At 37.0% G+C, this 144,179-nt stretch overlaps 2 protein-coding genes across 2 annotated transcripts; one reads left to right on the top strand and one right to left on the bottom strand.

Moving 5' to 3' along the window:
- The first annotated feature begins 42,421 nt into the window (after nucleotides 1-42,421).
- CHODL (chondrolectin) lies at nucleotides 42,422-56,917 on the top strand. Its single transcript, XM_063304712.1, has 8 exons — nucleotides 42,422-42,469; nucleotides 42,832-42,886; nucleotides 46,269-46,581; nucleotides 48,162-48,319; nucleotides 49,137-49,184; nucleotides 49,561-49,647; nucleotides 53,558-53,660; nucleotides 56,497-56,917. Exons 1-8 carry the CDS (start codon nucleotides 42,422-42,424, stop codon nucleotides 56,579-56,581), a joined length of 897 nt encoding a protein of 298 aa, XP_063160782.1. The 3' UTR covers nucleotides 56,582-56,917.
- Nucleotides 56,918-60,204: 3,287 nt separating this feature from the next.
- TMPRSS15 (transmembrane serine protease 15) lies at nucleotides 60,205-133,525 on the bottom strand. The gene is made up of 26 exons (XM_063305472.1): nucleotides 133,258-133,525; nucleotides 126,231-126,352; nucleotides 122,732-122,799; nucleotides 116,246-116,397; nucleotides 112,257-112,298; nucleotides 111,570-111,611; nucleotides 110,117-110,236; nucleotides 107,206-107,314; nucleotides 103,740-103,849; nucleotides 102,434-102,571; nucleotides 101,128-101,277; nucleotides 99,137-99,242; nucleotides 98,234-98,384; nucleotides 95,539-95,671; nucleotides 84,428-84,517; nucleotides 81,799-81,924; nucleotides 80,879-81,019; nucleotides 79,790-79,900; nucleotides 77,763-77,895; nucleotides 75,963-76,058; nucleotides 70,014-70,063; nucleotides 68,602-68,776; nucleotides 64,747-64,928; nucleotides 64,429-64,524; nucleotides 62,148-62,287; nucleotides 60,205-60,787 (listed from the first exon to the last, which is right to left on the bottom strand). The coding sequence occupies exons 1-26, from the start codon at nucleotides 133,400-133,402 to the stop codon at nucleotides 60,623-60,625; spliced, it is 3,093 nt and encodes a 1,030-aa protein (XP_063161542.1). The 5' UTR covers nucleotides 133,403-133,525; the 3' UTR covers nucleotides 60,205-60,622.
- Nucleotides 133,526-144,179: the final 10,654 nt, after the last annotated feature.

Genomic DNA, 144,179 nt, shown 5'->3' with positions numbered 1-144,179 from the left:
ATGAACTATGAACTGAGGAATTAGAATGTCTGATAATGGACCTTTAATGATTGCATTTTTAAAAGAATGTTAAATCTGTCTCATCAGATTTAAAAATTAAATTGATAAATTCAAAGACTCTGTTTTGAGTTTAATGGAATGCCCCTGCCCCCGAATGTATTTGAAAGAACAAAGATTTTCTTTTGGTGATATAAAAAATCGGAATGGTCATTGACTCACATGATCCTGTGAGTTACTGGCTTCTTTTTGGAACAACAATATAAGTAGATTTATGAGGAAACTGATTGGTTGGTCTTAGCTTATGGATGGGAAACTAAGGCTTTCTATATCTTGATGAATTACAGCCCTGTACCCAGTGGAGAGAGATGAATTACATTAAAAATATGGAATTTGACTGCTTTTGAAGAACTTTAATTATTTTAGGTATGGGGAATTGTCAAACAAATTATTTTGAAAATATTGGGAAAATATGGTTCTTCTAGATATTAAGGATTGGATCCAAGAGATGTGCAATTTATCCATTTCTGAGAAGACAATCTTTTCTACTAATCAAAAAATAATGCAATATCATGCATCATTTGGCACAGAATATCATACATCCCTTTGGTACACGTTTCATATTTTACAGTTTTGTTTTTTTAATAGAATATTTATATAGTGTTTACTGTGCTATACTACATGTGATGCTTAGAATGTTTCTCCCTTTTTTCTTTCATTTGTTATATCTTTTTTCTTTAAAAAGTTTTACTTTTTAAAACTTGCAATAAATATTGATCCTATAGAAATGTATGCCTGCTAAAATGTTGATAAGATGGGACCCATTTCCCATATTGATTTTGCTTAACAGGGATTGATCCTAAATGTATAAACCTGAGAATATACATTAAGACAAACATTAATTGTATCCAATTATATATAATTAGTCAGAGGCTGTTAGGATGAGGTTCTGTCACATCAAACAGTAAAATGTTTCATCATATAGAGACTTTAATCATTCTAATGATAAAAATTGATATGGTATCTACTATATCTTTCATGGAATACCAATTTTTAATCAGTCCCTTTTCCGCCATTGAAATTATATGTAAGAAGGAATGAAAGACTCCAGCATGAAGCTTTGGGGTCTAAAAATTTAGAGCCCCAAGATTTAGTTAGCTGTTAGAGGTTCAGGATATATGACTCTACGTATCAACTGCTACTGAGTAAGCTGAACGGAAAAGAATCAGTGTGTTATGATTAATCCCTCTTTTTTAGAGCCTTTTGAAGCATCAGTCCTAGACAGAGTCACATGGTGCTGAGTTGAATTGTTTAAGAGACACAAAAGCCTGATTTGTAGGACTCTTATGGATGTTACACCATTTAATTGGGGCTGGGCAAAATAGGGACCTCTATGCAACATTATATTTCAACTTCCACTATCTTTACCATTGTTAACATAAGCCATGGCAACCCCCCCCCCCAAAAAAAAATAAATAGTATTACCTTTTGAATCAAAGACAAGCAACTATAAATGAAGACTTACGCACACACACACTCCATCATTTTGTCATAATAGATACTGCTGTGAGAGTTTCAAAGGCATTCAGAACATTTATCTCAGATATATACCCTGCTTTGGCCAGTATATACAGCAGGAAAGTTGTGGGTTCTCACAAATTACCACAGAATGGCTATTTAAAAAAAAAAAACATGATAGGCACAGCTAACCACTATTTGCTAGAATATATTGGTGCCCTCCTTCAGATGGTCTCTATGATCTCTACTTAACCTTTGTCTTCTTTGGGTTATATTTAAAAACTCCACTTCCAAACAAGCATCAGCTTACAGCAACCTTTGAAAAAAATCCAAAATCTTTGTGAAATTTATGTGTATCTATGAGGTTGCCCTTTGGATAAGATTTAGTTCAGAGTGCTTTGAGTCATGAATCTTACTTAGGTAGTATCAAAATCAGGGCTTCCAAATATTAGTGACTTGTGACTTTCAGCATCTCTTTCCATTGTTTTCCACCCATAAACTAAGATCAACCAGTTTCCCAGATCATGGTAACCCACTAGCAAGCAGAACTAGTGCTTTGCAGCCATGACAGTGTGATTAATTATGAAATTGCAGAGACAGGATTGTCCCAATGTATGGTAGTCCTCATCACTTGAATTCTGCTGGCTGAAGAAAAAAGACATTAACATTTTATTTGCTGTACTTGGACAATTCCTTTTTTTCTCCATCAATCACTTGGGATCGACTTTTCACATCTCATGCCACAAACACTTAGAAAAGAGAAATTTGTTTTATTCATAATGTAGTGCCTTTTCTGAAATAGCACATCAAACCCAAATTCTGCAGTTCATTACAAACATGAAATGGGTAAAAATGCATAAACATGTGTATCTACATGGGGAAGGTTACACTGAATCTAAGTAGTAACTCACTTATTGTCCCTGCCCCAAATGACATGAAGTTTTTAATATGTTTTTCCCTCTAAATCAGTAATACTTTCCTTTATGTTTGCACTATTTTCAGTTTTTAAGTATGACATGCAAGGATTCAGAGAACCACAATATGGGACATATGCTTGAGTTCTTGGGATAGGAGTCAGAGGAACAGACATTATTAGCCCCATGGAATCTGGAAACTTTTCAGCTTCAACCTCTTGTCCAATATTTTGATCAGGCAATAAATCATTCTTCTTAGCTTTCAGATCCTCAAATTCTTTTATTTTTAGACATTGGCCAGCAAAATCATATTCCAGCGTATCATCCAGAATATCCTCTCCAAGGTGAGAATGTCTCTTTGTTTGTGGAAATCTGAAATTGAATAGAAGTTGTATATCTTAAATACATAAACCTGAAAATATACATTAAGACAAACACGTAATTTTTTAAGCACTTTTTTAGGCCATTTTCCCATTACTATTTAAATCATATTAATAAAAATGCCAAGTGTATTGCTTCTGCTTCCTCATGAGGGAAAAAAGCAGCAGCTTGGTGGATCTAGTAAGACATTCAGGGGATTTGAGGTAACCACAGAAAATGCTCTATTATTAGCTACCCATCTAAATTAATGGAAAGATAGAATGGAAAGCAGGCATTTTAAAGTATACAGAGGATTCTTAGAGGACAGGGTTCCTCCTAGAACACTTAGGTCTTTAAAGGCCAAGACCTTATAAAAAAGCTAGAATGTTTAACTAATACAGCTGGAATAAATATGACTTAAATAATTCAACTACCAGAACCAAAATATCATCAAAATAATTGTTGTCCAACAGAAGGCAAGTCAACAATGAAAGCTTGGCTATAATCAAGCCTGAGATAACCAGGGTATGAATGACTGACATCAGGCCCATTTTATCTATATGTTTATCTAATCTTCAAGCCACAATTGGTCAAAAGCTCTTTAAGTCAGCACTGTCACCTATACTAAAAGAAGCCATTAGATGCTAAAGTACCATTACATTGATCCTTCAGAAAGACTGAAATCTGGTCCAGAACAATGTTTACATTTTTTTCCCTCTAAACAGCTCTAACCTGTTAAGTTTTTCATTTGCTTACTCCATTACCACTAAATTAGCATGAACCACCAAGTTATAAATGTTCTTGCTTCCCTGGGATTAAAAGTCTGAATCAGGTTAGAGAGCCAGTTTGGTGTAGTGGTTAAAGTGCTGGACCAGAGACACTGAGGTCTAGTCCTCCCTTAGGCACAGAAATCACCTGGGTGACTTTAAGCTAGTCACTTTCTCTTAGCCTAACCCACCTCATAGAGTTGTTGTAGGGAAAATAGGTGGAAACATTATGTTTGCTGCCTTAAGTTATACAAAATAAAGGCGGGATATAAATCTAATAAATAAAATGACATGCCATCAATAATATCCAAACCTGAACATACAGAAATTTTGAGTAATATTGTTTTTTAAGTATGGAAGAGAAAAAGAATTTTGATGCATCTTGCAAGTCAAAGGCTTTCACAAACTTCCAAGATTGCCTCTTCCATAAATTGATAGTAAAATAATGTTCTCTAACTGCATGCTTATACTGTAAAGTGTTCTAGAAGGATATAATTCTTAAAAGTATCAAAAACTAATGGAGATATCCAGAATGATCACCAAGGATCAATTTCTTCAATCCCTTGCCTAGGTCATCTCCCAGATACATGAAACCTGAGTTCGCATATTGATCATGCCATGGTTTAACAAGCCACAATTCCCAAGTTTACACAACATGCTAAACTATATACTATCCAAACCACATTATAGCTTGCTAGCAGGATGTATGAAGATATCAACATTCAAGACGTCAGAGCTTTATATCTGACAATTGTGTAAACATTGTAAAACAACCAAACTTAGACTCTGATTCTTGCTGTCTTTAAGAGTTCCACAAAGGATGGTAGTTCCATCCTTCTCCTGGGGCAGCTTTTGCAGCTCTAGTCCAAAAATTATGGACAAACTACACCTGGTGATTTCCCATTTCAGTGCAACACCTTCAAGGTACCAGAATCTGACTACTGCCTGCACTCTTCAAACAGCTGGTGTTTAAAAGTGCTTTACTGGAACAAGAAGTAACTATTTAGTAGCATTGTCTCTAGCAGCTTTTCAGAACTGTGCCCACCCTTTCCTCATCTTGTATAGTCTACAACTCCCACAGCTACCACACTATTAATTTAAGGAATTGAAGGCAAATAAAACAATTAGGCTGGTGAGAGAATCTTTCATACCCTTCCTTTAGCAAGTTAATATTGTGAACAAGCTAAGCTATTTGTTCCATACACTAAAGTATGCTTTCTGGACTGCTCCTTGTGGAAAAGGCTACAGTTTTCAGCAGTATCATTAATGATACAAGGGAAATGTTTACTTATTTCCGAACTGCAGAATTTTTCATTTTAGATTTTATTTCAGCATGACATTAGAGAACTGCTAGGAGCCCTAAAACTAGATTTCATCTCAAATCTGACATTGCATTTTGAGACTGCTAAAACTGGGAAATCAGTCTGGCAGATTCCCAATGTAGGTAGAAATTTGGAAGGTTAAGGATTTATCAGTCCTGCATTTTTATAAATCACAGCTATGAGATTTAACATATTAGAACCCATCCTTTGGTTTAGTCAATCTTAGTTAAATCATATAATGCTATATAGCAGTTGGACACTATGACTTCCTGTCTATTCTACACTTAAAGAAGCCCATCAATCTTTAGTTCAAAATAAGTTTGAGAAAGCATTCTTACCTCTTCATCTGAAACTCAGTAGCCAGAATTCTCTATTTCTGCCATGGAGTAAATAAAACTCTGGGGAAGGAATATAGATTAACAAGGTGAAAAATAAATCTCAACTCACAGCATAAAGACCAAATTGTTCAATTCGGGCTTAGTAAAACTTCCTGATGTGAGGTAGTATAATAGGAAAGAATAGAAATTACAAGCATAACTCAGGAGGGAGAATTACAGTATTGTTACAAAGTTGTAGGTAGCACTATTTACTAATTAAAATATATTTTATTAGTAAATATCCTTATTATATATCCTATTTTACTTAGCCTGTTAACTGTTAGTAGACAGATGATTTTAAAAAGATCAACCTTATGACTATCAAAGTACAGTTCCCAACTTTGCACTAATATAAATTTACTGCTTTCGGGCTAGCAAACTTTACCAACAAAGAAGCAAGCAAGATAAACACTTTAGCCACCCCCCCCAAAACATATAACTTCCTACTGGCTTATAGCTATTTTACATGTTTAATTATTGCAGGTGAGTCAGATAAGATAAAGCAATACCTTGCCAGCCATTTATCCAATTAAAACTTATAAATGATTAAAAACAGCTGGATTCCCTTATGCAAGGTCATATTTTGTTTTTGCCATGGCTTCTTGAATAAGTTACAATGGCTGGGTCTACACAACAAACTAAGCCATGGGATATGAATTACAGCTATTGATTTTATAACACTTTTATTCAAAGCAAGCAAATCATGTTATGATGCAATGCAATATGTGAACCAGCCATTGTATTAGAATAATACTTGTGCTTGTTTTGGGTCTTCTGGTTGTATGTGTAGGGATAGGTAGTCTAGATCAAGCAGCTTTCCATAGTGCTTTTTTTTAACCTTGGCAACTTTAAGATGCATGGACTTCAACTTCCAAAACTCCCCAGCCAGCATGCTGGCTGGGGAATTCTGGGAGTTGAAGTCCTTACATCTTAAAGTTGCCATGTTGAGAAACACTGCTATAGTTTATGGATGCGATCTACACAAAAGTATCATTCTATGGTGCAAGATTATTTTGCATATTTTCTACCCATGTAGCCTAACTCAGGTTTCTTTTTTCAACTCAGGAATGAAAGGGAGGAAATGGAATCCCACTGATATGAAGTATGAAATATCATTTGATGCAAATCAGATAACATTGATGCAAATACAGACATTTCAATTTACATTCTTATTTGGCACTAATGTGTAAAATTTCTCCTGACTGACAAGGAAGAATCTAATATCCAATACTTCAAAACAGTTATTCAAACTTTAATTTTTCAAATTAAAGACAGACAAGGAATGCTGTCTGCCTATATTTTGTATAAACTGATTCTAAGTCTAATTCAACTTGAGTATAAGTTTGTCAAAATATAATTATTTAAAAGATCCATATGCTCTGGGTTCTCAGCATATTATCTGAGAATGGCACTTCTTAGAATATTTATAATGAAGAAATATTTCAAGTACTAATATTGCAATTTCTTTTAACCTCGAATGTACAAATTGTTAATGTAAAATAAGCAACATTAATTTTAAGATTGAAATATTCTGTTTAACCAGATGCTATTTCTTTTAATCTGCAACGGAAAGAGATTATATTATTATATATCAAAATGTACTAGGCTTGGTATAGCCACCTTATTAGCCTTGTGTAAAGACTGTGCGGAAGCATTCACTGTGATATTCAGAGTAGTTGTAATGAATACTCAAATTGCCATTCACTGAAACACACTGTACCCATAAACAGGACAAGGTGTTACCCCTTTCCCCTATGACCTGGATGGATGACAACACAAATACCTCAAGGGGATACAGAGATTTTCTCCAGCCTTTCCTTGCTGATAGCACATAGATAGGTGGCTTATAGGTGGCCTTGAGTTTGGCTGGAGAAGAGAGGAAGTTCTGTTTGGGGAGTTTTGGGGAGGCTCAGGGTGGGAGTGGGAAAAGGTAGGCAAGGCCCAAAGGAGATCCCTCCAGCCCCAACCTTCCTTGTTAACAGCCTTGGTCCTGAAGCAAAACAGAAAGGGGTGGGGGGAGATGGGAAAGAGATTGGCAGGAGAAGTGATTGAAACAAGAACAAGCAGCAGCAGCAGAAAATGGATGGAGCAGGCTGGAAGAGGAGCTAGGAAAAGGGAGAGCTGGTCTCTTGGAGAAAGGCCAAACTTGAGGAAAAGTGGAGGGCAGTACTCCAGGTTTATGGAGAGGTAAATGGTTTGTAAAAAAGTTAAGTTGCTTTCTCTGGGGAATGGAGATAAGACAGAGAGCAAATGCTAGACTAGGACTTCTAGGAAGACCATGTTAATTGCTCCTAAGGGACTATTAAAAGTTAGAAATCTGTGGAAATGAGATTGTTCCAAAGCTGCCATTGAATCAAGGGGTGATACATAATCTATCTACTCAAAACTAAAAGGGACATGCAAAGTTAGAATGTCATAATATTTCTAATTCAGGTCTTGCTTCTTAAAATAGGTAGTTTTTCTGAATTTCCAAACTTTTTTTTTTTTTAATCCATTTAAAAAATGTTAAAGCCCACCATTTAGATAAATAGATGGGGGTAAAAGTAAGATAATGGTTGACAGTTTGTGAGTTATATCAGTCCTGCATGGTAACCCAGAATTGTTATGCCCATGGCAGGAGGAGGTAGCCCAGGGTTAGTTTTTCAGAATCCAACTCTGCATGGTCCACAGTCATTATTGTTGTGGTTTATTAAATAAGCCATTTAATTGAGCTGTGCAAGTTCAATGAAACTTCAATATTGGATGGCCCTGCAGATTATCTGAAATATAATATTTTATAGCTGTATGAGCCAATAGTGAAGGATATTGGGAGATGAACTGTACTTCAGCAGTCTCTGAACACTCATGCTTTCAGCCAGTGTTTCTCAACCTCAGCAACTTTAAGCTATGTGAAGTTCAACTCCCAGAATTCCCCAGCTAGCATGCTGAAGTCCACACACCTTAAAGTTGCTAAGGTTGAGAAACACTGCTTTAAGCTAAGTGATTGTAGAAGCACTTTTGTCTTAGAGATTTAGAAGTATAATACTGAAGAAATTTATGCCATAAAACACAATATTCTCAAAACAAAGGAGGGGGGTAATTGCTTCCATATTTTATTCGTGCACTTCACACTCTGGGAGAGAGGATGTTGGAACTAGAACAACCTTCTACAGCTATTTGCCCTTCATATATATATAGGATTACAATTCCACATTTCCATATTAATTTGGCCAGGCAACATGAAGGTTACAGTCCAGCACATCTGGACAGTTGTTAAAAACAGATGAGTTGGGGTTTTGGTCTAAACCAAAGGTTTAGTCACAGGTTATCCCTTTTTGAGCTGTGCCCAGTTGATCTTTGAGTGTAGCCCGGGCTGCATTTCAGATAAGTTTGTTGTTGTTTATTTGTTCAGTCGCTTCCGACTCTTCGTGACTTCATGGACCACTCCGCGCCAGAGCTTCCTGTTGGTCGTCAACACCCCCAGCTCCCCCAGGGACAAATCCATCACCTCTAGAATATCATCCATCCACCTTGCCCTTGGTCGGCCCCTCTTCCTTTTGCCCTCCACTCTCCCTAGCATCAGCATCTTCGTCAGGGTGTCCTGTCTTCTCATTGTGTGGCCAAAGTATTTCAGTTTTGCCTTTAATATCGTTCCCTCAAGTGAGCAGTCTGGCTTAATTTCCTGGAGGATGGACTGGTTTGATCTTCTGGCAGTCCAAGGCACTCTCAGAATTTTCCTCCAACACCACAGTTCAAAAGCATCGATCTTCCTTCGCTCAGCCTTCCTTATGGTCCAGCTCTTGCAGCCATATGTTACTACGGGGAACACCATTGCTTTGACTACGCGGACCTTTGTTGTCAGTGTGATGTCTCTGCTCTTAACTATTTTATCGAGAGTTGTCATTGCTTTTCTCCCAAGGATTAAGCGTCTTCTGATTTCCTGACTGCAGTCAGCATCTGCAGTAATCTTCACACCTAGAAATACAAAGTCTTTCACTGCTTCTACATTTTCTCCCTCTATTTGCCAGTTCTCAATCAAGCTGGTTGCCATAATCTTGGTTTTTTTGAGGTTTATCTGCAAACCAGCTTTTGCACTTTCTTCTTTCACCTTGATCATAAGGCTCCTCAGTTCCTCTTCGCTTTCAGCCATCAAAGTGGTATCATCTGCATATCTGACATTGTTAATGTTTCTTCCAGCGATTTTAACTCCAGCCTTGGATTCCTCAAGCCCAGCATGTCGCATGATGTGTTCTGCGTACAAGTTGAATAGGTAGGGTGAGAGTATACAAACCTGCCGTACTCCTTTCCCAATCTTAAACCAGTCCATTGTTCCGTGGTCTGTTCTTACTGTTGCTACTGGGTCGTTATACAGAATCTTTGGGAGGCAGACAAGATGACTTGGTATCCCCATACCATTAAGAACTTGCCACAATTTGTTATGGTCCACACAGTCAAAGGCTTTAGAATAGTCAATAAAACAGAAATAGATGTTTTTCTGAAACTCCCTGGCTTTTTCCATTATCCAGCGGATATTGGCAATTTGGTCCCTAGTTCCTCTGCCTTTTCTAAACCCAGCTTGTACATCTGGCAATTCTCGCTCCATGAATTGCTGAAGTCTACCTTGCAGGATCTTGAGCATTACCTTACTGGCATGTGAAATGAGTTCCACTGTTCGATAGTTTGAACATTATTTAGTATTTCCCTTCTTTGGTATGGGGATATAAGTTGATTTTTTCCAATCTGATGGCCATTCTTGTGTTTTCCAAATTTGCTGGCATATAGCATGCATTACCTTGACAGCATCATCTTGCAAGATTTTGAACAGTTCAGCTGGGATGCCATCGTCTCCATTGTTATTAACAATGCTTCTTAAGGCCCATTCAACCTCACTCTTCAGGATGTCTGGCTCTAGCTCACTGACCACACCATCAAAGCTATACCCGATATTGTTATCCTTCCTATACAGGTCTTCTGTATATTCCTGCCACCTTTTCTTGATCTCTTCTTCTTCTGTTAGGTCCTTGCCATCTTTGTTTTTGATCATACCCATTTTGGCCTGGAATTTACCTCTGATGTTTCTAATTTTCTGGAAAGGGTCTCTTGTCCTTCCGATTCTATTGTCTTCTTCCACTTCCACACATTGCTTGTTTAAAAATAATTCCTTATCTCTTCTGGCTAACCTCTGGAATTTTGCATTTAATTTTGCATTTAATTCTGGCTAACCTCTGGAATTTTGCATTTAATCGGGCATATCTCCCTCTATCACTGTTGCCTTTTGCTTTTCTTCTTTCTTGGGCTACTTCTAGTGTCTCAGCAGACAGTCATTTTGCCTTCTTGGTTTTCTCTTTCTTTGGGATGTATTTTGTTGCCGCCTCCTGAACAATGTTGCGAACTTCTGTCCAGAGTTCTTCCAGGACCCTATCTACTAAGTCCAATACCTTAAATCTATTCTTCACCTCCACTGCATATTCCTTAGGAATATTAGTGAGCTCAAATCTAGCTGATCTGTGGGTCTTCCCTAATCTCTTTAGTCTGATCCTAAATTGTGCAAGAAGAAGTTCATGATCGGAACTACAGTCAGCTCCAGGTCTTGTTTTTACTGACTGTATAGATGTCCACCACCTTTGGCTGCCAAGGATGTAGTCAATCTGATTTCGGTGTTGTCCATCTGGTGAAGTCCATGTATAAAGCCGTCTCTTAGGTTGCTGGAAGAGGGTGTTTGTTATGCACATTGAGTTGTCTTGGCAAAATTCTATCTGCCTGTGTCCTGCTTCGTTTTGTTCTCCCAGGCCATGCTTACCTGTAATTCCAGGTGTCATTTGACTGCCCACCTTAGCATTCCAGTCTCCCATGATGAAAATAACATCTCTTTTAGGCGTGTCATCCAGTAGGTGCTGCAGATCCTCATAGAACTGCTCTACTTCAGCTTCTTCAGCATCAGTGGTTGGGGCGTATATTTGGATCACTGTGATGTTAAGTGGTGCCAAAACACTAAAAAAATTGATGAAATTAGGACAAAAAATACATTGAAACCCAATGCACCATTTCTTACAGTTAAAATAACCAAACAAACTGCTCTCCATATATTTTACAGTCTCCCTTTTCCATTATATTACAAATTATACAACTTTCAATAGAGTCTGTAAGCTGCACCAAAACCTTGGGGGAGCTTGATGATGCCATGGACCATCAGGCTATACACCCAGGTATAATTCTTCTGGCCTCTTCTTATGATGCCATCACCTGCCAGTAAAACTGCAGACTCAAGAGGCAGATGATCCCCTTCACTTATTGGGGATCATGTACTTGCAGAGGTTTTGCCTTGCTCTTTTTTAAAGACTACCTACTCTATCCTCTCTGTGTCATGAGAGGAACTGTTTTTGGAAAATACAGTAGAAATGTAGTGCTTTGTTTCCAGATTGTTAATCATACAATGAGTGCCAGAGAGCCAGCGGCTTCCTTTTAATTACTTGGTTGAATTCTTGCTTTATCTTGAAAGCACCATCCTGGGTATTCAGACATGGCAATGAGGTTGATAAAGATTTCAGTCTCCAAATAGTTTGATTAGTTCTGTTGATTTTCTATAGCTGCTCATTATCTCATTCTACCCATGGAACTATAAAGAACAAAGTAGCATTTACTCTTTTTTTCCCCAAAGTGTTTTTTAAAGTTGATTGTTAATATGTATTTGAGACAGAAAATGCATTTGAACTTTGCAGATTCCTTGTATGTTGAAAAATTCTGCTGGTTGTCTCAGTTCCATTTAGTGTTGATGTATATTTTTATTGCTCTTGATTGTACAAATTTTGTTGATCTTGATGAGCTTTTGAAATGTTGCCCTGAACTATCCTCCATTCAGATTCATATATGAAATTCCATGTGTACATGTATATTGATAGACATGGGAAGAAGGAACTGTTTGCAGACTTGTGGCACATATATCAGATTCATCATACTGTAATTCACTTAGTCCACACCCACATAGTTGTTTTGCCATGTTCCCTCCCCTCCACTCCTGGAGCCAGTAGGAAATCTTGACATCTCAAATCTGGCTGCCCACCCCATGGCACCATGGGCTGATTGAACATAATTATTATTGTTATTCCTCCTTGAAACTATTGGTCAAACAGTCAATTGTTCAAGCTATCAACCAGCAGATGCTTTTGGATCTCTTGACTGCCATCTAATGATCATCCAGAATTGTGCAATCATGATGCAGCCAGTGGATATGGGCTGCTAAGAGCTGGAGTTTGAAAAATGGGGTTGGCTGTAGGGATTCATATGGGAGCTGTAAACTACCTTAATACAGAATTCCCTGGAAGCAGCAGCCACTAGAGGGAATTCTCTACTATGCAGACTGCCAAGTCCTTTCAATTACATGCATTACTGCAGACATGAGCTGGTCAGTTTCCTTGCTTGGTACTCTAAGGATTGACCAGTGGGCTAGTGAATCAATCAAGCCATTTAAAAGGAGAGAAGTGGCTGCAGAACCAAGCCTCCTTTGCAGGCAAAGGAGAACTGAGAGATGGGTGAATTGGTCAGGGACCAGACTGAAAGGTTGGTACCACAGGCAAGTGGATAAACAACTAGAACCATAAGATTGCTGACATGGAGCATGTCATTTCAGGCCACTTCTTCAATCCACTTCAGTGTACCCTATATTCCCAAATACTGTTTACAGCAGGATATTGGGAAAAATAACACTTTTGGAGTGTAGCATCTTAAGCCATCCTCAGGCTCTCAGCCTGAGGGAAGATACTGAGTAATAGGTGGAAGCATGCAAACATGTGCTTGAGAAATGGTTAGTAGGCCATCTTTGTGCTGGGCAAAGAGGTTGTATGGATCCCTTAGAAAGGAATAGATACTTCTAGGTAAGAATAATTAGATCAAACAACTATCTGAATTCAACAGTTAGATTTTTGTGTAAAATTCCCAGCCTTTAAGTGTTACAGAAATCTGGTTCCATATAGAAACTGCCCTGCTTATCGTCATACACATTTAACTCACTGACCTGTAGGGAAGCAACTTTCTAGTTTCAAGCAATCACTAGATTTCTCCTAGCCCAGACTTCGAGTGGGGACATGGCAGACTGAATGCAGCCAGAGGATCATAAACAGCATTTGTGCTAATCTGGTAAGAGCCGCTGGGAGGCTGGGATGTCGTCATTTCCAAGCCAAACTGTAGCCTTAAAGGGACAATAGGACCAGCCACCCCATTTCTAAATCACCCAATTTTTATCTTTTTAAGTTTATGTACACCAAGAGAGGCTTTCTACAGCAAGGAGAAGAGACCTCTCTTGGTGCTTATTGTTATTTTTGGGATTAATTTTTAAAAAGTCTTTTTAAGTTTCTACTTGTTTCCTATCTAAATATTAAGGAGGACTGGAAGTAAATATTTGTCTCTGTTATTATTTTTTATTGAATTTAAAGATTTTAATATTTTCCTACACGTTGAATCTGCTGTTTTGAACCTTCAGCTTTCTTTTCCTACTTTTTCTGGGAAAATGCCTGTTACCAGACTGTCACTTCTGTAAACATGTTCTGAAAACTTTCCATTATCTTCTGTGTTCACTGGTTAACTTCCTAGGGGATGCCATGATTTACTGTGTGAGACATGGAAGATTTCAAGCAGACTTTCTCAGAGTTCCATCGAGACCTCAAACAGATCCTTTTGGATTCTTGTTAAGTTATTATGCAATATATTCAGGATGTTGTGGAAAACATTAGTTCTAAAATGTGACATCTGATTGGGGATGTTATGGAGGAAGTTGAGGAATTTAACAATGACAGAAATGTCTCTACTAACAGTGAGATTGAGGCTTTTGCTGAATTGCCAGATGACTGGGTAGTCGACCTGAAGATGTTAAAGGGACAGGTTGAATTGCAAACCATAAATGGAATCGTCTTTCTGATGGAATGTTATGGGAACGAAGTGGTTGTTATCTACAGGTGGTTTTCTGCTGAGAAGGCGGAGTTCTTAAGGTGGCAGTTGGGTTCTTTCATCTCTCTCTGAAAAATGCTTTGTGTTTATTGTGGAGATATGTGAATGCTTTCGTCTATTTTGAAGTGGGGTAAGGGTTTGAGAATGTTTATCTGGATTGCTTTTAAGGTATGTTTGATGTAATTCTTCTATAAGGATTTGGATTAAGATTAATAAGGTAAATAATACATGCTTGGTTTTAGGTTGAGTATGATTAAGATTGTTATAAATGTATTAATTATAAGGACAGAAAATTTATATGCCTTTTAGTTTGATTCTTATTGTGGACAGAAATGCATAGAATAGTGGTAGGAAGGAAATAATTAAATGTTTTTTGGAGGAAGTTGTTTAGGAGGTTTATATAATTTCTTTTCCTTTTAATATAAGGGGAGGAAATAATTGTATCTAGTGATTTTTATAATGTGTTAATGGAATGACTTAAAGAAATAATGTGATTTTGGTTTAAGACAGAGTAAGGGTTAATTATGGAAAATTGTTGTATATTCTTGATGTTTAATGTTGGAAATCACCGCTTTATGTAATCTTTAAAAAAAATTCTTGACTTTCTACACCTTTTTAGTTTTTTTCTTTTTGTAGTCTTTCTTTTTTGTAGTTTTTACCTTTGTTTTAAACTTAATAAAATTCATATATACTCTGTATGTGTATATACATACCAAATCATCACCCCTCCACCACTGTGCTTGACAGTTGGTATGGGAATGTTTGTGCTGACTCACTGTGTTTGGTTTTCTCCAAACGTGGTGCTGTGCATTATGGCCAAGCATCTCCACTTTGGTCTCATCTGTCCAAAGGACATTGTTCCAGAAGTCTTGTGATTTGTTCAGATGCAACTTTGCAAACATAAGCCGTGCTGCCATGTTCTTTTTAGAGAGAAGAGGCTTTCTCCTGGCAACCCTTCCAGGCAAACCATACTTGTACAGTATTTTTCTAATTGTACTGTCATGGACTTTTGTTAATGTTTTCTACTACAGATTAAGGTTACCATGGTAACTAATCATTTTGGCCGGGTGAAGGGGTTGAATTTAATTGTCCTCTTTTCGGATGTTAATTTTTGCACCTGGGGGGAAGAACTTGCCTGGACTTTAAGTTTGTTTCCCTTCTGTGTAGGCATGTAGAGAGTTAAGCAGCTCTCACTGAGAGCCTGTAAATATGTTTGCTTTCTGTAAACAAAATTGTTTTTATAGAAATGCCTGGTAACTTTTCTGATCTCTCCTGGGCCAAAGGCTTTTCTAGAAATCTGCCAACAACTTTAACATTTAACATGCTGAGGTCTGCAGAGTCTGAGAAGTAACTCCTGGATTTTTTGCACTTTCTCTGAGCATTGCAAAGTTTGACCTTGGGGTGAATTTGCTGGGACATCCACTCCTGGGAAGATTGGCAACTCTCTTGAATAAGTGTCCTCACTGTAGAATGATGGATATTAAATTGTTTGGCAATGGCCTTATAACCCTTCCCAGGTTGATGGGCAGCAACAATTGGTTCTCTAAGATCATTGCTAATGTCTTTACTCTTTGGCCTTGTGTTAACAACACCTGAATGCTCAAGTCTAGCAAACTCCTAAAACTTTGGCTTTTATAGAGGTGGGCACACTTGCTGATGATCAATTAATCAAGGGCATTTGATTAGCAGCACCTGGCTGCTACTTAGCCTCTTAATACCTATGGAAGCAGTAAGGGTATACTTACTTTTTCACACATGGCTTCTCCATTTTGGCTTTATTCTTGCTCAACCCATACAACATTTTCTGTGCCAACAGAATTACTGCAAATGATTTGTTTCCTTGAAACAAGCAATTCAGCCAGCAATAACTAGACTTTTGCATAGAGTAGAAATTAATTAGTATAAGCCCCTAGTTGATTGTTGAAAGTAGATTCAACAATATGGGATCAAATACCCATTTGGAAGAATAGGGAGAATATAATCCCCAGTAGATAAAAGTATTGACTGCATCTGTATATCATGCAAGCCATAATGTAGAGTTTGGGGGTTTTAACTTAACATGATGTGTGAATCCAGCCATGGAGTGAGGCTTATTCAGCAGGCAATGGTTCAAAAATATCAAGTATAAGTGCAATGTGGAAATCTGATTTCTCACATTATATTCAGTCAGATTGAAACCAGTTACACTGGTTTAGTGTGATCTGCTTTTCATCTGCAATAGTAAAACTGACCTTTGTTGCAAAATGTTGTGACACATGTGATCATTTCCACTGCAAGAATATAATAGAATATGTTGCCTCATAGTTCACCTCGATCACTAAATCTGACATCAAGGATTCATTCTTTGACAATGTGCCATTTGTGATTCATCAGTCTTAAAGATATGCCAAAATCTGCTTGCTCTAGACTACCCCACATTGTGTTGCACTGTATTATTCACTCATTGCTATGAGAAAGGCATTTTATGTATGCTCATTAATAACTTTTAACATCAACATCAATTGTACCAAGTTTGCAAACATATCTGGCTTATGAAAGAGGTTATGGAAAGTGTGGTATGTAGATAAAAGGAGAGGAGTTTAAAAACCCAGCAGAATAAAACCACATATGCCTTCTCAGAACAGAGCCCCACTTGGGCGGGGTGGGGGGGGGGCAGAGTGAGAGGCCTCAATTAAACCTGGACAGTGGGAAAGATCGATGATGACGGCTTTCCTTTGCCAGAGGAATTTTGGCAACCGTTTTCAATAGCCCCTGCAACATCCCTGGCAATCAGTTCCGGGGAGAAGGGGGCTGCTGAATCTGCTGTTTTCGCGTGCCCCCGCCTACCCCCTCCGAAAGCTCCACCGCTTCATTTCAGACTAGAGATCAATAGGATGGGGACGGCTTTTCCCCACCCGAGGCTCCCGGTTGGCGAAAAGCCTATATAACCAGCAGCGAGCAGCTGAAGCTTCTTCACTCCCTGGCTTCCAGCATTAGCAGGCAGAACAAGCCGCCCGGGGACTCCGCAGCCCAGCTTCGTCTTCCTTACGGACCAGTCTGCCAACGTGTGGCGTTTCTTGAGCAGGGAGATGAGTGGAAGGGTCACGGCCAGACCGAAGGCGGGGTCTCGGAAACCCTCGGCTGCTGCAGCGGCTTAGCGCTTTTACAACGCCCCCAGCGCAGAGACCCTCTTGGTGCCTCGTTCACGGAGGAGGTGTCGGCGCTGCTGCTGCAGGTTGTCTTCGGCTGTTCTTGCCGCCTGGTGAGACGTTCCCTGAGCCAGTCGCTGCTATGCCCCCTTCCCGGGACCGAGCTCCCATCCTGCTGCTGGTGGTCGCCTGGTTGCTGTGGGCGCAAAGCTGCTTCTCCCAGCGGCTCTTGAGCGGTGAGTAAAGGGGAGACGCGCCCAATTTATTCGGGTTTGGGACAAAAAAGTTCATCCTGCATTCAGCTGCTCCGAGACATCCTGTTGAAATCTCTAGGGCTGTTCTTTACTTTCCTTTGCTGTGCCGTTGCTTTTGAAACTTGTTTCCTGCTGCAGCTGACCAAGGGCTGGTAGCGGTCCATGAACAAAGGTTAAGAGTTTCGAAAGAGAAAATTCTGCAGAGGTTCTCCTAATTCCAAGTGCATTGTGATTATTTAGTGATGAAGTGAGTACATTCTGTGGATATCTAGAAGTACTTGTTATTCTGTACAAGTGGGAGCTGAGGGATGCCAGCTGAAACTGTTTAAGAAAATTAAGCACTTAGATTTAGTCATGGACAGATCTGAGATACCTATATCCTTCAGTCTTCTGATTTTTACAAGCACGTTTGCCTCCTCACTCCATCTCCTCCCATACTACTTTATTTGAAATATTGTTTGCTTTATCTGGCTTTTTCTGCTAACAATGGTATGCCCATTATATGTCAAAATGTGTTCCCCCCGCAGAGGTAAAAATACTCAAAATCATATAACAGTTATGATGAAATTAATCTCTTTAATAGTAAATGCAACTGATAATAATTATGGCATAATGAAAATTCCTTTTCCAAAATTTTGACTTATGCTTCCAAGCAATTATTCTAGTCTGTGATTAGTTTTGTGTCCTAAGACCAACCATTGAACTTTAATTTGAATTAATGTCAAGAAAAGTATTCACCCTTCCTCAACTAAGACTGTATAATGTATTCTGCAATCATTTCCCCCATCCTATCCTGTCCCCAGGGCACAAAAGAGTAATAATTGTATGAAGCATCGTTTGCATATGTCTAAGGTTTCAGATATGATTACAATCTTCTGATTGATAGTGTGGTTGAGAAAGCTCAGGTTTTGAGAAGAGCTGTCAATTAGAGTTAGTGGGCTAAATGAAGTATAAGTCTTTCTTTTTACATTATGAATACCTAAATGCAAATATTACCAACAATTGAGCAAAATAAGGTGTTTTCCCCCCAAAATATTCTCATATGTCCATGTCACATAATCTCTGAAACAGAGTGTATCTCTGTAACAAGTTATCTTACAACTCTTTGCTACATATTAGTAACAGTTACCTTTATGAAAATGGTTTGCTAATTTTGGAATATATCTTTAGAGAATAATAGAACTGGAAGATGGTTTGGCTTATCAAAATACCTCCTTGTAGACTAAAGTCTAACAGCATCTTACAGTATATATTTGTTTATAAGAAAGATGTCCACATTTTCTAAGGATATCCATTAAACCACTATTTTTTTATCCAAAGAAAGCTCACATTTTTTTTCACTGAAAACTCACATTACACATTTGACTTACATTTTCTTTGTTATGGGCTAGAGTTCAAACTATAGTCTCCATCAAACCTATAACTGAGGCAGTTCTGGATACAGAATTGTTACAAAACAGAGCAGGACATTTTTCTGAGGCATTGTTAATGGATATTCTCACCCATGTCATGCCACTGATAATAATCATAGATGGGAAAACTTGCTACCGTGACCTCTTAGGAGGGCCAGGAATTCACAATAGAGATGCTGATCCTGATGTTGAAAAGAGTGTCTGGTGCATTCAACTTGAAAAAAAAGTTTAAATTGAGTATAGTGTATGTAAAGTTATAGAGTACATAGAAATCTGTACCCCTCCAGTTGTTCATTGCTGCCCTGTTGGATTGGGCTGGCATAAGCTCAGTATCTGAAAGGCTACCTGTCTTCCATCTATGGCATATAGAAACAAATTAGTGACATACTAAAGACTAGGGTTGGATAAGGCTGGTCTGATTCACTATGTTGAGGCACTTGGTGTCACAGAAGCAACATGCTCCATCCTATCAAGGCCAAGAGTGACATTTAGGGTCAATTGATGTGGGTTTTGTGACAAAAACATGACAATATTAAACATAATGGTACCAACAAACAGGAGCAGATACCAAAATCTAATATCATCCAAATGAGACATGTTTTACTTCTCTATGGACACTTATTAGCAGGGAAGTAGTTCTTATAAATGAGGGCCAGCTGTTCCATAACAGGGCTGCCAATCCTTAACATACTGTAGATATTGCTGTGCATTTGCCTTAACTATGTTTGATCATCTGCCCTTACTGAAGGTAGATAATAAAAGATTCCTACCATGAATAACTGTCCATATGATTTCCATGACTACAGAGTATGTGTTGCACTTTTCTATATTGTAAATTTTATAAGGATTATAAATATGTGTTGCATTAGTTAGATCCCTGATAAAAGAACTGCCTGATCTAGTTGTTGAACGATGACTTCCTGGTCGCTCCTGGCTAACCAAATGGCCATTATTAACTACAGTGCCCAACAGTTATGAGAATGCAGCAGCAAATATTATCCAACATGATTGAGTTGTTTTGGACTGTGACAATTTTTAATCTTCCTATGTATCACTCCTTATTGCCTCTTGGACCCTTTGCTATTTATTATGATGGATTTTATGTGCATAGACTGGTATGTGACTGTAATAAAATTTGTCTTACTGCATAAATGGGCACCACCGTTGAGAAGGCTCTGGTATGGGGTGTCTATGGATAGAACTCTTTCAGAGATGGGATCCTCAGCAGGACCTCTCCCACTTCTTTCCAGGTAAGAAGATTCATTTTGGTGATCTCAAAGTGAGAGAGATGTGCACATACACATCTGTGTCAAAAGAAAGTACTCTTTGAAAGATTAGCCCAGCCCTGTTAAAGATGAATAAAATCGCTGTGTCATCAGCCTTTACTTCACATACTGAGATATGCACATCATGTTTATTTTTCCTATAACTGAGAATACCTGCACATTGATATTTGAACTAATTCTGATTGTGAGAAACAAACTACATGGCTTCCAATTTTAGGCAGTATTTTTTAGTAGACCTGTGCAAATTAGGTCTGATCCATTTAAAAATGTTGATTCGATTTTGGAAAATCAAGTGAATTCAGAAAGCCGTTATCGCATTGTCTAACTGAGGTGATTGGATTAAGATTAATTCACTAGGAAAAAAAGATGGGTGCCTGTGCAAATACCCATTAAGTCATCCAGTGAGGCACCTGATTTGATTAGATGAATTGATCTGGAAAGTCAATTTGTCTTAGAATCAGTTGTACTGACCCTAGTTTTCTGTTCACTTCTCATGGGACAGGTAAAAAGAAAGGTGAAGGAAAGTGGATATAACAACACTTTGAAATTGTCCTTGTTTAGCACAAGAAGAGAAGTCTACCCTCAAATACATTTTAATGGACTCTCTTAGGTATGATACATCTCAGTTGATATACAATGAATCCTTATCATCTTTAGCTACTGATGTGATGGAAAATTTCTGTAAGAACTAGGGTCAGCACTCCTGGACAACTTAATTGTTATCTATCTCCTGCTGCATTTTAGTCTTCTGAATGAGAAGAACAATCCTTTCAGGCTAGACAGAAGTGTTGATTGGGCCCTGGACAAGAAAGAAATCAGTGGGTCATGATGACAGTGGAAAGGAAATAGACTCACTCATGGAAGGGGTCTAAGGAAAACACCTTTGTCCTCAGGAATCCCACAATAGCTTCAGCTAAGGCTAAACAACTGAAACAGTAAAAGAATTTCCCTGGTGAAGTTTCTGCCAAAAATGATTCTATTAGTGAAGCATTAATAGGTGATCATAATTCATATTCCAAATCCTCTCTTGTAAATGCAGGCTGCTGAGTCATCATTTGTACCTGATGTAAGTCTTTTTAAATGTTCTGTGGAGCTGAGACACTAGGCAATGGTTGCATTACCAGTGTTGTTATTTTACTGATCCATTAGTCTATACTTCCACCTGTAGTTATGTTGGTGCAATAAATGTGAAAGGGAAGGAATGGATCTTACTGGAGCACAGGAGGTACAACAGTGGTAGTCTTGATTCTGTAAAGCATTTCAAGAGACACAGATAGATAACAGTACTATTGGAAGCTGATACTTTGTCTAGACAAATGCATGGCAATATCCTTTGGGAGAGCAAGATGATTTCAGGATTTGGAACAAGATACCGCCAGTATATTGACATCCATCTGTACTTACTTCATCTGATTTAGATGAATGGAGTGCTATATCAGTAATTAACCAGATGAGTGTCAACAAAACTCAATTCAGATAAGATGGATGTTCATTCTGCTTTTTCCTTGTGGATCCAAAATGATGTACATAGCATTCAGATTTGTAAGATAAGCTTGCCTTTGAAAACATCTTGGAAACTCCCACATTCTTGGGGCAGGCCTAGGAACACAAGTTGTCATTTATAAAAACAATGATTTGTCATTAATATTAATGCTTACCTTTATCTACTGTATGGTTTGGGACCAAGTACTTTATGTATCTTAAGGGTCAAGATAATTGTTAAACTATGTTGCATTGTTTTCAGAGATTATATGGTGAGCACTTAGGGAACAGATCCTTTTTAACTATCAGTTATTTAATGTTCTTCCCAGGAAAACATTGTCTGCCAGACCTTACATCTTTGGAACACTAAACAATCAAACACCAAGGCAAACAAAATAAGCTGAAATGTTTTTTTAATCTGTTGCTCTGATTTTAAGTATATATTATATTTTTATTCTGTGTATCATCTCTATGGACACCATATTATTTATTACATTTACAGACTGCCAAATCCCTAAGGACTCTCAGCAGTTTACAGATAAGATACATGAGAAATAATAGACATTTTTTAAAAAATATATATACAAATAAAAGGTCCACAACCAATGAAGAATATAGAATAAGGCTGAATTAATCAAACCAAACTAAAACCAAACTAAGATGGGCTCAACACCAAATGCTCTCTGGAAGAGCTCTGCCATCTAGGCAGGGAAGAAATTATTTGGTGAAGTACCCAGACAATTCTGATTTATTTACAGAGTATGTAAGTACAATTAGTACTTACGTACTCTGTAAATTACTTTACAGTATAATTACTTTACAGTACAATTTTGTTTCCTTGCATTTGGCGAAATTTTGTTATATAGTCTATAAAACTAGACATGCCCTGATTACCTCAATGAACTAGTTATAATGTTACATTGCTTTTATTTTATTTGAAATAGAAACTGTTTAATCATTTTAATTATTTAGTAAACCTGCAAAATTCTGGTCAGTGACCCTAATAAAGAATATTGCTATTATAATTTTATTCAGTATATTAGTTTTATTCTTCTTTGCTGTGCTTTGTTTTTGTCTGAAGAGCAGTAATTTATTTATATGATGCTATTTCTATCCATTCTTTTCACTAACAGAAATAAAAGATTATGCACAAGGTGGCTGGCATGAAATCTATAATGCTGCATCATTTTTTTCATGTCATATGTAGGCATTATGATTCTTAGTTTTCAACATTTAAACTGAAATTAATCCAAAGCCTGTCTCCCAAAATGATCTACGGTTATTGGAATTAAAGGGTTACTGGAATTTCACTCATGCACTTATGTCACAGACCCTCTGTTGTGGCGCAGAGTGGTAGGCGGCAGTGTTGCAACCAAAACTCTCCCCATGACCTAAGTTCGATCCCAGCGGAAGCTGGATTCTTTCTTGGCTAGCTGGCTCAGGTTGACTCAGCCTTCCATCCTTCTGAGGTCAGTAAAATGAGTACCCAGCTTGCTGGGGAAGGCGACGACTGGGGAAGGTAATGGAAACCACCCCGCTCTATAGTCTGCCAAGAAAACGCCGCAAAAGATATGCCACATCCACCCAAAGGGTCAGACATGACTCTGTGCTTGTACAGGGGACCTTTCACCGTTCACTTATGTTACAGTAGGAAACATGTCTTTCTAAATGTTGGTGGACTGAAACTTCCATCATAAATAATCACTCACTAGGCTTTCTGAGGCTAATAGGAGTTATAGTCCACAACTCTTTCAAAAAGAGTTTCTAGGACTCTTTATTAGAACGAGAAAATAGAAATAAGTGGATAAAGTATCTTTGGTCTCAGGAACCATATTTCACATTTATGGCCTGCCTAGATTGCAATTACCATATTCTATTAGCCATCTTAATGAATTCTTCCTAAAATTATTGGAAATTGTCAGGTAACTTCAGTAGCATTACATCAGTAATCAGAGTTAGCAGAAATGACATCAAATGCTGTTTCTTTGCATTAGGCTAAATTTGCATAAAAGGCATGGCCCTTTAAACAAATAGTAGCTTCTGATATTAACAATTTGTAAATTACGAGAGGCAAAATGTGGCATTTAGTGTGGCTTTCTGGCCTATTTTATAGAAAAAGAGTTCTCTTTGAAAGGATCATCAGATGTCCTCTGCTTTAGCGGCAGTTGAGTCCATACACATTTAAAATGAAAGGCCAGCAATCACTATTTGAAGGAAGGAACAGGCAACATCACTCTGTGTTCACTCTTACTAGGGAAGTGATCTATGTATACAATGATCTGTTGTGATTTTAACATACTGTTTTCTCCTCATGTCATTTTGACCTCTCTGTTTTGACTGGAGTGATTTACTTCCTTATATAGTAACTCTAGCAATTCAGAAGTTAGTCTGTAGAAGATGGAATACACCTACAGCTGAGTCAATAGCTGCCCGCCCTCATCTCTAATGTTTTCTAGAGCTTCCCTTTAACAACAGGACTAACATAGAAAAGTGGCTTTGACCTCTGTTCAGCAAATGAAAGGTATTTGGTTTTAAATCTGGCAAAAAAAAAATTTAATTACTATTTTTCTTTTCTTGAACTAGCTAGTTTTACTCCTGGGCTTTTCTAGGGGAGCTAGTTATAAAACCATTTTACCTCAAGTGCCTGGAAAAACAATGAAATGGTGCATCCCTATTTCCACTCTGCTGTGCCCTAGAAGACAATAGAGTACAACAGGCGTGTCAAGAAAAGAAGTTGTATCTCAAAGGTGGTCCTTATGATTGCAGGCATGTGCACCTTGGTGCTTTAACTTTGTATATATAAATTTAACTTTGCATGTGTGTGTGTAACATTTTTCCCATAGGAAGAAAATGATTGGCAGACAATTTCCTGGAAAAGAGAAGTGGGAGAGCATAGCAGCAAGGCAATTGTCCAGTGGAGGAGGACATTGTAGCATGTAGCTGGGACTCTTGCCGAAGTGTCTCAGCCGGGATTTTTTTGCCTATGAGCACAGGATAGGAGCAGATTAAGGGCTCAGTTTAGATATGCCCTAAGTCTCTGTCCTAGAGCTGTTACCTTTTCCTCTCATTACAAATTATGTTTCCCTTTACCCTTTATAAGTACAATTAAACGGATGGCAAATTGTTTTGTATTATCAAACACAATGGGCAATTCTATCATTCATTCAATTTTACCTTTGCAACTGCAAAGGTTAAAATCAACTTCAAAAAAGTTGTCTTGAGTTTTCAGAATTTTCATAATGAGTTCCATAAACTAGTCCTGATCTTTATTTCTTAGTCCAACTTTTACTGTTCTGACTCTCTCATAGTTGAAGGTAGTTTACTGTAATTTACTGGCAATCCTGTCTTATCTCACCCGCTCGTAAATGCCTATGACTGTTTTCCACATTGCAGTGATGTTCTGAGCAATGGTTTGAAGTAACTCCTATTACGAGTGGGGTATAGTTTTATGCAATTACTGCTAATTATTGTTTATGCTCTTTGCTCATTGTTTATAAAACAATAGGTTAGAATGCCTTCAGCTGGCAGAAGAGTTGGGCTTTAAAAAGTTGTGATGATAGGGTCATGAAAATTTGCTGAGTGGTACATAACCCACGCTGTCGTTCCTATGACATTATATAGCACAAAATGATGATAATACAGTTTTCAAAAAAATGCAATTACTTTAAGTAACTGCTGGGCAAGGGAGAAGAGAGTTAATCTTATTAGTAGCCACTTAACAACCAATATATTAATCAAAGCCTTTATTCCTTAAGGACTGATGTTTGCTGTCAGTTTATTTTTTATTATTTTGTTTTGTTTTGTTTTTATTGGAGATTTTTTTCTGCAATGTCAATGCACATGACTGCATTTACATCTTGAAGTAGGATAGTGGAATATTGAAAACTACTCAGTAGCGGAGCAAACATAACATGAGGACAATTGATATTCAGCAACTGAAGTAAAGGATGGCACAATTCCAGAGGCAGATTTTCAATAAAGCTAATCATGTGCAACTAATAACTGCACTTCTCTAAACAGCAAATAACGAGCATATATCAATCTATATCACAAGGAATTTAGAAAACAGTAATAGTTGTCTTCTTGCCCTGTCTGGAGTCTAAACAATACCAATAATGGGACGTTTCATATTATTTTAGCTTTGGGAGTTACTTTTCAATGAATGGCTACTATGAGGCCAGTCATTCTGACACTGATATCACAGACTTTTCTAGAGAAGATAATGAGACTGAACTATAAGCACCTGGAAAACAATGTGATAATTATCAGAAAGCAGCATAGTTTTATTAAGAGCAAATGTTGCCAGACTATCTCATTTTTTGATCAGGTAACTTCCTGAATAGATGATGTAGCTTTAATATATTTTGACTTCAGCCAAATATTTGACAAAGTACCCCATGACATGCTGATTAGCTAGCTAGCTGAATGTGGGCTGGATGGCATGACAAGTGGATGTATAGCTGTCTTGAAGATTGGGCTCAAAGAGTGCTCTTTAATAGTTTTACAGCAAACTGGAGCGAGATTGAGAGGGATGCCACAAGGATAAGACCTGGGTATTTTATTTCTCAATATTTTAATTAATAATTTAATTATGAGTTGAAGAGAATGCCCACCTAATTTGTAGATGCCACAAAATTGGATGGAATAGTTAATACCTTAGAAAACAGAAATAACATTTTAAATGTTCTTGATATATTAGAGAAATGGGCTGAAACTCACAATGAAATTTAAGAACTCTGTGGCATCAATGGCTACTTCCAGATGTAGGATTCTATGAGGCTGATCATATAAGTTTTTCCTAAGAAAGTCCATCCTGTAGTTGCAGATTCATGGGGTTACTATCCAGCTTTTTTTTTTTTGGGGGGGATTATATAACTAAGTCATTCATGGAAAAGTGGAGCTCTACATGCTTAGGAGACACATTCCGTTGTTATTCTTAATGTAAAATAAGATTGGTGGTGCTAAATATGTTTTATAAAATTGCATTGCATCATATGCAGAACAAGAGTTGCCAAACAACACAATGGTTGGCAATACTTTATATCTTTGATATGCTGTCGGAATACCCTGAGAAGCTAAGCAGTGTAATCTGAGTAGCACTCTTAAGTCTTTGGCTAGAGTCTCATGATGTACTGAACCATAGATTAGCTAACCACATTTATCCTACAGGTTATGTGACCCAGTCAGTATAATTAGTTTATGGTTCAGTGCATTATGCAAACCCAGGAAATTGGGTAATCCCATAAATCTCATATTTGGGTCTACTGCTCAGCATGAAAATATGATATATTTCATTGTCTTCAATTTAGATATTGCAGATAAAATTGGTGAGTGTGACCAATAGAAGATACATATTCTTCAGCCTCTGTTTTCAAAACTGCACTGTTTCTGCCAACTGAAAGCAACAGTTCTTTTGCGACTTCTCAAAGTAGTATTTGGTGTCCACCTCAGAGAAAATAATGTGAATGTACCTCAAGATAGTTCAGTGCGCATGGAGTGCAGGAGGAGGAGGACCATTAATTTTTATTTGTATTTCAAATTTTGCCACCACCCATCTCACTTGAAAAGTGACTCTGGTGGTTTACAATAAAACTAAAATAAATACAGGTTAAAATACAATAAAATCAGTGTTCTTAAATAACAATATAAATACAAATATAAATATAAATGTAAAATCGAAGATGGGGATGTTAAAAAGCTCTTAATCTATTCATATAATTCACAGGGGCATCTTCAAGGTGCTAACCACCCCCAGGATTGATTACCCCTTCTCCCACCCCAAGCGAGATGGCAGAGCCAGGTCTTCACCCATTTCCAGAAGGCTGGGAGAGTAGGGACCTGCCTCACCTCTGGCGGAAGAGTGTTCCATAGGGCAGGGACTACAGCAGAAAAGTCTGTCTTCATGGGCCCTGCTAATCAACAGTCTCTCATGGATGGGGTCTGTAACATGCCCTCTGTCTGACTGGGTGGGACAGGTTGATGTAATGGGGATGAGATGGTCCCTCAGGTAACCTGTACCCATGCCATGTAGGACTTTAAATGTGATGACCAACATCTTGAATTGTATCTGGAAGCAAACTGGGACCTAATGCAGCTCCCACAGCAAAGGTGTTACATGTGCCATCCCTGGGGCACCCAAGACTGCTCATGCAGCCACATTCTGAACCAGCTGTAGCTTCTGGATACTTTTCAAGGGTAGTCCCATGTACAGCACATTGCAATAATCTATATGGGAGATGACTAGGGCATGAGTGACTGATCAGAGGGCTTCCTGATCCAGGAAAGGGCGTAACTGGCACACAACACAAATTTGAGCAAAGGCCCTGCTGGCCACAACTGCTACCTGCTCTTTGAGCAGGAGTTGTGATTCCAGGAGGACCTCCAGATTCCATATCGGGTCTGTCTGGGGTAGTACAACCCCATCCAGAACCAAAGATGGTATATTCCTGGATACAGAGGAGCCCCCAACCCACAGCCACTCTGTCTTACTAGGGTTCAGCTGAAGCCTGTTGTTCCCCATCCAGACCCCACAGCCTCCAGGCAGCAAGGCAGGGTGGTCACAGCATAATTTGTAAACCGCCCAGAGGCCTCCGACAGGAGGAGATGGGCGGGGATAAATCAGATAAATAAATAAATAAATACATAATTTAAATCACCTGGATAGAGAGATATTGGGTATCATCTGCATAGTGATGATACTTCATTCCATGGTGATGGATGATCTCACCCAGTGGTTTCACATAGATGTTCAAAAGGAGAGGGGAGAGTACCAAGCCCTGCAGCATCCCAGAAAAGTGGGTCCGCGGGCTGGATCTCTCACTCCCTATCAACCGATTGGGACTGGTCCTGGAGGAAGGAGGTGAACCAGCACAAAACTGTGTCACCCACCCCCCAACTCCCTAAACCGACCAAAAAGGATACCATGGTTGATGGTATCAAAAGCTGCTGAGAGGTCAAGAAGAGCAAGGATTGATGCACTGACCCCATCTCACTCCTGCCAGAGATCATCCAAAAGTGCATCCAATGCTATTTCTGTCCCATATCTGGGCCTGAAACCTGACTAAAAAGGGTCCAGATAATCTGTTTCATCCAGGATCCTCTGGAGCTGCAACGCTACCACTTTCTCATGCACCTTCACTAAAAAGGGGAGGTGGGAGACTGGATGAAAATTGTCCAGTAAGGTGGGATCCAGTGACAGTTTCTTGAGGGGGCACAGCAGCACCTCCTTAAAGACAGCCAGAAACACCCCCTCTCCCAAGGATGAATTCACCTGGACCCACCCACACGTCACCTGCTGAGCTGCCTTCACCAGCCAGGAGGGACAGGAATTTAATTGACAAGTGGTGGCATTTACAGTCTGGAGGAACCTGTCCACTTCCTTGGGCCCAACAGGATCAAACTGTTCCCAGATAACCAGGTAGGTGCATTCCCCAGGCATTTCCACAGGCCATGCCACCTGCTTGGAATCCAACTTGGAATGGATCTGAGCGATTTTATCCTCCAGATGCATGGAAAAGTCCTCTGCAGGTGATCACTGGGTCTACCTTTCCCAAAAAGGATTGAGTGATCTGGAAAAGAGCCACTGGGTAGTATTCTGCAGATGCAATAAGAGTGCAAAAATGTTGATGTTTCACCACCCTTACCACCACAAGGTAGGGCTCTAGCGGCTCTAGCTTGTGTTCGGTTGGGTTCGGTCCTTGTCATCCTCCAGCATCCTCTTCAGAACCCTTGGCTCCTCCGAAAACCACAGTGAGCATTGGGTTTGATGGGACAAGAGAGGTTGTGTGAGCACAATCCTGTCCAAGGCCCTGGCCACCTCCCTATTCCAGGTGGCAGCCAGGGCCTCTGCTGGACCATGCAGCAAATCCTTGGGTATAGCCCCCAGCTCCCTTTGGAAGGGGTGGACCAATGGAATGGGTCCTGTCTCCCAGCAGAGGGGGGCAGCAGAGAAGAATTTCAAGGCCATCAGGGTGTGATCTGACCATGACAGAGGGGACAGATTTAGCTCTCCTTTCAGATCACATTGCCACTGCTCTGACAAGAAAACCAAGTCTGGTGTGAGGCCACTGTTCTGAGTAGAGTCCCAATTAATCTGGGACAGGCCCATGGCTGCCATGGTGGCCATGAACTCCTGATCCACCTCCAAGGCATGCCTCAGGGACAGCAGATTGAAGTCCCCTAGAACCATAAGGCTGGGGAACTCCACTGCCAACCCCAAGATGGGCTCCAGAATCTCAGGCAGGGAGGTTGCTATGTGGCTGGGAGGCTGGTACAGTAGCAACAATCCCAACTGTTCTCAGGAATACAATTTCAGGAACAGGGTCTCACAACCGGCTACTTGTGGAGCAATGCCCCTGAAGGCCAGCAGAGATTCCCAGATGAAAACAGCCACCCCTTCTCCCCTGCCCTGGAGTCTCTGCTGGTACCTTACTGTAAATCCAGCCAGGCACATTTCCAAAAGGGGCAACCCCCCTTTCAGGGCCAAGCCAGGTCTCAGTGATACACACCAGGTCTGCCCCCTCCTCAGTGATCAAATGACATATAAGGGGGGGCTTGTTGTTAACTGATTTGGCATTAAGCAGCAGCAGCAAAAACCAAAGCCTCCAGGGGTCTGCTGTCCAGGACCTGGGTCTGAGTGCAGAGGGCTGGAACATGCCACCAGTACCAAAAACAGGAGGTGTCTTCCCCCAAAATAATTCATTGTTCCCAAAATAATAAAAACATCTGTCTAAACATTTAAAAGACCATCCTGATAAACACAGTTAACCCATTTCAAAGTAAACTAAGGTATTTACATATCTCTATGTTATACACAGGGCTTTCTCCTTGCAAACTTCAACCTGCCTTGTAAATTCCAACTCATATTCAAAGACATTCCATCCCTTGAGGCTTAAATCTTGTGTTCGGTCTTGATATTCCAAGAGTGCAGCCATTTCCATTTATGCCCAATGCTGCTGCTGCTTCAAAATTGACATTCCAGAGGCAAATCTCCTTCTGTTCACTTTTTGGCTTTGGGCTTCCTCATTTTCTTCTTTGAAACAGGACCATTATTCTCGAAATAACTTTCACCCTTGTCCTTTTCATCCTTTTCATTTTGTTGGTAGACTTGAGTTTCCACAAATTCTGAAAGGTACTCCAGAATATGAATAACATTAAGGTGAAGCTCCTTGAAAATATCTTTAATACCTTCCATGTCTCTTCACTGAATGTTATGGTGCCCTCTAGTGCTTCAGGAACATATTAGGCAAAAGACAGAGAAAGTCCTTTATATGAAGAAAGTTGATTAGACATGAAAGCGAAAGTGAGAAAGTGAGAATAAAGCCATTCTCACTGGACGAAAGCAGATAGATCAAAGCTCAACTCCACATATTCAGTGAAATGAGTAATTATTTTGTCCTTCAAACTTTGAAGAAATAATAGTAAACAGGCAAAATTATTTAAATCCAGCAATATGATTTAAAAAAAAAATGTAAAAAGCCAAATTAACAAATTGATAACTTCCAAAAATAATGAAAATCACCAAGAGGTTTGTTGCAAAAAGCCTCTCAACAATATATAAAAAGAAAAAAATGGTGTTTTAGAAATGGGGTGGGCAGCTTTTGAGTCTGTTTAAGGCTTCAGCATGGCTTAGGAAAAAATGGCAACCCTGCCTCCAGGCTGCTAGCTCACCAGTTGATTGCAAAATGCTGTTTTGTGGTCATCTGGCTGCGTCCAGCCATCCACAGAACAGATGGGGTGATTCCTGGGGTTCTCCTTAATTCAGAGAACACTTCTGGGCTCTAAGGAGACCTGCCTGAGCCCCTCAAAAAAGGTCCACACTGCCTGGACTATTGTGGAGATCATGGAGACACATCTCAAGTCACCAATTTCCCACTGGACATCCACCAGTTGTATTTGTTATACTGAGTTTTAAGATCTTTCAAAGATCTTGGGTGATATATTTACTTAAAGGCATTGTTCTTTGACAAGAAGCCATGAAGATAATAGTGAAGTTGTAACAAGTTGAGAATGCTTCCAAGGCAACAGGAAGGTAAAAGAAAGTGGAAAAATTCTGTGTCCACCTGCTTGTACCCATTCTAAGCAATATTGGAAGATCTAGCCTCACCACCTATTAATATAAGAAGCCTATATGGGAGACCATCTCTTTTATGAGTACTTAACAGTGTCATCTAGAACCACAATACATTGCCCCTTTATGATACAATAGGACTAACTTATCCAATATACTACTTGTTCTATGAGGACATCTAGAGGGGGTCAGCTAAATATCACTTGGTGAGGTGAGAGGAGATTGGAAGAGAGGGAGACCTTTTTGGTGGTTGTCCTGCACTATGGAATGAACTCCTTCCAGAGGTGCCTGCTCCATCTCCCAGTAGACCTTTAAGAAGATGTTAGAGACCTTCTTTTTGAATAGGCATTTAACATGTCTAGCTTGGAGGATCATCTTGATATTATTACTTATGTTTTGCTTACATGCAAATTTTTAAATGCATGTAGTTGGACATCTCTTTTATTATTGCTGAACATTGCTCAGAATCATAACATATCTGTAACTGGTGACTAGTTTTGTGGATCATATTTATGAAGACCTAACATCAAATAACTTCTAAACAATAGGATAAAAGATTAGTCCAAATGTTTTGCCAGAGGAAAAAAAAAATGTTTAAATTGTATATGTTTCTATTCCTAATAATATATAGAGTACAGTTAGGAAATTATGCTCTTGCAGCTGCTTTTGAAACATCGTAACATAATGTGATCCATTGAAAAATGCTAATTAAATTCCACTGACAACACAAATGAAGATACGCTGCAGTAAAACAGTAGTACTTTCTATAATTAATCATCAGATTAAAATTCTTACAAAATGGTAAGATAGGATGACTGGTAATCATATGATAGGTTATGGATGGGCCACTCTTTGCTGTGACTCCAGGAGACCTAATTTGGTAAAAAATATTTGCCAAAGACCATATTAGAGGAACAAAGATGTATTACAAGCTAAATAAACTGCTGTGAAGGAAAAGAGGGGACATGAGAAATAATTTAAGAGAAGATAGACATTATGCTGTGAGCCACCCAGATGTGTGCTTTAAGATGGGTGGCCATACAAATATTTTAAATAAATAAATACCCCTTTTTATTCATGCAATAATCCTTTATCCTTATTCTATCATTCTTATACCCTATAAATAACTGAATGACAGGAATCCTTTATTAGCTATTTGCAACTTCAGTGTGAGAAAATTACTAGTATGCTATACAAAGCTTTTGTGAAATACAGTTCACTTTACCAGGTGCATGATTGGTGCCTGTGTCTACAACTTTCTATGAACTTATATAAAGGCACAGAGATGGGGAAATCATGCTGAATAGCAATAAAATATAAAAGTACAAATTCATAACATCTGTAATTGGTGGCAGTCTCAGTTTTGCTATGTTAATTAACACCTGTAGTGGGACAGAGAAGCATTTGTATTTATTCAAGCAAAAATAAATGGAATCAAGCCTTCATTAGTTCTGATTCAGCTGGAGTTTCTCAATGAAATTTCTATTTTGGAGAATGTAACCTGGAGGTCAGGAATATACTATCTCTGGATATTGAAATATTCTGTCATTTCTTCCTCAATGTTGCAATTGTTGCTATGAGATCAGTTTCTTATTTATCTTGATTGATTGATTGATTTATCTATCTACAGAGTCTGATCTGCTTGTCCTCTGGAAAGGCAGAAAGGCATTGTTGGTTAGCTAGCATATATCACATTATGGGTTGAGAAAGTAAATAAACAAGGTGAAAGTACATGGCTGATTCAGTTATGTGGAATCTTTATTAAGTAATTATTTTCATAGAAAATTATTTAAACTAAATTAATAAAATGGCTTAAATGGCCCATTCTCAGATTCATATGGATCTTAATACTGTCTTCTCCACCTAATTTTAATTAGCTTCATTTAGTCTACATTTCTTTTTCAACTTCATTTAGTTAATACAGAAGAAACTGGATCATAATCTTTACCTCAATGTCCTACTTTGTTTCTGACTTCAAGGATTTTTCCAAGACTAGTTGCTGAAGTTCTTCCAGTGAGATTTTTCCTTGAAGCCTGCAGGACTTTGCTCCCTACTTGGATTTTCAGTACAGTTGTACAACATGAATGCCAATTCCATCATCAGGTCTGATCTTCAGGTATTTTCCAGTAGGTCTTTTTCAGATACAAAGTCTTGGTCCTTTGTCAGGTCTTATTTCTTCACTGCTCAGTCCTCACCTCTGATTTTCCTCCAACTAGTTGCCATCTTATGTGATGGTTGCCCTTATTCCAATAAAACACAGACTCACTAGCCAGGCTAAGGATTTCTGGTTTATTAGGAATAGAATGCATACACTGAGAAAGACGGGAATGAGCTCATGGCGTGCGAGGTAGCTGGTAAATACCCGCGGTGCGGACCTGATCCTTCTCCACCCCCATTGTCCCAAAGTCCTGATCCGGAGTCTTGATGGGCGATCAGGGTGCAATTCCGGAGTCTCAATGGGCGATTGGGCGGATTAGCACTGATTACCTCTGTCCTCTTCCTGTGTCCGGCGCAGGTGTGTCCCCCGGGGTAATGCAGAGATGTCAGGGAGATAGGATGATGGCTTCTTGGGTCAGGGCAAAGGTATGGCTCCTTTGTCCTTTATTTGTATTTGTCTTTCAGTGCTTAAAGGATTAGCACTGATTCTTTCCTCCTTCCTTCCCTTATCCGGAAAGGCATGTTCCCCGTTGTGATGTATGTATACATTGCAACGGGGGACATGACATCTTACTTCATCATAAGGGCCCTCCTTACAGCACTGGCAATTAAGGCAGCCTCAGCACAGTAGGTAAATATGCAATTAGAAACCCAGTTTCTGCCCCTATCTAGTTAAATTATAACTTCACAAAGCAGTTATTGTAAAGAAAAGAAATAAAATGTTTCTTTATAGAACATTTGATATAGTGCATAATCATTGGTGTTTGATACAAATTGCAATGACAAAAAAAAGAGAAAGAAAGAAAGAAAAGAAAGAAAGATACATCACAAACCAGTTACATGTGTATGTTAGGTATAAATGGATTATGTAATCTCTCTGGGCAGAGATTCATAATGATTAGATACTAGGGACCATTAGGCCTCTAAGAAATCATTGTCTCATTTGTTCATAACAGTCTCTGACAGAGAAATGTATCTTAAGGTTGATAATTTTTAAGAGATAAAAAGCTGTTCCCAGTTAACCAAGTGCTACAGACATTTAGGTAAGCAAGGCTCATGTTTGGGAACAATCTGAAAATGGCTAATAGGTCATCATTGAGTGTTACAGTAGCTAGAATGCCTTTCCAGTTTTGCATTTTTACCATTGCATGTAATAATTCTTAAGAAGAATTCTTAAGATCTGCGTACCATTTTGACAGCTTAAGATGATATAATAAACATATTTCCTCAGTATGAACTTTGCACCTCTGGATTTTAAAGCTTAGAGCTGGAATCCAGTCTCAAATCTATCCTTAGTGATATAGTTGCAGAATGACTGGGCCAGATGCCACCTCTGCGTATAATTTATCTCACATGTTTGTTCTGAGGGGAAAAAAAGATTCAGATTGGATCTTGGATGTAAGACTGTCTTTATATTCTATTGAATACATAATGCTCATGGGGTAGACAAGGGGTACATTATGTTGTGAATGTTGGGAAAGTAGCTTATTTTTATTAAGTTACTGTGGATAATTTCCAGTTTAATTTGCCCCCACACACTTTCAATTAATCCCTATACATAGATTAGAGCAAGCACAAATTCAGCTCCACATACCACTCATCAACTCAGTTTTCAAAAAATATATTTATTAAACATTGGCAAGCATAAAAAAATTGAAACAAAAACAGAGAAAACTAGAAAAACAGACAAAAAGCAGGCAATAGCAGGGAGAGAGAAGGAGACAGAGAAAGATATTGTAGCTGGCAGTACTAGAAATAATACTGTGGGTAATTTGCATGGACACCCAAAGGGATTGGCTTTTGGTTATTTCAGATTTAACCCTTTTATGTACTTAGCAGCAGCAGAATAGAGATGGAAGTAGGACATCAGGCCATCTATTTTATACAATAGGGTAGACAATTTGGTGGCTGGGGCTAATGTATGCATCTCTATTAAGAATCTGATAATGTATGTCAAAGCAATATAAGAGGTTTGGTAAAAAAATGAAGGAAAGATTAACTGAAAAGTTTTGGAGATTACAATATGCATGCAGTTTAGCAAACCATCTTGGAAAATCAAGTCAATGGATAGGAAGAATCCACAATTTGTAAAACGATACAGATGAATGATGGGGAATAGATAAGGATGCCTATATATATATATATATATTTCACAAATATATAAGAATAAGTTTAACTAAGCAGTTGGGCTAAAACATAATTACAGTTTTCACTAAATGGACAAAAATATCAACCTTGTAAAATGATACCTTGGTGTTGTATTATATATTTCTAAAATAATTAGCATTACTTACATATTAAAAGTGTTTTCTCCAAATATTTACTTTGCAGGTAATTAAGTTGGAAAATCTATGCAATCTTTTTTATTTAAGAATTATTAAGGAGCCAAGAATTGGAGTTGGATTTATAGGACTTGTATTAATAATATTTGGAAGACTTGTTTTAGGATTTGTGTGTGAAAAGTGTGAAAAGTAGAGCTTGAGTTTAGAAACAGTCTAGGATCCTCTCTAAGAATATACTTGTAATAGGATAGCTTCTCCTGGAAACTTCAAATAATGCCTGTTCAATCTGAAATAAGATGAAATTGAGAGCCAGGGTGGTGTATTGGTTAAAGTGTTGAATGAGGAACAGGGAGCCTTGGGTTCTAATCTACTTTCAGCATGGAAACTCATGGGATGGCTTTGGGATAGGCATTTCCTGTTAGCCCAGCCTGCCTCACAGGGTGAGTGTTGTTAGATATAAGATATCAAATAAATATCAGTGTTAAACACTACATGGCTGGCTGGCTAAGGATGTTTGGGACATTAACTTGCTTCCAACTCTTTATAACCTGAAGGACACTGTTTTACCAGGTTGTCTTTAGTAACTGCTTTTTAAAGTTTTGTAAGGTCATGCTTGTATCATTTGTGATAGTTATATGGCCACCTTCTCTTCTGTTGACCTCTTTTTGAATTGCCTCTGATTTTTCCATGCATTAGGTGACTTCTCAGGTGACTTCTGCCTTCATGTTATGTAATCTAAAATATTTCAGCTTTAGGTTCATTACCAGTACTTTCAGTAAGAAGTCTGGGTTTACTTCACCTAACTTTGAATGATTCGTTCTTCTTATTCTGATACTCTAGCTTTTGCACTCCTGTGTTACAAGTGGAAAAAACACAGCTATTACTTTGATGTGCTGTCTGTCTGTATTATTGTTTTGTCCAGATATGGCTTTATTTTCTCCTGAGTAGCAGACTTCCCTTTCTTTCATGACTGTAGCTTCCATCCTTGTGAATTTCTGAGCCTACTGAGTCTATTTTACTTCTTCAACCTCTCTTTTGCCTATTTGCATTGGGTTGGCATTGTATATTGACATAGTCATAGTGTTTGTAGTCTTGAACAGCAGCCTTCTTTTTTTTCAGTCCCTTTTTTTCACCTTCATTGAAAGATTCCTTAAGTCCTTCTTGCTTTCAGCTATTATAATAGTATCAGCAATATATCTGAATTTGTTAATGTTTCGCCTGGCAATTTTAATTCCATTTTCTCTTACTTCTGGTCCAGCATTTATCATGATGTGTTCCGCATATAATTTAAATAAATGACAATAAGGTGGCAAACTCCCAATATTGAATAAGTTACTTGCTCAATATTCCTTTCTAACCGTTGTTTCTGGGACATCATACAAATTGCTCAACAGGCAGATGAGGTAGACCCACAATTTTTTTGCATTTTAAAGCGCCAAAAGCCTTTGCTATAGATTTAGAAATCTGTGGTTTTTTTCTTCATTTTTGTTGTTTTCTTCAATATTTGCTCATTTTTTTAAAAAATGTGTTCTGGATATATTCAGCTATATACCTTGACCACTGGATGATCAAGTGATGCTGTGGAAGTCTTGTCCCAGTGCCTGAAGGCTGTTTCGGCCTGGTTGGGGATAACAGGTGTAAATGCATGCAGACAATATTAAGTGCTATTGTGTATGCTGTTGGCAGATTGCTGGGAAAGCCTTTAGCCCAGGAGAGATCAGAAAAGTCACACACACCAGGCATATCTATAAAAATAATTTATTTACAGAAAGCAAAACAAAAGCAAAACATATTTAAAGGACTTAGCTCTCATTGAGAGCTACCTGGCTTGCTACATGCCTGCACAGAAGAGAAAGAGAAACTGAAACAAGTCTAGGCAGGTTCCTCCCCCCAGGTGCAATAATTAACAAGCACGTGAAATGAGACAAAGTCAACCTCTTCACCCTGCCAAAATGATTAGAGACAATAGCACCTTAATCTGTTAGTAGGAAAACCATTAACACTCCCCTTTTTATACTATAGATTAAGTTGAAAACCAATCTTCTTTGACAACTTTGTATGTCTTTCCATTCACATTATTTTACCATTATCTCCCCTTTGGTTTAACAGAAAGCTACAATCCTTCTTCCTGTGTTTTTCCAAACCTAGGTTGTTATAATTCCAAGGCTTTTTAATGTGAAATGGCTGTTCATGCAGGCTTCAAAATCAAGCCTTTGTTTTTCTGTTGATGTGAACAGCAGCAAATCATCAACATAAATGCACAGATACATACAGCCTTGTTTGTCCTTCTTCATATATACACAGGGATCTGCTTTTCCTTTTTCAAAACCAAAACTCTGCAGTTTTTCATCTACTTTTTGGTTCCAGGATCTAGCAGCTTGTTTTAACCCATAGATTGACTTCTGCAGTTCACAGACTAGATTCTCCCCTTTTTCATAGCCAGGGGGTTGCTGCATGTATAATTTGTGGTCTAAATCACCATAGAGAAATGCAGTTGGAATGTCATAGTGGTGAACTGACATTCCTTTTAGTGCAGCAACTTTTAACAGTAACCTAATTGATTCACCTTTAGTAACTGGTGCAAAAGTCTTGTCAAAGTCTAAATCTTTCCTTTGAGTGAACCCTTTTGCAACTAACCTTGCTTTATATTTTTTGATTTTTCCATCAGCATCCCTTTTCAGTTTGAAAACCCACCTACAACCCAGACAGCGTTCATTGGGAGGTAGATTTACCAGTTTCCATGTTTTATTTTCTTTCAAGGATGCTAATTCCTGTTGCATGGCAGAATGCCAATTTTGTGCAATCTCAAGTGGTAAAGCATTCACTTGTTCTAAAGACTCAGGTTCTGTGAATATGTGAAAAGCCTTTACTGTTTCAGCCTGAAAACGTGATGGAGGAATGCCTTTATTACTTCTCTGAGATCTTCGAGGTAATACAGGGCTTAAATTTTGACTCCTATCACTTTCCTGAGAAGCTTCTGTCTCATCAGACAGATCTTCAGTTTGCTTTTCTGGTTTAATGTCCTCATCAGGCAAAAGATCACCATCAGCAAGTCCTTGCTGTTCTCTTGTGGTGGTCAGATCAACTGGAGAGCTAGAATTTAATCTCCCCCAGTTTTGTTCAGCAAAAGAAGCGCTTTTGCTAATTATTAATTTCTCTCCCATTATGAACCTGTAGCTCCTCTGGCTTTGTTCATAGCCAACAAATATGGCTTTCTTTGTTGTGGGGCCTCCTTTCCTTCTCTGCTGTTTTGGAATGTGAACCCATGCAGTGCTACCAAACACTCTAAGATGGTTTACCTTTGGTTTCACACCATAAAACAAATGGAATGGAGTGTCCTGAATCACAGAGTTATATAGTCTGTTTTGTACATAACAAGCAGTAGATATGGCCTCTGCCCAATAATTAAAAGATAAATGTGAATCTTTTAGCATGCATTCCATTGCATTTTGCAAGGTTCTGCCCTTTCTTTCAGCAACACCATTTTGCTGAGGGGTGTAAGGGTTAGAATTCTAACCCCTTTTCTGCTAGGAACCTTTTGAATTTGTGAGAAAGGTACTCTCCTCCTCTATCACATTGGAGTGCAGATACAGGTCTAGGGAATTTTCAATTTGCCCATGTCACAAAACTTTTAAATTTCTCAAATGCCTCATTTTATGTTTTAAGATGTAGATAATGTGTATCTTGAGAAATCATCAATGATGGTCATTGCATACCTTGCTTGTCCAAGCAAAAAGAGCAATAATGTCAGAGTGTACAATTTCCAAAGGTCTAGTTGTAACTCTGTCACTGTGCTTACTCACAGGAGCTTTTCGTGTTTTGCATTCTTTGCAAACTACACAGTCTAAGTATTTATCACAGGGTTTTATCTTTAGGTCAGCACACAGCTGTGGCATTTGTGCTATATACTTGAAATTAGCATGACCAAATCTCCTGTGCATCAGGTGTACACATTGGTCATGATATGGAGTGTTGCCAACTGCAGCCTTGCAGCTTGGCTTCCTTGCATTTTGCACAATGTACAAGGAGTCTTTTAACATACCAGTAGCACACAATTTTCCATTTTTACGTATCTCACAACCATTTTTCTTAAATGTTTGATATACCCTGTTGCAGCCAATTGTGCCACAGATAAAAGGTTTGATTGTAAATTTGGCACATACAACACACCTTCTACAGTTTCTCCCAAGCAGGATAAATACAAATCACCTTGTCCCATAATTTTGGTGACAGACCCATCAGCCAAAGATACATTTTGTCTTTCAGTTTTAGACAGTGACACAAAAGAGCTTTTACAATTACATAAATGACAATTGGCCCCAGAATCTAACACCCATACATCAGAATTACCCTTCTCAGCAACCTGTGCAATTTGGGTTGTCTGAAGAGCCTTCTTCTGTGTTGCCCTTGTGTTCTTCTTCTCTGTCTTTCTACTCTTGGGTCTCATGGCACAGTCTCTTTGCAAATGTCCAGCTGAACCACAAGTGAAGCATCGCTTGCTGGCTAGCGCTGTGGCCTCAGGTTCCTTTCCCTTCTTTTCCTGCAGCTTTCCAGAAGAGATGGGGGGGAGATCTTTCCTCTCTCTTCTCCCATTCAGTGAGTAAGCGCAGTGTAACATATGATGGGGTGAGGTCTGCTTCAGGCATAGCCTCCAGGGTACAAATCAGCGTGTCCCATGTTTCATTCAGTGAGGACAGGAGGATATATGATTTTGTGAGAGGTGTAAATTCCATTCCTCTCTCCTGCAACTCAACAAACAGCTGCTGAATATAATGCAGGTGCTCAGGAAGGCTATCTCCTTCTATAAGGTAGGCTCTGTACAGCTTTTTCGTCAGGGTAACTTTACTCCCTGCTGTTGTCTTTACATACAAGTCTCTCAAAGCGTCCCAAAGTTGCTTTGCAGACTGCATGCCTTGCACGTGGACTAGCTGATTGTCCTCAACTCCCAGGATAATGGTGGCTCTAGCCCACTCATCCTGTCTCAGCCATTCAGCACTGGGATTTTGGGGGGTTTGCTCACCAATTGGCAGCCAAAGATTCTCTCTGCGAAGATACATCTCCATCTTCAGGGCCCAATTCAAATAGTTGGTCACTGATAGGCACTCCAGAGGCATCGCTGAGGGCTGGGAGGTAGCCATGGCTTCTTCCTTCATTTGCAAGTCACCTCAGCTGGCTTCTTTGTCCTGTAGACTGGCAGTTGCTGGAAAATCTCCAGGTGGCTCCAAAGAAAATCTTCACAGGTCTTTGCTACCTGCCTTTAAATTGTGCGTGAGGTGTGGAGCTGATCTCTCTTTTCTCTCTGGGTTTTACTGGGCTGCTCACTGGGCACATAACCTGTTGGCAGATTGCTGGGAAAGCCTTTAGCCCAGGAGAGATCAGAAAAGTCACACACACCAGGCATATCTATAAAAATAATTTATTTACAGAAAGCAAAACAAAAGCAAAACATATTTAAAGGACTTAGCTCTCATTGAGAGCTACCTGGCTTGCTACATGCCTGCACAGAAGAGAAAGAGAAACTGAAACAAGTCCGGGCAGGTTCCTCCCCCAGGTGCAATAATTAACAAGCACGTGAAAGGAGACAATTAAAGTCAACCTCTTCACCCGGCCAAAATGATTAGAGACAATAGCACCTTAATCTGTTAGTAGGAAAACCATTAACATATGCCTCTCCTGCTGCTGGAGTTCTCCATCTTTGATTCTGGATGGTCAGTACATCCCCATTCAGAACTGGTGTGCAATTTGGGGGTTCTCTTGGACTGACAGATCCTGCTCAAAGATGGCTATGTGTCTTATTAAATATGTTATTATCTTAATATAAGACTAATTTAACAAAAGATTACTTTTCACATTTATTGGATACCCCAGATAATGTTTGAAAAGGGCTAGATAATAACTTAATTATGCTGGAAATATAATATGGCTAAAGGCTTAGTTACTTAACTGAGAAGGGCTTGTATCACTATTACCACATTTTGGTTTAGGTAGCAGCACAGTTGAGCCCCTAGAATTAAAAAGTTAAATGCCATCTCCCCTCCCAGAAGACTTCTCAGCATACACACACTAGCTCTGCCTCTTATTTTCATGTAGCAGCTGGGTAATTACTGTTCCCACCACTTATCTTCCAGAGGGATGCCCCAGTGGCATATTACAGCTTAACTCAGGTGTGTGTGAGAGATGACCTCTACAGCTAAGTGCCTTAATAGCAAAAGCAAAAGAAAAAAGGTAATGAAAATAAAATTCTGTAGCACCACCTCCTGGACCTCTAATGTTGAGAGGTGTGTCTAAGGAAATCAACATCCCCCCCCCCCCCGAAGTTACATCAATCTCACAAAGTATAAATAGAATCACTGTATTTCTATTATTTAGGGGGGGGGAAGCAGCAGGGAGAGAGAAAGAGAGACTTTTTAATGTTAAGTAGTGACATGTAAAACATTCAGTGGTGGAGCAAATACAGAGTGGTTCAAATCCCGTATATAGATTTGATAAAATTTTGATAGAAAAATTATGAAGGAAAGCATAAGTAGCATAAGTATAACCTGGTGTGCAATTTGGGGGTTCTCCTGGATTCATGACTCCTCCTTGAGGACCAGGTGGCAGTTGTGGCTAGGGGGGCCTTTGCTCAATTTCGTGTTGTGCTCAGTTGCACCCTTTCCTGGATTGGGAAGCCTTTTTCTCAGTCACTCATGCCCTGGTCATCTCCCATATGGACTACTGCGATGCACTTTACAGGGGGCTACCCTTGAAAAGTATCCTGAAGCTGCAGCTGGTGCAGAATGCTGCAGTGTGGGCAGTTATGGTGCCTCTAGGGCTGTGCATGTAACACCACTGCTGTGTGAGCTGCATTGGGTGCCATTGTGCTTCTGGGTCCAATTCAAGGTATTGGTTATGACCTTTAAAGCCCTTCATGGCATGGGCCCAGGTTACCTGAGGAACCATCTCGTCCCAATCACATTGATCCGTCCCACCCAGTCTGGCAGGAAGGACATGTTATGGACCCTATTGGCTAAAGAATTTCAACTGGTAGGGTCCAGGAGAGCCTTTTCTGCCATTGCCCCTGCCCTATGGAACACCTTGCCCCCTGATGTGAGGTTGGCGTCCACTCTTCTGGCCTTCAGGAAGAGTGTCAAGACCTGGCTCTGCCAAATAGCTTGGGGGTCCAAGAGAGATAGGCAGTCCTGGGGTGGTTGGTGGTTTGAGAATTCTCTCTCCACCTTTTAGTTTTCCTCTTTTTTCTTCTCTCTCTTGTTTTCTATTTTTATAATGGTAGCTTGGTAGTTTTTCATGACTTTTTTTATTTGTAAGCCACCCAGAGTCACTTTTATACTGAGATGGGCGGTGTATAAATTAAATAAACAAGTCATGTTTTCATTTACATTATCACCCAATCCACAATCAATTTGTAATAATTAATAAGCTGAAACTTTCCAATAAAACAGCCTCCTGAAAATAAAATAGCTTTTTTGTGTATGTTGTTCCAAGAACTTGCCATGACCGCAAGGGAAATAGATAATAGCTTTCCAACACAGCCCATAAAAGGTAACATTCCACTATAGTTGCAATCCATATATACTTATGGATAATATTTTTGCAGATCAGATAAATTAAAGCCACCCTCCTCAAATGTTAATCTCAGTTTAGCTAAAAAGAATCTTGGTGGATCACTATTCCAGATAAATTTCCTAAGTAACCTATGAGTCTGAAGAAAATATTTATTTGGTCTTAACATAGGGATACCTCTGAGGTTATAAAACAAGTGAGGAACAATATTCCTTTTAATAGCATTAATTTTACCCCACAAGCTTAACAGAAATCTAACCCATCTGTTCATTCAATTCAATCTTTTCTAAAAGTTTCAGCATATTTATTTCCACATACAGTATTTAGAAATGTTTTGGGAAATATAATGTCCCAGATATTTAATATGATCAGTGGAGATCACAAAACTCAACTCTTTACATAGCTATGTTGATACGTTAGACCCAAGGGAAGTAAGCATAGGGTTGCAAATAATAAATCTCAATCCAATGAACAAAATCCTGTGGAAAGACATATGTAATCATCATTTGCTATAAAAATCTGAAAAAAAAAATCAAAGGCTTTTTTTCTTCATTTAAAGATACACATTCAGCAGAGTCCATTCTATCTTCGGCTATCTCCAATATATCAATTAATACACATAAAATGTCTGATGCCTGATGATTTGCATAAACCCAGCGTGGGAGGAGTGAATTATATGTGATAAAATCTCCCGCAACTTCCTAGCTAATATGATAGTTAAGATCTTAGTATATATTACAGTTTATTTAATGAAATAGGCCTATAGCTAGCCCAAATTTTAGAATATTTACTGGGTTTTAATATCAACTTTATACATACCTCATAAAACAATGATGGCAGTTTCTCATCATTAAAAGATTCTTTACAAAAATACATTCATCCAAAAGTACAAGATCCAGCAAACCTACAAATGCCTTGCAAAGTTCCTCTGAAAAGCTGTCTGGGCCAGGAGTGTTTCTATCTTGCAACAACTGTACAGAATCAAATAGTTCCTCAAGCGATAGAGGAGCTTTCAGCATATCAGTATTATCTGCTTATAAAAACTGAATATCCATCTGACTCAAAAGTTGATCAGCTTCATGTTGGTCCCTTATCCTCCAAATTCTAAGTTAACTTGTAGAAAAAAGAAAAAAAAAACATTGTTAATAGCTTCAGTATCAGATGGACGCGGTGGCGCTGCGGGTTAAACCGCTGAGCTGTCGATCGGAAGGTCGGTGGTTCGAAACCGCGCAGCGGGGTGAGCTCCCGTTGCTCGTCCCAGCTCCTGCTCACCTAGCAGTTCGAAAACATGCAAATGTGAGCAGATCAATAGGTACCGCTTCGGCGGGAAGGTAACGGCGTTCCGAGTCGTCATGCTGGCCACATGACCCGGAAGTGTCTATGACAACGCCAGCTCCAAGGCTTAGAAACGGAGATGAGCACCGCCCCCTAGAGTTGGACACGACTGGACTTTACGTCGAGGGAAACCTTTACCTTTACCTATCAGATGGAACCTGGCCACCTGTTTAATTATTTCAGAATCTGTTGATTTTGTTGATTCAAACAACACATCAACAACTAACCAGTGGACTCCCAATACTTTAATTTTCATGCACCCAATGAGAATTTTGCCTTGTCTGTCTGTATGTATGTATGTATGTATGTTTGTTTGTTTGTATGTATATCACAGTATAACAATGGTTTCACCCGCTTGGTTTCACCCCCTCTTGGATAACGTCCAGAACCTGACTGCAAAGGAAACATGTTGATATTTTCCTTCCAGTAAGGCTAAAGGCAGAGCACTGAATGTGAAATCAGTGGAATCTGAAGGTGAAATCTCTTAGATTTTGCAATCTCAAAGTTATAAAGTATTCAGCCAGGGCCGAAGCTTTGCTCAGCTTTTCCTCCTCGAAGAAGCCTTAGTGTGGTCTCTTTGTAAATCAGTACACCACACTACAGCCAGTGGATTCATCTTTCCCTTCCCTTCCCTTCCTTTTCTCCAGAATCGTTTTATGCCTACTATGCACAAACGATGATTCTTCTCCCATTTATAAAACTACTATTAGGATTTATATTTGCAATAGCTGTACTTTGCTACAATCCTTCTAGGGTTAGTGTTAAAATTCTTGCTTGAGTTCAGCTAAATAAGCAGCTCATCACATTTAATGTGGGAGCAATAAATTAAGGGGAGAAAACTCTTCATATCATCTATGTTGGGGTGGAATAAAAGTCCTTCCAAATGGATAATTCCAAAAGTACCAAGCAAAGGACATTATGCATGCATTGTGTCTTGCCTTGCTTACATATTTATTTATTTATTTATTTATTTATTTATTATATATTTTCATTTTAATAATAAAAAAGAGGAAGCAGGGGAAACGATATTGTCTAAACATAAATGAGTTATCCAATAAAAACCCTAGCTAAAATCTATGGAAATGAATAAAAAATTAATTCAGTGTTATTTTGTGGGATTTTTTTTAAGGTCAAAAGATTTGCTATGGTGACTCTGCACATCCCTGCTACAAGATAGCCTATTTCCAAGACATGTCTAGGCGTGTGGGTTTTCAGGAGGCTCGCCAAGCCTGTGAAATGGGCGATGGAGTCCTTCTCAGCCTTGAAAGTGAAGCAGAACAGAAACTAATAGAACATATGCTGCAGAATCTCACCAAAGCAGGTCCTGGGATTTCTGATGGAGACTTCTGGATTGGTCTATGGAGAAATGGAGAGGGACAAATGACCTCTAGTGCCTGCCCTGATCTTTACAAATGGACAGATGGAAGCAGTTCCCTCTTCAGGTAAATGCTCTTAATATTTTATCCAAACACTTCTGCTAGAAATAGAGACCACAACAGATTCAGGTGCAAGTTTCCAGTAGAAAACGTGGAGCTAGGAACAAAATAGTGACTAGAAAGCACGTAAATATTTTTAGAATTAAATAAGAAAAGTGGCTTTGAGCCTAACCTCTGAACAGAACTTTGTTTTTAGTATCAGCATAGTATACAAAAATATGTTTTTCTGATTTTCCTTATCATAAGAGTCAAATGTAACAGGCTAAAAAATGATTACTGCTAGTGTTAAACAACTGGGAATAAGAATTCCTTGTTGATCTGCCACTAATTACAGAATCATCTACCATTAAATGCCAATCTTGCTTTTGCCAACACTGTCATATTTTTAGGCACTTCAGAATTCCTGATTAAAAAACAGACCTTGTGCAATAAATAATAAATATATATTAACAGATGCTTACTAGTGAAATGATGTTCACTGGTGAAATGATAATTACTAAATATTTACCGTGTTTTACATGAGTTGGTAGAAGTGTCCTATTCTGTGTCTGTCTTTCTCTTTCATTTTTATCAGAGGCATCTGTTGGAGGTTGAGAGCAAGTGATGAAACATACTGTACATCATGATGTCACAATGCAAATCCTGTGACTTACACTAGCATCTAACATTGGGGATTGTGTTGAGATGTCGCAACATATGTTTTGTCATTCTTGCATCATCTTGGTTTTATCAGACAGATATGGATTTTATACTCTATTTTTCCATTGCCTCCCTATATGAGCATAGAGTTTAATCTCTGTCCATAGGCCTTACACCATTCTTTTCCATTCTGTCCTGCTCACATATAGTTCATTACTGTGTTAGTGAGATGGTAGGTAATAGAGCAGTCTGGTCTAGTGGTTAAGGCAACAGGCTAGAAACCAGGAGTCTATGAGTTCTAGTCCCACCTTAGGCATGAAAGCCAGCTGGGTGACCTTGGGCCAGTCACATTCTCTCAGTCCGACCCACCTCACAGGGTTGTTGTTGTGGGGAAAATAGGAGGAGGAAGGAGTATTAGGTATGTTCCCCACCTTGAGTTATTTATAAAAATGATAAAGGCGGGATAGAAAATAAATAAATAAATACCCATCAAATGGTGGATATATAGGAATATGACCTATAGAGGAATAGCCCATTATAAAATGAGAAATCTTTGGTCTCATTTCCTCCTGAATCTTGGAGACCTTATTTATTTCTTCCCATATTCTGTGCTGTCACTCAATAATCTTTCCAAAGAGTACTTTTACAGACAATTACTTATACTATATTTTTTCCTTCCTTTGTGGGTTTAGATGCCAACAATTTCCATTTAGGTTTTTTTTTTTTTTTAAGTAAAACTTTAGTGCAGATGCTGCAGTAGAATTTTGCTCTGATTTATGCATATTTGGCATGGGAAAATCTGATGAAGGAGTTGCACATAGCCCAGCTCCTTAGATAACTAAGGACTCTGGGAAAACTGAAGGAAAAATCATTTAACAGAATAACAAAGATTCAAAAGTTACATTCTGATTCTGCCTTATAATATTTGTTATATTTCTGTGTTATAGAAATTGGTATACCGATGAGCCTTCCTGTGGGAGTGAAGCTTGTGTTGTGATGTATCACCAGCCAACTGCAAATCCAGGTTTAGGAGGGCCTTATCTTTATCAGTGGAATGATGACAGATGCAACATGAAGCACAATTTCATCTGCAAGTATAAGTCAGGTAGTGAATGATAAGACAGGTTCTTGATGCAATCTTTACTTCTGAAGTAAAGTTGAATCAAAAGTGGTGCCTTCCTTGTACTCTGGACTCAGAACCAAGGAGGTAATCCCTGAATAATATTGTTTACTGTTAAATATTGTTACTGTCATTGTTTTGTCTTCTGCATCTTCCATACTGATAACATTTAGATGCTAAATCATTTAGCAATCTAGTGATTTTTATAGGTCTACTATTGAGCTATAGAAGCTCAGTTAAGCTCACCTAAGTAGTCTCATAACCAGGTCAGGAAATGCACTCAATTTCCATAATAATAACCAAGTAAGATTAATGTGCTTCATAGAATATTTGTGTAAAAGAATATTTTTTTTTCATTTATGATCCCATAACTCTGTTCTATTATATATAATTTGTCATTCACTATCTTTACCTTTGGATATTCTGTGAAAACAGGATACATATATATCACATGGACCTTGAAATAAGAATGGGATAAAAATAGAAAGTAATTTTTAGAGTTCTGGATTTTGAGTTTCCTTAAATATCATTCCATGAAATACAGTGGTTCACATTCATGTTTCAGCTAGTCTTCTGAAATCTAGTGCCTCATGAGGCTTGAAAGTTATAGCAGATTAAGTCCAACTCATCTGGAAAATGAACTGAAAGAGTATTCAGTCCGCTTTTCCAAATGAAAGCAGACTGAGGGAGGTTAGTTCTAAAGACTGAAAAACTTATTAAACATGAATTATTTTTTATGATACTGTATGTATAAAACAGTGAAAATAATGCATTTTGCAATTGTTGTTTATTGGTTTAACAGAAGACATCCCAGAAAAAGAATCAGGAGACAGAACAGATCCACATCATGGTAAGAACATTTTGGACTGAATTGCAGTGTTTTAATAATAACATCTGAGTTATTTTTGAAATCAAAACAGTCAATAGATTAAAAAAGCAGACTAAGTTGCAACAGCTGAACCATCACTTCAGTTCAGAAAAATATTCAAGTGTGTGTTTTATAGCATATGGCTACCCTTTAGAATATTGTAGTTTTGGTAACTTTTATTCCAGATGAGATCCCAATGTTGCAGTAAAACCTGTAGCCAAAATTTATCACACACCCTCACTTTTAAAAATGATTAGCTATAGAGTGTTGTTACCTTTTCAAAGTACAATAACAAAAGCAGATGCAGAGACATAGAAGGCAGGTTTACTGTACTTTCTTTTTTAAACTGCTTTTTCAGAAGTGCAAGCAACAGTGCCAGCCTTGAAGCCTAATTATCCAAGCAAGTCAGAAGATGATTTTCCATTGGTCGTTACTGAAACTAGTGGTAATTGATATATTCAATTCTTAGATCACATTTCATAATGCTATTTCTAAAGACCAGTTATATGCATTATTTTAAAAAAATATTTATTTATTTATTATAAATTAATTAATTTAAAATATTTAAGATTAATATTTTTAAGGAAAAATGATATAAATTTGGGATAGACATCATTGGACTCACAGAGAGAGTAAACTGCAGCCAGAAGAGCAACTTCAGGTATAATTTTCTGGAAATGCCAATTGAATATAAATGAATCCAGGAGAAATGGACAGCGACAAAAACAAAATCAAATAAACTGTTGGTAAATGAACAAATTCTTGAAAATTGCATTTTCCCAATTAGCATTTTTCTTTGTTTAGCTTTTACAAATGGTGGCTTGTGAAATGCTTCCATTGGCCATGACAACAAGAGCATGCTGGTTGGTCAAAGTTGCTCTTATATATTCATGGAAACTTGGAATTTCCATGGAATGATAACTTTTATGTTTTGTACCATTGAGTTTAAAGCCATGTTCTTGCATGCTGAATGTTTTGCCTCTCTCAACTCTAACACAGTATTCAGGATCAATAAGAAAGCAGCAAGATTAGTAGCTGTGGCCAGGAAGGGGAGCACAACTCCACCTGGTATGCCAGTTATGTCCTTTCTTGGATCAGGAGCCCCTTCAGAGAGTCATTCATGCCCTTGCCACCTCATGGCTTGACTATTGCCACATGTTCTACATGGGCCTGTCCTTAAAGACCACTTGGAGCTTTAATTGGTCCAGAATGCAGTGGGTCCAGGCTGTTTAATTGGTCCAGGCTGTTATGGGTACAGGCTGTTATGATACCACTGCTTTGAAAGCTGCACTGGTTATGAGTATGATTCAAGGCATGATTCAAGTTGCTGGTTATGACCTATAGTCAGTGCTGGTAGGATGGGGAGGTCTCTAGCCCTAGGCTCCTGCAATGTGGGGTGCCTCTGGGTTCAGATCTTTCACTGCTCCTCTTTAACATTTACATGAAATCACTGGGGGAGGTCATTCAATGGCATGAGATACAGTATCATCAGTATGCCAATGATATCCACTTCTACATCTCTTTTCTGGGCTGGACAGGTGATGCTGTTGCAGTGCTGACCCAGGGCATGAACACTGAAGTTTTGGATGGGGAAAACAACTGGCTCCAACTTAACCTTGGCAAGATAGAGGGTTTTTGGCCTCCAAATTTCTGGTGATCTTTGACTCTAGATGGGATTGCACTTCCCTAGACAGACCTGGTGCACAATGTGGGAGTCTTTCTTTACCTACAGCTCCAATTCAAGAAGGGGCCTTCAACAGATTCAACTTGTGCACAATTGTGTCTATTCCTGGACTGGGAGGCCTTGCTCATAGTCACTTACACCTTGGTCACTTCCTGATTGGACCATTGCAAGGTCCTCTACATTGGGCTGCCCTTGAAGATTACCCACAAATTACAACTGGTCCAGAATGCAGTGGTTCATGTTGTGTTGGGCACTCCTGGGTCCACCCATGTTATACCTTGGTTGTGCAAACCGCACTGACTTCCAATTTGCTTCTGGGTGCAATTCAAGATGTTAGTTATTACATTTAAAGCCGTACATGGAACGGGGTCAGGCTATCTGTGGGACTGCCTTTTCCTGAGGTGTTCCACAAAATTGAATAGAGTAGGTACATTCCAGGTCCCTTCTCTTGAATGTTGCCATCTAGTGGGACCTAGGAAGCATGCCTTTTCCATGGTAGCCCCTTCCCTGTGGAACAGCCTTCCCCTTTGAGATACAGCAGACCCACACTCTCCTAACCTTCTAGAAATCTGTAAAGAGCTGGTTCTTCCTTAAGCACTGAGTTAGTGTGAAGTCAGAGCTGGAAGATAGTGGTGTTGACTGCATCAAAGGAGACTGGTTGCAGTGCCAGGTTTTGCTTTCTGCTTATGGTGTTTGGTTTTACATAACTGTTATGACCTGCCCAGAGTTATGTTTTAAGATGGGCAACCATGCAAATCTTTTAAATAAATAAATAAATAAATAAATAAATAAAGCCCTACATGGAATAGGTTATCTGAGGGACAACCTATCTTCCATGTGTCTGCCCAGCCAGTACCAGCTGACAGGGCTGGAGTTCTCTGAATTCCTTCAAATAGAGTTTGTCATCGATTGGGATGCAGGGAGTATGTATTCTCTGTCATGGCATCTGCTCTCTGGAATGATGTTCCCCTTGATATTTATGGGGCTCCCACCCTGTTGGCATTCCAGAAAGTCTTAAAGACCTGGCTGTTTTCACAGGTCTTGGGTTAGGGAAACTCTTTTGGATATGTTGGGGGTGTGGATGTTATTAGTGGATTCACTATCTTCTTCTTTTCTATTCCTTTTCTTATTCCTTTTCTTTTTATAACTTTATTATATTGTATTTTCTATTTCATTGGGTTTTATTGTACACTGCCATATTCAGTTTGGAGTTGGATGGTGCCTAAATTGAATACATTAAACTGAATACCTTGAATGAGCCAGCTCTCTGTTCTTTGGTTGCTACATAATGGAGGTCAGTTCTAGCCCATTTTCTAGTGAACGGCTTCACCAGCTTCCCATGTAAAAAAGGGGGCAATGAAGAGGAAATTTGTCTTCCACGCAGCTTTCTTATGTGCATATTGTTTAAGAAAATGATGATATAATGCTTACTTTTCTTCTCTCTCTGTTAGAAATATGAAAGCCAGAGGGTGGTTTTGTAGTTGTTGACAGCACTGATCTTCCCTTAAACTGGACTAAACACAGTAAAGTGAAAATAAATTATAAACGATGTTCTGATGACAGTGAGAAGACTTCTGCAGAGTTGCATGTGTGGCTTGCTGTGCTCCATTACTATCATCTCCCATGTGTGTTGGAGCTCTTGCAGCAGGCTTCCCAACCCCTTATGGCCGGCATGCATCTAAATGTGCAGAGAGGAAAAAAGAAGAAGGAAGAACTGGAATGAAATCAGGGAGGGGAGCAGGAATAGGTGGGGGGATGGCAAAGGGACAACTACTGAAAACAATGGGTCAGTAAACAGAGGGATTCATTTAATCTGAATCTGAATAAATAATGAATCAAAAGACAAAACCTGGAGTAAGGTAAAGAGTGAATGAGTGCTACAGGTAAGGGAGTCAGAAATAAGAGGGATTATTTGAGGCACATGAAGATTTTATTTTTTATTTTTATTTTATTTTTATCCCGCCTTTATTATTATTATTTTTTTAAATAACTCAAGGTGGTGAATACATGTTTTAAGTCTTGCATAAAAATGGATTCATGAATTAGAAATGAAGTGTTTAGGAAACAGATTCTTTCCAAGATTCTTAATGTACAGTATTCTATACTGCATAGCATTTAAATAACATTATTTATTAAACTGAATTCAGGTTGGCCCAGTCTGTAGCTGTCCCATACATAACAATCAAAACCCCACATTTGTTTCTACAACATTATCTTTTAAAATGTGTGCTCTGCCTAAAATGTTCAGACTATATGAATCTGAATGTTCATCAAAATAAATTTCATGTAAACCATGGAACTATGCTCATGAAAAAATGATGCATATGTTCTGAGGTACACTTCATTCAGATTTTGGTTATACTTTTTGGATCCCATCAATGGATGAATTGCTGAAATAAGCAACTTTAAGGTACATTTTGCCACTCTCTCTTGGTTGTATATACATGGAAAAAAATCACTACTACCATTATTGGTCATCTTGCGGAGGCTCTGAAGAAATTTCAGGATTAAAAGATTTAGTTATGTATGGTTAATCACTGGTTTCAGAGACCCTTATTGGCATGGTGTTACACTCCAAGTAAACTAAAATATTTGTATATTTACTATTTTTATTACACAGAACTAATCCTTATATATTTTAAAGGTGTGATAACATTATTTTTTCTTTTAGGTCTAATTCCTAATTTAATTTATGTTGTTATACCAACCATACCACTGTTGTTGTTGATATTAGTGGCTTTTGGGACTTGCTGTTTCCAGATGCTGCATAAAAGGTAATTTTTTGTCTTATCAAACATGACAATTAGTATCTCTGATTATGTACTTTGGAATGTATGTTTACATTAGCCACTTACTCATATTCAAGTCCAGTCCACATGCAATGTAAGGCTAGTCACACTGAATGACATCTATAATATTGCATGTATATGCACTGTAAAAGAAGAATATATTTAAAAATGTAGCTGCATACTCAGAGATAAAATATACAGTTTAATATATATAGAGGGAGTTAGTTTTGGCCCTGTCATAGATCGAATTATGTTATTCCTATGTTAAACCAATGTAGATGAGCTTCTTGCTTTTGTATGATAGCATTACTAGAAAAGTAGCATTTCAGCCTAATATTAAAATAAAATATATAGGTTCTGTAGTATGAAACAGAATATATTGTTATTTACCCTGCTTTCAAACACAGCTAATATTTTAAGAGATAGATAGATAGAGATGATAGAATAAAAAAAAAACAAGAGTAATAATGCTCAATAGCATTTCCTGCTTTGGAATTATCCAAAGGAACCATGATATAAGCTGTTTTCCAAAGCTGGATCAGTTGATTTTCCATCCACTCTTGGAATATTATGGTCACTGTTCTTTCTATCTATCTATCTATCTATCTATCTATCTATCTATCTATCTAATCAAATTTATCACTGCCCATCTCCCCTCAAAGGAGATTTTGTATTGTGAAGTGGGAATGGCTATTAATACCACTGGTGTAGAAAAAAGAATTGAACAATACTCCAGTGTGGAACTTTCTATCCACCTGTTTTCATTATATTTAATCTAACCTTACTGTAATATTTCCCAATTTTCTTGACAGTGCAGGACCTATTAAATATACAGTAAGTGGCTCTGTCCTATAACAAACAAACAAAATCAAAGCCACTTGTCCTTACAAAAATCTCACAAAAGGTCTTGTTAGTGCTTTCTTCCACCATCTTCTGAGGTATTTATTTAATCAATTTGCATGCTGTCCCACAAAATGGCAGTGCTGCTTGGGAAGGGGCCATATAAATAATCATACTGTATGGTAAGTGCTTACAATTGGTGCCAGACAAGCTAACAGCCTTACTCTCTGCCACTGAGCAGGGGGATGTATAATGTATAGTTGGAAATATGGGCAAGAAATACAGGAGGACTACTGAAATGCTATGAGAGGAAGAAGTTGATACAAAGTTGCAATTTTAGTCAACTTTGTAATGTGCTCCAGAGAAAAACCCTCTTGTTTGTCTTTCCTCCAGAAAATACAGCAAACAATTCCCTGTTGCCTTCCAAATGTGTGAGGCATGTTGGTAAGGAATTATGGCAGTTAAGTCCAATATCTAGAGAGCAGTCGGTTAGGAGTACTGAAGTACATTTTGGTTATAAAGAGGAAAGCAAAAGCAGGATATAAGACATGCAGATAGTAATCCATCACTTTAGGAGCCAAGCGTTTCTCCTGTGCTTTATGGCAAACCATTCATACTTAGAGGCTTTCCCTTTCTTTCTTCTAGGGAAGCCAGGAGAAACTGCTTCAATGATTCATCTCCATTATCATCTGAATACCTTACAGAACATTTAGATTCTAACTTGGTACATTTCTCAGTTTCTAAGGTCATCTTTTGATTATATTTGGAAGATAGAATGTCAGTGCCTAGGCTACCCAGTGTTCTTCTTGAAAATTTAAAATCATTGATTACTTACTTTCAGCTCTGAAGGTCTTGAAATTATGATAACTTGTATAAGCTCATGGAAAGGTAGTAGTGTTCATGCTGCCCACATAGTTTGGGGAATATGTTCTTACCACATTTGTTCAGAGAACATCCTTTAAAATCAGCAGCAATGTTAATAACTCTCTCTGTCTTCCTTCCATGCTGCTGTAATATTTAAAACAGCCACTTTGAATGCCTTTTCACAAAAAAATGGGAAGTAAATCAGATGAACTATCATCATCATCATCATCATCATCCAAAAGGTGTATAATTGCAGCCTATAAAAAGTTGCCACCCAGATGCAATTGTTAATGGGAAAGAAGTAAAAGTATTAAATGCTCAAAGAGTAATACATGTTATTTTTTGCCCTGGCCTCCTTTGGAGAACATAGTCCATAGCACATCATTCAAAAGTCAAATGCAGCCCTCATTCTCAAAAAACTTGCATTCTTGGTTTAGGATTTGGCATTAAGATGGTGAGTTATTTCTGCCAATATGTACTGCAGATTGATATTGTCTTGTCTTATAGCAGTGTGTCCCAACCTGAGCAATTTCCAGATGTGCAAATTCCCAAGACATCATGGCCATTGCAGAGAAATTTAGGAGTAGAATTCCACATATGTGGGAATTCTTCAGGTTGGGAAACACTGAATTGAAAGCCATTGGGTTAGAAGGACCTCAAGCATTTACCTGGCCACTCACTTATATTTGTGTTCATACCAGTGGAAAAAGAGTTCCCATATTAACCTAACTATTAGCCTTTTCCCCAGCTCCTGTTTTGTTGCTGTTTTCTTCTTGCTAATACACTAATGCAGAAGTTATTTATAAAAACTCAGTTGGCACTAAGTTATTGGTAAGCCAACCAGTACAGACCTTGAGGGTTAAACTGATATTGCACAGGACTTATAGGCTGCTTGGCTTCTTCTCAGAAAATGCTTCCTTGAGTCTAAGATCAGTTTTCAGCTATATGTATATGGTGTTTTTGAACAATGGTAAATGAAGCAATATTAGTAACACAAATGTTCATGTATCTTTACAATATAACTTTGACCACCATCCTTCATTGCAGAGTTCTTAACTGAATATGTGAAAAGGTGTGAACCATTTTTTCCCCCTGCACTGTGTTTTTAATTTTCCAGTAAAGGAAGAACAAAAACCAGTCCCAATCAGTCAACACTGTGGATTTCTAAGAACCCAAGAAAGGACAGTAACCTGGAGGTATAAGAGAACTGGCTGAAAAGGAAGCAGGAATTACACTTTTCAGGATCTCTTTGATTGTCTTGTCAAATATTTGTTTGGAATGGCTTGAAATTGCAACCGATCAGCAGAATGAACTGGAAGCTCCCCCTTGAGGCAATTGCTCTGATAATTTTTTTATACATGCAGTTTTTGGTTTTTAATTCCATACCAAACATAGCTCTCTAAAAGAAAATAAAAATATGATTATTTTGCTAAGGAAAATAACTTGGCTACAGATACTAATAAGATGGACAGAACATTTTGAATTTATTCCATGTGTCAGTTATAGAACAAGTATTTCTAATTTAACTTTTAACATTTATTTCCATTATTAATTTCTCATATATTGTTTTATTTCTCACTAATGGATGGACTGTAGTTCCAGCTAATATGAATTTATGGTGTAATAAGATAATCTATCTTTGCATAAAAAATTCTACACCAGAACGTGAGTTTATTGTCGTTCCATACAGTATACGTAAAGAAATTTGTCAGTACTATTCATCTGAGTGATAAGATTTTTTTTTTAAGGCAAGGAAAATGATGCACAGTACTTGATTATTCTTTGCTACCATCTACTTTTTGATAATGGTTGTCCAAAGTTAGCACAAATTATTCTACTCAGGTCATATTGATTAGTACAAAAATAGTATAATTAGTACACTCAATTTCCTGAAAGCAAGATGAAAGAGAAAGTACATTTTCCTATGTATACTTTACTGTTGGAACAAGCAATGACAGAAATGTACAGTTGACATCTTGTTATAGATATAACAAGATATCTATATACCAGATATTGGTATCTGGTTCTGTTTTGTTTTTTTTAAATCCTGGAAAAGAGAAGTCACTCTGAGGCCAACAGAAATGCTATATCACTGACTCTTAAGAAATCCTGAACAGCACAGGTATAAGACATAAAGACTGTCATGGACTGCCTGCCCTCCCTCCCTCCCTCCCTCCCTCCCTCCTGTTTCATGGGTGCTTTACTGTTTGTGGAATAAGGCTGGTAGAACAACAATGCAGTTACATAAAAAAGTTTAGGCACTCCTGGTCAAATTGTATAACTGTATCCCTGAGTGACAGAAGCTGACACCACTTCTGTATAGTACCAAGTTAAACATAACTTTTTGCATACTTGAATGTGCAGGTTTTTTTAATAGATTCAAAATGAGAAAACAATGAAAATGGCAGTTCAAAGGTTTGAATACCTACCTTGTAATATCTCCTTTGATCCAAATAGCAGCTTCCAAATATTTCCTATAGCCAGCTAAGAGTCTTTCTATTCTTTTGGAATTTTTGTTCCTATTTGCTTTTCAGAAGACCAAGTTTGAAGACCAAGAAAAATATTTGTGAACTGCCTCAAAACTGCTCAGATCTGCAAAACAGATCCTCAGTACAGCATTGCTTACACAATGGTGATATGTATGAAACAGTTGTTAGAGGAAGTAGTTTTCAACTCTATTACAAAAGTTACTGTATATAGTATGGAAAAGGAAACCTTAATAAGACTTAAATATTTTGGAACAAAGTGCTTTGAACTGATTAAACAAAACAAATTTACTATTTGGCTACAAACCAATACAATACAGAAGAAGAGGAAGAAGAGGAAGAAGAAAAGATTTTGAAGAAAACTCTGCCAGCTGTTGAACATGGAGATGGCTCTATAATGTTTTGGATTCACATGACCACCAGTAACACAGGAAATACTGTGTGAGTGGATAGAAAAATAGATTCATCCAAATATCAACATACCCCAATGTCCCATTGTTATTTATGAAATTTAAGCAGAAAACAGGTTGGACATTTCATCAAAACAATGACCAAAAATATATCTCCAAGCCACCACAAATTACCTACAGGAAAGAAAAAGAAAGGTTTTGAATGGGCTTTACTGTCAAATTATTGAAAATTTGTGGGGAGATTTCAAACATGCAGTGAATAAATTTTGTCTGAACTAGAAGACTTATGCAAGGAAAACTGGGGAAAGATCCCAAAACAAGAGTAGAAAGGCTCTGAGATGATTATAGGAAATATTTTAAAGCTGTTATATCTGCCAAAAGATGTGCTACAAAGAAGTGAATGAAAGGACATACAAACGTTTCCACTTGCTGCATTCGCTCTTTCCATATTCTGAATCTGTAAACAACAGCACACAAATACTAAATGTGCATTCAGTTTTGCGAAATATACCATTTTCAACTTTGTACCATACAGAGGTTGTGTCAGCTTCTGTTCACTTAGGAATTCATTGAAGCAGACAATTTGATCAAGGATGCCTAATTTTTGCATATGCAGCTATTGAGAAATATTCCTTATCCTAATGATTCTGTTTAAATTAAAGACTACCAGGAAATATAAGCTAGACTTGGAAGTAAAAAAAATACCTCCCCCCAAAGAAGACAGTTGCAAATTGCTTCCATATTGCTGCCAAGAAAACGACATAGAGATATCTATGAAATCACCAAAAGTTGAGTTTGATGCTATTATACTAGTTATTTCCTTAGAGAAAAGAAGAAAGTGATGCTGGGATTTTTCTGTCTCCCTGACTAACGGAAACAAGAAGCTTCTACTTGTACATTAGCAGTAGTGGGACTGAGAGTAATGCATACCTATTACTGTAGATCCATTCTCACATTTCTGTTCTAACATTCAGTGATTTGCATATGTATATGATAATTGCTTGTGTTGAAAACAATTGTATTTAGATAGTATCAGATACAGTATATAAATGAGGGTTTGTGAGACCTGATGTGTGATAGTTACTTCATCCCCTGCAGTTTTCAAGATAAAAGTTGATAATTGTTTGTATTAAGAAACAAACAAACTGAGAAATATGGGTTATAAATTCAATGCTAAGCTACATGCAGAATGGTTAATTTGTCCTAATCAAGTAATAATTTCATAATTTTAAGACTACTGTGGGTATTAAAGGTAAAAGCATAGTGATTATTGATACTGTTTTATTAACAAGCTGAAACTTTACTCATTACATTCATAATTTTAGCTGTTGTCAGTTCTGAATTTGTAATATTTCTTATCTGAATTCAGATTAATTTTATTTCATTTAAAAATACAAAAATGTCTTGAACACATTCTCATGGTCTGATTTAAAATAAGGAATGAAATATGTACACACATAATGTGATTTCACAGAAATAGCATTATAAAAGCATATCCTATTGATTGCAGTAGAAAGTTGGTCTTTATAGCTATGAGTTATTTTTCAATGACTTCCATTTTTATAGTAAATGCAATGTAATTGGTTGTTCTATAACACTGCAAGAAAAAATCTAAAATCAATTAACATGAGAATAGAAAGTTGCCTACTTGGTTTGAATGATTTGATCCATAGTATTTTCTAGTTCACTTGACTAGATATGGGAAATCATATGTACTGCTAATCAGTATCCTGATTTTTTGTATAAATTGACATACACTTTACATTGACTTCTTCCTAATAAACAGAGTTAATAGGAAATGAGCAAGGAGATATATGACTGAGGTTTCTGACTGGAACCTTAGTAATGACATATAAACTTATATACTGGTATCACATTACCATATAAAGAAAGCCATTTAAGAATCTGTTACAACATAAAAAATATTTTTATTTTTATTATTATTTTATTTAAATTTATTGGCCACCCATCTCCAGAGGACTCTGCACCTTGAAAGCCATAAGAGTTTCATTCATGGTGTCTTCTGTCTTGGAAAGCTTATGAAGTCTGCTCTTCTCAGTAAGTTTTAAAGGCACAATTCTACTGAGGGTTGTAATTTCAACCAATCATTATTTTATCCTAGATCATCTTCCCTTTTCCTATTCAGGCCTTAAGAGAATAGGTTGAAGAAAAATGTTGAAGTGCTGTGTAATTGTCAGTTAGTGAAACTTCAAGAACTTGTTCAGTTCACTTCAAAGACAAACTTGAACATAATTTGAATTAATTTTTGCCTGGTATATCAAATGTTATAGTATGGACACTACACTCACATCCCTTCCTTTTGAGTCCTCCAATATTTCTAGTTTTTTTAATTATAATAATTAATGTTATATTTTATCCAGTCCACAAATTTCAAAACATCCACATAAATTCCAGGACGATGTGGCAGTGCACACTTGTAGCCAAAGGATGTTACACCAGCCAGAAACCAGTTTTTATTCTCTTGACACATAAGAGGCCCACCAGAATCTCCCTGAAATGACAAAGATAAATTAAAATATTGATATTGCTGACAACATTACAGCTATGACCTTAACTGTTTAATAAGATGACTGTCAGTTTTATATACAGTATTTTTGCAAGCTTCTCTATGCGCCATAAGTTTAAATGAAACATACTGAGCCTGTGTAAAAGGTGTGTCACAATGCTTATGTAAGTATTGAAGAAAGAAATGTCTTTCATAGGGCTCCTGCAACCAACCTGCTAACCATGGGCAGGCAATGCTTCAGTAGTCACACTGAGAGGGCCTTAAGTAACACCCTCGGCTTGTACACTCCTGGCACTGAGGCATCCTGCAACCATGCTTTGTTGTTCTATTCCAAAAGTGGTGTTTTCTCACTTGTGCCTGTATGAGCCTAGCCATGCAGTTTCTTTGCTGTACTTCAATCAGTGCAATTTATGTACCTCTGTTAGTTGCTTACAGAGATGGTGGCATGCCTCATTCCCTCTGGTTACTGCCCTCCATGGCTATTTTCGGGAAGTCTGCATCTGAGGAGCAGAACATGCCCACAGAAGACTGAACCCCCCCCCCATGCTTTATAATGCAGGGATTACATGGGTATTTATATTTCTGATAATTTTTGGAGTACAAATTATAGCTGGTCAAGGAGAACTAGTGAGCTATTGGATTTCAATAGTAGACTGGACTTTTTTTGAACAGGTTGTTTGATGGACCAGTGAAATTTTGAATGAACCTTCCCTCCATCTCTCCCTTGTTAAATTGACAATAGTGCTGCTAGTTTCTCCTTTTAGCCCAAATGTTCAGAAGAACAGTAATATTTTTTCTTGCTGCCAAACTTGTAGGTATGCCAGGTGGAAAGGTCTTAAGTATAAGGAGCAGGTGGTGGCAGTGGATCAAGGTAGCAGGACTCATATGTAAGGTCTACATGACTTCAAAGACCTCCCCATGGACCAGAAAGTGACTGGGGCTTCCTTTCCAAATGTATATGGAAATATTAAAGAGCAGGGGAATCCATCAATTGGTAACCGCCAGAACACCTTAAGGTTGTCACGTGGAAAAGCTCTTAGTTTGCTGAGCATAATATAAATTACGCTGGCTTTGATAGCAGCACCCAGCTTGCAGGAAGGATTGTTTTATGTTTCCTTGATGGATGGAGTTCTAAATGTTCAGCGTAGTTTCTCCAGACTAATTCATTCAGTAGTAAACAAAAGCAGAATGACAGCAGTGATGTGATTATGATAAACAGCATCCCTCACATCTTTACTTTTTATTTCATTGGTAGTTTGCATCATAAAAAAGAATCAGAAAAACAAATGATGAATCATTTATTAATTAGCTATACTGTAACAATACAAACACTGTTACCATTTACCTGACAGGAATCAATTCCTCCTTCGTCATACCCAGCACATATCATGTTTTCAGTAATATTGTACTCTGGCATCAGTTGCTTGCATTTCTGAAGTGTTATAAGAGGAACTTCTGCTTCTTGCAATACACTTGCGACTGAACCTATTTTAAAACCAGAAGCGTGTGCGTTGATGTAGCTGATAACATGATACACAACAAGTAAGTCAAATAATATATTTATTCATTCCAATATGACTTATTTCCACAGTAAGCCCATTGGATTCTCATTGACCAAAGCTACATCTCATGGAAGCGATGTGGCTCTCTTACCAATGTGGTTTTCACCTTCCAGCTCAATTTGCATTTACAAGAGATGGAAAAGGTATCTGTGCATGCCTCCAAGCAGCACTTTCAGTAGCTGCCTGGGAGCATTCAATGAAGCTTTTATGCAGGCTTCCTCTCAAGACTACAATGGCCAGAGAAGACTCAAAAGAGAGGCTTTCTTCCTAGAAGCAAGGGGGTTCAAGCAGCTTTGAGGGAATGATTTACTTGTACTTTTGCCAAGTGAAGTGTCCCTTTATAGATATGCACAGCCCTATTAGCAGCACTCTCTGTGGCTTCAAGTGCTGTGTTATGCAGTACGGAAGTAAACATGTAAAGTATGCAGTAAACAAATCCATAATGGATTATAGGAGCAGATTTGTGAGAGCTCACAGAATGGTGTGGGCAACAACCTCTTACAGTTTGCTATCTTTCAACTTGCTCCAGCAAACATTTCTCCTTCCCATCTATCTATTTTTGCTTCTCAACATAAAAAAATGGTGGTTGTAAAAAAAAGTGCTGGATTAGGTGGTATGACATTCTATCCCTGACCTACATGGTTGGCCTTTGAATTTATAGTGACAGAGAATCATAATCACCATACTAACACAATCCAGCAAGAAGGGAGAAAGAAATGTCTTTCTGCCAGCACTTCTGCTTTACTTTACAAGAGCCCTGGCATTTGGTGCCTCTGACGTAAGTACGCTCTGGCTGGAGGAATGCAATAGCTGATGGTTGTGGCATCCTAAAAATGAACAGATTGATTATGGTTTAGATACGCTGTTTATAATTTTTACTGTCTGCACCCATGTGTGTAGTAACTGAGCACAACATTTTGTGCATCACTGTATTCCTTTAATGAGGTAGGCTCTAGTCCATTACCATTTATGCCATAATAAATCTGCTAGTCTTGAAAATGCTGCATGATGCTTTGTTCTTCCCTTATTTATTGGTACCTTTAAATATTGTTCTGCAAAAGACATTTCTTGTGCATGGTGAACTTGATGGCTTGGGACCTAAGTGACATTATGTGTATTTTTCGTATTATGCTGTAGTCTGATTTCATTGATCCCAATTTAGAAAAGTTTCCGTGCTTTGCAACTGCTAAATAAATATATGCATATTAACTGCAAATCCCAAGGAACTGCAGCTATTCTAATGCATTGCACTATTCAGCAAGCAGTTTTAACTGTTTAGCTGCATTTTTTGCTAGATTTTTTGTTTGTTTGTTTACTAAATTTAAAGCCAGTTGGCTATACAAAGGATTGCCTTTCTGTATGTTTTTCTATATGCCTTTATGTTTCCATATGTTTTCTGCAATCTACTTGCATAGTTCAAGGCCATGTTCCATGTTCCTTGGCTAAGTGCAGTGTAATGACTTGCAATTATGAATAAGGACTTTTCATTGGTGGTTTCCATTATTTGAAATGTCTTTCTAGTCTAAATTTAATTTATTGTCAGTAGTATGTATTCTTTATGCAGTCCACTTAATACTGGTTATTCAAGATGCCTTTATTAAAATAAAAATAAATTTTCTATGGTAATGTCTGTTTTAATCCTATCTACCTTCATCTTGGATTTAATCATAAAAACTGCTGTTTTTTTTGTCTGCTGGAATTTTTACCTCTTTATGATTAGTTTATCATTTAATTATGCAGGATGTCAACAAGTGTTTTTGTACTTTCAATGTAATGCTTTAGGTAACTTTTTAAAAGACATATCAATGTTTGTTTGTTTTTTAATAACTATATACAGTACATTTTCCCACCCATTATGTTTGGATCGAAAATTAATGCCACACTTAATGGATCTGTTTCATAAAATGTAATCTAATGTTATGACAGCTGATACATCTGAAAGTGAAATGCTTTTATACTCTAAGTTAACTTGTAGTGATTGCATCAGGAAAATATAATAATATGAAGAGACATAATTATCCTCATAATTTCAGTAAGTGTTTTTTTAACAGTACAATGACGTACCTTGATGTGTGGTTCTTCCCCAGCCAGCAATAGAGCATTTAATTCCTGGCAAAAATTGTTTATTTTTTTCTGGGAAGCAAATGGGCTGAATATAATCTGTGTGAAAGAAATAAACAATCAGTTATAGCTACAATCTCCAGTCTTTGATGATGATATTGCATAAATTGTTTTGCTGAAAAATGAGCCCCAAAGAAATTTAGTAGGAGTATTACTTTTATTATTATGGAAATTATATTGTAATTTTTCAAATATCTTTTAGATTTCGACCTAAATCTGTTCATAACACAAAGGCAAAGCTATAGCAGAAAATTATGTTACCTGTGTAATTCACTCTAAATTGGAGATGCATCAAAGCAATGTCACTGTCTTTTGTTCGCTTATTATAATGGGGATTGATGATAATCTGATCAATCTCTTGGGTGATTGTTTGAGGATATGATAAATTGAGATTCGTATGCAGTCCAAGAACTGCTTTCCACTGAGATGTTTTTAAATTCCTCCTAAGTCAAAATGACATATACTTAAATCATGGATTGAAATAGCTTGTGAAATGTAATTTTTGTACTTTTTAACATTCTGAATCATTATAATACAAATGCAAACACAACTCTTACTGATTTCAGTACTACTGGGGTAAACCAGTGATAGGCTTATACCAACCCTCCAGATGTTTTGGAGATCTGTCCCATAATCTCTTTCCACTGGTCATGTAGTGTAAGTTGGGAATCAAACTTTTAAGGGCCATCAAATTATTTATTCCTGCCTTACATCTAATGTTTCCAAATTTATGGCAACTAGAGAGTAAGTTTTTGTAAAAGGATTACAATTAGAAAACATTCTTGATCAGTTCTCATGAAAATGAATGAGCAGCCTACTTACCCTTTCAACTGTGTGACAGCCCAATTTAATAGCAATATTCTATTTTGCCCTGTTAGCTTTTATTGTATCTATATTACAGCTAATTCTCTTTTCCCCATGGACTATGATAGGAACTATATGTCACAAGCATAATATATTTAAGACAAAATACACTGATCATATGGATGTAATACAATATGCATTATTATACTAAAATAAACATGTATGCTGACTTTAATATTGAGAACTGTAGTTTATCAAAATTGAACTATATACAGTATAGTTTCACATATTCCTTTTAATTTAAATATATGCAAAACTCAAATTATATATTAAATTACTTAGAACTGCTACCAGCATTATAAAGTCAAAGACTCCTTCAAGTCAAGCTCCATTCCCAAACATTTTATTGTCACATCCATTTGTATTTCTTAGTAGCAATATGGAAGTCATTGCTTACTTCCAGAATTTTTTTTAACTGTCCAGTCTAGCCTATAGTTCTTGAATTTCTTAAGGGTTTCTTCTCCAACTATTAATTCAGTCTGAACAATTTCTAAAATTAGCCAATGTTGCTTAGATGCTGCTACTTGCTGTGACATCAATATTATAGCTACCATATGTTTATTAAGGGACTCACATTTCTGTTTGTTTCTGTGAAACAAAATCTATAATGCTTGTAATACACTGTAGAACTGAACAAAATATAGATTTTTAAAAAATCATTTGTGAGCATAGGCATCATATATTTGAAAATTTTTCCAGGTTTATTGCTTCATGTCCATATATATTAGTCTATTATTCTATTGAACCACACTGCATCCTTAGAGAGGTAAATATAAGATGAAAGTTGTAGTTTTATTATTTCCTCAACCCTGTTGAACTAAAAAAAGTACTTGTATTTAAACTAAACTGCTTGGCTATGAATAATGTGTTCTGTTATTGAGCAGTGATATTCCAGCAGTGATGTAGCTGAGACAGTGCAGAGACCTGATACATATGCAACAAAATAGTTCTGAAGAGAGAGGAACTGATGGCCTTTACAAGGATGGGAGCAGCCCAGTTTATGATATAAAATCATACAAGTATCATAGAATATGTTAGCACAAGCCTGACTAGTATTGCTGTTGCTGTTAACAAATATTGCAAATTCTTAAGATAGACAAATATGAATAACTACATTAGTTACATTTCATATGGCTTGTTAAGATTCATTTACCTTTATGGCATGAGGTCATTCTTTAATCACGTGTCTGGCAACACTTCAGAGGAGTAATACAGATATTCAATTGATTGTATTTAAAATGGAAAACTTAGCCTAGTATAGCCTTTATAATGTAGATAACTACATTCAATCATTCTTGATTTACTTGTATCTGTATTGTAATGAAATGTAAGGTTGAAAGTAATCTGAAGAATTACCACCCTTGGATTCCATTTTTAGTGATGAAACACTTTGAATATATTAGTTGCATCATGAGAAAAAGTTCACATTTTAATATTCTGTAGAAAGCTTCTGCAATGCATAATGTGATCAGTACTGATGGAGCCAGCAAAGAATCCAACCAACTCCCAATTAATGTTTTAACAACATCAGGAATAATTGTTCTTATATCTCTAAGATGCATTCTTTAAAATATAGGTATACATATTTTAATATTCAGAGGTGAGTAAGTAAGGCCCTAAGTATTTTATTTTATGATGCACACCTAGTTAATAAATTAACTTTTGGCTTCCAAGATTATCCCATTTGCCTTCCTATTCACAAAGTACTTACAAGAAGCTGATACTTGTTTAGGAATAAAGGTGTTTATTACATTTCTCTTAGATATTTCCCATATTTCAAATATTAAAGAAATGTAGATAAATAAGAAATTACATGAAACTGTTCTAATCTAGATTCCTTGTTCTGATAAATGTTGAATATTCTATCAATCCAACACACTTTCATGTACCAGAATCGATATAAGAGGTTAATAGGATTATATGATTGCTTTTATTAGAACCCAAGATATGATAACTAGATCCAAGCAAAAAATAGAGGCACTGGCTCAATTTGAAATGTGAGCTAGAATGATAATTTGAGGAAAGAACTGATGAAGATACTCTGTTTCATGTAGAGCTACCTCATCTAGTGTGCAAAAATCAGTATTAGATGAAAGCAAAGAGATATATAATACTCCAACTCTTTGCTGTCTTTTCATAGTACCCAGTATTTTTGCAGCCCAAATATAAAAGGCTTAACTTTTGGGGTAGCTGAAAATAGTTTTCATTGCTGTTTTAGTAGTATAAAAATGCATGTTTTCACAATTTCCAGTCATCTTACTTCTCAGTGCCATATCCTGGGAAATAAATGCTTCCTCATAGGGTATACATACCCACAGACACAAACACACATATTTTTCAGCAATGCTTACTCCTGGAAGTGAGGGATCATGGATCATTTGTAGCACTATTTTTAAAGGCAAGGGCCAGAAAGTATCAGGTCCTGTCACATTTAATAATACAGGACCAGGTAATATCTTGCAGTTAAAAAGAATGTTATTTCATTCCACATATTTCAAAGGGCCTTAAAGACCTGGCCCTTTGCCCAAGCCTTTGGAGAGAACAATTGATGCCCATTTCTTTTGTTCTTTCTGTTCCCATCTGGGTTTATTTTCTTTGCCATCATTGTTCCTTTGTCTTGTGCTGTTTTTGTTTTTTGTTTTATGTTTTTCTCACTGGGAGTTGGGCAGCATATATATATATATATATTTATTATTATTATTATTATTATTATTATTATTATTATTTTTGCTAAACAGCAGAGTGATAGAATGATTGCTTTAGTGCCATGTTAGCAGCCATTTATGAATAGCTAAAACTATTAACTCCTCATTTATACTTTATCCCAGAATGAGTTTTATCCAATAATACACCTATCAATGATAGTGGTGGTGCTTTCCTTAAGCCCTGTTGTAAGGTAAAATCTTTTTAATGAAATTAAAAAGTTTTATTGGTTTTCATTCATTTTGTATATTAATTTGGAAAAATAGATATTACATGTATTAATAGTAGTAATTCAAGTAAACTGTATGCTGAATTAAGTGATATAACAAGTTTAAATATGATTCCCATACATCCTTATTGCTGATCTTCACTGTAAAATACTGTACATTTATAATATATTATTAGAGAAGCATGGGCTACATATATCTTATCACTATATCTTTTATCTCTTCATGAAAGGTCAGATAAACACTGACACCCACAAAATCTGAAGAAGGATAGATCAAAATATGGAATACAAGTACTGTAGAATTCTGGAAATAAAATTACCCATATACACAATGTGCAGCTGAGACTAGCCATTCATTGTTGACAAGAGAAGCTCCACAGGTTGGCATGGAATTGAAATATAGCAAGACCATCCAAGGCCAAGCACCTTCTTGGGCGTCAGAACCACCAACAATTTTTGGTTTGTGCTTCTGGGTAATCATTCTTTTCCCACAAGCTATGGGTAAGGAAAATAAAAAAAAAAAAAGTATGCAGTCTGAAGAATAATCAGATATGTTAATCTTACCTACCCAATAATAGAGTTTTGAATATTCTTTTCTTGAATATATAAAACTTTTTCTTAGGTTAATATGGAAATATATGATGATCTCCAAGGTGACTAAACGTATTTAAGCCTATGTACATTACATACATATCTATATAGATATATGGATATACCCTCAAAGCAACATTTTTGGTAAATATTTATGACAGTTAATCATTTATTTCCTTAATGTTGAAGGCTTCCCATAACTCAAGGCTGTCGGCTAACTTGGGAAATTATTTTAAGGTAGTATATTTAACTTATTCTGTATTATTATGTTCTGTGAAAACTATAACTGGATAATAACATATTCTGCTGTAATTGTTTTTGTTGTTATTGCAATTCCTACTCGCTAATGAAAGAAGATACTGCTTTTGAAATTCAAGGAACTAAGAAAATTTCAGTGAAAATTCTCATGGTAAGGTGAAATAGTATAGTATAATGGCTGAGGTTAACTTACAGGTATCCTGTCTTTCATTGTATATTCAACATTATAGCAATTTTCAGTCTCCTTTGTTTTACATACTTCAGTAACATCTCATATTAAATCATTGTTACATAACTCCTTCCATAGGTTTTTTTTTAGAATAATGAAGAGTTTTGTAAGGTGAACAATATCAATATACTTTCTGCCATGTTTCAACACTAAGTTAAAAGCATCAAAGAAATTTTAATCATATTCCAAAATATTCCAAGAATGAAATAAAAAATAGTGGTGAAGTTGTAAGAAAACAAAAGATTCCAGTAAACCATGTAATAGATCTTTTGCACTATGTAATAGATCTATCTGGATTTTTGTCAGCTTGAGAATTGTCAGACTGATTATAATAGCAGTATGAAAATAGGCAATGAAATATCTTTCTATCTCTCTTCTTCTTGTACCCACACACACTAAATGCTACCTATATTTGTTATCTTAGTAATACATTTAGAAAAATATAAAGAAATGGGTCAAAGTAATGCAACAATAATATATGCTGAAAAACATAAATTCTGAATAAATTCTACCGGATCCTAAGAATGACATGAAAATGCTTTTGCAGCAGGAAAAAAGGAAGACTTTGACACAATATAAATAGAAAATATAACATATTGGGAAAAACATAAAGTTACCCTTTGATGTTGAATTTTTGATTTTTCATAAACTTACATTTACCACTGCATTGCAAATGAATCACCAAATTATTGAAACACTGTACCCTAGAAAGAGCACATTTAACACATTTCAGATAATAAAGTCCAGGCATAGAGAATGTATATTTCTATCAAAGGTAACATTCCATTTATCAATGGATACATTTATATTTTGTAAAACACTGCAAATATTCTGAAATATCATTTAACCTCTCTTTGATAAAGAATGACCAAGTTTTTTTTTAAAAGGCAATCAATTCTTAATATTTATATTTCTTCATAATAATTTTAGGAAAGGATACATTTTAGAATTCTCTGGCTGATAATAATCTATCACTTTACATTTTTGTCACTATGGCCCAAGATTTTTTTTTTTAAATGTTAGCTGGATGGAAAGCAATACTACTTGTACAGATATAATGCTCTCTATGAAAGTTTTAGAAATTGGCCAAGAAGAAATACCATGTTGGCCATAAAGAGGGGAAAAAAGAACTTAAAAGACACTCTAGGCCACACTGTGCCAACTGAACTTTTACAACATGGACATAACCATGTAGTTTTATGATCATAACACAAAAGTGGTTTGCCACTGTCTTCTCTTAGGAGTTGTTGTCTTTTTCCCCCCCAGTCTAGCCTACGGTCCTGGCATTCCATGAAATCTCCCATCCATGTACTGATAAGGTACAGCCCTTTTTGGTTTCTGGTCCCAGACAAGATCAGCCACCTGCCTCCACTTGCTAAGAAACCATAGCTTAATTAATATTTTTATATATAATTGTATATCAGTGTAATTACAAAGAAGAAACATAATATTGCTTCTTTACAATGTGATATCTCTCTATTAATGGATAGCAGGCATATTTATTGTCCTGAGATTCAGATCACCTTTTCCTCTAACCTGCCTCAGATTTTACCTCAGTGTGTAGCTAGGAAGTTGAATAGCCTGGGCTGCTTGCTTGATATAATTTTCCATTGGGTTTGTACCAGAGGGGGACTAACCAAGGATTTTATGGCTTCCATGCCAATATTCTCTTCACAGAGAAAGAGTGAGTGACCTGAATGTAACATGCAACTTCAACTCCTTTTTTGCAGTCCCAGACTCATTTTAATTGAAATAGATTTCAGGCAGTTAAAAAAAAAGGGGGGGAGGGAGAAAAGGAAATACACAGACACACACATACACAAGCCAATGAGACATTGGGTCGAGTTCAGTTTTTTTCTTTTAGAGCTTGTTGTTTATTCATTTAGTTGCTTCCGACTCTTCATGACTTCATGGACCAGCCCAAGCCTTCCACTCTCCCTAGCATCAGCATCTTCTCCAGGGTGTCCTGTCTTCTCATTATGTGGACAAAGTATTTCAGTTTTGCCTTTGATATCATTCCCTCAAGTGAGCAGTCTGGCTTTATTTCCTGGAGGATGGACAGGTTTGATCTTCTTGCAGTCCAAGGCACTCTTAGAATTTTCCTCCAACACCACAGTTCAAAAGTATCTATCTGCCTTCTCTCAGCCTTCCTTATGGTCCAGCTCTCGCAGCCATATGTTACTACAGGGAACACCATTGCTTTAACTATGCGGACCTTTGTTGTCAGTGTGATGTCTCTGCTCTTAACTATTTTATCGAGATTTGTCATTGTCATTGCTCTTCTCCCAAGGATTAAGTGTCTTCTGATTTCCTGACTGCAGTCAGCATCTGCAGTAATCTTCACACCTAGAACTACAAAGTCTTTCACTCTTTCTACATTTTCTCCCTCTATTTGCCAGTTATCAATCAAGCTGGTTGCCATAATCTTGGTTTTTTTGAGGTTTAGCTTCAAGCCAGCTTTTGCACTTTCTTCTTTCACCTTCATCATAAGGCTGCTCAGTTCCTCTTTGCTTTTAGCCATCAAAGTGGCACCATACACATATCTGAGATTGTTAATGTTTCTTCCAGCGATTTTAAATCCAGCCTTGGATTCCTCAAGCCCAGCATGTTGCATGATGTGTTCTGCGTACAAGTTGAATAGGTAGGGTGAGAGTATACAGCCCTGCTGTACTCCTTTCCCAATCTTAAACCAGTCCATTGTTCCATGATCTGTTCTTACTGTTGCTACTTGGTCGTTATACAGATTCTTCAGGAGGCAGACAAGATGACTTGGTATCCCCTTACTGCTAAGAACTGGCCACAATTTGTTATGGTCCACACAGTCAAAGGCTTTAGAATAGTCAATAAAACAGAAATAGATGTTTTTCTGAAACTCCCTGGCTTTTTCCATTATCCAGCAGATATTGGCAATTTGGTCTCTAGTTCCACTGCCTTTTCTAAACCCAGCTTGCGCATCTGGCAATTCTCACTCCATGAATTGCTGAAGTCTACCTTGCAGGATCTTGAGCATTACCTTACTGGCATGTGAAATGAGTGCCACTGTTCGATAGTTTGAACAGTCTTTAGTGTTTCCCTTTTTTGGTATGGGGATATAAATTGATTTTTTCCAATCTGATGGCCATTCTTGTGTTTTCCAAATTTGCTGGAATATAATGTGCATTGCCTTGACAGCATCATCTTGCAAGATTTTGAACAGTTCAGCTGGGATGCCCTCATCTCCTGCTGCCTTTTTATTAGCAGTGCTTCTTAAGGCCCATTCAACCTCACTCTTCAGGATGTCTGGCTCTAGCTCACTGACCACACCATCAAAGCTATCCCCGATATCATTATCCTTCCTATACAGGTCTTCTGTATATTCTTGCCACCTTCTCTTGATCTCTTCTTCTTCTGTTAGGTCCTTGCCATCTTTGTTTTTGATCATACCTATTTTTTGCCTGAAATTTACCTCCAATGTTTCTAATTTTCTGGAAGAGGTCTCTTGTCCTTCCTATTCTATTGTCTTCTTCCACTTCCGGGCATTGTTTGTTTAAAAATAATTCCTTATCTCTTCTGGCTAACCTCTGGAATTTTGCATTTAATTGGGCATATCTCCCCCTATCACTGTTGCCTTTTGCTTTCCTTCTTTCTTGGGCTACTTCTAGTGTCTCAGCAGACAGCCATTTTGCCTTCTTGTTTTTCTCTTTCTTTGGGATGTATTTTGTTGCCGCCTCCTGAACAATGTTGAGAACTTCTGTCCAGAGTTCTTCCGGGACCCTATCTAATAAGTCCAGTCCCTTAAATTGATTCTTCACCTCCACTGCATATTTCTTAGGAATATTAGTGAGCTCATATCTAGCTGATCTGTGGGTCTTCCCTAATCTCTTTAGTCCGATCCTAAATTGTGCAATAAGTTCGTGATCAGAACTACAGTCAGCTCCAGGTCTTGTATTTACTGACTGTATAGATGTCCACCACCTTTGGCTGCAAAGGATGTAGTCAATCTGATTTTGGTGTTGTCCATCTGGTGAAGTCCATGTAGAAAGCCGTCTCTTATATTGTTGAAAGAGAGTGTTTGTTATACAGAGTGAGTTGCCTTGGCAAAATTCTATCAGCCTATGTCCTGCTTCATTTTGTTTTCCCAGGCCATGCTTACCTGTAATTCCAGGTGTCATTTGACTGCCCACCTTAGCATTCCAGTCTCCTGTGATGAAAATAATGTCTCTTTTCAGAGTATTGTCCAATAGGTGCTGCAGTTCCTCATAGAACTGCTCTACTTCAGCTTCTTCAGCATCTGTGGTTGGGGTGTATATTTGGATCACTGTGATGTTAGATGGCTTGCCCTGAGTTCGAATTGAGATCAATCTATCGTTTTTTGGATTGTATCCAAGCCCTGCTTTAGCCTCTTTACTATTAATTATGAAGGCTACTCCATTTCTTCTGTGCTCCTCTTGTCCACAGTAGTAGATCTGGTGGTCATTTGATGTGAAGTGGCCCATTCAAGTCCATTTCAGTTCACTGACGCCCAAAATGTCTATCTTTAATCTTGACATCTCACCAAAAACCACATCCAATTTGCCCTGGCTCATAGATCTTACATTCCCGGTTCCAATGGTTTCTTGATCCTTAGAACATCGGATTCGCCGTTCACCACCAGCACTGTCGGACGCTCGCCGTCCTTTCGGCTTTGAGCTAGCTGCGTCATCACATCTGGGGCTAGTTGAACTCATCCTCTGTTCCTCCCCAGTAGCATTTTGACCATCTTCTGACCTGGGAGTCTCATCTTCCGATGGTATACCAACATGTCTCTGGTTGTACTGATCCATTTAGTTTTCACGACAAGAATACTGGGGTGGGTTGCCATTACCTTCCCCAGGGATCGCATTTAGTCTGACCTCTCTGTCATGACCTTCTCATCTTGGGTGGCCCTTCACGGTTTAGCTCATGGCATCATTGAGGTGCTCAAGCTCCAGCACCATGACAAGGTAACGATCCTTTGCTTAAGTTCTTTTAGAGTATAAAACTCTAATATCAGAATACCTCCTAGACAGCCTTCCCCATCATTAATGCATTATCACTAAGATTGAGCAAGGAGATCCTACTGCAGGGCTGTGAATTATGATTCTATAGTGACTTCTTGGTGATGGAACCCACACTTTGGAATAATCACCCAACATTTTAGGGTCACCTACAACTATATTGTATAGGCACCTAACAGCTATTGTTTCACTGTCCCTATGTTAAATTATAGTTGTCTTTTTTCTCTTGCCCATTTTAATATAAATGTTTTATATTAACTATTGTTATTTTATTACTGTTTTAAATTTGTTTGTAAGCAGTGTATAATGTTTTTAAATAAATATATTGTTATGAATACAATGACTGAAATAAATACTGATGCAAAATAAATTCTTGATGTATATCTGTTTAATACAAGCACAGACATGGCTAACAAGGCTACTTTTATTACAAGTAAAAGATTAAGTCTGTTTGTTTATATATGGTCCAAGACCCAGTAAAAATTAAGTCAGTACATCTCACCATCCTCTACAAATCTGAGGTGGTTTTAATACTGTTCAGTTTTAACTGTTCAATATCAATAAACATGCCTAGCTTTAGAACTTATTTTACAAAATTGATTTTAAAACTAAATTTCTAGTTTCTATTAGATTTATGAGAATGACTAAAAAACAAAAACAAAAGTGCATATAGGGATATAAAAGCAATTTGTAACAAATTTTTCATTTGATGCCTGATCCTATCAAAATGAATTTTCTCCATGGGAATGAAATGAATTGGAACTCTTCATTCTCTGCACAACAATGTGCTCCATTTCTATTGTTCGTAAGAAATGTGCTTGACTGAAATGCCCACCCTTGTGCTATACTTTTTCTCAAGTGTCTCTTCTCCCATTTTTTTCTTTCAAAAACTTTATATTGGAAAGAATTTTGAAAACAAAAATATATGCAAAGCTTTTTGATTAATTAAAAAAACATTTTAAAAGATGCCCTATTAACACTGTTTTATTAATATAACAATTTTAGAAAATTATACTGATATATATCTACTGTACACTGAATACTAAATTAATACAGCATAACAATCTGACAGCTGGCAACTCGTCATATGCCAAGTTAGATGGCAAGACATAATTGAGCTTGGCTGATCTCAAAAATCTAAGCAGAATCTAATCTGGTAGTGATTGTTAGGAAATCCAAGGGTTAGTATTTAGATGCAGAACTGGGAGTGGAGGAGAGGAAAGCCTTTCCAGAAGAAGGTAAATAGCAAACAGATTCCATATTGCTGCCATATCCATAAAGTTACCCACGCTCAATTGACTCAAGATAAACTTTATTACAACTATTGATTCTTAATATCATAATGTTAAGTGGTTTCAATTTTTTTTGACTCATATCAGTTGATGTTCTTGTTACTATAGAGGCTGTTACTTTGACTTAAATGTTCATTTAATCTGTAATTTTTGTTAGTTTATATTGAAATCTCCATACCCCTTGACATTTTTACCCATAAATTATAAAAGAATTAAGCAGAAAAAAAAAGAAATTCACACTTCACATATTTTCAATTGTTCATTGTCATTCTTAATTGTCATTTATAAAGCCTTACCTTGGTGTTAGTATGAAGTTGCTGTTAGCTGTTTTTGTAATTTCTACAAACGGACCTTCCCCAGCAAACAAGACAGGGGATGATTTGTTCTCACTTCTGTAAGGAAAAAACATTGCTTAAAACAAATGCTTCTAGTTGTAATAAAAATGTCATATCAATAATTTTGCTGAAGATGGGTGTTATTTGTGGCTTTAGAAAGATAAAGAAATTATTTCTTAGATTTATTTCTTCTTGCTGCACATTTTGGAAATGGTTATTCTAATGAAGAAATATGCTAAACAGAGCAATCAAAACATGACTGCCAACATTTCCAGCTACACAAGGATGTCACAAAGAGAAACCTGACATTTATTAGTGTGGAACCTGTTTTTGGACTCAGGCTTCAAACTTCCCAAACTGATGGTCAAAGCAGATAGAGTGGAAGAAGTGAACAGAGTAACTGAGTTACTTGCTTTGACTCCCTCCTCTGAAATGAGTCATTAATCCTGTGAATGCTAAAAGTGCCACAATGTTAACTGTTTTCACCACCATGTAATTGAATGTTATAATATCATAATTCAGTATGCCTGGGGAGGGGGGGGGACTAGTGTGGGGATCAATGCAAAGAATAATTAAAGCAATTCACTCTCTGTCAATTAAGGGCTTCTACCAACAACACAACATTTTTATTGAAATTAATTGCTATAGCTGCATTTCATGTGTATAAAGTGCTATGCATTATTATTTAATATTAATAAATAAATTTTGCTCATTTTCTGCAAAGAACTGATTTATTATTAAACTGTGGGCACTTTTATCTTTTCTTTTTCTTGCATGCTCACTGATAATAGAGTTAGCCATTTCTTGACCCCCTACACCAAATTCAGAAACTGCATTTGTGCATCCACCTGTCTGATCTAGACGTGAGAACATTGCAGCCATTTACATGTGATTAAGAATTCTGCATAATAATAAAACTATGTATTCAGAAATGAATTTAAGCATAATCTCCTAGCTTGATTCCAATATAAAAATGCTGGTATGTTGGTGGGATAGAAAGTCATAGGAGAAAGAAGGTAAATTATTATAATTTAGGACTAATTACCACTGCATTATACAACATGCTGAAGCAAGTATGACAATATAAATGAGTAATAAACCAACATTTGGAAGGAAGATGTACTATGTGACCGATTAGATTCTCTCCCTTCCATTCTCTCATTTTCTACATGTTTTTTTTTTCGGTGAGTGTGTGCTATTCTTAAAATATTATTGCCAGCAAAGTTGTTTTGTTGTTGTTGTTGTTTTTAAAAGAGGTCTTCTAAATAGTAGAAAGGAGAAGGATTTCCAAGTGAAGTTTTCAGAGCTATTCTGGATTTCACAGGTAAATTTCAGTTATTTGTAAAAAACATTCTGGAAGTTTATTCACTTATTTATAAAATTTATATGACCAGTGAATAACACTCATAGACTTAATATTAAAAGAGTAACATAAAAGCACAATTAAATGCATAATTTAAAATGATTTACAGTATAACACAATAATAACATTAACAGTAACATTCAGCATTGCTGAATATGAACAGTCCAAAACATCATACACATCAACATTCTTTTTCCTGACAACAGTGTAATCAATTTGGCATTAGCCAGTTCCTGCTGCTGGAAAGGCCACTAAGAAGGCCAGGTACATTATATGGAACATTAATTAGAGCTTTAGATTTATACCTGCTCTTTCTTCCAAAGCAATATTATAAACCATTGTATCTTCCATATACTGCATTAACTCTGAAACAAAATATAATCAAAAAGCTTGCTTACCCTAATCCCAACAAGTTGCAGATACTGGTTGATGATTCTTCAGTCCACTTATCAGCACAAGCTATATACCATTTATTCTCCATTTTGAATTGGACTAACCCACTGGAGCTGAGAGAACCATTGATCAAGCGCACTGTCATAAAAAATACAGATGGAGGGTTATTTTTCTTCATAGTGATCTGAATATGCTCAGGGTCAAATTTTTCAAATGTGAAAAAGTATGATTTGCATGTATTCCTGTTTTCCCTTTTCAAAAAACAAAGCAAAAAAATAATAGATTTTCAAATGTACATCATTTTTTTTTAAAAAAAATCATACACCATTTTCCTGTATCCCAATAGTGTGTTCAGCACTGATTGCTCCATAGTTGTTCTTGCATTAGTTGGGATCCATATAAACATTGTGTTTACCAAGTGGGGACTCATGGGCCTTTGGATGATGGACCATCTTATATAGTAAATCAGAAGCATTTAGATAATCCAGAGGAAGAAATCTTTAGCCCTCTAGATGTTGCTAACTATAATTTCTTATCCCTGGTAAGTATAGCCAATGCAATGGATATCAACAGAAATTACAATCAAGTAACTTCCAACTCTCCACAAAATCCTCACTGCTGACAAGGCCAATAAGGAAACAGAAGGCTGGCATGATTAGGCATATGAACATACATTTAAATGAGGTCTATATCTTTACTTTGGGTCTCAGTGTTATAATCACTACTTTCCAATTACAAGTCTATTAGATCTGCATGGGAAGTAGTCATTGCATTCAGATTTTTAACCTGCTAAGGAAACTTTTGCAATATGTTCCTAATTTTAAAACATTTTATGCTCTGTATGTTGTGATTAAGAGTCTGTTATGAAAAGCAAAAATAATCCCCCCCACCCTTCAACAAACATAGTAGGAGAGATATTTTCCATTTGGGCACATGTAAGGCTAAAGAAGATGTATAAGGTATCTGACAAAAAGGGTCTGAATATTTTTGTACTAACAATTATGATTAATCCAATGTGGGTTATTTATTAAAAAAAAGATGATAAAGGTGGGATAAAAATAAAATAAAACTAAATGTGTGGCAAAGAACTACATCTACAAATCTAAGCATCCATCCACACAAACCATTAAATTGGACAGCTCTTACAGACAATTAACAATTACTACTACTACTTTTTTTTACCAGCCCACAGCATCATTTTACCATTGGATCTGCATGTAAAATGTTGTGCAGAGCTTATTAGTTTTGGTTTATGTGAAACAGAGCTGTATACAGAACATTTAATTTTGGAAATAACTACCTCCACAGATGGTACTGTGACAACAGCTGTCATTGTTGTCAAAGTAACCTGCCTCTGTGTTGTGAAACAGTTGAAATGTGGCTTTCCACAGCTGTTTTATACTCCTGTCAAACACTTTTAGGGTTTTACATTTGATCCTAAACTAAATTTCCTTGAAAAGAAGATTAAGGAGCTTTTTTGTCATGCACTGAACAGAATATATATAAGTGTGTACTGGCAGGAGCACCACTGTTCCCATGAGCATAAAGAGGCCCCAAATCAGAAAGAATATATTTTGGTTCAGGATATTAGATTGAAGTCCTCAGTTATCAATATTTTCTACTTTCACTGCATAGAAAAGGAGAGGCACACATGTAGGTAAAAGAAAATTGTGTACAGACTTTGTTTTTCTAGTGCAAGGTCGGACAGCCCCCTTTCAAAAAGCTTATGCCCCCTCTCTGAAAGGGATGTGTGGCTCCTCCAAAATCTACTTTCCTTTACTGCCCACTTTTGTGGAGTGGTTTTCCAGCATGTGGTTGCCAGAGGAATGTGTTTTTTTTAAGCATTCCTACTCTTTTATCCAAAGCTTAACCATTCAATTCACATAGGAGCACATTCCTTTCTCTCCCTCCCTTACATACAGAGCCTGAGGTACCTCTGGGTACATTTGAAGAGCGCTTATCACTTTTAAAATAGTCACCTTTGCTGGATTTGGGATGAGAAATCTTTTGTATTTATAAATAAAATATTTACCACAATCTGCTTCATCGGAATTATCTTTACAGTGCTGAGATTGGTCACAAATGTGAACCTGGGGTATACATTCTCCACTTCCACATTGATAATAATTGAGTCCACATGGAGCTGTTAATGAAGAGACATACATACTATGGTCCATGAAAATTAATTAATAAATTAGTTTTAATGAACTAAATTATAACGCAGAGCACATTTCTCATATCTCATATATACGGTATAATGTTTAACATATCTTGTATATTACTCCTGATACATGATGTCAGGTAATTTCAAGAGATGAGCACTGAGAGTAAACATGAACTGTAATTAATAGAGAATTCTTTGAAAGAGTGACCACTCTAAAGGCCAAATGATACTTGGGCCAATGATAACCCAAAAGTTAACTATCTCTGTTCTTCTCCCTTGTAATAATTTATAGTGAAGAAAAGTAGAAAGATGTTTGAACATCTGTTTTGTCTCTGAAAAGCTACTTCCAAGAAATTTTGGAATTTGAAAAAAACACATTTATGAAGTAAAGATAGACAGTGCTTTCACATTACTTTAAGCCATGCTTCATTTAATCATGATTTATTGAATAAACCATAACTGTCTGGTTTGCACAATGCTGTATGCAGAACTGAATAAACTGTTTCACAGCTGTTATACAGGATGTATCATGCAGGAAAAAAATTAAGGGGATATACAGCCAAAAAGGGAATTATGAATCTGCTGCTTCCTGGTTGCTAATCATCCTACTCCATACCGCAACAGTGGGCTCCCATGTATTGCTATTGATTGATTGTTTTTAGTATGTTTATTGCATACATAGGTGCTTTAACTTGTTTTGAGGTATTCTGTTTTCTGTTTTCTCTTTTTATACAGATATGCTTTGGTTAGGGAGGTATACCAATGCAGTAAAATCAATCAATAAGTAATCAGTCAAGATTATACTGGAGGTGAAAATTTACCATTGACCTGGACTGCTAGTGTATAACATATAAAGTGAACCAAGAGTGACTCAAAGAGAAGACCTTGGAAATGAAGGATATTCTCTCTCTCTCTTCACTGTTTCCTATTTCTTTGTGTGGTCTGTGAGAAACTCACCTGGCATGCCTAGATGGTAACCTGTAGTAAAATTGGCTACAAATCCTTTTCTGGTTCCAGATTTGTCTGTACTGAAGAGCACAGTCATTTGGTGAGTTGTAGAGAATATATCTGGCACTGGGGATTTTCCAGTATATACAGCTTCATAATAGGGAAAAAGTATAGTTTAGATATACTTCCAAAGACTAAAAGAGTTTTGTTACACACAGTGGAATGATAGAAAATAAAGGAAATGTAGGGCTGAAAAAAAGGTCTACTTTCTTTCATCCATATTTACTAAACATGATCTTCTAAGCTTAATCGAGGAAAAACAAATGAACCAACCAATACTGATTAAATCTTTAAATACTCTGACAAATGCTAAACTTTAAATGTGCTTTATTTATAGATGATATTGAATGTAGTCTAAATTAACATAAGCACTTGCTTTACAGTTTTGGTTTGGAAATTTATCTGGATTGCATCCAGGCTGTATAATATATCAGAAAGACTGATTTTCTATGAAACATATCTCTGAGGACTTGTCCTTGCTTCCAGGAGTCTTTGCCATATCATATGGCAAGTGCCACAATGATGTAACAATACATGACAAAGAAAATATTCACACCAGAATCTTCTTAGTTTTACCAATCCTGCAGTTTTTAAAATTAATTTAAATCATAGCAATCAACTTGAAAGTTCAAATTATATGTGTGAATGTATACATTTCACATTTTATCTGCAATATTATGTCATTGAAATTTCTTATGAATGAAAATTATATTTTCACACTCAGCTCATGGAAATTTCAGGTTTCTGGAATTATTAAACAAGTAATGTATATTTCTTTCACTGTGTACTCTTTTTAAAAGTAGAACAATCATAGAAGTATTCTAATTCAGTATAATTTTTCACATATAATTGAAAGGCTATATACTTGCCCAAAAATAAAGACTCAGCTCCTTTGCCATCTCTGATTTCTACAACATCATAAGTATTCTCCAAATCAAGATACTGGAAATGAAGTTGAATATTTTTTCCTTTTTCTGCATTCAAATACCATATGCCTAGAATTATAAAATTTAAGAAGGATATTAAAAGACAGTCCCCTAAACCAAAAGTACTAATTTGCCAACAGTTTCCATAAAGTCATTCATGAAGCAGTTTCCACAGTTAGCCATCTTCATCATCATCATCTTTATTATGGTCCAAGACCAGTATAAGGTAAGTTAAATACATCAAATACAACTGCAAAGTAGAACAACATTACAACAGTTTAATACATGCTGTACGTCTGCTAACAAGTCTCGATATGACATAGCCTTGTGGCTAAAGCACATAACTTAGCAATTAAAAAGGCAATTTCAGGACACATGTAATTTAAGAAAAATTCTAGATAACATTGATTGGGTGGCTGGGCAGTGAATTATTTGAGAGTGCAATTCTGCTTACTATTTACACCTTAAAATATACATATATACATATACATATACATATATATATATTCTGGGATTTCAGGTTCAACCGAGACACAATGGCCAAAGACAGCCAAAGATGATGTTGTTACTATTACTATTACTATATTACTGCTATTATTATTTCTCACTAATGTTGTGTTTATTCAGGTAAGACTTCTTTAAAATTAATATATTTTAACGTCTTGAAATGAACTTTTATTAATATATTCTACAAGTTTTGAGCATTCCATGGACATTCATCAGAAACAGTGTTCCAGATTTTTGAAAATAACTACTGTTAGTGTTAGGTGTGTAAGGAGCTAGGCCTCTCCCCCCACCCCCCAAATCATATATTCCACTCCATAAGTGTATATAACAAGTACATAGAAACAAACTGGATCACACTAAAAACCTAACTAGCCCAACTTATTGGGACACCCTAGAGATCTACCTTTCTTATCTACCTTTCCTATCTATCTTTCTTTTACCTCTTACTTTTCCTTTCAGATTTTCAGCCTCCCTACCTCCCCAGGTTTCTAGTTTACTATTGTCGAATGAAAAAGTGTGGGATGCAATTTGTGGGAATGGGAGATGGGAGGGACTGAGGGGCTGTGTAATAGTTGATGATGCTGGATAGGAACAGGATGCAGAAGAAAAGAAGAATGTAGTTGTAACTGAAGCAGATGGAAGAAAAGATGAAGGAAAAATGGAAGTGGAGTGCTGACTTGAAGCATAAGGGAAGCTCAGATGGTCTCTTGCCAGATAGTGGTAGAAGTGATGGGCAGCATCAGAGGTGAAGATCACAAATTTTGGGCTGTTGTGGCTTCTGGGAATGGATCATTAATGTGATGGCTATCACCAGATGCTAGGTGACTGGAAAGATAGAGAGTCAGGAACTTCATTTGGCTGGAAAATGAAAAGGAACAGAAACAATGAGAAGAATGATCTCCAAGCAGCAACAGTGTGATGGAGGCTTTGGTGGAGTTCATTTGGACAGAAGTAGGATAAACAAGAGACCAGATTGTGGCATGAGATATGCCACATGCTGTTTTTCTCCCCACTGCCCTGGGATAGTTGTAGCTATGTCATAAGAGAAAATGGGGTGAGAAATTCCCCACTTTGCCAGAAACAGGAGGTGGAGTGGACTGGAAAAAAATGATAAAGACTTTTTTAAAAGACTGGAACCCCTATATGGACTTTTTCCTGAAAGAAGAAAAGATTGCCTAAGACTATCTTTTCTTCTTCTTCTTCTTTTTCTTTTCATTTTTTATACATTCATTATATGTAAAATTCTAATAAATATTCTAAAAAGAAGAAAGAAAGAGTAAGTGAAGTAAGACAGTATATCCTGGAACAACAGTACAGAGGAAGCTTGATGAACCTAAGGTCCTAGTAGGAGTAAAGCATTGTGTCCAACAGGGGTTGACTAGAAGTTGTTGATAGGTGGTGTTTGTATGTTAAAATGAAGAAAGCAGAAGTGGGATTCCAGTGGGTTGCGTGGTATAGGGTAGGGTTGTTGCTCCTACTGAGATTAGGTCAGAGGAAGCTGTGGAGTCTAGCAAAGAGGTGGGGTTGTGATTGCTATTAGGAAAGGTAGTTGGATGTGTAATGGGTGGACTGTCCTAGGAGAAGGGAGATCTACAATTTTGTGACAGTCTCTCCTTCTGGCCCAATTGTCTCCTTCCTTGGGCTAGATCATTGAATCTCTTTGCCTCCAGTTCTTGTTTTTTAATGCCAGATGTGTGCATAAAAGGAGCATATCCACTCACCATTTGTTGGTGGATCTGCTGAACTGTCCTGTATCACTGAATCCTAGTTAGATGAGGTTGGGATCTAGCTGTGCCCAAGATTTGCCTTCCCAGGCTCCAACACCAAATCAGGAAAGGAAACATAGTCATGATTTTTCTTGAGACTTTCACAGTAACCATATGCCCCCTTAAGGAGATCACAGAAAAAAATGTGTAATCAATCTTCTTTATTTTTTTTAAAAAAACTTTATTGAAGCTGAAATCAAAAGCTTCTGATGGACCTCAATATGAAACTCACTAATCCTATTCACATATGCCATATTTTTAAACAAACTTGTCTAAAGTTTTGAAGAGATATTACTTACAAGAGGCTCTATTGGGATAGTTGTTTGGATAGTTCATTGAAGTAAATGTACTATTTGGTTCCCACAAATCATACGGACCTCCACAGTCAGCTAGAAGAAACAGAGTAGATCAGAGATGGCAAACCACTGATTTTTGGATAAGCAGAGGTCTGCATAGGTTAGTTGCTTACTTGAATTAAAAATTAAGAAGCAATTTTTTAACCTGAATCCTCATCCCCATATCTACATATATACTTCCAATGTCCTTATCTCATCTTTTGAATATGTACCCAGCATGGATTAAAGGGCTTGTGTATCACTTCCAGCTCTACATATTTGAAAATGTATACACTCATGTTTATTAGGAGCTCCCTGATTTGCTGTTAACTGAAAATATTTCCAAATTTAACAATATGTGAATTCTGTTTGAGAAGGTATACTATCACAATATCAGCTTGTTAGTGTAAGATATTTTGCATATGTAGTTTATATTAAGAGTGATCTATACTGTTACACGTATTTTGTAGGTATATTGCAGCTCTTTCACATGACCAATATATAAAAGTCCCTTTAGTGAGCCTGCATGCCTTTGTAGTATCCTTCTGACTTTTATATACTTTTATTGTAACAGATAAGTGACCCTGGCCAATTGTCCTAAATGGAAGCAGATAATACTTGGTTTTTCATGGGACTCTGGGAGAAAAGTATGAAGAAGGTATTGCTATGAATAAAGGGTAGTCAGATGCAGATTGCTTATACTGTTTCTGTTACTACTTTGCTAATGTGGGATGGCAAATTCCACATTCCATGATGGCCTTTAGGGACCATCATCCCACTTAAGGATCATCCACACACCTCATCTCTATGTATGTCCTTTCTTTCAAGAAAAATTATTATTCACGACATCATGTATCCTCCTAGCCTTATATAATTATGTATGCAGAATGTTCTTTTAGCTGGGAGCCCAGTGATCACTGTATTAATATAGATGCCTTACTGGTATAGCACAACACTAGTTTCATTCAATGGGTTGCACATGCCCACTATAGCTGTGCACATGTAGTGTAGTTTCAAATAAAGTAGAGTGAGCTATAAAGTTAGACTTTCGGATTGCAGTTCCTGGCTTTGGAAGCTCATATTTGCTCTTTATTTTGAAGGTATTTTGATATGTTCTGATATGTAGCTGCTTCAGAACAGGCAACCTTCGTCTTAGCAGACATTTTGCATTAATGCCCACAACATGCTTTCTGAATTTGAAAAAGTGTCCACCAGCCGAAAAGCTTGGGGACCCCTGATTTAAACATATGAACAGTTACAGAGAACACATGGTGACTCTTGAGTGCTGATGGAAAAATAACATAAATTCAAATCAGCAGGGTTTTTTTTTCAAACAAGGGAAAGAACTAAATCATCTAATTATATAACTGCTATTTATGTATAATACTAAAAGGTTATTATTAGCATTTAAGGAGACACCAAATGATACTCTTTTAAAATATGCAAGTAGAAATTGGGTATCTCCATAAGGAGGCTAGTTATCTTAAGAGGGTTAGAATGGTCCTAGGAAAAATTTGGACAAGGGTCACTGACATTAATGAGCCAAGCAAAGTTATTAGACTTTCTGCTATCTATTACCAAGTAGAATAGCTTATTATTATCTTAAAAAAATTAAGACCTATCTTTTAGGATAATTTTAAAGTATACTTTTACATTAAACAGCTCACTGAGCATGGTATCTTTTATTCTTGCTCTAACAAAATATATTAGCAGCAATCAAGATACAGATGGCCTGAAAGAAGCACTTACAGGATCTGCCATTATGCTTATAATGCTGCCATTAAATCTAATGATAATTTGACTAGTCTGGGTGGAAAAAGATTTTCTATTATAATACTGCTTCATGCATCCCGTTATACTCTTTTATTAGACAGTGTTGTCTCAGCTGCAGAAGATCATATAATGGAGCAAGATTGAAAGTTGCTTATTCATTTCTAGAATGAAACCTAGCTGTAGAGCATTCAGCTTTAAAAACTCTGAAGCGGCAAGCCAGGAGCCATCATATACAAAGCATGGATGTTTCTTGACTTTTTTTGTCTTTCTATACTATTATTTTTACCTTCTTCAAAAAAATAGCAACATAGCTACTAATGAATATCTGAGAGCCAGTTTGGCGTAGTAGTTAAGGCATCAGGCTAGGAACTGGGAGAGAGTGAGTTTTGTCCTGCCTTAGGCACAAAGCCAGCTGGGTGACCTTGGGCCACTCACTTTCTCTCAGCCCTAGGAAGCAGGCAATGGCAAACCACTTCTGAAAAACCTTGCAGAAAACTGCAGGGACTTATCCAGGCAGTCACTAGGAGTCAACACTGACTAGAAGGTGTTAAAAAAAAAGAGGTATATTAACATATATGAATGAAATGGGCCAGTACACAATTCTACTTTCACAGTTTGGTTCATATGCATCTAAAACTCCAGAAGTACTATAAAAATGTTGAAATGCATTTTGAATAAATGTACATTTTCAGTATGTAATTTTGACAATTACACATTGGAATAAAGAGTTCAGTAGACTTTTTTTCCCATGTTCAGAGAAAGTTAAAAAGAGTTGGCTGTCATCTTCTTTATGAAGAAGTATAAAATGATAGAGCAAGGACATCTATAGATATTATGTAGGTTCTGATTTTACTTTTGTATGTTGCACTGGCTATACACCTTATGTTGCCCAGTGTCCTTAAGTTTGAAGGACTTTATAAATTTCATAAATAAACATATAAAACAGACAATCGTCAGTTAGAGACTGCCTCACTTAGTGACCATTGAAACAATGATGAAAAGGTAACTTTGCAACCAGTTTTTTGCATTTATAACCTTTGCAGGTCTGTAAAGCAAAGGAAAGCTGTAGTAAGATCATAAGCATAGTCACAGTTTCACTTAGTGATTGCTTCACTTAAAAAATGAGTTGCCGGTCCCAACTGTGATCACTAAATGAGGACAACTTGCATAACATTAGTTTATATCCACAAGTTTATTAATATTGTTTTGGAAAGAATAATATAGTTTAAAGATATAAAAATGTGATTTTCAATTATATACCAAACATTTGGAATTTATCACTATATAGGAAACTATGCTTCAGCAAAGGATCATTACCTTGTCATGGGGCTGGAGCTTGAGCACCTCAATGATGCCATGAGCTAAACCATGAAGGGCCACCCAAGACAGGAAGGTCATGACAGAGAGGTCAGACTAAATGTGATCCCTGGGGAAGGTAATGGCAACCCACCCCAGTATTCCTGCTATGAAAACTAAATGGATCAGTACAACCAGAGATATGTTGGTATACCATCAGAAGATGAGACCCCCAGGTCGGAAGATGGTCAAAATGCTACTGGGGAGGAACAGAGGATGAGTTCAACTAGCCCCAGACATGATGACGCAGCTAGCTCAAAGCTGAAAGGATGGCTAGCAGCCAATGGTGCTGGCGGTGAATGGAAGCAGGACATAGGCTGATAGAATTTTGCCAAGACAACTCACTCTGCATAACAAACAATCTCTTCCAACAACCTAAGACACGGCTTTATACATGGACTTCACCAGATGGACAACACCAAAATCAGATTGACTACATCCTTTACAGCCAAAGGTGGTGGACATCTATACAGTCGGTAAAAACAAGACCTGGAGCTGACTAGTTCAGATCACGAACTTCTTATTGCACAATTTAGGATCAGACTAAAGAGATTAGGGAAGACTGACAGATCAGCTAGATATGAGTTCACTAATATTTCTAAGGAATATGCAGTGGAGGTGAAGAATCAATTTAAGGGACTGGACTTATGTAGTAGATAGGGTCCCGGAAGAACTCTGGACAGAAGTTCGCAACATTGTACAGGAGGCGGCAACAAAATAGATCCCAAAGAAAGAGAAAACCAAGAAGGCAAAATGGCTGTCTGCTGAGACACTAGAAGTAGCCCAAGAAAGAAGGAAAGCAAAAGGCAACAGTGATAGGGGGAGAGATGCCCAATTAAATGCAAAATTCCAGAGGTTAGCCAGAAGAGATAAGGAATTATTTTTAAACAGGCAATGTGCGGAAGTGGAAGAAGACAATAGAATAGGAAGGACAGACCTCTTCCAGAAAATTAGAAACATTGGAGGTAAATTCCAGGCCAAAATGGGTATGCTCAAAAACAAAGATGGCAAGGACCTAACAGAAGAAGAATAGATCAAGAAAAGGTGGCAAGATTATACAGAAGACCTGTATAGGAAGGATAACAATATCAGGGATAGCTTTGACGGTGCGGTCAATGAGCTAGAGCCAGACATCCTGAAGAGTGAGGTTGAATGGGCCTTAAGAAGCATTGCTAATAACAAGGCAGCAGGAGACGATGGCATCCCAGCTGAACTGTTCAAAATCTTGCGAGATGATGCTGTCAAGGTAATGCATGCTATATGCCAGCAAATTTGGAAAACACAAGAATGGCCATCAGACTGGAAAAAATCAACTTATATCCCCATACCAAAAAAGGGAAACACTAAAGAATGTTCAAACTATCGAACAGTGGCACTAATCTCACATGCCAGTAAGGTAATGCTTAAGAACCTGCAAGGTAGACTTCAGCAATTCATGGAGCGAGAATTGCCTGATGCGCAAGCTGGGTTTAGAAAAGGCAGCGGAACTAGGGACCAAATTGCCAATACCTGCTGGATAATGGAAAAAGACAGGGAGTTTCAGAAAAACATTTATTTCTGTTTTATTGACTATTCTAAAGCCTTTGACTGTGTGGACCATAACAAATTGTGGGAAGTTCATAGTGGTATGGCAATACCAAGTGATCTTGTCTGCCTCCTGAAGAATCTGTATAACAACCAAGTAGCAACAGTAAGAACAGACCATGGAAAAACAGACTGGTTTAAGAATGGGAAAGGAGTACGGCAGGGCTGTATACTCTCACCCTACCTATTCAACTTGTACGCAGAACAAATCATGCAACGTGCTGGGCTTGAGGAATCCAAGGCTGGAGTTAAAATCGCTGGAAGAAACATCAACAATCTCAGATACGCAGATGATACCACTTTGATGGCTGAAAGCGAATAGGAACTGAGGAGCCTTATGATGAAGGTGAAAGAAGAAAGTGCAAAAGCTGATAAAATAGTTAAGAGCAGAGAGATCACACTGACAACAAAGGTCCGCATAGTTAAAGCAATGGTGCTCCCTGTAGTAACAATGGCTGCGAGAGCTGGACCATAAGGAAGGCTGAGAGAAGGAAGATAGATGCTTTTGAACTGTGTTGTTGGAGGAAAGAGTGCCTTGGACTGCAAGAAGATCAAACCAGTCAATACTCCAGGAAATAAAGCCAGGCTGCTCACTTGAGGGAATGGTATTAAGTCAAAACTGAAATACTTTGGCCACATAATGAGAAGACAGGACACCCTGGAGAAGATGCTGATGCTAGGGAGAGTGGAAGGCAAAAGGAAGAGGGGCCGAACAAGGGCAAGATGGATGGATGATATTCTGGAGGTGACAGACCCGTCCCTGGGAGAGCTGGGGGAGTTGACGACTGACAGGAAGCTCTGGCGTGGGCTGGTCCATGAAGTCACGAAGAGTCAGAAGCGATTAAATGAATAAACAACAACAAAGGGAACTATGAATTTACTGTTCATGGACATAGCAAAAAGATTACTGTTTTATAATGGAAAGACATGATGGATTTACAGGCTTGGAAAAATGGCCTCTGCTTATGAAGTCAGTCTTTATAAATTGGTTGGAAATACTGATCAATATTATGATTTAAGAATTTTAAAATACATATGCATTTTCTTTTCTTTTTCTCCATTTTCCCCTTCTATTTCTGTTTCTTTTTAAATGTTTTTTTTTCTTTCTGTGTGCTAAAGCAATTAAAATGATTTTGAAAATAACAAGGCGGAATCTATACCAGCCCTGCAACTGTTGCTATTATTTTCCATTGTGTGGACCAACAGGAGGGGGGAAAGACCAGTAACTGACAAAAGGTGAAGGACTCCAGCCTCAGTGACAATTAGCAGACATTCTAACTCTTCTGCATAATCAGTTGTGAATAAACCCTCTCTGTTGCACTTAAAAGGAAGAAATTCAGATAATATGTTCCTTGAACTGAATATTTCTATTTCATGTATATGGAACTTGGACTAAAAGTCAGAAAAAAACAAACAAACCAGAAAATGAAAAAGGTTACAGAGTTTTGATGAATATTTAATGATTGTGAAAAATTGTAAAATATGGCAAATTTTTACACATCCTTGTATTACAAGAATAACACAAGTTCATTACGTTTTCAGTAAGCAAGGATTAGCAACTACTAGATTAAAATCAATGTCTATCAGATAGTCTGGGTTGAATTCAGATTGTTTTTATTAGCTGTGTTTAATGAGTTTTGTTGTTTATTTGTTTAGTCGCTTCCAACTCTTCGTGACTTCATGGACCAGCCCATGCCAGAGCTTCCTGTCAGTCGTCAACACCCCCAGCTCCCCCAGGGATGAGTCCGTCACCTCTAGAATATCATCCACCCACCTTGCCCTTGGTCGGCCCCTCTTCCTTTTGCCCTCCACTCTCCCTAGCACCAGCATCTTCTCCAGGGTGTCCTGTCTTCTCATTTTGTGGCCAAAGTATTTCAGTTTAGCCTTTAATATCATTCCCTCAAGTGAGCAGTCTGGCTTAATTTCCTGGAAGATGGATTGGTTTGATCTTCTTGCAGTCCAAGGCACTCTCAGAATTTTCCTCCAACACCACAGTTCAAAAGCATCTATCTTCCTTCTTTCAGCCTTCCTTATGGTCCAGCTCTAGCAGCCATATGTTACTATGGGGAACACCATTGCTTTAACTATGCGGACCTCTGTTGTCAGTGTGATGTCTCTGCTCTTAACTATTTTATCGATATTTGTCATTGCTCTTCTCCCAAGGATTAAGCGTCTTCTGATTTCCTGACTGCAGTCAGCATCTGCAGTAATCTTTGCACCTAGAAATACAAAGTCTTTCACTGCTTCTACATTTTCTCCCTCTATTTGTCAGTTATCAATCAAGCTGGTTGCCATAATCTTGGTTTTTTTGAGGTTTAGCTGCAAGCTAGCTTTTGGACTTTCTTCTTTCACCTTCATCATAAGGCTCCTCAGTTCCTCTTCGCTTTCAGCCATCAAAGTGGTATCATCTGCATTTCTGAGATTGTTAATGTTTCTTCCAGCGATTTTAACTCCAGCCTTGGATTCCTCAAGCCCAGCTTGTCACATGATGTGTTCTGCGTACAAGTTGAATAGATAGGGTGAGAGTATACAGCCCTGCCATACTCCTTTCCCAATCTTAAACCAGTCTGTTGTTCTGTGGTCTGTTCTTACCGTTGCTACTTGGTCATTATACAGTTTCCTCAGGAGGCAGACAAGATCACTTGGTATCACCATACCACTAAGAACTTGCCACAATTTGTTATGGTCCACACAGTCAAAGGCTTTAGAATAGTCAATAAAACAGAAATAGATGTTTTTCTGAAACTCCCTGGCCTTTTCCATTATCCATCGGATATTGGCAATTTGGTCCCTAGTTCCTCTGCCTTTTCTAAACCCAGCTTGTACATCTGGCAATTATTGCTCCCTGAATTGCTGAAGTCTACCTTGCAGGATCTTGAGCATTACCTTACTGGCATGTGAAATGAGTGCCACTGTTCGATAGTTTGAACATTCTTTAGTGTTTCCCTTTTTTGGTATGGGGATATAAGTTGATTTTTTCCAGTCTGATGGCCATTCTTGTGTTTTCCAAATTTGCTGGCATATAGCATGCATTACCTTGACAGCATCATTCTCACATGTTTTTGAACAGTTCAGCTGGGATGCCATCGTCTCCTGCTGCCTTGTTATTAGCAATGCTTCTTAAGGCCCATTCAACCTCACTCTTCAGGATGTCTGGCTCTAGCTCACGGACCACACCATCAAAGCTATCCCCGATATTGTTATCCTTCCTATACAGGTCTTCTGTATATTCTTGCCACCTTTTCTTGATCTCTTCTTCTTCTGTTAGGTCCTTGCCATCTTTGTTTTTGATCATACCCATTTTTGCCTGGAATTTACCTCCGATGTTTCTAATTTTCTGGAAGAGGTCTCTTGTCCTTCCAATTCTATTGTCTTCTTCCACTTCCGTGCATTGCTTGTTTAAAAATAATTCCTTATCTCTTCTGGCTAACCTCTGGAATTTTGCATTTAATTGGGCATCTCTCCCCCTATCACTGTTGCCTTTTGCTTTCCTTCTTTCTTGGGCTACTTCTAGTGTCTCAGCAGACAGCCATTTTGCCTTCTTGGTTTTCTCTTTCTTTGGGATCTATTTTGTTGCTGCTCCCTGAACAATGTTCCGGACTTCTGTCCATAGTTCTTCTGGGACCCTATCTACTAAGTCCAGTCCCTTAAATCTATTCTTCACCTCCACTGCATATTCCTTAGGAATATTAGTGAGCTCATATCTAGCTGATCTGTGGGTCTTCCCTAATCTCTTTAGTCTGATCCTAAATTGTGCAATACGAAGTTCATGACTGGAACTACTGTCAGCTCCAGGTCTTGTTTTTACCGACTGTATAGATGACCACCACCTTTGGCTGGAAAGGATGTAGTCAATCTGATTTTGGTGTTGTCCATCTGGGAAAGTCCATGTATAAAGCTGTCTCTTAGGTTGCTGGAAGACGGTGTTTGTTATGCACATTAATTTTTCTTGGCAAAATTCTATCAGCCTGTGTCCTGCTTCGTTTTGTTCTCCCAGGCCATGCTTACCTGTAATTCCAGTTGTCATTTGACTGCCCACCTTAGCATTCCAGTCTCCTGTGATGAAAATAATGTCTCTTTTCAGAGTATTGTCCAATAGGTGCTTCAGATCCTCATAGAACCGCTCTACTTCAGCTTCTTCAGCATCTGTGGTTGGGGTGTATATTTGTATCACTCTTTTGTTAGATGGCTTGACCTGAATTCGAATTGAGATCATTCTATCATTTTTTGGATTGTATCCAAGCACTGCTTTAGCCACTTTACTATTAATTATGAAGGCTACTCCATTTCTTCTGTGGTCCTCTTGTCCACAGTAGTAGATCTGGTGGTCATTTGATGTGAAGTGGCCCATTCCAGTCCATTTCAGTTCACTGACGCCCAGAATGTCTATCTTTAATCTTGACATCTCAGCAATAACCACATCCAATTTGCCCTGGCTCATAGATCTTACATTCCAGGTTCCAATGGTGTGTTGATCCTTAGAACATCGCATTCGCCGTTCACCACCAGCACCGTCGGCCGCTAGCTGTCCTTTCGATTTTGAGCTAGCTGCGTCATCACGTCTGGGGCTAGTTGAGCTCATCCTTTGTTACTCCCCAGTAGCATTTTGACCATCTTCTGACCTGGGGGTCTCATCTTCCGATGGTATACCGACATATCTCTGGTTGTACTGATCTATTTAGTTTTCACGGCAAGAATACTGGGGTGGGTTGCCATTACCTTCCCCAGGGATCACATTTAGTCTGACCTCTCTGTCATGACCTTCTCATCTTGGGTGGCCCTTCATGGTTTAGCTCATGGCATCATTGAGGTGCTGAAGCTCCAGCACCACGACAAGGTAACGATCCTTTGCTGAAGGTGTTTAGTGAGACAGACTTAATAATATCAGCATCATCATAAAAATATGAGAAGTTAGTTACTCAGTTTGATGATATGCTAGATTTCCAATATTTTTATATGGGAAAAATTGTTTAGCTGCAGAAGGAAGATAATAACTCTTGATATAGCCAATGTTTTGCAGCATATAATTAGGGTTAGCAAACAGTAATGCAAACAAGTTGATCTGCTTCTGAACCTCATTAGCAGCTTCATGAGCATACACGCCTGAACTTTTGTCCTTTTGTGCTTTCTAGCCTTGTTCCTATTTGCCAATTTACTGGGCATTTATTAGATAAGTTTAATATCCTCTCCTAAAATTGATAACATTAGTTCTATGCATCATCAGTTATGTGTCTTTCAACATTAAGTACTGCAGTGGCAACAAAATTGGAAATAAATGAATTTAATTAAGGCTCCTTAGTTTTTTGTATAAAACTTATCTCATGTGTCATATAATGTTTACATCAATGATTATCTACAAAGTGATGCAACATATGGATTTCCATCAATATGTGATGTTCGTTGGGTATCTGAATATAGCTCCAGTGGATTTAAGGCTTATTTAACATTTTATGAATTTGTAATAAAGAATGCAGTATTCAGGAATGCTTTGTGAATTGTTTTCTGGATGACTTGATTATTGTAATGCAGTTTAGGTGGAGCTATACCATGCATGGTCTGGGATACAGATATCAGATATCATAAAATGCAAGAGTTGCTATAAACATCTAGCCACTGGCCACATAATGCTATTGATGAAAAAATTGTTCTGACTGCCAAAGTGTTACTGGCTGTAGTGTAACATTTTGTACCTTGAAATGCATTGCATGAAAGGGCAGAATAAAGCAATAAATTAAAGATGTGAAATGAACCCAAGCAATCTTCAAATAAAACCTTTGCAGAAATGTCACTCAAAATTTAGAGTCGAGAATACCTTTATAATCCTTAACATGGCAATAGGTAATATGCAGTAACACCAGTGAGACACATGTTTGCTTACTGCTTAATAAAGTGAATCTCTTCCTTGCTGGTTGTAGAAGCAAAATAGCCCCTGTGAAAGTCTGGAACAGGATGACATAGAAGCATTTGAAAAAGTTTTTTTTAAATCCGTTCAATTGTGTCGGATTCTCAGAGACTGCCTGGACAAGTCTTTGCGGTTTTCTTGGCAAGTGTTTTTCAGAAGTGATTTGCCATTGCCTTCTTCCTGGGGCTGAGAAAAAGTGACTGGCTCAAGGTTACCCAGCTGGCTTTGTGCCTAAATGGGACTAGAACTCACAGTCTCCTGGTTTCTAGCCTGATGCCTTAAACCCAACACCAAACTGGTTTTTCATTTTTCATTTTTCAGCTTAAATATTATGTTTCTTGTTTTGTTGTTTTCTTCCATTACTGGATGTCTGTTATACAGTATACATTATTAGGAATCCTAATGATGACTTCAGCATTCATTCAGAATGTTATTATTCTGAAGTAATAATATGACTTACTTGGTAGCAGAAGTGTTGTGGGAACCAAAGTGGGTTCTGGATAAGCATTTTCAGTGCAGACTCCGTTTGAAAGTCCTATATCATCTATGGCAATATTATCCCAACCTGGTTTTTTAATGGCATCAAAAGCAACCTATAAACAAATGTTATAGAGTGAACAACATATTAAGAAAATGTTTGCTTACTTTGTTTTAAATGTAATGAAAAATGGTGTAGTGGTTAAGGAACCAGGCTAGAAACCAGGAGACTGTGAGTTCTAGGCCTCCCTTAGTCATGAAAGCCGGCTGGGTGACCTTGGGCCAGTCACTCTCTCTCAGCCCAGCTCACCTCACAGGGTTGTTGTTGTGGGCAAAATAGGAGGAGGAAGGAGTATTAGGTATGTTCGCTGCCTTAAGTTATTTATAAAAATAATAAAGGCGGGATAAAAAAATCTAAAAAGAAAAAAGAAAATTGAGAGTGGAAATTTCCTCCACTATCTTAGCTGGGCATAATTTTATTTTCCCAAGCATTTTAAAAACATGTTTAACATATACAAATAATTTATTAATGTTTCTAGTATTAGCACTTTTATGTAGCTTTTATTGATATTATGCTATTGATATTTAGGTTGTTTTGGTGTGGTTTTGCTAGTAAAGTAATTTTATGTTTTATTTTGAAAAAGAATATTTTAATTGATCTGTACACTATTTGGAACTGTTGGTGGATCAATGACAATGCAGAAACAGAGCATTACTATCTATCTATGCATTGTTCCTGTACATTTTTCTTTAGTGGCTATTTCAATTATCAATTCAATAGTACTATTAAGTATATCAACTCCCTTCCGTTTAAAAAATGGTTATTTTGTGTAACTGTTATTTTCTGGAAAAAATATCCAATTAAATAATGCACATGGAAATACATGACTCTTGCCCATTTTTGTTTTGTTGCCAAGGCTTGTTGAATTTCCCTCCCAACCACAGCCAGACTAAAATCTGAAAGATTAAACTTAGAAAAATATATAATAATAATTATTATTTACAGTTATAACACATTTTATAGGAAGGGGCACTTGGTTCAGCCAGATAGCTCTTTTAATCCAACATGTCTTGCATGATTGATGATGTGGGGAACAGAAAAGGTCCTCTGTGAGTAGATCCTACAGTAACTCTAGTAGTCTATGTGAATATCTCCTACTTGTCTGCAGGTTTGTCCAGGAACACAGACCTTGATCTTGCATATTTGCTAAACAGTTTACATCTAAATGTAAACATTTTGTGCACTTATAGTGATTTACCCAATCTACTGAATGCACTGCATCAGGAAAGATTTAGGACTCTTGTCAACGATACATATTTTAAGTACTTATTGTTGGGTGAGTTATGTGAAGAAATTATTGTGATTGAGATGTTTAAGAAGTAAACTAGACAGCTAATCATTCTACATTTATTGCAGCCATTAGAACAATGTTGGGATTCTGGTTGTTTAGATCAATGCTCACTCTATATAAAATGACAATGAAAAAAATACGCATTAAGTTGGAATTAAGTATTACAAAGAAAATGGACTGTTAATATTATTTTATATATGGAAATGATTGACAGCTTGATTAACCTATAGTAACTTTGTAACATGTGAATGTAGTATAAGTGAAAATTGATGGTGCACATTATCAGAGGATTACACATTTTCTTTTATTAATGACTAAGATAACTGTAGATTATACCAAGTAATATATTCCACTGAATTCAAGGAAGCTTACTTTTGAGTTAACATGATTTGGATTATATTTTAAATGAGATCATTTCTATCTTGCAATGGATAGAAATGGGCTCCCAGGGAACAGGAGACATGTTTAGGGGAAAGGATGAGTGGGCAGAGGGACTGAGTGCAAGTTATCTTATCAACTTGCCAAAATGGATCTTTGCAACTGGTCACTCACATTATGACACCCATTATGTGGAAGTATCTTGACATGCTTACAAAATTCTAAGTGTATCCACTGGTCCAAAAAAAAAAATGCCTTTCCTGTACTAATGTGAATAGCCATAAGTTACTAATTTTAGATTTGCTTTAAAGGAATTCTACTTCCCTTAAACAGAACTAATAAAAATTCAGATTCAGATATTATGTGGAGTATTTTTTTCTTCTTGCTGACAGCACTGTTACCAGAAATGTTGGGAAGATGAGATATGAGTTTTGAAAACATATGGGCTAACTCAGTTGCTCAATCCACAGAAAATGAAGAAACAATTCTTCTGTAGAAGGTTTCTGATGATTTATCAGATACACTTGGACAATAATTTATAAACCACACATTCTCTTTAGAAGCCAAGTTTGACAATGTAAGTGCATACTCAAGTGCTAGAAGTATTGTTTGGGAATATAAAATCCCCCTATGAGACCTAAAAGGTGGAAGGAAGAGGAAAACTTTATATTGAACCTTATCTAATCCATATCAAATTAATTTCAGTTGTATATTTATTTCATTACTCTAGCAAAGGTTCAATTGGAGAAACAGCTGGATGGCCCAAGGCATAAAAAAGTTCCAGTAATTTTAGTTGCCAAAAATACAGCATAATAATCTTGTTATCTCAGCACTGTACTTGTGTGTGTGTGTGTGTGTGTGTGTGCGTGTGAAGACAGAAGAGCAGAAATAACAAAATGAAGACAGTCTTGATTAAAAATTATGCTGAATATGAATACATTAACATACTTTGAATTTAGATGTTTCATTTAATGTTATTTGTCCATAAATCCAGTTATTTCCATAATTTCCTTCTTTCTGGTAGATTATATTTTCACTGTTATCATCATATATAATTTTAATACTTAGACGATATACACGAATACCATGCATGTGATACCTGAATAGAAAACATAAAGTATATAATATCTTATTAAAGTGAAATGTACCCAGTGTGCTATCTGTCTAACTTCAGAAGAACATACTCTGTCAGCAATAGATGAAAATGAGGAAGAAATAGCTGTCATGAGGGAATTCACTTAGGCAGTTCTGTATGTGGATGTACATTGTACACCAGTTTGGGGATGTGGTACAGCACTTTATATTCCTCTAGGTCCACCCTGCTTTCCCTGACCAAGCCAGGATCTTCCTGCATTTATTTATTTAGTTGGTCAGACCTCTTCATATTGCAGCTTCAGATATCAGAAAGCTTTTCCCTCAGAAGTGTCTATTAGGGTTCCATTAACCCCATCATCAAACAAATGAATTTTTGTCTACCTTGTCCCACAAGCACTTCGGATCCTTTCATAACTTAGAACTGTAGCCACTACATCAGTTCTGTTGGGAAACTGATCACATAATAAATTTAGGGATTGGTTTTCAAACACTTTGTTTTCTAAAAGTAAACAAGTCGTACCTCTTAAGTTGCAAATGGGATGTGCTTGTTCAACATTCTATCCATTTATTCAGCTCAAGGATATACAGTACCATTCTATTTTCATATTCCTTCCCCTTCCATAGACATATTTCTATGGTTTCAGGGTATACTCAATATATGGTTTTTAAAAAGATTTTCTTTTTCCCAAGCTTTTAAAGAATTATTTCTATAAACAATAATAGCTTCTTATTATGTAAACAAGATATTCACTATACCAGAAACTTAGGCAGAATGCATCTGAAATGGAGTCTAAGGGTAAGCTAAATAGTTGAACTCTCAGAGGTATGCTTACACGAAGTGTTGGTGTTGAAATATAGTAGCCTGCAAAAATCAAATAAAGCAAAAATAAACAAGTGTATACACACTTACGAGAGACTTTCTGATGCTTGCTGACTTAAGAAGGCATCCTGCTAATTTATATATAAAGATGGTGATGATGATGATGATGATGATGATGATGATGATGATGATGATGGTGGTGGTGATTTTATTCTTATCTTGCCTTTTTTATATTTGGTCAACTCATTTTTTAAACATGATACTGGTGGTAGGAAGGGAAGGGGCGTGGGGGGAGAGAGAAAGTATGTGAATATATAAATATACACATACACCTAAGCAATATCTTTATGAAATACAGGTTTGCCAGTATTTCCAGAAAAGTGACTGTAGATGAATGTGGATTTTCACCAGCATTTGACAACGGAACTAATGGTGAGAGAAGATTTCATTTTTATTTTTGTTATTTTTATTACTGGTAATTCAGTGAGGTCTACTCTGAAATTGTTCCATGTTTATGTATGTAATTATGTGTAAGAATTGCCTATCCTAAAACACCATCAGACTTATGAACAGGTTCATAAAGATATCTGATTTATTAAAGAATAGTATGCAGGATCACAAAGAAAGCTGAGAATGGAAAAAGTGCGCCAAATGCAAACTAAAACACCCTCGGTACAAACAAAATCCCTCCCCCCGTAGAATCTTCCCAGGCTCACAATCCCAGGTGCTCCTAACGGCTTCTGCTGGTCCATGGGAAAAGTCCTTGAGCAGAGCACATAACCCAAACACATTCCATTGAAATGAACATAGATACAGAGCTTGGCACAAGGTTTCACAGCAGCTCCCTCCCAACAGAAACGTGTCAGCACCATGGCATGTGAAACGTTACGATGTACATTGCACATTGAAACAGTGAACATGACATTATGTATGTAACCAAATTTGTATCCTGAGTCATAACATAATTCAAGGTGTCCTCCAACAAAATAATAATAATAATAATAATTATTATTATTATTTACAATCCCAGAAACACCTCCCTATTAAAGAGTGACCAAAGTGCATCTAATTCTAGGACAGGGTTGATCAAAAAAGCATGAAGAAAAGGAAAAATCTTGCCACGTCCAAGGTGCTGGTTATCACCTTTAAAGCCATGAATGGCACAGGATCACATTATTTGTAGGACTGCCTCTCCCTGAAGGTATCTACCTGTTCTATTAAGTTTGATGGGTGTATGTGTTCCAGGTCCCTTCCCTAAATGCCATTTAGTGGGACCTAGGAAAAACACCTTCTTAATAACAGCCCCTAGCCCCTGTGGAACACCCTTTCCTCTGAGATCCAGAAGGCCCCTATCTTCCTGGCCTTCTGAAAAGCAATGAAGACTTGACTTTTACCACCTTGGGGTAGTGTAAAGTTGGAGCCCAGGAAAGTTCTAAAGTTCTCTTTGGATGTGTAAGATATGTTGCATTTGGGGGCACTGGGACTTTTTTTTCTGGCTTTTATATTCCTTACTATTGTTTATGGGCCATCCATGGTTATATAAGACACACATTTTTCTTTTTCAGTCCATATATTCACCTGTCTAGCATGCTGTATAAATGTATGTATGTATGCATGTATGTATGTATGTATATAAAATATTTTGAGGCACTGTGTTTTTCAATATAATCATAATCATCACCATAATTGTATCAGAATAATTAATACAATTATTCTAAAGCTGGTAAAAAGATACTTGGAACCATTTTTATAGATAGAAGTACTGAGTTTAATGGGACCAATCCTCCAGATGTGTGTACTGCTTTGATATGTTCAGTATAAACAAAAGAAATAGAATAGAAAATATTTCTATTCTCTCCAAAATACATTGATTAAAAAAAAATAGAAAACAACAACAAATGTTTCCTTTGCATACAATATTTCTTACCTGATGAATTGCCAAAGGTATGATCAAAATCTGGGCCAGATGTAGGAGGAAAGGTAGGGCCATAAATTCTCTCCCATTCACTGTCATCTTCTAGATCTTGAATCCAGTAACAAAATCCATCTTCAAAAGTACAGTTGATTTTTTCATTGTCTTAAGATTGGAATAAAAATAAAACAGAGTAAATGGGCACTGAAATTCTGCAATGTATCTGTTGATTATAATCATTTTGGTACTGTACACAAAATAATTTTACTTACAGTGCTTTTCTCTCTGAAAAGTTTCCATTCTGAAAGTAGTTTAGATGAGACTTGAGAAAAAAACCACAATTCCTTGGATATGCAATGGAACATATGCAAATATAATGAACTGTCAGCTTTCCATACCCGTGGCATTAAATATAATGACCGATACAGATAGTGTGCCAGCATTTAGCACCATTGATACAGCAAGTTAGACATCCTTCTTAAGCAATGGCTGTTGTTCCCCGTGAAGCACCTAGCCATCCACACTGACGTTGTGAGCTGTGCATAGCAATGTTTGTTTGTTGCCTACATACCTGCCTTATTTATTCGCTTTTCTCATAGGCAACACTGCTGGAAAAAGACCTGTCTGGAGAGCAAGAGGCAGAGACCTCAAGCTATGCAATGCAGCAGGCATTACATGAGCATCCACGTGGTCATGTTTATTTATGTACTTTATCTATAGCTGACTTTCCTCTCAAAAGCTTAAGGTCATGCATTTTGATTTTTACAGTAGCAACCCTGTAAGACTGACTGGCCTAGTTACCCAATGAGCTCCCTGATTGAAGGGGGCTTGAACCAGGTTCTAACTGGATCTGGTCTACCATATTGGCTTTATCTACCACCACTGAGCTGAAGCATTTGATTAAGACGAAAATGAGCAAAAACCAGACAGCAACAAGAAAGTAATGGCAAAGGTTTCATGGGTGGTTGAATGGGAAAAAGCATCTGTCCCTTTGTAATTTTTAAATTACATAGCTGATTAGCTGTTACATACAGGGAAAGATGCTGCTTTAGTCATATGCTTGTCTAATCTGTGCAAAGATAATCTAGGGATCAGTGGATTATCCTGATATGTCTTGCTGCCAGAATGTGAAGACAAAACATGGAAAATGCAGAATCAGCTGGAACACTGCACATCCCATGGATTGGAATCAGGATAGTCACATACAAATTCAGATTTATTTGTCTCTGTATCAAAGTAGAATTATTATTATATTTTTGAAGCAGTACTCTTACCTCCATTTTGCTGTAGCACTTAAATATAAATTACATGTACTACTTACTGGTTAGCTCACTTGTATTAAGTGCAGTGTAGGTTGCATTAAAACCATTAAAGTTTTCAGAATAGTCTGTGACAAATTCTACAGTGGCTTTGTCAGAAAAAATATATTGTGTTCCAGGATTAGAACCCCAGATGGAAGCTAAGGAAAAAAAAATAGAGCAGAAACATTAGAAAAATCACAATGGAATAATATCACACATATCCAAGTAACAAGGACTCAATAGGCTTTACTCTGTAGAAAACTGATAGAAATCTATATTTATACTAGTATATATAATAATTCTTTCATTAGCTAATGTTCATGCTTCTTAGTAACAATTGAAGACAAGTACTGTATATCTGAACTTTGAGTAGGATTCTAGTCACAACAAACAGTCAACTGCATCTTATTCAATGAACTTGGAGTAAGCAATCCCTTGTATCAATAAACTCTCATTTTCACACAAAGGGCTCAGCCTTATTATGTCTACTGGTTTTCTGTAGCTGTTTTCATATAAAAATAAAATGTAAGGAATTTTCAGAAAGTGTGAAATTATTACTTTTCCACAAGCTCTTGAAAGATGTAAAAAAAAAAGAAAAGAAAATGTTACCCCCCCACTGCAAAAATGGCCTATGGATCTGAACAGTTCAATATTTGCACTTGTCATATAGTGCAATAAAAACTGAATATGTTAAAGATATACAGTGTTTTGTCTATGCTCAGCTGAATGAATAATACCTTGGCAGACACATAAAGACCTCAGAATAATAATAAAATATGCTTGCAATATAATAATAATATAATATAATATAATATTTATTTATTTATTTATTAAATTTATATCACCACCCATCTCCCCCAATATAATATTTTATTATTGCATTGCAAACCTGAATGTCTGATGATTATGTACCACCAAGTCAGTGTCAACTTTTAGCAACCACACATCTTCTTAAGGATGATCTGTCCCAACCTGGTGCTGAATGTCTTCCAATGATGTGCTTTTCTAGTTTAGTCCAGCCACCTTGATGCTGTTCATCCTACTCTCTTTTTCCCCATTTTTTCCCTCATGATAAACTTTTCAAGAGAGCTAGATTTTCACATAATGTGCCCCAAATATGATAATTTGAGCCTGGTCATTTGTGCCTTGAGTAAGAACTCTGGATTGATATTTCTATATTTTTTTCTTGGCTATTCATGGTATTCTCAGAGGTCTTCCCCAACACCAAATACTCTTTCTATCATTCAAAGTCCATAGAGTGCCTGGGTTCCATTAAAATCATGGGGTTCCTTTATTTTTAAAAATCAATTTAAAAAGGCATCTTACCTCTTAATATCTTTGTTGGGCCTACACCTTCATAAATATTTAGGGTATCTACATAATTTTGTGTCTTAAAAGCAGTGAAGTTTATCTTAATAGATAGGTGGTTCTCCATACTAAAAGAAAAACATGGGGAAAGATGCCATATTAATTGTTACAAAGTCACAACTGTATTGCAATAGAGTTGTAATAATGTGAGCTATTTGTTGCCATTGGTTGTTCTAGTTTTCTGCCTGCAACAGAAGTTAGGGAAAGCTGACTTTCCTGACACAATCTCCTCCGACAACCCCCCAGCCTCATCTGAAAATGCTTCTGAAAGTCAGGGTGCTCTGCTGAATATGCAGAGGCTAAGCAGCATGTAAGCTGAGAAGGAAGGGCCCTTCCCCTGTCATTGTCCACCTATTCAGCCAAGACCTTTGATTCTTCCTGGAATGGTTTTAGGATGATGGGAGGAAGAACAGTATGCAACACAAGCACACACATACCCACACAAACCAACCCATCATCATCATCATCATCATCATCATCATCATCATCACCATCATCATCATCATCCAGCTTCAAATTGCTTCCTTCAGACTTAAAAGAAAAAAAGGTAAAAGTAGAGATTCAGCATCCCACAGCATCCCACGGCAATGGTTGGTGAATCTGTAAAAACAGACACTGATGTATAATTTGATCCAGAGCCTCTTCCATTTACTTCAAATGGAATGTGCACTAGGTTTGCAAGACTTAAACCTGAAAGTAAGTATGATATCATGAGGAAGCCCAGAAAGCTGAATGGCACAGATATATGTGGCTTCAAAGCTAGACTAATAGGTCCCAGATGTAATCATAAACCAAATGTGCTTGAATGAAACTCATCTGTCTGGGGCATAAAAACTCACACCACTCACTAAGCAAATCATTAGAATCATTTCCATGTTTTGTAGTTGGATTCAGTGAGAGCTATCCAAACATTTTGACACTATCTACTAGCCATGTCTCCTGCTTCATAGTGCTGCCTATGATACTAGGAGCAGACTTAAAGTAAAGGTAAAGGTTTCCCTTGACGTAAAGTCCAGTTGTGTCCGACTCTAGGGGGCGGTGCTCATCTCCGTTTCTAAGCCAAAGAGCCGGCGTTGTTCGTAGACACTTCCGGGTCATGTGGCCAGCATGATGACACGGAACGCCGTTACCTTCCCGCCGAAGCGGTACCTATTGATCTACTCACATTTGCATGTTTTCAAACTGCTTAGTTCTTGTTTATTCTGTGTGGTGAATTGATTATCATTCTGTAATCTTGGCTGTATATGACTATTGCTTCTTGCTTTCCAAGCAGAACAGAACAGTATGACACATCTTTATACACCCCAAGGGAACAATCTCTTTTCCCTCAACTAACCAGTAGCTTTGTAGATTTGCTAAGGAGTCTTATATTCAGTGCAGCAACATGTTGCTTAAAAGGGATGGGAGCTTTTACAGTATCTGAATATAACAATGGTTCCAGATCAAGGAGTGGGGGTAAGGATAAGACCTCAGGCTGATGTAAATTTCTATGAATTTCAGGGTGTGGTAAAGGGTCCTCTGTATAACTCCTTTTTGAAAATCTGAGGTCATAGATTTCTAATTTCCAAAAGAACTAGCTATGGTAATCTGATGTAGAAGCGGAAACATATTGCCTGTTTTCTTTTTTGAGGCTGAAAGTCTCTTTCTGAGATAATTTGGACAAAGAATTTTGAAATATTCTATAATTTTAGGCTTTACCCCAGAGACCATACATTTTATACCTAACTATAATAAGTATTAAATATACCAGTAACATTACATTAGAAACAGTGCTTATTTACATTGCTAAGTCATAGTTTCTGTTATATAAACATATTGATTTTAAATACTCAGGAGACAAGCATGAAATTCAAAACAGAAAACTGTTCTAATTTTAGTAACAGTTACAGTTCCCAAAAGATATTAAAAATATATGTTTGACCACAGTAATTTCAACATGCTTGTCAGAATCAGTCTGGAAAAAGCAATTGAGCATATTTCCATGTGACCTATAATCCTTTCTCTTCACTCTTTTATAGTACTTATGCAGATGGGGAAATAATCCATAAAATTATATTTGACAAAAAAGGAACACAAGAAAACTGCTGGGAAATGCAATTTAGTAAAGCACATTTGTTAAGATGGTGTCCTTTGACCATAAGAAGTTAAATTTTTATCAGTATATTAAAAAGAATAATATTATATTGTTCAGGAAGAAACACAAATTTGAATGAAATAGAAAATTCATCATAAAAGCAATACTAATATAAATAAGAAGGATTTTTTAAAAAAACACCCTTCCAGCTTCATGAAATGCTGCTTTTTTTTTCTTATTTAATTCTTCCAGAAACATGATGACAATAGTATGTGCAATGTTTGACATATTTGTTTATACCATCATGTGAGGACTGCAAATGCCAAAAATTATAAAAATGTTATTGAATGCTTTCACTAATATACATACAAGCTTCTGAACATTTTCTTTCTGAAACCAGCTGAATTGGAGTAGTTTTTTTCATATACATTTTAATATCTGGATTGAAAAAAAATGTAAATTGGAATCTCAAGGACATTAAAAAAATGTTCTATTAAACAGCCTCATGTAGTGCAGAGTGGCAGGTGGCAGTATTGCAACCGAAACTCTCCCCATAACCTGAGTTTGATCCCAGCTGAAGATGGATTCTCAGATGGCCAGTTCAGGTCGACTCAGCCTTCCATCCTTCCAAGATTGGTAAAATGAGTATCCAGCTTGCTGGGGAAGGTGACAACTGGGGAAGAAAATGGCAAACCACCCCACTATAGTCTGCCAAGAAAACGTTGTGAAAGCGGCATCCCCCAAAGGGTCAGACATGAGTCAGTGCTTGCACAGGGGACCTTTCACCTTTCTTCAAAATCTCTAGGAAAGCAATTCATGTGGACCAGATTAACAAGTAGATAAAATCTGCCAGCCTCAACCCTGTTGTCATTTAGGAAAGCCTTTTCATAGTAGAGCCTAGGGCAGATTGATTGTGACCCCACACTGATATTAGTATTTTGTTTTTTGGTTCCATGTGGTGTCTATAGCAATATCTATAGTAATATCTATAGATATTACTTTTGCTGTAATTACTATTGTTTGCCTAGAGTCACTTGGATAGTTGAGGTGGCTTAAAAATGAAATAATTAAATAAGAAGATGAAGAAAATGACTCACAGTAGTCAGCTGGAGTGACTTGCAGGAGACAGCTACCAGGATAAAGGTTTAAAATGATATCAGAGAATGCTTTGTTATGTCTCAAGATTAGACAGGCATTGCAATATTAGGAAAGCATGGATTTATGAGGGGCATTATGATAGACATTGTCTGACTTGAATAAATTAAATAGTTTAAATATTAGTATAATGGGAAAAAGACATTTTGATTGCAAAAAGTGTCCAGTAACATAGAATGTTATGAAGTGTCTTACTTTATTATCCATCGACAAACAAGATTTGAGCTATAGGGTTCTGGATAATGAATAGAATGGAAAGATCCAGACAAGCCAACTAGAATGAATTTTCCATCACAGGGCGTAGCTGTAAATACAGGATCAGATAAAAATGGTTTCAGCCTTTGATGAAAATAAAACTGTATTTCAAAGTATTTTGTTTTTGATTGGGTAAACATTGGTAATGGTAAAAACATCTCCATTTAAAAAGTAATCTGACTTATTAGAAAACAGAATTTAGGACTAATTTATTTTTACTCTCTAGAGATAGATTCTGGGTGGCTCACATGAAATTCTAGTCTTAAAAACAATATATTTAAAAATCACAAAAAATATTAAGCAATCAACAAAAAAACACCCCTTTAAAATAATACTTCAAGCCACAAAGAATGCCCAAAGAGTTGAGCATTCTGAGCCAACATCTGTTTTTTGAAGTTACATACTCCATACTTAAAAAAAAAAAAAAGTATTTACTTAATAAAATTGGTTCAAATGCTCTACATAACTCTAGATTTTTAGAAAGTGCTACTATTATTCATAATTTAGTATATCAGTAGTTCTTACAGTATTTTCTAAAGCTGAATTAAGATGTTGAAGGTGTTAGAGTTGCTTAATTTTATGAAAGGAAGTCATCCTGTGTCATGCATTACCTATATTTTAGCTGAGATATTAACTGAATTACTGAAACCATTAAAATAATACCTTTCCTGTGCTGTCATTTATGTCCCTAGCATTTGCTGAACTCAATAGCACTAAAATAATTATTATGGGGACATACTGCAGTTCTTTGAAAGAAAATATATTATTTTGTGGGCAAAATATTAATGCAATGTACATTATTAATGTACATTATTAAGGTACAAATTAGGCTGTTTCACATGCTATAGAAGTGACTTTGTCATATGGGGAAAAATTAACACTCAAAAGCTACAAAATATGATGCACCATTATATTGCAGGTATCTTCTTTCTGCTTTTTGTGAATTCTCCTTATAGAGTTCTTCTAGGCCCCTCAGTGTTTCTATTTACAACTATAAACATTTAGGAATAATGATCAAAACATCACATTGCTAACTTGCCAGAAAGCTATCATCCCACATTTTGCAGACACCAAACAGTATGGAAAAATGGAACTTAACATTTTGACTCCATATTATTAATATTGGAACCTCAAGGACATTAACATAACTGTATATTTAGTAATACAAATGAGCTTCTCTGTGTAAGTAATAAGTGGTTCTTGGTGGAGACTTTTGAATTAATTTAAGTAGAAAAAATCAAGACTGTATCATAGAGTCTTGTACATGTTAAACAAACAATGAGAATAATCAGCTAAACTTAATTTCTCAGTGGTATCTATCTGGATTTTTTAGTGAGTCTCATTAATGAATGACTTAATGAATTTCATGGCTGGAAGATTAAAAAGAGGGTGCTTTGTATCTGTCTAAAATGTTTCTAGAATTCAAGCTGTGAGATATTAATTTTCTTTGCCTTTTATACTAGGTAAAGATTTGCATATATTCATTGCAGTTTCCTTGTTGTTATCTACTTGACAGCCAGTGAAGAATGAACACTCCCTGCCTCTCCCTTTTGTTTGAATGGCTTTAAATGTCACTAATAAGGTGGTTAAATAAATATTTTATGAATGATTAGAAGACCATTTTGACAATATCTATAATCCTTTTGGTATACTAATATATGGGAACCTGAACTTTGAGATAACATTAATCAGAAGAAAATGATATTAAAATTTTGAAAACACTGTTGTATAGACAAAGCTAAATATTGGTCAGATGAGAGTAAAATATGAAAGGTGTGATAAAAAAGAGAAATCCATTGAAATGTATCCATGCACTCACACAGCTACATCCTCTTTACAAAAAGACTATTAGTTCTTTCTCAGGATATTTTCCAATAGAAAGCTGGTTGTATTCTCAAAGAGTGAGTACAACTTTTCTGTCTTCCTGCCTTAATGGTTTTTTTCAGGGATAAGGGTGGAAAAGTAATGAAAAACATGTCACTTCCATTAATAAGAAAGGGAGAATGTGCAATGTCTAGCCTGGAAGTACCTGCTTCTTTTATAATCACATGGGAATACCTAAAGGAAGGGAATATGTTGGACAGTGGCTTCAAACTGACATAAAGTCTTCTGAAAGTTCCAATTCAATTCAGGTTGCTTCTTATAAGCATTTCACTTCACATGGTGGAACTATAAAATCAGCCTAAAGCCACCCAATTTCATTCAGGATTTAGCCAAATCCAGTGCACAACTGTAAGTATTACCATAAGAATAATTCAAAGCAATAGAGATCAGCTCTTCTATTCCAACACCATATATTAACGTTGTTAGTATAAAAGTTAAATATATGCATAATAATACAAGATTCCTTTGCAGACTATGATTATTTTTATGGTGTCGATTGTGTGTGTGTGTGCACGCATGCACACCTTCAAGTCAGTGTTGACTCCTGGTAACTACCTGGACCAGTCCCTGAAGTTTTCTTGGCAAGGTTTCAGAAGTGGTTTGCCATTACCTTCTTCCTAGACTGAGAGAGCGTAACTGGCCCAAAGATCATCCAGCTGACTTCGTGCCTAAGAGAGGACTAGAACTTGTGGTCTCCTGGTTTATCGACTGGTGCCTTAACTGCTACAGCAAACTAACTCTCATATAGTATTGATATACCCATAATAAATTATTTAATACTGTCCTTAAAAGAGAAAAAATATTGGTAAAAGGTCAATTTTGAAGAATATATATCAGATATGTAAAACCAAACCAAAGCCCAATTCTGCATTGGCTTATTTTTTTATTTATTAAACAGTCAGGATATTAATCATTACCCTGGAAATTCAAAGGCTAATTTAAGCTTCACAGAAGCTTAAATTCTTACCACATTTTTGTTCATACTCATCAGAGCCATCTGGGCAGTTTGGTTTCCCATCACAAATTAATTCCTTTTTGATGCAGCTTATTCCATCAGCACAAAGTTCATCTGAAGGCAAACATTTCCCTAAGGTATGTTTTAAAAAGAAAATAACATTGAATGCATGGTTAATTTTGGCTTCCTGAATTAGAAAACATTCCACTCATAGAATATAATCAGGAAACTATCCTGGAAGCACCTCACATTCTAAAAACATATCTGCAATTCAATTCAAGGACTCCTTAAAATATAACTAAAAATTCCATAATTCATTGTCTGTGAAAGTTCTACATTTCATATAGGTATGTCCTTTATGATGTGAATATGCCATGATGACTGATGTAATAAAGTAAGACAGCTACTATCTAAAATAAAACTTGGGAAATGGCTTTAGAATCGATTGGATTCTCCCTTTATCTAGCACCTGAGATTAAAAACTGCCTTGCTTTTTAGTGGCTTTTTATTGAGACTTTTGTATTGAAGAGGGACCGTATATGCATACAGTAAACTGACATAAAGAATAAGAATTATATTAAATAATACTGGAGGTTAATGATCACAATAAATGTTTGGAATTATTTTATAAATAGATAAGAGAGCTGAACTATTTCGTCCTTCAACAGGATGTGTTCTCGTTATATAGCACTGTTAACCTAATCCTGCTATTAATGGTGAGAAAGTTTAGCCTTGGTTAAATCCAATGGCAAAAATTATCAATTTTCAAGACTAATTTTTTGGCTGATATTAACAACAATGCTATTTTCTTATTTTAATTTAATTTAATTTATTCCTTCTTTGTTCTTCTTCTGAAAACTAGACCACAATGCCATCTACTGGAGAGAGAAAATGAATCCATTGGAAATGTTTTCTTCAGTTACTGGTTTTCTTTCCAAGGTGGAATGAAATATGTAAATATAAATATAAAACAACATAACAAAGAACAAATCTGGTAATTCTTTCCAAAACAGATTAGTAAAAGTACAATTACCAACTTTTTGAAGTAAAAAATGCTTAAAACTGAGGTGATTTCTCTTATGAAATATAGATAGATGGAGGTTAGTATACTGCTTATCATTTGAATCCAGATTTAAAAAAAAATTAAGTATGAATGTTTGAGTGGGAAAATTAAATGGACAAAACATAATTTGATTATACATATACCCAGAATTTTTAATGACATGTTTTTGTTCATCTGTTTTTTATCATTTCACATTTCATATATTAAATGATATCAGAGTAGGGCTTGTATTTAATGTGCTCAAACCGGGAAAGCAAAAGTTTCAATCACAAAACAAAAACTAAAATGACAATTGTTTCTAAAACAATTTATGTTTTGGAAAATTTGTAAAATATTTGGGGTATTTCAAATACTGTGTCCAAATTTTTCTATACTTAACTAATAAAATCTGTATTTACTAACCAGGTGTTGTCGAAGGACTGCTTGTACTAGATATTCCCAAACCTGCAAGGTGAATCAAACAAACAAAACAAAGGGGAAAAAAAGGATAATTTTCTCAAGCAATTTTCATTAACTTATAAAACTAATAAAATAATATGCAGTGATAAATCTATATTTACTAACCAGGTGTTGTCAAAGGACTGCTTGTACTAGAAATTCCTGCAAAGTGAATCAAACAAACAAAACAAAGGGGAAAAAAAGGATAATTTTCTCAAGCAATTTTCATTAACTTATAAAACTAATAAAATAATATGCAGTGATAAATCTATATTTACTAACCAGGTGTTGTCAAAGGACTGCTTGTACTAGAAATTCCTGCAAAGTGAATCAAACAAACAAAACAAAGGGGAAAAAAAGGATAATTTTCTCAAGCAATTTTCATTAACTTATAAAACTAATAAAATAATATGCAGTGATAAATCTATATTTACTAACCAGGTGTTGTCAAAGGACTGCTTGTACTAGAAATTCCTGCAAAGTGAATCAAACAAAATTAATAAATAACATAAAAAAATGATATATGTTTCTAAATTAATTTTTACTTCTTATTGGCACTTTAAACAATAATGCAAAAAAGTGAATGAATTTCACCAGTCAGTTTGTTCTGATTTCCCATGAAATTAGTTTATAAATCTTGTTTTTACTAACCAGGTGTTATGAAAGGCCTGCTTGTACTAAATAATCCAAAATCTGTGAAACAGAAAATAAAACAAACAAATGAACAAAACAAAACAACAACAATCCACAATTATTTCTAAATCAAATGTTTGTTCCAATCTGCTCAAAGCTCAGTATATACATAAAAAGTGCTTTTTGGTTTGGTAGAGAGAAGTTATCATGATTTTGTTCAGATTCCTTATTTTACATTCTTTACAATCTAACAACATAGATTATATGTTTTTATGTTTTTATATTGTTAAACTCCTGACAATACCTAGAGTTGAATCATACACAGAACAATTTAGAATTTGGTCTTACTTCTAAGGAGTATTGGTCCTTAATACATTTTCTAGTAAGTCTAATTGCAAATAGTTGTAGTTATTATTGAGTCAATAATAACTCAACTCTAAAAATATTTGGGAAACCTATGTATACATTTTCAACTGCTATGGAACAACTTATCAGGTTTAGCTTTTTTGAATTATGCTCTTTGAGATGGCCCTTAATCTCTGTTAAAATATATGACAAGCTACAGGATATTCTGTATTTTTCTATTGTAAGTGAGCATGGGCAACCAACAGGCCAGTTTAGTCATGTTGTCACAATTTCCCATTATTTGGGGGAGAGGAAAAATATACAAAAATATTATTTTAGGCTGAACATATCAAAGCCAACAAATAAATAGGTCTACTAACAAGTAAAGTCACAGCAGAACTACTACTTCTTATCCAAGTTGTCTCAGAAACAAAGTCAGACCTGGTTACTTTTTGTGTAGGAAAGCTTCATGAAAGTCCAGGACTTTAGGGCATACTTGGAAATTAAAAGATATCTCAAGAAGGCAATGACAACTCACTTCTATTTTATTGCAAACAAGGCTACCTGTGTCCTTACAAGGTAGACCAGATTAAGAAACCAATGTCATCTAGGCCAGGACTACTTTTATTATAACAGCTATAGCAACAGAATCTTGCGAGTCTGAATGTTCTTCCCCCTGCTCCCTTTACCTTCATGTGAACTAGGGAGGGGTCTGAGACATTTTCAAATTAGTTTTTAGGAATAAGCCCCACTTACTGTATCTGACCATTGCCTTGGCAGCAGCTCTTCCTCTTGTCCTTCAAGGCAATTCCCTATGTCCTCTACAGCCTATGAAATCATGAGGAGTCAAGCTCAATCTGAGTGAATCTTGGTTTTGCAATATATCCTTTAATATCCCAAACCCTGTTTCCTTGTGTAATGTCACTGCATTGTTCCAGCCACCAAAAGCTGGCCATCGCATAACTGTACTCTGATGATGAAATAAGTAGTATTATATGCCCCATATTTTTTAAAAAAACAAAAACCGTAGAATTTTAGAGATAATAATTAATACAATATATTTTTCCAGTGGAAAGACAGTGCTGTCAAACACATTACTGTATCTCTGCTACCAGTAATGGGTTTGACAGCACTATCTTTCCACTGGGGGAAAAAAAAAAAATTGTATTAATTCTTATCTCTAAAATGTGGAGTCCTTGGTGCTCTCTGAGTCTTGTTGTTTTCTTGCAGACATTTCATTGCCAGACTAGCAACCAAGCAGCAAACAACAGCCCAGTCAAAGAACTCCCAAGGAGAGAACAACACCCCCACCAACACAAGCAGGGCAAGCCACGGTATATAAACCGAGAGCAAAGTCCATTCCCTCTTCACACTGAAGATGTTGACTAGTTGGGCAATGAAACATCTGCAAGAAAACAACAAGAGTCAGAGAGCACCAAGGACTCCACAGTTCAACCCTGAGCTACAAATATTCGCTTCGATTGGTATCTCTAAAATTCTTATGCATAATGTAAATTGAATAATGTAAAAATTAAAAGTTAAAATAATATAATATAAAGGAAGAATTAATGTAAAAAATAGGAAGAGGTTAGGAGGAATTAAAAATATTTTTTCACCTTTTTTCAGATTTCCCAATAAGTACTTCCTCTATTCATATTAATTCAAATTGCCCATTTGTAGTCGTTAACATGGTGATTCTTGCTTGGAAGGTACAAAGAAGCATTACAGCTATTTTGTATTTTTTCAGATAAATGAGTTCAATACAGTATATTTCAGTTGCTATTAATACTGTTGTGGCTGGTGCTCTAACTATACCTGTGCCTTGGGCAAAAGTAATTCATGCTCTCATTGCCACCCAGCCAGTCTACTGCTACATACTTTTGATGGCTCTCCTTTTAAAGACTATCCAGGTAGTCTTCAAAGGCACAACTATCTAAAGTGTGTTGTGGTAGTCAGCAGAGCTTACTGGCTCTTTTTTCTGGGACCATGTAACACTGAAGTTGTGGGGCCTGCACTGATTGCCAGTTGGTTTCCAGGTAAATTTAAGGTGCTGGTGTTACTCTATAAGCCTTTTATGTCCTGGTACTTGGATACCCACGGAAACATCTGATCCAGTCACTATGCCTGACCTATTAGAATAGCTAAAGAGAAACAATTTATAATCCCACATTTTTGACAGATTCAAGTGGGCTGCTTGTCTGTGGCAAGCGCCGGTACTTTGGAACAGCCTCTTGATAGTTTTCTGAAAAATGCAAAAAGCTGAATTGCTTTGGAGATAGAAGGACACTCTAATCAGTGAAATGCAGAACAGGTATGATAGTACATTGGCCCATCTCTTTCTGTACTGTCTCTTCTATAGGGATATCTGTTCGTCCCCCTAATGCATACATTTCCAGTGCTCTGAATGATTTTGTCAGATATCTGCTTGAAGCCAAAGATTCTATAATTACCCATCAAGTAGCAAAATTCTGCTTGGCAGTCTGCAGAGTACAGCACTGCCACACAGAGGAGCAGAAAGTAGAGAAAAATAGTAAAGAGTGATCTTCTTTGATTAGTGCATATTATGGGTTATAAACTGATTTTATGTAATCTGTATATTGCTTATTTGATTACCTGAAGCAAAGTCATGAATTTTAAATATTAGTCTGAGATCATAATTAAATTTACTGATTGACTGATTAAACATGATACTTTTGAACAAATCTAGTGAGGATAAACTTAACACTCTAATTCTGTTAGATTTGTTTTGGCAATTCCTAGAACACCTGAGGTTGGACTTATTGATACCAGTGATATATCATAAATAATCAACAATATGATTTTCTACATTTTAAATCAAATAAAATAGCTGTGTTTAGCCTCCAATAGCCTTAGAACACCTATTCCCCTTTTAAAAGGCTGGGATGGCGGTGGGGGAAGGGGGACTGGGGATTTTTCAAAAAGTGAAAATTCTTCTGCATTATTGAAGTAAAACAACCTCGTCCTTAAGAATGGAATAAACTGTGAAGATATCAACTCTTATATAGGAACCAAAGACGAGTAAGGAGGACATTTATGCCAAATGCTAGATTTTAAAAAAAAAATGAGATTTTTCCAAGTAATTTCACTTTGGAGTTCAGGTGCTGAATATAAAGTACACTACTTTAAATATCCTTTCAGAATGTAAGTTATAAATTACTTCAGTTTTTAATAATTATCAGGTTTAGTGCTGAAAGCAGAACAGCAGATCCTGAATCTCAAACATTTGGATCAAACATTTTTAAGCTCAACCCTATTTTTAAAATATATTTTTAAGTCCTGAAAAATTACTTGCCACTCACATATTCATGTGAGACCATATTATTGATATTCATTCCTGCTGTACAAAAATACTCCACCTTCATCATCATCAATTTTTAAACTGGGCATAATTTTCATTTTTCAGTCAGTCTTCTTCATGGTATTATTTTGGTAACATATGTGCGTGTGTATTTGCCCATACATGCGCATGCAGTTGTTTGTATGTGGTGATCACCAATATTTTAGAATGAATAGTTCTGAAAACCAAAGAGTTGTTGACATGAACAAAGATATAGGGGTAAAGATGCCAGTGTTGAAACAACAATCAGCAGAAAATAGCTAATTAAATAACATATTTCTATGTTTTAAAAAATGTGGATTACCTGTTATTTCTATGCTCTTCACGTCAATAGTAAGAGTCTGTAAAAGTTCACTTTTATTTGCTTTGATGCCATAGACCAATTCATTCTTTATCTTTACTTTAGACACCCATCGTACAAAGAAAAGTTTGAACAGTACAATTACGCTACCATTTCTGGCCAAAGGAAAACAACAACAAAAATTAGTCAACAAATATACATTAACTTATTACTGAATAACAAATGAATGACCAGGATCTTGGCACTAGAATAGAATGACTCTTAATGGCTGGAATTTTGCCCCCTGCTTTGACAAGATGATACGCTCCTAACTGTGGAATGCTGAAATTGTTTGTAGCAGGTGGAAATTTAAAGGCAAAAAAGACAAAAAAAAATGAGGGGAAATATTTTTTAGCTGAAATCTTAAAATGTTTCTTTTGTTAAAATATGCTTGCTTCCCCACCCACTTTAATTAACTTGGTTTCAGTGCAGTTCCTGATACCCAGTAAAAATTATTACAGACCCCAGCATCCAAAAACTTTCCAACTCTGTTCTACTGGATTATGCAAAGAACAGATAAATGTGTAAGAGAAAAATGAATAGAAACTATTGAATGGGTACTCAAGAACTCTTAATGGATTCTTGTTTTCTAGTTAAACTCTGTTTTAACAGGGAAGTGGTGCATGCGGTCTTTCCATATGATTGGCCATTAGAACATGTGCAAAAGATTTGGGATTCAGTCAGTGGTATTACTGTAAAAGATGCCTGGAGAACCACTGCCAGTACAAACAACAGTGAGTTAAATAGGACAATGGCCCATATCAGTATATCAGCTCCCTATATTCTTAATCGTATTAGTTAAAAAAAGAAGTGGAATCAGACATTTTGTCTTAATTATGCAGCAAATCATGTTTGCAATGAAATGATGATATTAATAAATGGTCTGATAAAAGGTAACACAGTTTACAGACCTGCTTAACCAGTCTGAAGCCAATGAGGAAATTATGATTATGATAACCCAAAATAAAGATATAAACTCAGAGGTGTCCACAGAATCCAGACTGACGATCTGTTATTGCCTGCCCTGTTCCCATGTGGGTATTCATGTATACAGCTTTGGTTGCACTTTTGGATGATCTCTGGTGGGAGCGAGATGGGGGCAGTGAATCCATCTGGGCTCTTCTTGACCTCTCAGCAGCTTTTGACCATGGTATCCTTTTGGGTCGACTCAGGGAATTAGGGGTGGGTGGCACAGTTTTGCACGAGTTCACCTTCTTCCTCCACAGCTGGTCTCAATCGGTGTTGAAAGGGAGCAAGAGGTCTGGCCTGTGGCCCCTCCTTTTTGGGGTGCCACAGGGCTCAGCACTCTCTCCGCTCCTTTTAAACTTTTACATGAAACCTCTGGGTGGGATGAGGTATCATCAATATGCTGATGATACTCAATTATACATCTCCATCCCTGGTGACTTAAGTGATGCTGTGACCATCCTCTCTTGGTGCCTGGAGGCTGTAGGGGTCTGGATGGGGAACAACAATCTTCAGCTGAACCCTGGAAAGTGGGATGGCTGTGGGTTAGGGGCTCCCTGGCATCCAGGAGCTTACCATCTTTGGATATGGGTAGGGTGGCACTGCCCCAGACAGATCTGGTGAGGAACCTGGGGGTTCTCCTGGACTCATGACTCCTGCTCGAAAAGCAGGTGGCAGCTATGGCCAGGGGACCTTTGCACAACGTCATGTTATGTGCCAGTTATGCCCCTTCCTGGATCAGGAGTCCCTCTGGTCAGTCACTCATATTCTAGTCATCTTCTGCATAGATTATTGCAACACACTCTACATGGGGCTACCCTTGAAGAGTATCCAGAAGCTACAGCTGATTCAGAATGCAGCCATGTGAGCAGTTTTAGGAGCCCCTAGAAGTGCACATATAACACACTTGCTGTGTGACCTGCACTGGGTGCCAGTTTGCTTCTGGGTCCAATTCAAGGTGTTGGCTATCACCTACAAAGCCCTACATGGCATGGGTCCAGGTTACCTGAAGGACCACCTCACCCCCATCACATCAACCTGTCCCACCTGGTCAGGCAGAGAGGGCATGTTATGGACCCTGTCCATGACAAATTTTCAATCGACAGGGTCCCTCTGGAATAAGTCAGCCCTGGAGGTGAGGCATGCCCCCACTCTCCTGCCTTCCAGAAGAGGGTTAAGACCTGGTTGTGCCACCTTACTTGGGGTGGGAGGGGTGATAGCCAATCATGGGGGTGGTTGGCACCTTGATGGGGCCAATGATGAGATTGTTATTTGCCATTTTGAACTTTGTATTTTATATTTTATATTTTGCATTTTATATTTATGTGTATTTATATTTACAGTATACTGTATGGTTTTAACGATATTTTAATCTTTTATCTTTAATTGTTTGTAAATCACCCAGAGTTGTAATATGAGATGTGTGGTAAAGAAATATGATAAATAAATAAATATAACCGATAAGGACATTAAGGAAGGAGTATAACATTACAAATAATTGTAGCTCAGTGGTTGAAGCTACTTAACATGATGTAGGTTTCTAATTTAACTTTAAAATAATTAAAATTCAAAATTTAAACATGAAGATTAATTTTAAAAAAGTTAAATTTCAAAGATTTCTGTCCATTGCTAAACTGAGATTAGCAGAATCAATTTTCTGTTATATGGGATCTTCACATAAGAATTACTAATTGCCCAATACCTCACCCTTATTTTCACTGGAAGGACAATTTTTTTAAGGAGTTGAACTATAAAATAAATCATTTTAATCATATTGCCCACTCCACAGTAATTCATGAGAGCACCAGGTAAATTATATTTCATATTCTTAAAGGTTGTCATGTTTATATGTTATTTGTGGCCCCACAAAGGCTGTACATTCCTGACTTATAGCTTTATCTGACCAAATAGCATGGCTCTAGGTAAAATAAACTGAGCTGTGCTTCATTTAATCATATCTTCTTAATCTTTATAAATGTTACCCAATTCAGCCAAGAAATAAAAAATGTTATAGGGTGCTATTTAAAAATGTTATTTGTTGATTTTGCTGAAAGAGACAAATCCACCTACTCTCTGAAAGTCCAAAGAATATAGTAAATCCTATCTTAGCTTCTCTACCCATATCCTATTACTGATGAGACATAAAATGTTTCTTTCTTCTGTCTTTTAACTAGAATATTGGCATTTTCTTTTTTTGTATAAATTTTATTAAAAGTTTTACAGAGAGTATAAAAACTAACACAAAGTAATACAGAATAAAGAAAGAAAAGAAAGAAAAAGAGAGAGAAAAGGAAAAAGACAAAAGTGAAGAAAGAAAAGATAAAAAAAAATAGAAAGAAGCTTCCAGTTTGTAATTCTAATTTCCACAGCAAATACAAGTATGATTACAAAGTAATCTGTCACTCTATGATTACAAAGCTCATTTTTTCTATTATCTATTTTTTTTCTAATCATAAAAACCACAAGTCGTAAATGCATTTTTTTCTGTTTCATGAAAAAAGTCTATAAGGGGTTTCCAGTCAGCCATAAATGTAGGTATTGTCTTTTCTCTAATCAAGGAAGTCCATTTAGCCATCTCTGGAAGTTCCTTCATCTTCACCAACCATCCCTCCATTGTGGGTAATGTCAAACCTTTCCACTTTTGAGCATATAGTAATCTTGCTACAGTTGTCATATATAAAAACAAAGTCCTGTGGCTTTTTTCTAGCTGTCTGTCCATTAATCCCAAAAGAAAAGCCTCTGGTTTCAATTGTACATAAGTCTTTAAAATCTTATGAATTAGAGTATTTATTTGTATCCATTTTTTTGACTTTTGTACATGTCCACTATACATGATAAAATGTCCCTTCATGTTGTTCACATTTCCAGCATGAATTTGAAGTACCTCTATACATTTTAGACAATTTCTTTGGTAACATTTGAAAACAAAAGTTTTCTTTTACTCAATGGGAAATTCAGATTGATTTTCTTATTTTCAGTTATTCCCTGTATCAATTTCTCTGTTTCTAGCAAGATTAGGTCTGAGAACGCTGTGTGACTATATAATTCTTCTTGTTGAAGTGAAAAAAAAAATGTTTTGGTTACAGAACAACAGTGACCTTTTGTCTTTTAAAGACTATTATCAGCATTCTGTCGCTGATGCAGCTATGAGTAAGAGATGATTAATCCTTTTATAGTCAAAGAGAAAGGTGCACTATATTCAAAGAATTTTCCTTTAAGTTTTTAAATGATTCCTATAATTCTCTAGGCAATTCTTTCTATGCTATCTTTCTGACTTATCAGAATTTCAAGTATGAAATCAGATGGCCCCAAAGAGCATAGCAATGCATGTCTCTTATGGAAAAATTGCAAGGAAATATTCTTTGAATTAAAAGGATACATGCTGTTCTGCAGAAAAAGCAATGAGATCAAAGGTCTACAAGGTGGGTGTATTTGTTCTACAATCCATTCAACATGGACCAATCAAATATAAAGACCAGTTGAACAGCCATCCTCTGGGTTCACATCTCACAGTTAAATCACAGTTTGTTAACCTATGGCTTATTGAATAAATTACAAATGGGTAGGTTTGTACATTATAACCCATGGTTTAAAAAGGCAATGGTAAGAGGCACACAACACACTAAACCAAATCCAAACAAGGCACATTAACCAGGAGACTGTCAGGGCCTAACTATGCCCCATATTAATTGTTCCTTATATTAATCTGTTTAATATAGAGATACTCCAAATACTGTACTCCTATATTTTAGACTTTGACAAGAACAAAGTATTGTTGCTTGTTTGTTTCCTGGTTTGTTTTTAGTATCATATTATATATTGCCCAAACCTATCAACAGGTGGCTTTTTTGCATATGGCAGCCTAAGCATTGAAGACAATGGGAATGGAGTGTAATATTCTGTATTAAAATTAACTTGATTTTTAGTAACTTGCTCTGTATCAATGGCTACACATGTAATAAAGCTAAAGTTGAAACCTGAACTAAACCACACTGAATTATAATATGTTGAGTGTATGAGGGTATACTTCTTCTCTATTTTTATCACTGTTAAATACCATGTATGAAGGAAGATTTCATGACCCTCACATCCTGGGAAGTGAAATCTAAAAACCTCTACAAATTATACCTAAAATGCAATTTCCAATCTCATATTTAAATTCAGGGTTTTGGTTTATAATGAACTACATGGATTCAGAACATTATGAGAATAATCCATCTGGAGCTGATCATGTCCTTCAGCAGTCCGAAATCATGTCTGCAAACTCAAGGAGCAAAATCTGGCTGAGCTTGTCTAACTTTGGAAGCTAAACAGCCTGAGGCTGGTTATAATTTGGACAAGATTCCACAAGAACTGTCAGGATTATGGGCTAGATTGTGAATGAAAAAGCATCCCAGATACTTTTTATCGAAGCATATTGCTTCCATACTACTGCCAAGAAAACTCCTTGCATGCATCCATGAAGTCACAGGTGTCAAGGTCAGTTTTAGGGAATCTTTCCTGCGTGAGAGTTTTAGACTATTGAAATGGATGTTGCTGTGGAGACATTTGTCTGTGCATCTCTTCATTTTTATTCAAGACAAACATTTCCCTTTTTTAAAACCTTTTATTTAATATACCATGATAGCTAATGCTATTGAACTTGAGAATGAGGATCCTGTGTTTTAATAACATTAGCAAATATGTACTTTCATATTTATTAAAGCAAAACATTTCCCCTTTTAACTTATAGTATATTTAATATAATATGACAGCTAAAACTATTGAACTTGAGAATGGTGATCCTACATTTCAATAACGTTAGCAAATGCATTAAACAATTGTTTAATGATGAGAAAATGCATCTTATTTCTTAATAGATCTGATTAGGATGCAACAGGATATTGTCTAAAGAAAATGATCCCTGGAGAAATTCCTTTTCCGTAGTTCTGCTACAGGGTAAAAAGAGCCTTGGTTGTAGTGGTTATGGTGCTGGGATAACCAGTCCTAGTTCTTCCTTATGGAGGAGGAAGCTGATTGGGTTGGGTGATTTTGGGTCAGCCACTCTTTCTTTCACTTCTAGACTGGAAAGTAGTAAAACATCTTTTTACCAAATTGTATCAGACCAGCATGGTTATGTTACAGCCCATAACTTTTAAGGACATTATCCTGTAGCGGATTACTTTGAGCTGATAACTACAAGGCAAAGGAACTTGCCCCCACATCTGATTTTTTCCCCTCCATTTTCATTTAATTTTACTACCACTCTCTCATTAAGACCTGGAAGCAGGAAATTTTACTCAACTTTCCCTATGGAGCATGGAATAGGATCTATACTGTGCATAGGATAACCATCCAGGAACTCTAGAATTTCAGTCTTAGAAGTAGATGAAGAAGAAGAAGCATTTATAATTCTAGTGTCAGAGATCCTATGATTTCAGTGATATTTCAAGCATGTGTGCATGCCCGCATCCTAATATTAATTGTTGTTAAAAATTAACTCACCTGAACTGCATAACTTTACTTCCCTTATATTCATTTTGAAGTTGACTTGAATATAGTATATCATCCATCTAGATGTACAAAGATGAAAAATGCAAAACAGATGTGAAATATATTTCATAGGCCACTGTTAATATAGAAAATATAAAAAAATGATATAAACTGAAAAAAAAAAAACTTTCCTAGAAAGGCAAGAAATATTCAGGTTTTTTTCCTTATACAAACTAATATAATTACTGGAAATAATATCCTAGTTGATGTGGAGATATATAGATATTTATTCATCAGATTTTGCCACCGCCCATCTCCCCCAGAGGAGGGACTCTCTATATATCTATATATCTATTTATCTATATATCTATCTATATCATCTATATCTATGCAGAGAGAGAGAGAGAGAGAGAGAGAGAGAGGAAGGAAGGAAGGAAGGAAGGAAGGAAGGAAGGAAGGAAGGAAGGAAGGAAGGAAGGAAGGAAGTAAGATTTTGGCTAATTCAGCAGTTACATCTTTTTGTTCAGAAATAATGAGCATGTTGGGAAAAGGGCGCACACATGCACACACACAAACTGCTTGACATCAATTTACACATTTAAACTGTGTTCCACACGGTACTGAAAATGTCTGTAAATGGAGCGACAACAACTCTGATAATACTATTTCTAATATTGTGGCCTATGTGAGTTAAAAAAAAAAGCAGAAAGAAAATACATTTTAGTTTTTTCAAAATAAATCAGATCAAATCAAATCAATTTTTAGTCAGTCATAGACCAGCAGATAAAACAGAAGATTCACATCTAATTAGAATAAAATGAAAAACACTTAAAATTCTAAAAAATCTAAGAAAAATTAGAAGAGATACTGCAATGTACTGTACAAATTATAGAACAATACTTGACTATTGTCAATGAAGTAGAATCAGATTGCTCTAATAATAACAACTTAAGATAAAATGAATCCAAATGACCTGCATGTTTAGTAAAGAATGGAGATAGTAATTCTTGGCAAGCAGCTGCATAGAGAGGACAATACAAAATGACATGTTCCATCATTTTAATTATTCCTCTGCCACATGGGCACAGTCTTTGTTCAAAAGGGATGTTTTGGTATCTCCCTTCAATAACAGCTGTTGGAAGGGCATTGAATCTAGCCAAAGATAAGGACCTTCTAAATTTTGGAATCATTATGCAGCTAAGATATCTGGCTGGTTGGAGAAGATGGCTGTGGAATAGCCCCCCAAAAATGTTTTTAGGTAGAACTGATAAATCTGATTGCAGCTTTAGATCTATGGCCCATTGTTTGAGATCAGCTAGTGCATGTTCATAGCCCATCGGGATGATGGCTGCCCCCAAAAAGCCATATTGTCATGCCCCGTTCTAAGGCATGCATGCCTCACAATGTGATCATGCCTTCCTGATGGAAGGGAGGGGTAGGAAGTATGCATAGGCTTATCCCCTCAAGAACAATTGCACAGATGGCTCGCCCAAGCCGGGGCAGCCATCAACATAATCACCGGCCCACCTCACAGGGCTCCAGGGCACACACCTGTGCCGGACACGGAAAGAGGACAATGGCGTTCGGCCGGTATCTGCCCTAATTGCCCATCAAGGCCATTGTCTCACCGGGATCGCCCATCAAAAGGGCCGGGAACGGACGTACGGACAATGGAGGGCAGAAAGGGGCAAGGCCGACATGCGTGTATATTAAGGGAATGAGCGCAACACGTGCTCATTCCTGTCTTTCTCTCGTGTTCGTATTCTTTCCCAATAAACCGGATTTCCTTAGCCTGCCAAAGTTTGAGTCCGCGTCTCATTGGGGAAAAGCTACGCATCACGCATATAAGTGCAGTTTGGCATGTATTGCCTGGCAATATTCCAAATACAGTGCAGATAAAATCTTTCCTCAGGATGTAGTTATTCCAGGGATTATCAGGTGTGAAAACATGACTTGGAACTCAAATCTCCTGGTAACCATTTATTCAAATTCTATGATACATTAGATAAGTAGTTTGGAATTGAATTATTGGGCATTTTAGAATTTTAAAAACAATCAAAAACAGGAAAAGACGTGTTGGATTATTTTTTTCTTTCCATGCTACTAATATAAATTTAGCCCCAAATCTATGTGGCGAAAAGATTATCCATTCTTTATGGATGCCAGTGGCTATGGTTCCAGTTCTGTTAGCTTCTGCTAGGCTGTTATTTTAGAGATAAAAACAGTATAGAACACTGTACTCATATATGTAGCTCTCTCTCCTCTGTGAATGCACATGCTGTGTGTGGGTATGTACACACAGAGAGACATACATACACATGCACAAATTTGTCTACCTACCTACCTACCTACCTACTACATATGATTGGACAGAGTGTTCATGCTCTGAGTCCCACCAGCCACTTTCACCCAATGGAACCCAGGAAGCGGGCCTTATCTGTTGTATCACATGCCTCTTGAATAACAACCCACAGAAATCCTTATGGACCCCACCATGACCATATTTAAAAAGTGTTTGAAAACTTGGCTTTCCCCCCAGGCCTTGGATTAGGGTGGATGGCAAATTTCTTATAGGGATTTTCTTTGGTTAGCTTGCACGTTTCCTCATCTGGATATACATGGCTCTTTTCTCTGTTTTATTTCTTCTTACTGTTGTAATATTGTACACCAGCCACCACCTTTGACTTTGCTAGATTTTTAAACTTGTCTGTCTGTCTGTCTGTCGTCTACTTAACATTCAGTATATGCACTTGCAAACTGACTCTGAACAGCCAAAGGTTTTTTTTAAATATCACAATACAAAAGCAGTAATAGAAAAATAAAATGCATATCTTGTCAGGAACAAAGCATGTCATTTGTATATTTACATTTAAAATGGGCTTATATGTCAACCTGGTTCAGTACTTGTGGGAACGTCTAGGCGTTCAAGGCTTTTTTAAAAGTTGTCAAGTTTGGGGCCAGAGGTAGGGGAGTGGAGGCAGATACTGTTCCATTGAGCAAGCACTGCAACAGGGGAGGCACACCTTCTGGGTCTTATCGGATGCCACTCTTTAATTGATAGACTCAGAGCATGCCATCTCTTCAGGATATACCTAGGCATGCACATACACTCACATTATTTATTTATTTATTTATTTATTTTATTTTCTATCCCACCTTTATTATTTTTATAAATAAGGTGGCGAACATACCAAATGCTTCTTCCTCCTCCTATTTTCCCCACAACAACAACCCTGTAAGGTGAGTTGGGCTGAGAGAGGGTGACTGGCCCAAGGTCACCCAGCCGGCATTCATACCTAAGGTGGGACTCGAACTCACAGTCTCCTGGTTTCTAGCCCATTGCCTTAACCACTAGACCAAACTGGTTTTTCTTACATGCTTTTCTTTCTCACATACAGTACATATTCACATGCATTCATATGAGAACATATTAGGAGATTTGACTTATTTGAAGTAAAAAGGGAATGTGGAAATATAGAAATAACCCAGGAAAAAATCAATTCATCTTTACCATTTGCTGAACATCAAAGGCAAGAACTTTGAAGGCTCCTGATGACTTATTTTGCAAAGCTGGGGTAAATAGTGCTCCTGACTTTATTGTAAATATTCCCTCTGTTTCATGGCATTTTGCTCCTGATAAAAAAAGTATATAAGTGAGAAAGCAAAATGTTTCTGTCATTTTGCTATTTGTTTAGACTTTTTTCTTTTTGCATTTTTTTTTCTACCTGTGAATATGGATCCACGGAAGTGAAGATAGAATGAATATTCAATTTTATTTATTTCCATTATAAACAGTTCTCATTCTATTTCTAGTACAGAAGCAATGGAAGTGTGCTTTACCCAACTTGGACAGAAACTGAAAGGGTGCCCACTGGAAAATATAAGAGCTAAATGGAGTGATGAGCCTCTAGAGAGGGTGAGAAAACATGGGGCAAGGAAAGTTCATTGATTTAACAAACCATCCTTGAAACAACTTCAAGAAAATAATTTTAAAAAGCAGGGAACATAGGAGCCTGGCAGCCCAGGAGGAAATGGCTACTAGTGATCAGCCACTGGAGGAGAGGGAGCTTGGCAGGTGTTGTAGCCAATCAGATAGATTCTTACTAGATCAGAACTCTGTAAACCATATACTCAGAAGGTCTTAAGACAGCTTAGAACACAAAACAGCTTGAAAACATGGGAGCTGGTGGAAGATGACATCATCTTTTTCTGCACTCGGAAACAATAGGTGGCCCATTCTGGCAACAAGATAAGCAGCAAGTCCAGAACTGCCTTTATTCCAGACAGCACATAAACAATAACAACTTGACTATTCTGTATTAACGTTGCTACAGATGAGGACTGGCTGGGCAGGGATATGTTTTTCTTGAATTACCAAGTCTGCTGTTTGGACGTTCACTTGGACTTGATACAAACTGGGAAAGGTTAGTTCCGTGTTTCTGGACAATACTGCTGTGTAATCTTTTAAAAATCTTTATGTCATTCAACCCTATCCACATGCTGAGCCCTATATTTGTGCTTTCTTGTAAGGAAAAAAAAAGACGTTTTTAATATTGGCTTCTTTTATAATATAATTAGTACTGGCGTACAGTGTACTGGTGGTGATGAGTATTTGATATAAACTGAACTAATTTTGAATTCATCATCTTTTTGTCCTATTGTTTCATTTTGTTTAGTGTTTTTAGATAGACCATCTTAGAAAGATTACCTAAGATGCTTTGGCTTAGGAGTTGTTATTTTTTAAATTCAGACTATTAAAAAACAAAAAAAACCTGTTGTAATCCATATCAAAAGTTTCAAGTTGGATTGAGATTGCTAAAATACTAGTCAGAGAGCAATAATAGCCAATTTTATTCAATTAGAAAACATGATGCTTTTATTGTTGTTTATTCGTACAGTCGCTTCTGACTCTTCATGACTTCATGGACCAGCCCACGCCAGAGCTTCCTGTCGGTCGTCAACATCCCCAGCTCCCACAGGGACGAATCCGTCACCTCTAGAATATCATCCATCCACCTTGCCCTTGGTCGGCCCCTCTTCCTTTTGCCCTCCACTCTCCCTAGCATCAGCATCTTCTCCAGGGTGTCCTGTCTTCTCATTCTGTGGCCAAAGTATTTCAGTTTTGCCCTTAATATCATTCCCTCCAGTGAGCAGTCTGGCTTAATTTCCTGGAGGATGGACTGGTTTGATCTTCTGGCAGTCCAAGGCACTCAGAATTTTCCTCCAACACCACAGTTCAAAAGCATCGATCTTCCTTCTCTCAGCCTTCCTTATGGTCCAACTCTCGCAGCCATATGTTACTACGGGGAACACCATTCCTTTAACTATGCGGACCTTTGTTGTCAGTGTGATGTCTCTGCTCTTAACTATTTTATCAAGATTTGTCATTGCTCTTCTCCCAAGGATTAAGCGTCTTCTGATTTCCTGACTGCAGTCAGCATCTGCAGTAATCTTCACACCTAGAAATACAAAGTATTTCACTGCTTCTATATTTCCTCCCTCTATTTGCCAGTTATCAATCAAGCTGGTTGCCATAATTTGGTTTTTTTCGAGGTTTAGCTGCAAGCCAGCTTTTGCACTTTCTTCTTTCACCTTCATCATAAGGCTCCTCAGTTCCTCTTCGCTTTTAGCCATCAAAGTGGTATCATCTGCATATCTGAGATTGTTAATGTTTCTTCCAGCGATTTTAACTCCAGCCTTGGATTCCTCAAGCCCAGCATGTCGCATGATGTGTTCTGTGTACAAGTTGAATAGGTAGGGTGAGAGTATACAAACCTGCCGTACTCCTTTCCCAATCTTAAACCAGTCCGTTGTTTCGTGATCTGTTCTTACTGTTGCTACTTGGTTGTTATACAGATTCCTCAGGAGGCAGACAAGCTGACTTGGTATCCCCATACCGCTAAGAACCTGCCAAAATTTGTTATGGTCCACACAGTCAAAGGCTTTAGAATAGTCAAGAAAACAAAAACAGATGTTTTTTCTGAAACTCCCTTGCTTTTTCCATTATCCAGCGGACATTGGCAATTTGGTCCCTAGTTCCTCTGCCTTTTCTAAACCCAGCTTGTGCATCTGGCAATTCTCGCTCCATGAATTGCTGAAGTCTACTTTGCAGGATCTTGAGCATTACCTTATTGGCATGTGAAATGAGTGCCACTGTTCGATAGTTTGAACATTCTTTAGTGTTTCCCTTTTTTGGTATGAGGATATAAGTTGATTTTTTCTAATCTGATGGCCATTCTTGTGTTTTCCAAATTTGCTGGCATATAGCATGCATTACCTTGACAGCATCATCCTGCAAGATTTTGAACAGTTCAGCTGGGATGCCATTGTCTCCTGCTGCTTTGTTATTAGCAATGCTTCTTAAGGCCCATTCAACCTCACTCTTCAGGATCTCTGGCTCTAGCTCACTGACCGCACCGTCAAAGCTATCCCCGATATTGTTATCCTTCCTATACAGGTCTTCTGTATATTCTTGCCACCTTTTCTTGATCTCTTCTTCTTCTGTTAGGTCCTTGCCATCTTTGTTTTTGAGCATACCCATTTTTGCCTGGAATTTGCCTCCAATGTTTCTAATTTTCTGGAAGAGGTCTCTTGTCTTTCCTATTCTATTGTCTTCTTCCACTTCCATGCATTGTTTGTTTAAAAATAATTCCTTATCTCTTCTGGCTAGCCTCTGGAATTTTGCATTTAATTGGGCATATCTCCCCCATCACTGTTGCCTTTTGTTTTCCTTCTTTCTTGGGCTACTTCTAGTGTCTCAGCAGACAGCCATTTTGCCTTCTTGGTTTTCTCTTTCTTTGGGATGTATTTTGTTGCCGCCTCCTGAACAATGTTGAGAACTTCTGTCCAGAGTTCTTCCGGAACCCTATCTACTAAGTCCTTAAATCTATTCTTCACCTTCACTGCATATTCCTTAGGAATATTAGTCAGCTCATATCTAGCTGAACTGTGGGTCTTCCCTAATCTCTTTAGTCTGATCCTAAATTGTGCAATAAGAATTTCATGATCGGAAATACAGTCAGCTCCAGGTCTTGTTTTTACTGACTGTATATATATCTGCCACCTTTGGCTGCAAAGGATGTAGTCAATATGATTTTGGTGTTGTCCATCTGGGGAAGTCCATGTATAAAGCCATCTCTTAGGTTGTTGGAACAGTGTTTGTTAGGCAGAGTGAGTTGTCTTGCAAAATTCTATCAGCCTATGTCCTGCTTCGTTTTGTTCTCCCAGGCCATGCTTACCTGTAATTCCAGGTGTCATTTGACTGCCCACCCTAGCATTTCAGTCTCCCGTGATGAAAATAACATCTCTTTTAGGCGTGTTTTCCAGTAGGTGCTGCAGATCCTCATTGAACTGCTCTACTTCAGCTTCTTCAGCATCTGTGGTTGGGGCGTATATTTGGATGACTGTGATGTTAGATGGCTTGCCCTGAATTCGAATTGAGATCATTCTATCATTTTTTGGATTGTATCCAAGCACTGCTTTAGCCACTTTGCTATTAATTATGAAGGCTACTCCATTTCTTCTGTGGTCCTCTTGTCCACAGTAGTAGATCTGGTGGTCATTTGATGTGAAGTGGCCCATTCAAGTCCATTTCAGTTCACTAACACCCAAAATGTCTATCTTTAATCTTGACATCTCACCAATAACCACATCCAATTTGCCCTGGCTCATAGATCTTACATTCCAGGTTCCAATGGTGTGTTGATCCTTAGAACATCGGATTCACCGTTCACCACCAGCACCGTCGGCCGCTAGACGTCCTTTTGGCTTTGAGCTAGCTGCATCTTCATGTCCCAGGCTAGTTGAACTCATCCTCTGTTCCTCCCCAGTAGCATTTTGACCATCTTCCGATCTGGGGGTCTCATCTTCTGATGGTATACTGACATATCTCTGGTTGTACTGATCCATTTAGTTTTCATGACAAGAATACTGGGGTGGGTTGCCATTACCTTCTCCAGGGATCGCATTTAGTCTGTCCTCTCTGTCATGACGTTCCCGTTTTGGGTGGCCCTTCACGGTTTAGCTCGTGGCATCATTGAGGTGCTCATGCTCCAGCACCACGACAAGGTAACGATCCTTTGCTGGTGAACATGATGCTAGGAAACTGAATATTTCCAGAGTACCATAAGAACTACAGATTATCACTTAAACTTGGGCATGAAACATAGTTTTCTAATGTGCAACTGTGAAAAAGACTGTTGCAGTTTACCTTGGCTGGCATGACAGGGACACATTTCAACAAGTGATGATTATAACATAGATTTAAAGTTCATTTAAAGCAAATTAAATATAGCTTCTCAGATATGTTATTAATAAATATCTTGTTCTGTCACATTAAAAATTACAATCTGGCTATTTTTAGAAATCTATAAATGTCACAGCCATCAAATTCAGGAGCAATACCTCTGCTCTGAATTTAATCTACATTCTTTTTTCTATAGAGCACTCTTCCTGTTATATGTTGATGGGTTATTAGCAGAAATACGGAATTCCACAATGGAATGATGGTCCAGAGAAAGATCAATCATTTTTGTGCGTAAAGGGCCTCTCCATGCTCATTACACAAAATGAGTGATTAAGGTAAAGCCAATAAAGTTACGCTCAATGTATTATATTTTCTAACTAAATTCTTCCCTTTCTTAATCAGCATTATTTTTTTATTTTACTTTTAAAAGTATATATTTATTTTTATTGATTTTTAATTAATAACAAAAATAGAAAAAAAGAAATAAAGCAAAACACAAAGTTAATAAAGATGGAGATACATACATTGTCAAAGAGAAAAGAAAAAAAAAACACATGAAAAGTACTTTAACAAAAAAGTGAAAAAAATACAACAAAGGCAAAAAAACCCATAGTTTAATATGTCATTATAAGTCCCACTTTTGGGGGGAGATGGGCGGTGATGGAAATTTGAAAAACAAACAAACAAACCAATAAGAATAAACAGTTACAATTCTATATATACTTATCTAATGCAAATATTATTCAAGTATGTATATATTTCTGATACATTTATATGACTATCATGTTTTTTTACATTATTTTTCTATTTTAAATGTGCACATTTGTATTCATGTCGTGCACTTTTCTGTTAATATATGCATTTTCATATATCCTTTTCTGAATAGAAAGAATTTTGCCAATAATTTTTGATAATATATTTTTACTGTATCCATTGAGGAATTTATTTATTTATTTATTTATTTTTCAAATTTCTATCACCACCCATCTCCCCAAAAACGGGACTCTGGGTGGTTTATGTGCACAATTTTCCAAAATGTATGACTATTTGTATTTATGTATGTATTTATGATTTTATCACATTTATATAGCCATCCATCTCATGGGAAGTGTTGGCTATCCTTCAGTTTTTATTTTTCTGCTTCAGAAAACTGCATCAGAATATTTGGAAATGTTTGAGTTTCAAGAAATTACTGCATTTTGGTTCACCATTGGTTCAGAAAATATGTAATAGTTACATTTGCATTAAAATGCAAATATCTTTTTTTCTCTGCCCTTAAGTGGGAAGTTTTTTTTTTTGTCTGCATCAATTCCACGCATGCAAGGAACTTGGGAAAAGATATAATGCAGTAGAGTAGAGGCCTTATAAATCTAATGACCATATATCTATCCTGTCTTCTAGTAATTTTCTGGTCTTTTGCAGTCAAGATTTGGTAAAACATATTAATATTATAGGACAAAGAAAACAAGAAAACAATACTTGATAGCAATTCATATGTTTTAAAAAATGCATTATTAGTTCATAAAGCCACTATACAACAGGAAGAAAACAGATTGCTTTGGTATCTTTTAAAATAACACAAGCATGTGAAACTTTGTATAAATCTTGCCAACTAACTTCTGAAAAAAAAAGTACTTTTAAGAAGAAATAAAGCAAAAGTATGGTGACCAACAACACAACATTGGGAAATGCTCACTCACAAAATAACTTAAGTGGAAAGAAGAACCTACGTAAATTTAACATTAAAATAAATAATATGCTATAATTAGGTTCTGATGAAAAATAAGTGCATTATGTCCTTGAGAATTTAACATCCATTAGACCACAGACCCTTACAACCATGAGAATATATCACTGCAGAATGGAGTGCTGATGCTATGACCAGTGGGGTTCTTTCTATTTCCATTTGCCTTTTCATTCTATGTAACAATAACATTTAACTACATAATTTGAGTATAATTTCTCAAACATTTAAATGAAAGAAATTCACACAATGATATAAGTACCAAATCACTTTCATATAACTTTAAATCCAACCTGTTTCTTGTTGCCATTATTTCATAGAATACATGGTTTAGCATCTAAATGTTGGATGGTTTACCCATCTTCAAGGGTAGAATATCTACTTTACTAATTTTTGTATATATACATATACATATACATATATATATTCAAATAAGCAGTAGCCAGCATAGTGCCAAACATAATAAGCAATTAAATATGTCAACAGCAATTTAAGAGTTTTAAATTTCATCACAGAGCTAAATTATAAAGATTGCTTCTAGCTTCTTACCTTGTTCAGTCGTCTTGTTGAACAGCCACAGAAATGTTAATAAAACAGTACAAATACATAGGGATATTACAAACAGAACAGTGAGCAAATATTCATAGCTGTTAAAAGGAATGTTTGTCTTCTTGAACAATATTTTTTTATTCATTTTGAGCTGGGACCTGAAATTGCTGCCAGGTGCATGTAAGTTTAATAATAAAAGTGATAATGTGGGCACAATTATATACCAGAGATGATTGTAGTTAATTATTTATTTTTGATAAAGTGCTGGACTCAGTGATTCCAGAAGTTTATACCGTAAGACATAAAAACATAGTAAAAACTGTAAAAAACACAAAAGGCTTAAATCATAATGTTTTTAGTAATTTTAATTCTAGGTTTGGGCACACAGTATACTTTATTCCTAAAGAAAAAATGTTAATGGTAGAAATACGTAATTCCTGTTCAGAAGGTAATATTTTTCAAGATAACATATGTACATATTCAACACCCAAGGCTGTAAATGTGAATTTTCAACTTTGCATTATTATTTCATCTATCTGTCACTAGTACAATTGTAATGACTTTGCATGTTGTTACTTTCAGGTACTTGGTTTATAGTTTCTTGGAAGTTCCAGAAAGTTATGGATACATTTACCTTTGCATTGGCAGGAAATAAATCAAAGTGCAAAGCAGCAATGGAGAATCTGTTTGGTGTTTGGTAGCAACCTGGTTAGGGCACCTTCACACACAAGGGCAAGGAAGTATTAAGGAAAGTTTGGGGTAAGCACTTTAGTTTTTTTTTTAAGATTCATATTTTAAGGAGTGCAGTGTGCTTATGTGTTTCCCAGCAAAAAAATGGCATTAAAATAAGCTTTCAGTTTTTACAAAGTATGATTGCAGTTCTGAGGTGTGCAAAAGCAGAACTGAGGACCACTTTTTTCCATGGAGTGAAAAGTTGCCCTTTTATGTAGCTGGAAAAAAAATAGACAGGAAGACATGAAAATGAACATGTGATAGGAAACAGTGGAAATGAATATGTTATGCTAGTTCATTACAATGCTTTGTGCATGGCCAGCCCTACCAAATAGTACCTTGAGACCACTGCCTTAGCTGGCAAACTCTGGAAGATAGTAGTGGCTTAGACCTTTCCTTCTAAAGAATTCTGGGAGTTGAAGTCGACACATTTTAAAGTTGCTGAGGTTGAGAAACACTGCTCTAAAGAAAGAGAGAGCTACAGTATATACAGTATATCACATAACCTTTCTGATCACTGAAATCTTCTGCTGATTTCAGGTGTAGCAGAAATGGTATCTCAACAGCAATATTAAAAACAAAACAAAACACAAGTATATGTCACTTTCCATATGTTGCATGAGGGATTAGATGCCACATTATCTTCCACTGCAATCCAAAAAATGCTTGGGAAAACATCTCATTTTCTTCCACAAGTTTTAAGCAGTAGTGAGTCTTTTTACACTCCTGTAGTTCCATATGTAAAATCTTCAGTTGTGTGCAGACATAACCACAGATGCCTCCTGCTCGGATATTTTTCTTCCAACTCATGAACAGCAGCAGATAGGTGACAGGGGATAGAACTAGCATGTCATTCAAGCAGAAGAGTCCTGAAGAGGCTACACTTAATATAACCAGTGAAACCACTCATCAACCCTAAGAGTGCAGGGTTATCACATATATGATAAAAAAACAACAACCCTGAGCATGCAGTTCTATAAAGTAATAAATCAATCAATGGGAAAGGTTGTTGGTATTGGTTCTACTTACACAGCATAATTAAGTTTCAAACAGCTAATACAACCTGTTCTTCATGTGAATCACTTCTAAGTTTATTTTCTTATTGAGAAATATCTTTAAAAAAAGAGAAAACCTTATATTCTACAATTTTACCAAATTCTAGTGTATGAATCTTTTCATGGTAAGGGAAAAACATAGCAACTAATATAACTGGATGCATTTTCTTTCTTTCCTGGAACTGTTACGCACCTGCAATGAAATACTGTAAAGAACTGACTTAGAAATCATGGAAAACTTTGCAAAATACATCTATCAATCGTTGAAGGGGATCTGAAAAGCCAAAACTTCCTTGCTATAATAAATTGCCAAGCGGCAACATTTTGTATGCTGTTTTCTCCAGAGATGGATGGATGGATGGATGGATGGATGGATGGAGGATGGATGGATGGATAGATGGATGGATGAATGGATAGATAGATAGACAGATAGATAGACAGATAGATGATAGAGATAGAAATACTTTGCTACCCAGTGTTATGTACAGATGCCATACTTCACAAAAATAGGGAATATTTGTATACTATAGTATTTATATATTATCAGACACTATTCAAAATAATTCAGGGTACCATTATATTTAAAAATGGACTCAAATTGCTTTCAGAATTAATAGGTCAAGTATGTCAGCCGTCTTCCATAAATGGAGAATGCCTCTTGTGTTTTAAAATACAAGGTAGAACTGACAAATCCCTATAATTTGGTATAGCTCAACTGTGACATATTGGGACTTCAGTACCATATACTGTAATAAAGAGTCTGGAAACACATCCACAAGTCAATTTCTTTTTTATAGTGACAGCTACTTAGAATTTTATCAGAGGCATTAAGTGGATTGGAACAGTCTCAAAATAAAGTTTTGACTGACTAGTTAGACACCTGATATCAAACACTGAATTTATCCTACCAGCGATAAAGTAACAATCCCTGTTCAATCAAGAGTTGCATTTTACTGATCTCACATTTCTTTTAGGTATTGTTGTTTATTCGTTTAGTCGCTTCCGACTCTTCGTGACTTCATGGACCAGCCCACGGCAGAGCTTCCTGTCGGTCGTCAACACCCCCAGCTCCCCCAGGGACGAGTCCGTCACCTCTAGAATATCATCCATCCATCTTGCCCTTGGTCGGCCTCTCTTCATTTTGCCCTCCACTCTCCCTAGCATCAGCATCTTCTCCAGGGTGTCCTGTCTTCTCATTATGTGGCCAACGTATTTCGGTTTTGCCTTTGATATCATTCCCTCAAGTGAGCAGTCTGGCTTTATTTCCTGGAGGATGGACTGGTTTGATCTTCTGGCAGTCCAAGGCACTCTCAGAATTTTCCTCCAACACCACAGTTCAAAAGCATCGATCTTCCTTCGCTCAGCCTTCCTTATGGTCCAGCTCTCGCAGCCATATGTTACTATGGGGAACACCATTGCTTTAACTATGCAGACCTTTGTTGTCAGTGTGATGTCTCTGCTCTTAACTATTTTATCGAGATTTGTCATTGCTCTTCTCCCAAGGATTAAGCGTCTTCTGATTTCCTGACTGCAGTCAGCATCTGCAGTAATCTTCACACCTAGAAATACTAAGTCTTTCACTGCTTCTACATTTCCTCCCTCTATTTGCCAGTTATCAATCAAGCTGGTTGCCATAATCTTGGTTTTTTTGAGGTTTAGCTGCAAGCCAGCTTTTGCACTTTCTTCTTTCACCTTCATCATAAGGCTGCTCAGTTCCTCTTCGCTTTCAGCCATCAAAGTGGTATCATCTGCATATCTGAGATTGTTAACGTTTCTTCCAGCAATTTTAACTCCAGCCTTGGATTCCTCAAGCCCAGCATGTCGCATGATGTGTTCTGCATACAAGTTGAATAGGTAGGGTGAGAGTATACAGCCCTGCCATACTCCTTTCCCAATCTTAAACCAGTCTGTTGTTCCATGGTGTGTTCTTACTGTTGCTACTTGGTTGTTATACAGATTCTTCAGGAGGCAGACAAGATGACTTGGTATCCCCATAACACTAAGAACTTGCCACAATTTGTTATGGTCCACACAGTCAAAGGCATTAGAATAGTCAATAAAACAGAAATAGATGTTTTTATGAAACTCCCTGGCCTTTTCCATTATCCATCGGATATTGGCAATTTGGTCCCTAGTTCCTCTGCCTTTTCTAAACCCAGCTTGTACATCTGGCAATTCTCGCTCCATGAATGGCTGAAGTCTACCTTGCAGGATCTTGAGCATTACCTTACTGGCATGTGAGATGAGTGCCACTGTTCGATAGTTTGAACATTCTTTAGTGTTTCCCTTTTTTGGTATGAGGATATAAGTTGATTTTTTCTAATCTGATGGCCATTCTTGTGTTTTCCAAATTTGCTGGAATATAGCATGCATTACCTTGACAGCATCATCTTGCAAGATTTTGAACAGTTCAGCTGGGATGCCATGGTCTCCTGCTGCCTTGTTTATTAGCAATGCTTCTTAAGGCCCATTCAACCTCACTCTTCAGGATCTCTGGCTCTAGCTCACTGACCACACCGTCAAAGCTATCCCTGATATTGTTATCCTTCCTATACAGTTCTTCCGTATATTCTTGCCACCTTTTCTTGATCTCTTCTTCTTCTTTTAGGTCCTTGCCATCTTTGTTTTTGAGCATACCCATTTTGGCCTGGAATTTACCTCCAATGTTTCTAATTCTCTGGAAGAGGTCTCTTGTCCTTCCAATTCTATTGTCTTCTTCCACGTCCGCGCATTGCTTGTTTAAAAATAATTCTTTATCTCTTCTGGCTAACCTCTGGAATTTTGCATTTCATTGGGCATATCTCCCCCTATCACTGTTGCCTTTTGCTTTCCTTCTTTCTTAGGCTACTTCTAGTGTCTCAGCAGACAGCCATTTTGCCTTCTTGGTTTTCTCTTTCTTTGGGATGTATTTTGTTGCCGCCTCTTGAACAATGTTGCGGACTTCTGTCCATAGTTCTTCTGGGACCCTATCTACTAAGTCCAGTCCCTTAAATCGATTCTTCACCTCCACTGCATATTCCTGAGCAATATTAGTGAGCTCATATCTAGCTGATCTGTGGGTCTTCCCTAATCTCTTTAGTCTGATCCTAAATTGTGCAATAAGAAGTTCGTGATCAGAACTACAGTCAGCTCCAGGTCTTGTTTTTACCGACTGTATAGATGTCCACCAGCTTTGGCTGCAAAGGATGTAGTCAATATGATTTTGGTGTTGTCCATCTGGGAAAGTCCATGTATAAAGCCGTCTCTTAGGTTGCTGGAAGACGGTGTTTGTTATGCACATTGAGTTGTCTTGGCAAATTCTATCAGCCTATGTCCTGCTTTGTTTTGCTCTCCCAGGCCATGCTTACCTGTAATCCCAGGTGTCATTTGACTGCCCACCTTAGCATTCCAGTCTCCCGTGATGAAAATAACATCTCTTTTAGTTGTGTTGTCCAGTAGGTGCTGCAGATCCTCATTGAACTGCTCTACTTCAGCTTCTTCAGCATCTGTGGTTGGGGCGTATATTTGGATCACTGTGATGTTAGATGGCTTGCCCTGAGTTCGAATTGAGATCAATATATCATTTTTTGGATTGTATCCAAGCACTGCTTTAGCCACTTTGCTATTAATTATGAAGGCTACTCCATTTCTCCTGTGGTCCTCTTATCCACAGTAGTAGATCTGGTGGTCATTTGATGTGAACTGGCCCAGTCCATTTCAGTTCACTGACACCCAAAATGTCTATCTTTAATCTTGAGATCTCACCAATAACCACATCCAATTTGCCCTGGCTCATAGATCTTACATTCCATTTTCCAATGGTGTTTTGATCCTTAGAACATCGGATTCGCCGTTCACCACCAGCACCGTCGGCCACTAGCCATCCTTTCGGTTTTGAGCTAGCTGCGTTATCACGTCTGGGGCTAGTTGAACTCATCCTCTGTTCCTCCCCAGTAGCATTTTGACCATCTTCCAACCTGGGCGTCTCATCTTCCGATGTTATACCGACATATCTCTGGTTGTACTGATCCATTTAGTTTTCACGACAAGAATACTGGGGTGGGTTGCCATTACCTTCCCCAGGGATCGCATTTAGTCTGTCCTCTCTGTCATGACCTTCCTGTCTTGGGTGGCCCTTCATGGTTTAGCTCATCGCATCATTGAGGTCCTCAAGCTCCAGCACCATGCCAAGGTAACGATCCTTTGCTGAAGCTTTTAGGTATATGTTATTTTATTTAAGGATTCCAGATTTATTTTTGAAGCATCCTGGAATGCAGTCTGCAACTACAGGTTTTACTCCAATGACTTCTGATCAGTAGTTTCTGCACCAAATCAAGTGACACAGACATTACCATATGCCTTTGACAATATAATCACACAAATGTTTTAATTCAACTTGTGCCTTAACACCTGACAGGAGTATGTAAATTGAGGTATTATATCATCACCCTTGGTAATCATTTATCCCGTTTGATCCCATGCTATGATTAACTTTGTATGATATCAACCTTTATACAAGTTATGGGTGGAAAGAGAATCTCACCTTAACTTCTGTTTCTTTAAATACCTTTTTTTCACTTAACATTATTTAAATGTTTTGTCTAAGTATCAGCCAGGCCAGGATACTGACTGGCTTCTTTCCAAGGAACTAATTTGAAGTCTGACGCAGTAACCCTGGAGATCTCTATTATAATGAACTTTCTGCTGGGTCAGCACTATCTGTGGCTCCTGTGAGGGTTACAGTTTTGCTGTGGTATTTTCATTCTCCCTCTTGATCATGACTGCACCAGTGAGAGAGAGTACGGATGCAGAATGGGGCTCATGTGTTTGTGGTTCTTTAAGAAGCATTCTGATGCTAAAATCTACAGCAAAAAGAGGCCAGGGCTTGGCATTTTACTAAGTTATTTGTGGGAAAATGACTTGGTTATGTGCACAGGATTGCCCTTCATTAGCAAGATTCAGACTCAGCTTTTCTGTGGCAGCTGTGTTAAATAATTGGCTCGTTCTGCAATGCTGGCTGCTGCAAAAGTAAGTAGATAAAGTACACTGACAGACCTGCAATGAAAATCTAGAAAGGCTGTTGCTGACTGCCTATTTTAAGAAAAGCTATCCATGTTTAGATCATTTACATGCAGGAAAACTGGAAGTGTTCTGAAATACAAAGCGTTTTGCACTTGACACAAACCTAAATCAGGGTGATGGCCTGTTAAAACATCAGATCATAAAGGGATATTAATGGATAATGATGGGATTTTTCCCTTCCTTCATGCTAAATATTTTATCTGATTTCCTCCTTCCTAGGTCTACCAAAAAATCTGGGCTGAAAAAATCTTGAAGACCACCAGATTTATTTCTTTGTTACCTAGTAGTCATCTGAAGTTTTGCAGCCCGGATCTGGCAGCCCTACTACTTATGCATGGTTCTCTCTTTCAGCAAAAATATGCAGACCATCAGTTGGCATCAACTTTCTTCTTGAAACAAATCATGACCCAAAAATCTCCGGGCTGCATCCATAGTATTCCCTCCCATTGTCCTTCTTCTGAGTAAGGCAATTGGATCAGCTAACATAGTATTGTCAAGATGGATTAGAAGTTGCTCTCCATAGTTTTAGGGAGGGGTCTTTCAGTGCTACCTTGTAAGGCTGAGAATTGACCATTGAGCTTTCTACAGAGAGCACATAAACTATGAGCCAGAGTACTTTGATCCTGTTCATTGTACTAACTTATCAAAACTTATAGTAGAATTTTATCTGTGACATGGCATTGCCTAAGGGTATTACTGTACCTGGAAATGCTACCTGAAGAAGCTACTGAGCAGTAAAACTACATCTGAAGTTGGTACAAAAGGATTCTGTGCCCAGAAATGTATTTTGAATCTCTGAACTAAATAAAGTTCATAATCCTACTATATAAATTCTACTTCTGACTTCAACCCCCCTCAGCTTTCTTCATTTCAGCAGAGATGAAGAACAGCATTGCTGTTGCAAAACAATTTGGAATTTAAAAATCTGTTATAATTCAAAACTAAAATTCTGATATACACTTGCTGCAGAGTAAATAGAAGAGATCTTCAAAAGATGAACAGACTAACATTAAGGGAAAGGTCAAAGATCTGATGTAAATAGTGGAATGGGAGTTTCAAATGTCAATAGTTGAGAACCCTTGGATTTTATCCAATTTCTTTATATTTTAGAGAGCATAAAAGAGGAGTTTAGAAATAATTTATACCATGTTATATTTTCTTAGTCTTCAAATTTTGACCAACAGCAGGGATGGATATGGCATTGCCTGAAGCCTTACCCCTTACTGAAGTCTCATGCACATGTATAAAAGGGGCAGGGATGTGATTGCAACATTGCTCCCACCATTTCTCAGATTTCTCACACCCTGCATCTCTTTAATTCATTCATTATTATCTTTGCTAAAACTAGCTATCTCAGTCTCCCACCCTGAAAATTTAAAAAAAGAAAAAAAAAACACATTAGAATAGATATATAGTACCATACTCATCAACAAAATGGTTGTTGCTAATTTGCTATAAAAAACAATGGTGGTTTCTTAATGTTATAATTATCAGAACAAGATAATGGGTATGAAAGATTATACTGTTATCCTATTCGAGAGCATTCAATTCATCAATTGATTTTTTTTTTTGGAAGGGTGGGATAGTAAAACTATATTAAACATATAAATAATTGAATATATAATTTTGCACATTTGTTCTGCAAAATTTGTGATGTAACCATGCTGAGAGTTCAATGTCTTTGTAGAACTTAAATATGAAAAAAATATACTCTTTTGCGGGAGTAGCACTACAAAAATAATTACATTTTGACCAGTTTTCTCTAATCTTGTTCCCTTTAGCCTGTTGGTTCAATGCCTGGCAGAGAAGTTAGAAAGCTGCAAGGCTGGGAACTTATACCTGGTCCACTTCATTCAATGAGCGTAGATATCTAGATCACAAATCACAGCATCCAAAATTATTTTGGCATCTCCTTTTTTAGATATATGACACTATGGGGGTGGGGGGAAGAATTAAAAGGCTTAATTTTAATTGTGCTTAAAAGATAATGAGTATCATATATTGTGTACATAAGCATCAGATGTGCCAAAGTCCTTTCTGCCAAAGGTAAAGCTTTGTGATAGAACTGGAATTAAATTAGTTTTGTATCTCTACTGATAATACTAATAGCAGCAGAGGCAAGTACCTCAGGAAAATAAAAAGGGCACTAAAGTAATACTGGCGCCACTGTGTATGTTTATGATTAATGAGAAGATCAATGAGTTAATTACAATTGGGTGATTCACGAAGTCTTACACCTGCCGTCAAAAGGAGATAACCTGCATATTTTAACGTATGTTTCCTTTCTGTCAATAAGTGAAGCCTCAGAAGGCAGTTCTGCTCTATTTGCAATATAATTAAAACACATTTAGTGTATGTTAATAAGTATAATTATTAATAAGTTATTATTTATGTAACATCTTATTATGCAAGTCACCTTGAGTACTTGAGTTGAAAGAGTATAAATCCACTAAGTAAATGTGATTATACTGTATATAATAAAAAAATCATGTTATGCAATATGTTCAACCATAAGGCAATATTGACAGAATAGGCTTTCTAAGAACTACCTGTTTCTTACCTTTAATATTTTCTCTTCTCATTTTCAACTACTCTAATTTTCCAGTTTATTACTACTGTGTCCATATAACATGATGAAACCCCTCTCATTTGCAGAATTAATGCCATGAATATGCCTCTTTCTTTAGTAACTATGGAGTGTATGTGTCCTGACAGACAGGAACCATGCCAAGCTGAGGAATAGGTCTCTAGTGTTTTATTACTGCTACAGTAGACAGAAAATCCTAACAAACTAAAGAAGTGTGGGAAAACCCAGACAGATAAACCCCAAAAGTCAAGGAGGGTCTGTTCTGTGTCTCTTTGAATGACAGCTCAAATTCTCTCTACTACGCATGCGTTTTCCCCCTGGATAGGGGCCCCCTCCTGCCCACCATCAGTGCTCATGACAGTATGTATTTTTACCATGGATACAAACTCCACATTTTTATCGTTTTTTAGCTTTGTTTCTTTATAATATATCATTTATTTGTAGGAAATTTGGTCTATTTTTAAGTAAAAGCTTTCAGGCTGGTATACAGTAAAAAATAAAACAATAGTATCCTGTACATAAAAGGTTACAAGGCTATCACAGCAGAAACAGTAATTAAAGCAGTCATAAAATTCAGCAGAGCAGATGAAACCAAACCCAAACAAATTAAATGACATGCTAAAATGCCTTGGTAAATAAAAAGTTCCTCACTTCGTGCTGAAACAACAATAAAGCTGCTGTCAGATGAAACTCTCTGGGGTGGACATGCAATAGACAGGTTGCAGCAGTAACAAAGCCCTTGCCACTGGTGGCTGTTCATCAAATAGCAGTTGTAGGAAAACATGGAGAAGAACTTCAGATGGAGAAGAACTTCAGATGAAGACTGTATAACTCAGCTGTGTTATTTGGTTAAAGGCAATATTTCAGACATTACAGTCCCATGCCACTTCAGGCTTTATAGATTACATCAGGTCTTTTGGAATTATGCTTGTAATTGGTAAGTGGTTCAAGGGGAGATAAATTTCATCTCAAAAGGACTCTCTTATCTACAATGAATGTATTTTTTTTTTACATTCACTATATTACCAATCTCTCCATTTTCAGCTTCACCTGAAGAGAAATACAACGGGACTTCACTTAGTTAATGTGGATTTTAAAGTATAGTAGACAACCAATAATGTACACAGCAAATGGTTCTGTGTGATTTTGATGCCAAAATGATGATACCTGTGTAGTGATATCTTCATCAAATGCCACTATTAGATATCTGCATCCTGATGGCTGATGTAAGTTCTTAAGTCACATCATTTGTATGATGATGTGATCACATATATTTCATCATATAGGCCCACTTGCTACTTGCCCCCACCCCCCATACATGCCCAGGTATACAAACTTCTGGAAAAGAAAATCTAGGTTGAAGCATAAGCAATAAATATGCCAATCTAAGACAGTTTATCCAGAATCCAATCAATCAATCAATCATCAGGAAAGGCAATTATATGAGACTATCCAGTGTCAAATTATGAAAACTGGCCTCTTATATA

This window comes from Candoia aspera, chromosome 5, assembly GCF_035149785.1.
Source record: "Candoia aspera isolate rCanAsp1 chromosome 5, rCanAsp1.hap2, whole genome shotgun sequence".
NCBI lineage: Eukaryota > Metazoa > Chordata > Lepidosauria > Squamata > Boidae > Candoia > Candoia aspera.
This window is presented reverse-complemented; position numbering and strand designations above follow the sequence as displayed.

Bases quoted from the DNA above. Each gene is read 5' to 3' on its own strand.
- CHODL (XM_063304712.1), top strand. From the start codon at position 42,422: ATGACCTCTACAGCTAAGTGCCTTAATAGCAAAAGCAAAAGAAAAAAG. The intron at 46,582-48,161 runs GTAAATGCTCTT...TCTGTGTTATAG, and splicing joins GGAAGCAGTTCCCTCTTCAG to AAATTGGTATACCGATGAGC. The intron at 49,648-53,557 runs GTAATTGATATA...TTTTTCTTTTAG, and splicing joins GGTCGTTACTGAAACTAGTG to GTCTAATTCCTAATTTAATT.
- TMPRSS15 (XM_063305472.1), bottom strand. From the start codon at position 133,402: ATGAATAAAAAAATATTGTTCAAGAAGACAAACATTCCTTTTAACAGC. The intron at 111,612-112,256 runs GTTAGTAAAAAC...TTCACCTTGCAG, and splicing joins CAGGCCTTTCATAACACCTG to GTTTGGGAATATCTAGTACA. The intron at 101,278-102,433 runs GTAAGTAGTACA...TCCAATCTTAAG, and splicing joins TAATACAAGTGAGCTAACCA to ACAATGAAAAAATCAACTGT.